General features: G+C 41.2%; 2 protein-coding genes across 7 annotated transcripts; both read left to right on the top strand.

Annotated features, from left to right (window-relative positions):
* Positions 1-10,397: 10,397 nt before the first annotated feature.
* On the top strand, positions 10,398-36,821 carry LOC138620670 (kinesin-1 heavy chain-like). Its single transcript, XM_069698106.1, has 27 exons — positions 10,398-10,523; positions 15,481-15,568; positions 15,655-15,728; positions 15,839-15,943; positions 16,028-16,076; positions 16,178-16,233; positions 16,680-16,767; positions 18,667-18,791; positions 19,353-19,457; positions 19,725-19,727; positions 20,432-20,577; positions 21,597-21,745; positions 23,164-23,354; positions 26,237-26,305; positions 26,595-26,801; positions 26,892-27,035; positions 28,879-29,067; positions 29,287-29,404; positions 31,196-31,251; positions 31,340-31,449; positions 31,533-31,634; positions 31,738-31,798; positions 33,269-33,340; positions 33,901-34,005; positions 34,141-34,354; positions 35,520-35,626; positions 35,790-36,821. Exons 1-26 carry the CDS (start codon positions 10,398-10,400, stop codon positions 35,606-35,608), a joined length of 2,841 nt encoding a protein of 946 aa, XP_069554207.1. The 3' UTR covers positions 35,609-35,626; positions 35,790-36,821.
* Positions 36,822-44,207: 7,386 nt separating this feature from the next.
* arhgap12b (Rho GTPase activating protein 12b) lies at positions 44,208-104,959 on the top strand. Of its 6 annotated transcripts, none has more exons than XM_069698083.1 (18): positions 44,208-44,972; positions 90,629-90,901; positions 91,927-92,067; positions 92,192-92,272; positions 92,801-92,923; positions 95,424-95,498; positions 95,953-96,014; positions 96,366-96,447; positions 96,743-96,865; positions 98,008-98,112; positions 98,238-98,336; positions 98,590-98,692; positions 98,809-98,928; positions 99,046-99,144; positions 100,873-100,950; positions 101,122-101,256; positions 101,438-101,543; positions 103,306-104,959. In XM_069698083.1, exons 1-18 carry the CDS (start codon positions 44,295-44,297, stop codon positions 103,478-103,480), a joined length of 2,658 nt encoding a protein of 885 aa, XP_069554184.1. In that variant the 5' UTR covers positions 44,208-44,294; the 3' UTR covers positions 103,481-104,959. The 6 variants fall into 6 exon arrangements, with proteins under 6 accessions (XP_069554184.1, XP_069554185.1, XP_069554188.1 ...); XM_069698089.1 differs by lacking the exon at positions 44,208-44,972 and adding an exon at positions 86,241-86,441; XM_069698084.1 differs by lacking the exon at positions 95,424-95,498.
* Positions 104,960-115,925: the final 10,966 nt, after the last annotated feature.

Here is a 115,925-nt window from a genome sequence, read left to right as displayed (position 1 = left end):
GTAAGGACCTGTTGGTTGCCAGGGGGCACCTAAAACACTCATATGGGTTGTTTAAGGAGTGAATGGAAATTTACCTGTTGTGTTGTTTTGGTATGAGGACGTGTTGACAGATCACTTTCCCATGAATGAGTACCGTGATTCTTTCCAGGAAATAGTGTTACTTTGTGACTTTATTTGGAAGTTTTAGCTAAATAGAAAAACAGCCATGACACCTTGTGCACCAGTGCTGCCACAAGGAGTTATCTTGAAAATTCAACACACGACTATCTGAGCTGCAGAAATCCATTCACCTCCAAAGATACTGGTACAAACATGCAGGAAACCACACTTTACATAGGACATGCATTTTTATATGTTATCTGCTCCCTCTCTCCAAATTCAAAATCTCTTTTCAGACCATGAAACTTGGACTGCACAGGTTTTGGTGTGTGTGTGTGTGTGTGTGTGTGTGTGTGTGTGTGTGTGTGTGTGTGTGTGTGTGTGTGTGTGTGTGTGTGTGTGTGTGTGTGTGTGTGTGTGTGTGTGTGTGTGTGTGTGTGTGTGTGTGTGTGTGTGTGTGTGTGAGAGAGGATCCACACAAACAATAGACCCAGTGTGTTTAAATCAGCCTTGATCTCATGTTGTGATTAAATCAGCTATATTTAGTGTCCCAGCAGTGAGAATATGCACAAGAACCCGCTGTGACTCATATTGTTGGCTTAATAGACCTTCTTGAATTCTTTCAAGTGTTTGAAATTTGGATCTGCTCTCAGCTTGTGTAGCTATGAAGGTTTATCCATGTCCACACTTAACTTTCCTCTTCCATGCAGGTGATGTGAAACTTTTCCCCTTTGTCAGATAAGGGACATCCTGAGCCAGCTGCCTGTGCTCTGTGACAAATGTATCATCAGCATCTCCCTCAAATTAAGAACACCACAAACCCCAGAAGGCTTTTCGTTTCAACCTGTGCTGATGTTTGACAAAGTATGGAATCAGAAAAGAAACGTAACGACTCTTACCTTTCCTGTGAAGTCATATTATAATGCTGATGTTGATGCAGGGACAGTATTCTCACGACCCTTCACTGCTCATTAGTTAAGCATCTCCACCAGCTAGGCGTAGATCTAGTCATCTCTGTGTGCTTCTGAAGCACTGAATATTTAATGAGAGGAATTTTAATGAGCCGATGCAGTACAGTATGAGGACCTCATGCATTTTAGAAATATCTCTACACTGATTTTTCTTTTATATGCAGTTATTTTTAGTTTCCATGGTGATGAAAAACTTTTTACACGTCAGAACCGATGTTCATTCATCAAACTGTTCTCAATGGACTCATTGGTCTGGATTTCTGTTGCAAAGAACACTCTTGTTGTTGTTTAGCTTGCTGCTTACGGCCTGATAAGGATGATTCAACTCTGTGCTGCAGAAAGAGACACTGCAGAAAAATATACACAAGAGGTGCTCCAGTTCCAACTTTGCACTTTGATTGCCCTGTTTGCCGACAGTCTACGACTATGAATTGCTTGTCTTCGCTTCGCCCAGCATTCACAAACGGTTCAGGAAAGGCTCACCGAGGGGGGTGGGAGGGGTGGAGGAGGTGGGACGGAGTAGAAATTGTTCATTTTGGAGACGAACAACCTCAAAGAGGTGCTTCTTCTGCCCTCAGAGACCGTTCCTTAGCAACCAGAAGCCACGTTGCCAAAACTAGATCTTGTCTTGGATTTTTTTTTTCCTTCTTTTCTGTCCCTCCCTTTGATTTCCACTCACTCCTCACTCACTCCTCTCTATGTCTTGTCCCCCTCTTTTCTCTGACTGACTGGTCAAAGGATGAACTCTCAATAGGGGTTTTATTGCAATCAGTGTTGAGAAAGGTAAGGCTCTTGATTTGCTTTTCATTGATGTGTCCTTCCACATTTTTCACTCGAGCTCAGTTTGTCCTTTTTACGATTCTCTCTATCGTGAGTCAAGTTGAAGCCTAGCTCACTGGTGCTTCTGCAGAACTTCCCCTCAAATGATTTCCTCCTCTTCTCCTGTCTTCACATGCTTTAGCAGTAACCAAGACAACCCCGTTTTAATAAAAACTAATAAGAAAAACATACAGGTTGTGAATTCCTTCCCTCTGCTGGTTTATGAATGCTGACTCTTGCTGTGTCTTGCTTGCTTATCCTCCACTTGTTCAAAGAAAACAAATATCCATGTTGATGCTGTATTATGACTATATCCAATATTTATTGTCATGTATGTATATTGTGGATGCATGGACCTCTGTATATACTGTAATTTGACCTCTGAAATGCATATTTATGGGTCTTACTCTAGAGAATGTACTTTCTGTAGGAATAATTTATATTTTCTATCTGCTAAGGATGATATGCCATTTTTAGGAGGTCAGTCGGTGTCATGGAAATAAAAGGCCCTCTGAGTTCTCACGTGCTGTAAAGTGTGATGGTGCACTTCTATTAAATCACTCCCCCTCCCCCTGTTTATTTTTTTCTGATTGACTGTGTGACTCCTGTGACCAGTGTTTTACTGTCTCATCTCCCTGCACCAGTGCTTGCCATCGATTGAATGTGTGCGGATAAGGGTGTGTGTGTGTGTGAGAGAGCGCGAGAGAGAGAATGGTCAAAGTTTGATTTAGTTTGTGTGTTTGAAACATGGTTTATGGCTTCAGCACTTGTCTAATGCTGCAGTTTCTATGGAATAAAAAATATGTACATCCACAATGTCTCTGATTTTCCTTTTTACAAATATATTTAATATGTTACCGTGAAGGGTTACAGAATGTAGCAGATCAAGTGTTGTTGTGCTGGAGTAAAATATTTTAAAACCATGTGCTGACCTTTGCTTGCTGCTGCAGTTGACTCCTGCACTTCATAGTTTTCCTCAGAAGAAACAGAAAGTATTTTTGACCCTCCCATTTATGAATATTAACATTTTTCCATATTGGATATCTGATAACATGTTTCCTGTGAATTAAAAAAAAAAAAAATGAAATAGCTAGTAGCTGTGTTATTGGCAGGAACATCCTCTCAAGAAGCGGCTACATGTGGCAGAGTATTAAGTCAAGTCAATTAAGTCAATTGAAATGTAGCCACAAGTTGCAATGATCGGGGTCTGCATTATCTCATGTTAAAAGTCTTTTTTTTTTTTTTTAAATGTATTAATGGGATTTGGGGGGATAAAGTTTGTGGTAGTTCAGACAGAAATCCAAGAAATGTGTAAATATTAAATACAATTTGACTAATTTACTAATTTATTAATGGTAAAAAAAAAAAACTAAAACAAAGTTTAGTGTTTAAAGTAAAATTAACATAAAGTTGATTTTAAAAAGTATTTTCACAGTCAAGTACCTAAAAACAGTTTCTTTAATTGTAAGGATGAACTTAAGAAAGTACCACTTAATATTCCGCATGTTTGTTTAAAGTGGGACAGACTGTGACTGGTTGTTATTTATTTTTTATTTGTTTTCCTGTTTGTATCAGAGAGCTAATGAGCTAACTGCTAACACTTACATGCTGTCTCTGAAAGCTGTAAAAAAATAAATAAAAGATAGAACACCTTTTATTTGTATTATTGAATTTTTTTCATTTGTATTGTTTTTTATGGTTTTTGGTTTGGTATCAGTGTGTGTGCACTTTTAATTTTTTGTTTGATTTTAAAGTCACACCTCTTAGCTTGAGGGTGATTTGAACCCCTGACCCCATGGTCATTGCTGCGCTGAAGCACTGTTTATAATCCGCTGGACTGGTAGAAATAGTCCGTTTGTTTTCTGCTGGTAAGGTGAATCACACCTAAGTGGAGGTGCAGCTTCCCAGAGACGTGGTCACCAGGCAGCTTAGCACAACAGGTAAAGATGCTACTTTGTCAAGATTTAGGATTAGTGGTTCAAATTCCACCTTGTCCGGATGATGGTGAGTAATCTTTTGAGCAAACATTTTGGGAAATAGAAAATATTGTACATACAGTACACATAACAGGAAGATATTAAATATCACTGCAGACTCACTGTTTGACCAAACTGAGCCCCTTTGAAAACTTGTGATATCTTGTATCCAAAGAATGTTTGTGTCAATTTTGGTAGCATTTGAATGCATATTTGTGGAATTATAGGTTGCAGTGAGCCAAAGTTTTGTCACAATGCAGAGGATGTTCTGAAAACAATTCAACCCCTATGGGCTCTATAGCCCAAAGGGATGATTTATTATGATGGTTTGAAATGAGAAATTAGAATTAATTTATTTTAATTATTATTATTATCATCATCATTTAAAACAGTTATGAAATTATCATCTTGAAACGACACACTCCGGTGTGGTAGGTGGCAGTATGCACCTGTTCAAGTTGGAGAAGAAAAAGAAAAAGAAAAAGAAGCAGAAGGAGAAGAAGAAGAAAACGCAGGCCTCAGTCTGGGCTGGCCAGGTTGAATTGTGGTAAGAAGTTTGATATTTAATGTTTTAAGAGTGTGTTGTTTTAATAGAATTTGATGCAGGTGCTCTATTTTATACATTTTGGTATGGTCTGGACATTTCAGTGTGGACACAACATTTTAAGAGACGTTTTGCCTGTTTGCGGGGAAATGTGTTGGTGTAACAGGTAGCTTTAGAGAATTGTTGTTGCTTTTTACTTTTATTGTGCTTTTAAATTATCCTTATGAAAATAGTTGTTTTTTCCCTTTTTTTTGGAAATGTTTGGTCAATTGCTAATGTGGTAATTGTGGTCTGTGTTTTACAGTGATTTTTGGAATTTGTAACTGTTTCTTGCTGGTTTTTTGGGCCTGCTAGCATTTGTTTGGTTTAATTAGTCTGCCTGGCCTTGCATGGCCTTTGGACAAAATGGGGAGCGTTTCCTGTGAGGAAGGACTACCTTATTTTGTTTATTGTTTTGTTTGCTCTGTCGTTTTGTTTCAGTCACTTCCTCCTTGTGAGGACAACACCGAAATGTGGCCCAAGTGTTGTGGTACTGGAGTAATATTTTTTGAAAGCATGTGCTGACCTCTGCTGGCAGTTGACTCCTGCACTTTATATTTTTGCTCAGAGGAAACAGAAAGTCTTTTTGACCCTCCCATTTATGAATATTAAAATTTGTACATATTGGATATCTGATAACATGTTTCCTGTGAATTTAATAAAAAGCTGAAATAGCTAGCCACTGTGTTATTGGCAGGAATATCCTCAAGAAGCAACTCCATGTGGCAGAGTATTATGTCTATGATCAATTGAAATGTAGCCACAAGCTACAATGATCGGGGTCTGCATTACCTCATGTTAAGTCTTTTTTTTTTTTTTTTTTTTTTAATGTATTAATGGGATTTGGGGATAACGTTTGTGGTAGTTCAGTCAGAAATCCAAGAAATTTGTAAATATTAAATACAATTTGAATACTTTACAACTATAAATGGTAAAAAAAAAAAAATGGAGTCTTTTTAAAAGTCAAATTACCATAAAGCTGATTTTAAAAAGCATTTTCACAGTCAAGTACCTAAAACCAGTTTCTTTAATTGTAAGAAAGAACTTAACAAAGTACCACTTAATATTCTGCATGTTTGTTTAAAGTGGGACATCCATCCCTGATAATTTTCAGCTGAATGTGAGCGGGATTAGTGGTTCAAATTCCACCTCGTCCGGATGATGGTGAGTAATCTTTTGAGCAAACATTTTGGGAAATAGAAAATGTTGTACATACCGTACAAATAACAGGAAGATATTGACAAATGTGGCCCTTAACACAAGGACCAAGTATAAAGTAAGGCTGTGACAGAGAAGTTAAATATAACAATATTTATTACATCTGGCCAGCCCAGACTGAGGCCTGCATTTTCTCTGGCCTGCTACAGGGCATAACTAACATGAACCCGCTCTTTGAGCTTCCTTTGCTAACTCTTCTCCCAATCACTGAGCAGAAACAGGATACCACCAGGTTTCACTAGTTTCACTTCAATGCATGTCCTTTTAAAGAAGAATAACCCACCTGAATGCAGAAACAAAAATGTAGAAAACTTTAGCTTGAGTACAGATCGACCAGAGGATTTGATCTGGATCGCTTGCCTTCAAGGGGTATTAGTTTCCTGACAATATAGGACCCTTTTCCTCCCAAAGGGGATAATCATACACTGCGTTCAAATGGAACTCGTGACCTTGTGGTTATGACATGGGAAGTTGTGTGCACTGTATGCTTGGCGTTCAAGTGGTTATGTTTTTAAAGTACTGTTGCTAGGCAACATCAATGTGGATGCTGTTTAGAAGCCACACAGGCTAACAATTTTGCAAGCTAACAGGGGAGTAACATAATTTTTTTTTTTTTTTTTTTTTTAATTTTTTTTAATTTGATTGTACTCTATTAATCCCTGAGGGGAAATTCTTTCACTACAGCAGCATCCCGAGGGGAAGCTGCTGCAGCAGGCTGCCACGACCGCGGCGCCAACTAACCTGAAGTGCATGTTTTTTGGGTGTTGGGAGGAAGCCAGAGAACCCGGAGAGAACCCACGCAGGCACAGGGAGAACATGCAAACTCCGCACAGAAAGGCCCGGACCGGATTCGAACCCCGAACCTTTTTGCTCAGAGGCGACAATGCTAACCACTGCACCACCGTGCCGCCTGCAGGAATGCAGGAAATATAAAGGCCCAGAGGGAAAAGATGAGGACCGTGGGAAGAGCAGAACGTTTTTTGAGCTCCGACATCTTGAATACCACCAGAGGGAGGCGTTCATATGGACACGGAACGGTAAATATGACCCCATTTGAACGCAGCAATATACTCTGCTAATACCCAGACTGCTACTGAAGGTCTGTGACAGAGTGATAAATCCCACGGCACTGTACTCCAAGTGTCAAGACACCGTAATAACATCAAATGTAAGCACACCAACAAACAGGTCGGGTCTCACCACAGTTAGGATTAGTGGTTATTAATTGCCCACAGTGGGTCAGGATAGTGAGTCTGGTGATTACCGAGTTGACCTATTACATGTCACAGTTTTTGTCTGTCTTCTTCACCTCCATTTGGTTTTGTCAGTCACTGTCATTCCCTCCATCCACCAGAGGGCCTCAGTCTGCCTTTCTCTCAAAGTGTAGTACTCCATTCTGCCACACACACCTCACCTGCTCTGTTCCCTGATCAGCCCCACCTTTTTCCACTTGCCAATCACTAGTGATGGTGAGATGAAGCATCATTGGTTCCAGAAAGGGTTCATTACTCGAAGCTTCATGTGCACACGAAACCACCTACTGGCCAAGTGTATAATGACAGGCAGCTGGATCTGAACCACATGTGATGCATTGAATGTTTGTGTCTGTTATGGCTGTTGGGAATGACTATGAATTACAAAAATGTATGACCAAATAATTTCTGTACATAAATTATCACATATGTGCATAATAAAATATTTTTTGAATGTATTCTGTGTGTGTAAATTTTCCCAAAATGGTCGTATCATATGATATGGCAGGTTGTGTAATCATGTTTTTCTGTCACTTTAGGAAAATGTCATGGGCTTAAGCAGGCAGAGGACAGTGGAAGTGCTTGTGTAACTAGGAAGAGGGGACTGAATATGCTTGTGTAACTTGGACAATGATGTACAGGACAGGGGACATTTTATTCATTTTTATTCAGAAATAACAGTTTCTCAACAGTTTTTGGTTTTGTGGATGTCCACATGTCCGAAGTAAGGCTAACAGCAGCCACCTTTTCCACTTTAGCCTTCTCCTTCTCCTTAGCTGACTCATACTTGGCCTCCACCATGGCCTTCAGAGCCTCAAGGAAAACATATATAGTGCTGAACTGTGAGACACAATAAAGTACTCATTTGTTTCATGCATGCACCCATACATACCTGCCCTGTAGGGAGGACATAATTAGGATCCAGTTTGGACACAAATGCCCTGAATCCAACATCATCCACAATACTGAAGGGCTGTGTGTCCTTCACTATCATGGAGACGAGGGCTTCATCCAGCTCTGGTTTTCTGGTGGCTGGTTAAAAGAGAATAAACACAGAGTCTGTTACCTGTCTTTATTTACACAATAAACAAAAGTGAACAGGGAAAACTTGTGATGGTGCATTTGTAATATTGTGTAATATTACTGTGTGAAGCTCTAGTTTCCTCCTTATTGTCATGCAAGGCACGGTAACGCCTCAGCATGGATGAGGTGTTGTTATTGTACCCCAACTCCTTGGAGCACAATAAACACCTCACCTTTGAATCAAATAAGAAACTGTGAAAAATACAGTTCTTGATAAGCAAACCTAATGTGTCTGAAATAGAGTTAGATTTAGCTTACCTTATTAGGAGTTATTAAATCAAAGTGTTCCCACAGGGGAAATCCTCCTCTTACTAGCTGGCTCCATCTTATCACCTCCTTCTCTCCTCACTCTCTCTAACTTCTCCAAACTATCTCTCTCTCTCTAAACTCTCCAAACTATATAAACGCTATCCAAACTATCTCTCTCTCTCTCTCTCTCTCTCCTAAATCTCCAAACTATCTCTCTCTCTCTCTCTCTCTCTCTAAACTCTCCAAACTATCTCTCTCTCTCTAACTTCTCCAAACTATCTCTCTCTCTCTAACTTCTCCAAACTCTCCAAACTCTCAACTGACCTCAACTCTCCACCAACAACCCACATTTTGAATGGAGCCTGAGAGGTTTATATTGCCGTCAAACCTCCCGGCAACACCTGAACCACTTCCCGAAGCAGTCACGTGGTACAGCCGGCAGCGAGGCTTCGGACGTCATCATTTTTGGCTCCTCCCCTAAATGAAGCAAGCCTCGACACACGCTTCGAGGAAACGCCCCCTCCGTTACTCCACACACGCTTCGAAGCGTAACATCACTAGTTAACAGCTCCTAACATCACTAGTTAACACCTCCTAACATCACTACCAATCACCCAAGCCAATACATAATATTCCCCGCCAACCACTGCTTCTCCCAAGCAGATTATAGTTGGATTATAGTCAACACCAAAGTAATTTATGTGTTCAATTTGTACTTGCCCTTGTTTCCTATTGTGTCAGATTTTGCATTTCCTTCATGTCTTTACCTTTTGCCCGGCCTTTGTATTTTGTTTTAGATCATCATAAGTCAGGTTCTTTTGTTACCTATATCCTTGTGTCTCTGGTGCATTTGCTGCCTTATCCCCAGGAACTTTAACACTAAAGAGATTCACAAACATTGTGCCACTGTGTATTCAATTCAATTCAATTTGATCTATACAGTGCATCCGGAAAGAATTCACAGCGCTTCACTTTTTCCATATTTTGTTGTTACAGCCTTATTCCAAAATGGATTAAATACTTTTTTTTTTCCTCCAAATTCTATACACAATACCCCATAATGATAAGGTGAAAAAAGTTTTTTTGAAATTTTTGAAAATAATAAAAAACAAAAAAATTACATGTACATAAGTATTCACAGCCTTTGCCATGACACTAAAAATGTAGCTCGGGTGCATCCTGTTTCCACTGATCATCCTTGAGATATTTCTACAACTTGATTGTAGTCCACCTGTGGTAAATTCAGTTGATTTTTTTGGAAAGGCTGTCTATACCTAGACAGGTATAGACAGCCTTTCTAAAGCATATAGACCTGTCTGTAAGGTCCCACAGTTGACAGTGCATGTCAGAGCACATATCAGAGTGTTGATAATGTGGGGCTATTTTTCTGAAAGTTGAAAAGGAAGTGAACCTTTTAACAGGATAATTATACTAAGAATAGCAAATCCACCAAAAAATTGCATAAAAAGAATAAATGGAAGGTTATGGGGGGTGCCTGACAAAGGCCAGATTTGACTTTAATTTAAATCTGGAGTTGACCTTGACCTTCCTGGACATGATGTCCCAAAAAGAGATTTGCCTCCGGTGATCAATAGTTTATCACATCCTGAACTGCCATGTGACTGTTCTGTTCATATGACATGTGTTCTGACCATCCTTTAGTTCTGCCCTGCATAAAGCAGGATTTCCATTAATTCTGTCCATGAAGTGAACGCCCTGCAACTTTCTTCAGCTTTCTTCTCACAGATTCATCTTTTCTTTATTTTTTTTTACTTAAATATGAGTGAAAGTTTTTACTAACAGCCTGCATGGCTTTTGGTGAAATGAAGGGAATCTTTTTGAAACAATCCAAATCAATATTGATATGTTTTGTATTGCCTTTCATTACTTGATTTTGAAGACAAAAAAAAACAAAACAAAAAAAACCTCACTTGAACGGTAACTGCCAGATTTTGGGGCACTAACATTAAGATTTCGGTAGAAGTTTTTCGCCAGGATTTCTCCAGCACAGCCTTCCAGTCAGCTGAACACAGCAGCTGTGTACCAGTTCTGTTAGGGGCGCGGCCTCCTCTGCGGCTCCCTGCTGCTGTAGTTTGTGAGGCTGTGACGGGAGGACGGAGCACTCCATCCATCCACAGCGTCGGAGATGGCGGACCCGGCGGAGACCACTATCAAGGTGGTGTGCCGTTTCAGGCCGCTGAACAGCTCGGAGGTGGCCCGTGGAGACAAGTACATCCCGAAGTTTAAGGGGGAGGACTGTGTGCAGATTGCGGTGAGTTTGAGGCACATTGCAGGGATTAGAGGATAAAGGGAATTTAGCGCCCAACTGTCATCCAGTGAAAGTCTGTATAAAATAGTATAAAATTATCAGGAAATGCATCATTACCCTTGGCTTAATTAAGGCGGTTTGATGTTGTTTTCAGTTCTGGTTTCAAAATATTCCATTTGGAGTAAAAAAAAAATGCCCAACACACGCCTGGAGGAACATTAGAGCACAAAAAAAAATGCATATTCTTGACATTTAAATGTGACTCAATACATTTTCTGAACTAACAGCGATCACTTTGTTGCTAATGAGTGAAATTGAGTGTGTAAAAGTCATGTGTTCATGTATGTAAAGCTTTACAAGGGGTGGTAGAGTCGTGCGCAATGAAGTGTTTTGCGCCTTTAGGCACGGACATCTGCTGGAATTTGGCAACAGTGTGGGCCCATTTACACTGTCAGATCTGCCAACTTAGTGCTAAACTTAACATGCTAAGTTTTTGCATTACGTTAGATATTGCTATTGTGGTAACATGCTGAAGCTGATGGGATTTTGGTCCTGTACGTCAGTGGACCCAAAATCTATTTAGGCTCAATAGCTTGACAATTATTTTATTATCAAATGTAGTCATCTACTGTCAGTGTATTCAGCAATTAAATGTCAAATGTTATTGTTGGGGTTATTATTGGGTGGAGTTAAAAGGCTCTTATATTCTGATATTTAATTGTAAGGTTTTTAGGGCCTTCCACCTGCCTGGGCCCTTTCTACATTAAAACAGTTTGCATTTGATGGAGAAAGTACAATATCATATTTAGTAGTATAATTTGTATTATAATAGTCACCTATTATTATTATTATTATTATTATTATTATTATTATCCATCAGAGTCTCATCGTTTAGTGGGAATATTCAATTCAATTCAATTCAATTTTATTTATATAGTGCCAAATCACAACACAGGTTATTTCATGGCACTTAACACATTTAAAGTCCTCACAGCAGAACTTTACAATAGGACAACATAGAGATACAAAACATGAACTGGTGGTGCGGCTGACAAACACAGAGCAGAGACATGTAGCTTCATGGCCGGGACATTTTCAAAAGAAACAACAGAAACTACGTGAGCGAGGGAACTGAATGGAGAGGCAACAGGCAATAAGAAAAAACTATGGGAGAGAAAAAGCATGAAGTTACAGAGATGTGATGATGAGATATGAGTTATAGAGAGCTAAAGATTGAGAAATAAGCTCAGTGTATAACAAGGTCCCCCAACAGCCTTAGCATAACTAAGGGATGGTTCAGTTTCACCTGAGCCAGCACTATAATAAAGGAAAGTTTTGAGTTTTGCGTATCAAATCAAATTTCCCAAATACCACTTACAACTGTAGATATCTAAAAAAAAAAAAAAATCATAAAAAAATAATTCACTGATTTAAATCATGCTATAGCCTCAGAAAGGCTAAATACCAACAACATAAGATTCTTTCAAAATCAAAGACTACATTTATTAATCACATGGACAGACAATAGTTGGTTCATTTGGACACCTGTTAATGTTTTGTCAAAACCCAGATAGCACCCCTTTTTTGGTGAGTCTCATTAATCGAACCTATTACTGAACCTATTGTAATTTATTATAGATGTCCAATTTTAATTTCATTAAAATGTAGATGAGACAAAACTCAACATACCAGGTGTTCTGACTTTGGAGAGGTCTGTGTGTGCACCTCTGCCAACTAACGGCTCTAAACTGTCGTTTGTGCTTGGTGCGATATTTATGCGCAAATACTGGTGCTGAAATGTGGTAAAACCTGAATGTTCAGATTTTGTTTTATACCCCCCCCCCAAAAAAAAAAAAAAATCCAGTTTGACAAAGGCTGACTATTTTTTTGATAAAGGAAGTGCTTTTTTGGCTTCCTCTTACTTGATGTGATTTCCCTTTGGACAGCGAGAGCATCTATTGTGCGTAGAATTTTGTGAGAAAAAATTAATTTCATCAATTTTGGAAAAAGGCACATAACAAAATGTGGAAAAAGTGAAGCACTTTGAATACTTTTCGGATGCACCGTTTCGCGCCAAATCACAACAGAGGTTATTTCATGGCACTACACATTTAAAGTTCTTACAGCCGAACTTTACAATATTATACAGAGAAACCCAACAATTCAACAATTCCCACATAAGCTAGGAGGGAAGAACTCCTGTTTAAGGGAGAAAAACCTCCAACAGAGAGGGGGAAGGACTCCCTCTTAACAGGAAAAAACCTCCGACAGAACCAGGCTCAGAGGTGGGCGGCCGGCCATCTGCCTCGACTGGTTGGGGTGATGGGAGAGCAGAGAGAGAAAAGGACAGCATAGAGATACAAGACATGAACTTATAGGAATAGAGTGACAAACATTGATACCACAATTCACCTGCATCCAAACTGTCACCAAAGCTTTTCCAGCAACTTATACTGAACTCCACAAGCTCTTTTCTGTTTGTTCTGCAAACACGGAGACAGGCAACTTCTCAAGAAACCAAGTAAGTTTCTCTCATTAAAACTTTATTCAGCTTTAAACTCTAGATCAGACTACTTTTTCTCTTCAACATACAACTATTTGCCTTTTCAATAAATAGCAGAATATTAGAAACCTCATAATTAGGCTGAATTACCATTTTGTTTGATTACAACATTACAATGATTTGACAGGTTTCATTTTTTTTTTATATGTTTTGCTTTACATTACTGTTGCTGTAATGTGTTTACTGTGAATTGAAAACATACATAAAGTGAAACAGACTTTTTGTATATCTGTGATTGTGTAACACTGGCACGATTCCAGTGATAGATTAAAGATAGATAAGGATCCAGGCTTATGAAAAGTTGCTTCACAGTGCTCTTTAAAATCAGATGTGATATTAAACTGTATAGATAAGTGTGAAGGTGACAGAACTCCTGTCTTATTGTGTGTATCCAAAGTTAGGATGAGACTGTGTTTTAAACTATTGTGTGTACATTTGTGTCTTCAAGCTACTTTGACAAGAGTAGTCCACACAGTCCAGCTGGAAGAACAGAAGACTTGAGAAAAGCCCTCCTGGACTCCCAAAACCAAAAGAAGTATCTGGCCTCATAACTTGATGCCCTGAAGAAGCAGTTGGTGAGCAAGGAGCTCAACTGAGAACAGGAGAGCAGAAAACTAGTGAACACTGCAGACAGCAAAAGCCAATTGTCAGAAACTGTGAACAAAAGCTAAACTGGGCAAATAAAACAAATTAGATGACAAAGAAATAAACAAGCTACATTGGACAATCTCTGTACCTTCAACAGACAGAAACTAAAAAGGTCAAAACTCTGATGACTGGATTGCTGCAATCTGGAAAGAGGAGAACAACAGAATCACAAAGATCTGGGAGAAGAAGACTGAAGACGTCAAAGCGGCCTCTAACAGGGCTGTCCTGTTGTTCGAGTGAGAGAACAAGTGGTTTATCAGACAGGAGGTGGTACCGAGTTTCTAACTGTCAGAGGAGTGTGAAAAGAAGGTAAGCCTTGTCACCCCGGAAATGATTTCATCACCGAAATAACGTGCTAAAGCAGAAGTCATGGAGAGCTTGGCCAATTTGAAAAGAAAGGGCCATTATCCATAGTGAGGAGGAGGTGAAAAGAAACCTCACTGCTCTGGAAGATCAGTTGTGGCTAAAGCTGGCAGAAAAGGAGAAGAGCCAAAGATTCAAACAGCAGAGCGAAGGGGGGGCATCGAACAGTCAGCAAAGTGGAATAAAGTGTGAACCTCCAGAGATAGCACAAAGGCGAGTTTCAGTACATCGCCGCTTGGGATATTAACTTGTTGGATTATCAGCTTGTTTTGTGTCACATGTAGTCCTTAATAGACTAATCCCTTTGGTCTCTCTTTCCAGATTTGTCACACAAATCTGATCAGGAGAGTAAAAAGAAGGCAAAGAAGGAGGAAGGATGATCAGCACTGAATCTTCTCTTACATTTTCTGTTTTCCTGAATGTAAAGATATAATTAAAAAACAGCTGTTAATACTCCTTGTACCATGAGGTAAATATGTGAACCCTTCACATATTTACCCACTTGAAGTTTCTGTAAACTGAAAATGACTCTTTATTTTATCTGAACTTTTTCTGCAGATAAGACTGAAGAAATGTCCTGCAGTGGTTCAAGTTTAGACCTTTGAGTTGGTAAACTTTTAAAGGAGACACTATTTGTGTATTTGACTTATATTTTATTCAAGATAGTACGTTTCATTCAATTTTTAACTTGTATTAAATGATAAATAAAACCAACTGAAATCTGCCAGGGAGGACAAACTAAGTCTGATTAGTATTCACGTATTAAACATAAACTTTCATTTGTTTTAATAACTGATTGGTTCTCGCTGACTCAGACACAGTTTTGTTTTTCCCTTTGATTTAATTCATAGTTTTTATTGGTCTGATGACCCCTCAGGGCTCCATATGCAGTTGGCCACATAATCAACATATTTTGATTATATTGTCTAAACCTGAAATGGTTGTCTGCTGGTGTCTTTATGTATAATATTTACATATTTGTCATACATTTTGACTAACTAAATTAGCCTGATTTCAGTCTGGATTGTTTTTTGTTCTTCAAACCTGGCTTAAAACGTTTCTGTGTTTAAGCCCAAACCACAGGCTTATTCAAAGTTGGATCATACAAATACAAACAACTTCATAAAGAATTTTTTTTTCATAAAAAATGGATCTGAATCTATTTGTGTGTTAAGTGTCATTAAGTACCATTAATTTCTTTTTCGAGTGTATTTAGCTGCAATTTTTGAAGGTTTGATGGCCCAGCCAAAGAAAAACTTGCCTAGTTGACTCTCGAACATACAGTGGAGTTATGTGGCATTAGGTGGGCCTATTAGTGTGAAGCAAAATGGAACTTTTTGAGGGCATCAACTGTTGTTGCTCATCGCTGCTGCCTCTTCTTCATAGGGAAAGCCATACTACTTTGACCGCGTGTTCCAGTCCAACACAACTCAGGTGCAATTCTACAATGCTGTGGCTCAGAAGATTGTCAAAGGTAAGCGGTTCAATAGAGTACAGATCTAGTCTCAATGGCTGACACACGAAAAGCCTGAAAATATTTTATTGTCTTGATATGTGCAGATGTTTTGGACGGGTACAATGGGACAATATTTGCTTATGGACAGACATCCTCTGGCAAAACGCACACAATGGAGGTAATATAAAGATTCAGCTTTCGCTTTTTTCACTGGAACAAAATGCTAAAAATAGTGACTGGAAAGCCTGGCATTCTGCACTTTCTTACTTTTTCATCATTCGCCTTAAGGGGAACCTTCATGATCCAGAAATGATGGGAATCATTCCGAGAATTGTCCAAGACATCTTCAACTACATTTATTCCATGGATGAGAACCTTGAGTTTCACATCAAAGTATGTTATCAAATTGGCCTCATAATCTGGTGCTTTTAAATGTTACAAATTTGGTCAAGTCTCATGGTAAGCTTTGCTTTGCAGGTCTCCTACTTTGAAATCTATTTGGACAAAATTAAGGACTTGTTGGATGGTATGTATTGCTGTTCTTCGAGTTATTATTATCATTCAGGCACTGATGCAGCAAGGCCCCAGTAATTCAGGCATGATCTTAACTTTTATTTTCTTCCACAGTATCGAAGACCAACCTTTCTGTACATGAGAACAAGAACAGGGTGCCCTATGTCAAGGTGAGACGAGTGGGGATTTAATATTCCCAATGGTTGTTTTACAGGTGTAACTGTTTCTGATCAACCCCAAGTTCCAGTCAGTCACAAGTTTGTCTTTGTAATGCATTAGTTATGAATGACATATAGGATTATGTGCAAACAATGGCGTAACTATATTAATTTACTAACAGGATTACATATAGAACCCAGTCTAACACAGGATTTACCATATACAGGGTTTCAAGTTTTACCTTAGATTTAGGTTTTCTGTAATTAGGTGAAGAAATCACTCAATACAAAGAATATGAATTAATAAGATGACTCTCTCTTCACAAATCTGCCTTTGAAACTTTTACCCTGGTACAGTAAGCCACCATCTCCTCTGCTAAGAACTGCCTCTCTGTAAAGCCGTCCTGCTGAGGGGCTGTTGAACACAACATTTCCTTGTGATGTGCATGCGTCCCCAGGGGTGTACCGAGCGTTTTGTGTGCAGTCCTGACGAGGTCATGGACGCCATAGACGAAGGCAAAAACAACAGACACGTGGCTGTCACAAGTGAGTTCATACACTGAGCGTCTTTAGTGCTGCTGCCTCTCATGGGTTCAACCTCACAGAGTCTCCTGACTGCCGCCACATTGGCCAACTGTCTGCTAAACACTTTAAAATGATAAGAATAACTTCATTTATAGCACCTTTAAAACGCAAAGTAACAAAGTGTCTTACAATAAAACAGATTATAAAAGTAAATAAGATGCAGAACTCAAGACAAAAACAAGAAATGATTTAAAGGATTACAACAAATACCATCAGCTAAGAAAAAGCCATAAGATAAAAGTGAGTCTTAAAAAGAGATTTAAAGGAAGATACTGAGTTTCCCTCCTGAGATCTCCTGGCCGGGAGTTCCTCAATTGAGGTGCCGGGTACATTTTTAATGACAAGTTTGGATTTTGTAACTATTTGCAGGACCCTACTGGAGGATCTCAGTTAGTGATCAGGCTCACAGGAAGTTAGCGGATCACAGATACAGGCAGGAGATAGACCATTCAAGGCTTTAAGAATAAGTAGTGAAATTAGTTCTAAGAGAGATCACCAGTGAAGTTCAGAAAAGATGTGTGTAATGTGGTTAAAAGCCTGGCAGCAGCGTTAAGAGGAAACCCATAATCAAACAAAAAATTTAACTGAAGTGAAGATGAAGGGGTCCTCAAGTATTTCAAATCATGAACACTTGACTTAAATTGTAGCTAAATTGGCGGACTTGTGATATTTAGTTCAGAATTATGCATCTAATATCTCCTGAGATTAAACGGTTGTCATTATTTAGTGCATTAGTCAAGTTGTTGGTGATGTAAAAGAGCACCAGATAGTGGTTTTCGGTTATAGTTTCATCAAAGCAACAACAGCTTGGGGTTCTTTTGGCAATATCATATGATACGAGATGACAGAATTTTCATTTTTGAGTCAGTAATTCCTTATAAACCTGAATCAAACAGGACTTTCCCAAAGCTTCTCTGTAATTATTTTTATGTCCAAATTGGTCACGTCAGTATGTTTTTGTGTGTTCATATAAGTAAATGCTCCATGAAGACTCGAGACAACGTTAGCATCTGTATAGTCCAAATCCTGATTGTTGTCTTTTTTCAACTGGATATGGATGGATGATAAGGGAGTAGCAGGAAATCAGTCAGTGAAAACTCAGATAGATCCTCTTTAATCAGCTATAATCAAACAGTTGATATTAACAATTGATGACTATGTGACTGTGTGTTTGTGAAAGATGTCACTGGTAGTGACCAACCCACAGAGAATTATCACATGACTCTGCAAACCCCTTCAGCTTTACCTGGTGATTTAATGCCTTTTAGGCCAAAATAAGTTACATGAATCAGTTGAATACAAGCACATCTCCAAATGAATTCTTCTTCTGCAACGGCTGAGTGGCAGAAAAGCTGTTATTGCAGGTTTAAATCAGTCATTAACGCCACACTTAATGTTCTTCCATTATGCTGCAAAAAGATCTAATGAAGTGATTTTTGTATGTATGTGTCTTCAAACATGTTAAACAACATGCCGGTGTATAAAGAATATTTCAGTAGTCAGTTGTACTTTATTCTAGTGCAGTGACCTGTTGTTTTGTTTTCTATTTTAAAATACAGACCCGTATTTCTAAAAGCTTCTTAATAAGCGTTGATTTAAAATGTTAAATTATGAAAATGTTTGTAAAGCACAGGCAAATCTTTTCATATGTTGTAAGAAAATTGTGTTTTTTGGACTGGATGATACACAGAAATGATTGGATGGAGAAACTGGCAGTGTAAAAAAAACTATTGTGAAACCAGTTACAGCTATTGAAAGTCATTAAAATGTAACTGTTAGTGTTTTAAACCAGTTATTTGTATGTTTTGTGTAACATTTTCCTGTTTTTTGTTTGGTCGTGTGTGCTCATGTGCATCGCAGACATGAACGAGCACAGCTCCAGGAGTCACAGCATCTTCCTCATCAACATCAAGCAGGAAAACACTCAGACTGAACAGAAACTTACTGGCAAGCTGTACCTCGTCGATTTGGCTGGGAGTGAAAAAGTATGGACTCCCTCTCACTCCTTCTCCACCTCTCGCTGTCATACTCACATGATATCTGTAGTTTCTGCATTTCTTCCCGGTTTCACAAACACTTTACTTCTAAAGGTTAAATCTGACCCATTAATGCAGTTCAAAACTTATTTCTGAGAAGATTGTTTTGTTAGAAGAGAGAAAACAAGGCCTGATTTAAGAATTGACTTCTTAGTTACAGCCAGCCCTTTTACTCTGATCCCCCTTTCCCTCAGTGGCACAGTGTGTCTCTTTATGTTGACTGGATTAACATAATGAAAGTTTAATGGCACACTCCTCCTGCTGCTGCTACTTCATTTCAGCAGGGGACACTACAATAAACGTCCATCAGTATACTGTAAACTATTAACAAGCTCCAGCAAAGCCATTAACATCTTTGTGTGACTGATTCATCCTTTACGCATCCCCATCATTTTACTTATAATGAACGGTGTCTTTTTTTGATGAGTCATGACCAGGTTGGGACCAGTTTAATTTTATTTGAGTTGAGTTAAGTCCAAATCATAACAGTGTTTGTTTTGTGACTCAAAGGTGGGTAAAACTGGAGCAGAGGGCACAGTGCTGGATGAAGCCAAGATGATCAACAAGTCCTTGTCTTCACTGGGAAACGTCATCTCAGCCCTGGCAGAGGGTTCGGTGAGACAGTTGTCAACACTCCTTGATAAAAATATAAAAAAAAGGGGGGTGGGTTGCTCAAATTATAGTACGGCTGCCCCCAGTCAGGAGGCAGTTTAATATGGAAAATGTGTTCCAAAGTTTATAACAGCTTTTCTACAAAGGAAAACGTGAAATCCTTAATAAATCTGTGATTATTTTAATGCTGTGCCAGACAGCATCAGTCATTTCAGCAAATGCCTGGAGGTCAGATGACGTAGCTACAGAGCAACAGTTTGTCATAGGAAGAAGGTTGGGGTGGATGGATGGGTCGATGAGACATTTGACTTTAAAACTTGTCTCCATTTTTCAGTCAATAGCCAACCTTTATTTGAGCCATGACTGTTCTATAACCTTAATTGTTTATTATTGACCACAGCAACAATACAATACAAGTTCCTCTAACCTTATAGAGTACATGTTTTAACCCAAACCGTGATCTGCCCCTAAACCTAACCAAATCCTTACCATAATATTGTCACATCACAAAACGGTTAGTAATTTTTCACCAGTGATTTTTAACAGTTTATCTGAGGCATATCAGATAAAAACTAACAACACAAGGCATAAGTTACAATACAAGGTCTTTGACAAGCACCAGATCATTCGTGACTACATGACTGATTTCTCTTTAAAAACATTCAGTTTGAGTTTAAAATTACCTCAGCCATAAAGTGCTGTGATTCCCCCAAATGGAGAGAGATGGGCGTCCAAATGAGAATTTACTGAAGCAGATGCACCTGGAGTCAGTGAGTCAGAAACACTAAAGGGAACCAGCAGCTCAATGAGCCCACAAGAGCCGGTTTATTTACACATCGATAGCGTTTTAATTGCTCAGTTACGTAGGAAATCAGAAGCTTGATTGTTGTAGATCCTGCTCATGATCTGTGAAAGTATCAGTGGGTGCATAAAGATACAAAGTTACCTGTAATTTCTGGTCTTGTTTCCTCTGTCAGAGCTACGTTCCATACAGAGACAGTAAGATGACCAGAATCCTGCAGGACTCCCTGGGAGGAAACTGTCGGACAACCATGGTCATCTGCTGCTCACCTTCCGCTTTCAACGATGCAGAGACCAGGACGACATTGCTGTTTGGACAGAGGTACACACACAATTGAAACCTTGTGATCACCGCCGTGGTCACCCCCGGGATCACCCCCGGGATCACCTGTCTCCAAAACACTACATTTGTACAGAGTATGACTAAACCGTTTTCCCAATTACCATTTGGTGACAAATGTAATCACTGCTTGTCTGATGTTTGGAGGCCACATTTTCATATTTTTTGGTGAAGAAAGAGATAAATTTATCAACCGCAGCAGAGTTACATGGAGGCAGTTGGGGCAGGTGGTGGGCATGCAAAGTGCTGGACTTTGACACCTGGGATTCACATGCAGACTCTCATCATTTAGGTTCAGGCAACAAAAGACCTACGGACTGGAGATTAAGTGATTAAGCAACGTTAAAAACACATGTAAGCTACTTAACATATGTTTTGCAAGTTAGATATATTACAGTTTGAAAGAATCTTACGTTACTTGAGAAATCCACATCGCTGTCTTAATGAATCAAATCCTGGTCTCCAGCTTCAAGGTTAAATCTATCCAGCCACCCTAGACCTATTTGCCTAGTTGGACTTTATCTCTTGATAATTTGTCACATGACCTTCTTCTTTGACCGTGGTCATACATTCGTGTACTTAAGTGAGGCAAAATATGACACTGACACAGTATCCTCTAGTGGACTGGCAGGTGTATAACACAATTTGGCTTAATGCCAGGCTGGGACACAGTGTCAACAGAGTGTAATATCAAGGAAATACAAAAATGCAAAAAAGTTAAATTAGAACATACAACACAATAAAAGATATATATATTAAAAAAAAGATCTATAAAAGATGTTACTGACATAGTATGGACCGTGAATAAATAAATAAAAATCCAGAAAGATAAATAAGATACATATGATTACTACGATAGGAAGCAAAACAAAAATTTTGCTACACAAAATAGGCCCACCCCATAAATAAAATAGCAAATTAGTGACCCAAACTGTATAAGTGCGGCCTGTCAGTTAAATCTGCAGTGAAGCAGCTGCTGTTGATATTGTCTCTCTCACCAGAGCAAAGACCATAAAGAACACAGTGTGTCTCAATGTGGAGCTGACCGCAGAGCAGTGGAAGAGCAAATGGGAGAAGGAGAAGGAGAAAAACACCAAGCTGAAAACCACCGCCACCTGGCTGGAGAACGAGCTCAACCGCTGGAGGAACGGTGAGGAGCATGGGCTCCAGTCCAATGGCTCCTGTTTTTATAGGCTACATATGCAGGATTATGAGACTTGTGGGGGGTCATTAAAATAGAGGCAAATGAGGTAGGAGTCACCATATGCCTGGGAACATGTGAAAAAAAAAAGAAATAGATATGAGAACATTGGTTTATTTTGGTTTAATGTCATAAAAAAAACTTTCAGCCAAAACATTCAGTCATGCGCCAAAGAATCCTTATCTTTGTTTGTTAGCGATGAGTCAAACATGGGCCCCATTTTGGACTTCAAAAACACATGCCTGAAGAAAGACTCCTTTGTTTAGATATCAGCAATGCCATGAAAATTATTACTGTAGTTCCTTTAAAAAAATTATGCATGATCATGCCTGTTTCACTAATACTAGATATAACAGTTTATGATTTTCATCAACGTATTTATCTTACACTATTGATGCCTTAAAGAAAGGAGTGGATGCAAAGTCTAGAGTCTTCATTGCTTTTGGTTATACCACATTTTCACTGAGGCAGCATCTGGAGAGGGAGGGAACAGATCGAACAACTCTACTTAGGCCCTGTTCAGACCTGATAACAGCAGGCATTCTGGGTGATCCGATCAAAGTGAAAGGTCAAAGTAAAGGGATGAATACACTGAAGACGCATTGATTGATACGCAGTGATATCTGATCAGCTCAGACCACATTCGGAGGTGGTCTGGGACGCATACGGCTGAATTCCTGCAGCAGTGTGAATGCATCCTGGTCGACATTGAAGGACCCCTTACTCAACTGATGTTCTCTGAAATTCAACAGCAAAAATACCTTGTGTGATTCTGCAGAGCACAGCTGAATTGTGGCTATGTTATATTTCTCACACACATCAGACCCACAGTATGGAAGAGCCCCCACACCCATACACTGTTCATTTATCCACTGGAGTGCAGACCCGTCATTCTTACACTGCTGTAAAAGTTATATAATCTGAGCCTGAACGGATGTGATCAGGTCGTGCCCAACGATTTAAGTTGTGAATTACACACTCTAGTGTTCAGACATTTACAAATGTGAAATATGTCATAATTAATAAGGACGTATTAAAATGAGGCTTCAGTGATCAAAGATGCCTCATTGTGTTAAAAGCCTGTTGCTTTGACTCTTCTCTCCTCCTGTTTACGTATGATTTTATTTACTGGTATTTTTACATGATGTTCATGTTCATTTGCAGCAGTGAAGTAAGATCCGAACACAAGTGGTCACCCAAGACTCATGTTGAAACACATAATAATGGCAGGTGTGAAGAAATGTACGTATAGCTGTCCACTTGTGATCGGATCACCCAGAACCCATGTTGATTCCAGGTCTGAACGGACTTTGAGAATGATGACTGGAACCGATCATCTCATATTATCTTTCTGCTGCTCACTGCAGGAGAGAATGTGCCAGCAGAGGAGCAGTTTGACAAAGAAAAGGCCAAAGCAGAGGTCCAGGCTCTGGACACTGCGCTCAACAATGACAAGACAGCAACCACGCCTGCCCCCAGCACCCTGCCTGGAGTCAAACTCACAGATGCAGAGACAGAGGCAGCAATGGCTAAGCTCTACAAAGAGATGGATGACAAGGTAATGGAACAACACATGTTTGATGTTCCCTTTACTGAAGGGGTCACTCTTCTTACAGCTGCTAGGAAAGTACAGTCTGTGTACACCAAGCATGTTTGTAGCAGTGTGTTGACACACTTGAGTGTTCATGCCTATAGTGTTGTATGACAGGCCCGCTCAGAACAATGTCACTGATCTCAGGTGGTGGCAATTCATCAATGAATATATTAATGAGTACATCTATGAATCCTGAATTTAATTATCATAAAGTAACATCATTATCATGTAAATATAACAGCACAAAAAAAATTCATCATTGATAATTATATTCTATATTGTATTTGTAATAATGAGTTAGTATGTTATACATGACAGCATTTTATCCTCTGTTAATGTTGTTACAGTGATACTGAAACAGTGGCCTATGGACAAAATCTGCAATAACAATAGTTGAACTTTTTTCTTATAATAATTTGCATAGTTTTTGACATACATTGTTATATCATGTTATACATGACAGCATTTTATCCTCTGTTAATGTTGTTAAAGTGATACTGAAACAGTGGCCACATTGTAATTTCCTGACTTGTTTAAACCCCAATTAATCTATTATAACTTATGATATACAATAATTGGTGTTATAAACACAAATACTTTGAGTAGTAGTTTAGCAGACCTAGTGTTTTGATGAAATCTTTGTCAAAAGCAACACTAACAACAGTATTTTCATTCCACCATAAATGGACTAAGTCGCTCTATATTGATTGTGGAAAACCCATCAAGTAAAATTCTTAGTGCTTCTTACCATATGTTATACTTAAAAGAAATAAAATATCCACTAAGTAAAATACTCTTTGAGAAAAAGGAAACATTGACAACATGCTGGTCTGCATCTCCACCACACATTAATTTTTGCCAGACCAAAAGTGGCCCACAACTGAACCTCGTTGCTGCCCCTGTGCTGTATGTTAGATAATAGTGCATCTAGATAAAAATGTATTGCAGGAGAATTTGTTCTGATCAGGATAATATACGTATTATTGAGTTATTAATATTATTAATACAATTAACTTCACATCACTTTAGACAAGATATGCTAATATTGTGTAAATGTATGAAAATACAAAAGAAATGTTACTTGATTTTGAATTCTATATACTTAGTTTTCTAATATTAGTTGTACAATTTTGCCGCAGACAAGGAGTTCTCAGCAGTGTGACTGTAGTCTGTAATCTGGGGACCTTAGCCTCCACTTAATAACATTCAGAAACACTGAGTTGAGTTCTCTCAGACATGAACCATTTTGAAACAACTTGTTTTTCCCCCCAAGCCTTAAAATAACAAAATATGTTATGAAAATGTGCATGAGAAGGAGGGAAAGGTGCATCTGTCCACTGACAGACAACACATTATATATCTGATGTGATCTTAAGTGGACATACAAACTGTGGTCAATAAAAGACAAACAACAACATGCAAATTATTTTATCTAAAAAATGACAAACAATTGTAATTCTATCACAGCAACGACTGTTAAGATAAATACAATGGTATTAAATCTGGTGACAGATGGATATGGATTTGTTTAAGACACAAAGCAGAAAGACTTGGACTGGACTTGGAACTTGTCGGTTTTGACTTACTGAAATTCTAGACTGTGGTGAAACATCATTTACACAACACAACTACAATCTTTGGTAATGATCCAACAATAAGAAAAATAAAATAAAATCCTCAGTTAGGCAACCTGCTTGTTTCCATGGTTACTGATATGTAATTGTGCACACAGAAATGTTAAACTTTTCATTCAATTCTGCTGCACATAAAGCTTTACACTGCAGCTGTTTTAGTGAAACAACAGGTTCCTGCTGTCTATTTGTCTGAGCATGATTACACTCAATCCTTTCACCAAGAATCCAAGCAAGACCATGCAAAATGTCCCATTCCAAAGCCAGGTCATCTCATATTTATGTCTAATGTATTAATACTGAAAATTAGCTATGACTACTTAGATAATATAGATGATATAATTATGTACAAATGTAATGCTATCTGTAATAATGACAGTTTTGTGTTGCTACTTTTTGGTGGCATAACCCAGTATTTTTTGGGAGCATGTGTACTTTACTTAAGATTTTATATTTCTGTCGACTTTCACTTTTACTCCACTACATTATCTAAATAAAATATATACTTTTACTCCACTACATTTCCCATAGGCATTTTCGTTATTTTGTTACTACAAATAAAAATCTGTAGTATTTGACAATGGTTCAATTTGATGGATGATACAGACAAGCAGGTCTGGAGAATCAGAAGCCCAAGCTTGAAATCCACATCATTGGTAAATCACCCTAAGTGCAAACAAGTGCTTTCAAAGCCCTGCTTTTGTTTCTGTTTGCTGATGCTAGTAAATCGCAACAAAATCCTGATAACTGAATGATATTAATGCTAAATTTTCTCTTGCCACAGTTCAACAGGTGTTAGTGTTGTATTGATAAAATAATCTACTCAAAATTCTGAACTCTTGTTTTTTCAAAAACAACATTTACTTTTACTTTCCAAAAAGTTATTTTGATACTTAAGTATAGTAAATATCAGCTACTTTAAGACTTTTACTGAAGTAATTTTCTAATCTGTGATTTTAACTGTTATCAATCTTATTTGCTGGTAAGGTATCTGTAGTTTTACTCAAGTGTGGCTTTCAGGTACTTTATACACCACTAACATTACTGAACTCTCACATAATGTGACACTTCCATAGAATTGTCTTTCTATGTGTAGTGTTTCTTTTGCCCAGCAGATGGCGAAATTGGCTGCTGCTCACAAATTGATGAAGTGATGTATTTTAATTCTCTTTTCCTGTTTTTGTCCTTTTTCCTCCAATCATTGCCTTCTTCCAGGACGACGAGATCAACCAGCAGTCTCAGTTTGTAGAAACACTGAAGCAGCAGATGTTGGACCAGGAGGAGGTGATACTACACCCTCTCTCCTCCCTTCTCTCCCACTGTGCATCAAGCCCCCCAGAAGCTCCTGTTAGCACAAACCCAGTCTAACAGCTGATAGCAGACCATTAGTAGCCCTGCAGGAGAAGTCAGACTGCCACTCACCCTTAGCAAGCGCAGGAACCTTACTAGGTTACTGTTTTTGTTTTATTCGCTGTAAAGAAATGTACTTTGTGGTTCCTGTTATATGTTCCTTTTCACCACCATCCAAACTTGACCACCTTAGGCTGAGCATCACTTTCTTATCCTCTCCCAGCTGTTAGCTTTCTCTCGCCGTGACCACCACACCCTGCAGACCGAACTGAACCGACTGCTGTCGGAGAATGAAGCCTCCAAGGAGGAGGTGAAGGAGGTGCTGCAGGCCCTGGAGGAGCTGGCTGTCAACTACGACCAGAAGAGTCAGGAAGTCGAGGACAAATCACAGGAGTTTGAGGCTCTCAGTGAGGAGCTGAACCAGAAATCAGTAAGCAGGTTGAAGCTCCATGTGTTTTGAATCTGTTGGAAGTGATGATACTGATTTCAATTTGTTGTGTGTGTTGACAATGTCCTCTAGAACTCCTTGGCCTCCATTGACTCTGAGCTGCAGAAACTGAAGGAGATGACCAACCACCAGAAGAAGAGGGTCACTGAGATGATGTCGTCATTACTCAAAGACCTGGCTGAGATAGGCATCGCCATGGGAAGCAATGACACTAAGGTTACTGGTTTGGGCTCTGACATCGTGGTTTAAAATTCTGAAATATGATAGACACAAAGAAAGTTGATATTTTGGCCTGTTGAAACAAAAAGTGACAGTACCTACTTGTTCACCACAGTAGCTCAAACATCTGCTGCCTTCCGTACACAAATCCTTCCAGTTTATTGTATTTGCATTGTGCTCTTCTGGTCTGCCTTTTTGTCTACTCGTGCAACCCATCCAACTTTACCTCCTATCCAAGCAGATGGATGGATATGCTTGAGGATGCAACAAACAAGTATTTAATCCTTCAGTTAATTTGGAACATTCATTCAGTTTGATTTGATGATTATATTTAGACTTTATTAATCCCACAGTGGGGAAATTTGGTCGTCACAGCAGCATAGAAAGACAAAAAAGATGCACACAATAACAAATACGTATACATAAATAAGATAGATAAAACATAATTATTTTAGAAAAAAAAATATGAGCAATGAATAAATACACACTATATACACAAATAAAATAAAATAAATGAATACAGCTTGGGTATCTTGATGAATGGAAAAGTGTCAGGTGGTATGAAATGAAATGAACAGTGCAATGTTATTTTATGGTGGTGTGAAGAAAGGGCAAAATATATGGAGAAAAACGCTCCTTTGCAACCACAGTGTCTTCTTCAGATTTCTTTTCTCGTCCGACCAACAGTTCAAAAACTATCAATTTATTGCTAAAGCCACAAAAAAAAGCACAGAATTTACAATTCAGAAGCAGGAACCAGCTGAAGTGAAATTGTCAAAATGGAGTTACTTAGTTGTTTGACCAAGAGTCTAAAACCCTAAAGCTATTCAATTTTATACAGACAAATTTGAGAAGCCTGAACCAAAAAATGTTCAGCATATTTTCTTGATAAATAATAAGTATTTATCAAATAAGTAAATTGGTGTTTATTTTGATCAGTTAACCACTCGATTGCCTTGTGTTTTTTAGAGAGATATTGTATAACCATACAAGTGGGAAGAATGAGTGTCTCCTTTTTTCTGATGGTAACCCCATCTGCTGCAAATGATATCCGTTTATTGTTGCACAGTTTATTTGCAGCTGTAGGGTTTTCAAGAGAGTTTCAAACATGCCCGGACTATTTTAAGAAGTGATAGTTCAAGCATCTCTTGTAAAAGCACACAGTACTGCTATTTTGTAAATGGCTTTTGCCTTACAGTACTGAAGTTAAGAGTGGGAATTTAACCCTAATCACAGCTGCACTCCACCCATTGTCTCTTGCATTTATTAATGCTACAATTAATGCATGCATTTCCCAGATATCACATGTCAGTAGAATTAGATGGTTAATCAACCAGCCCATTAACAGAAAATGTATTAACAACAGAGCTAAACTCAAAACCTTTGCTTGTTGCAACAATGTGTTAAACAATCTCTCAGTAGTTCACTAAGGCTCACTAATTTCCTAAAACAGCAGGTCACTGTAGTTTTTAGGGGAGGAAATGCATTGTTGTTTTGGTTAGGGACTATTTTTAGTGGTGGAATAATACTCATTTGCTACTCTAGGGAGTATTTCAGGCAGCAGGACGATTTTTGGGGTGTTTAGTTCTTGGTGATAAATAAACTTGTCACCTCAGGGCAAAGAGGACTTTGCATACACTCAGTACTTCTCAGACTACTTTAGTCTTTGTATTTTTTTGGTCTTTTTTTTTTACTACAGAATGTCATCAGACTTGTTCATTAATTATTGGTAGAGACACATAAAACAAATGGAACAATATAAACCGTTATTTATGGCAATGAATGATTTAAAAAAAAAAAAAATCTGGGGTCCAACTAGTATTTGTTTGTGACCCCTCAGCAGCAAGAGAGCAGTGGTCTAATTGATGAAGAGTTTACTGCGGCCCGTCTTTACATCAGTAAGATGAAGTCCGAGGTGAAGACCATGGTGAAGCGCAACAAACAGCTGGAGAGCACCAGGGCTGACAGCACCCAGAAGCTGGACGAGACTGAGAGGGGGCTGACTGCCTGCCAGCTCCGCATCTCCCAGGTAACTGCTGCTCAACAACAGCTGTCATCACAGAGGCTATCGCCATAGTGACAAACACGGCCGTTAAAATGTCAGATCATGTGGTCCTAAATCAAACAATGGCTTAACAAGTTGATGTGTTTCTACAGGCCTAACGTTGTTCATTCTGCATGTAAAAGAAGCCGTCACGGAGTTTGTGTGGGTAATTTTGTTCTCTTTCATTGGCCTCTTGTTGTCCAGTATGAAGCTAAAATCAAGTCCCTGACAGACTGCCTCCAGAACACAGAGCAGAAAAAAAGACTGCTGGAGGAAAATGTGGACTTTCTCAATGAGGAAATTGTCAGGATCAAAGCCCAAGGTGAGCACGAATCTCTCTACCGCTGTTAAACAAAGGCCTGAGGTGAGTTAGGACCAAATTGCTTTTTTATATATATATATATATATATATATATATATATATATTTTTTTTTTTTTTTTTTTTTTTGATAAAGACATTTTCTCCATGATATTAGTTTAAGTGTTAATACACAAGGCACACACAGCTGATAAAGTTCTGTGTAGCACTGCATCCTCGCTCAGATACAACTAAGTTAATGTTGTTTTCTATACCAAGAAAAAAAAACCTTGAGGTGATAGTGACAGCTCATTAAAATCTAGATGTATCTAAGAATCATTTGGTACAGTTTTATTTATCGAACAATCAATTGCAATATTTCATTGGTTATTTATTTATTTCACAAAACAGGCTGTTGTGTGTCTGTCTTTAAGGTGCATTGATATCAATTACCCTCTCTTCTGATTGTCTGACTCTTCTCTGAGTGACGCATGCCCAGGCCAACCACAGGTTTTATTCTGTTTTATAGCATAATAGCATCGATGGAATTACTGCTTAATTTTTTCATTGACCTATAAAATTGGACAATGGGCCATGCTGGGGGCAGAAATATGACACAAGTGTGCATTTGTGACATCACTAATTTACAGAAGTTCAAACGGCTTAGTTGCTGAATATGAGCTGTGTACATTTCTCTGTGGACTGAATCTTTTGACATTTTCTCAGTATTTATATAGCAGATCTGCTTTACAATAATACAATTTAAAAAGATGGAAATCTGGATTTGGGACCTCTAAATTCCACTTATAATATCTGATAATCAATATTCCAACTACATCTTCCAAATTTTAAACATAAATTGTACATAAAAGTGTATGTAGCTTCAGGCTTTAAAAAGTGAGGCTGATGTTGAAGTGCCTTAATATGTAATACCACTAGAAGCCGCCCAGGGGTGTCTCCAAAAAGCATCTGCTTCCATACACTCCCATTCAACTTCACTCATAAAATACAAAGTTGGTAAATTTTTTGCACAAGTCATTATGGTGTCATTCGCTAAAGTCAAACCTTCTGATTAGTGTTCTGTCGGTCCATCTGAAAATAATCCCTTTCATTAATTAGATATTAGGCCTGAAAAGCAGTATGCTTGGGGGTGAGTCTGTTTGACAGGTGTTTGAGGCGTAGTGTCATTGGATCCCAATCAGAGACCGATTCACCCCCAGCTTGTCCAAATATGTCACTTCTGGCTCCAGAATAAAAAGATGGTAATGGCTGAAATCCAAACTTCACAAACCAATGACTGACATCACAGTTGATTGACACTTGATTTAAAAAAAAAAAAAAAAAAATTTGATTAATACTACTGTCATATTTGTGAATAGATTCTGTACATTGTTTTAGACTGGAGTATCTACACGTTTTTGTATCTTTTGCTGAATTTAACCATTTTAAACTAATATCTGCTTAAATCTTAATTGCAGTAAATATTTGCAAATTTAAATTTTCCACTTCTAGATGTATTACAGTTTACTTATTGGCTAAATAAATACAAATAAAAATCTGCATTAGACTTCTGAATAATATGTAAAAAAAAAAAATGTATTGGCTCTTAGATATGGCTCTTCTTAATAAAACAAAATGTATAAAAACAATTCTTAAATGGAGTTCTTTTACCATTTGATAGAAGCTCAAATAGGAAAAAAAAATTCTGATAATATAATCTTGGTTTTTGTTGTTTGGACAATAGGGAGCTTAACAAATAAATCTTGTTTTTTACTGGGTTGACCTATTAACAGGATTTACTTTGTCTCATTCCAGAAAAAGTTAATACCACGGAGAAGGACACAGAGATCCAGTCTGCCAATGAAGTCAAGGTACTGTACCACTAGGCTGATCCTCACAAGGTGTGATTTTAGGTGCCCATTTAAATCGTTGACTGTTTGTGTCCTTGCATGTCTTTAGGAAGCTGTGGAGAAGCAGATCCAGTCTCACAGAGAGGTACATCAAAAGCAGATCAGCAGCCTGAGAGATGAGCTGGACAACAAGGAGAAGCTCATCACGGAGCTGCAAGAGTAAGACACCACATCACCAAATGCTTCTCTCTTTAAACGACACTCACGGTCCTGTACTGACTCTGTCGCTGACATCTGTGCAGTCTGAACCAGAAGATTGTCCTGGAGCAGGAGACGCTGAGAGTGGACCACGAGAAGCTCAAGACTATTGACCAGGAGAAGAGCTGGCAGCTGCAAGATCTCACGTAATGTCTTGCTATTAGTCATCGAGAAAATGTTTATTTTGTTGTGTCGTAACTGTTTTTTAGTCACATATGCTCTCAATAAAACTCCTTTCTTGTACTGCAGGGTGATGCAGGACAGACGAGAGCAGGCCAGACAGGACCTGAAGGGACTGGAGGAGACGGTGGTCAGTTATTATCATTAGTAGTGTCTGTTTTTAGTTAAAGGGTGGGTTCAGAAAAAAAAAAAAAACTCGACCTTTCATCTGGTTATCTAGTAGTGGTATCAAGCTGTGGAGAGCATTTTCTCCAGGCTTTGAGAGGTTTCTGCCTTCATTTTTAAATGGAGTTTTATTTCAGTGTAAATTTTTTTTGTCACAAAGTTTTATTTAAAAAATTCAACTGAACTAATCTTGGTTTCTAAGCATCACTGAAAACAGTGGTTTTCCTTGGTACAAAAAATAGTAGATTGTTCAGAGTAACTACAAGAATGGGAATGAATGGAGATGCTGTGGTTGAATTCAGTCAGTCTACCACATTGGTCGAGACTAAAATATCAAAAATTTTGGATGAATAGCCAGAATATTTTGTAGAGACATTCATGGCTTTCAGTGGATGGAAACTACTGACTTTGGTGATTCCCAGACTTTTCATGCAAATCCACCATGTGGTTGTCCCACACAGGTTGAATCAAGATCATTTAGCTTTTCATCCAATCAGATTTTTAAATGTGTTATTTTATGACCTGTAATCAACACTCAATGCCATTTTCATCAGCCTCAGTTGTACTTAATGATCAATGCTATTTGGCAAACATTAGCATCTTAACTCATTTAAATAAGATGAAGAGCAGGATGAATATTATACCTGCTGAACATTAGCATGTTAGCGTTGTGTGTGAGTCAGATCATCACCGACGGCTGTCTGCTGTTGCTCTGATAAGATCATTAAAACAAGATTCTACTTTCATACTTTCCTGTTCACATATTGTAAGCTCATGAATCTAAAAAAAAAATACCAATTAATCTGGACAACAACAAAAAGAAACAAAATGTCTGTTCCACTTTAATTGTATGAGAATAGATTAAGTGCATATGATGTAGGTCAAGTTCCTCATTTAAATTAACTGGAGACATGGCATGCCATGTAAAGGTATGTTTTTATTTTGTTATGGCATTATGTGTATTTATGATGGTTTTATATTGAGGCCCTTAAGACAAAAGAATGTTGTCTTTTGTCTTGCAAAATGAGCTCATCGAGTCAAGTTCCAAACACCATTTGTTTTATTGGCAGTAAAATGAACTCAACTCCAGAAAGTTTCACTTTGAAGTAGGAGGTTGTCTAATTGTGATCCCATCACAGGTTACCACCTGATGTATTTTGATCCCTTTTTCTTAAGTTTTTTACAAGATGATGAGCACCAAGGGACAAAACATGATGAGATTCTTGATAAAATGTTGGGATGAGCTTTAAGCGCCACAGATTAAATTATTTTCCCTACTTCTGTATCAAGGAATCAAATTTGAATAACCCAAAATCACAAACTTGCCAATAACAACTCATGACGGCCTCTGTCCTTCGACCCTTGTTTGGAGGTGGAGGAAAACCTTTCTGTAACCTTTAATGTTCACACCCTTGGTTTTCTTCCCTTCTTTTAGGCGCGGGAGCTGCAGACACTTCACAACCTGAGGAGGCTCTTTGTCAAGGACTTAGCCACAAGGGTCAAAAAGGTAGAAAGTCCTCACAGTTTCTCTGTGAAGCACTTTATCCGCCTGTTCTCTGAATGATGCCATGGTGCATTATCACTGTGATCATCATCGTGTGATCTTGTTCTGTTTGTGCTTCAGTCTCCTGTCTGGAGTGACATCACATGAGCTCGTTCCCCCGATCACAGCATTTACCTGGAATGAGACAAACAGCTCTGTATTTTTTTAATGCAACGGCTGCACTCCATTTAATTTGCACCATGATGAAATCTTAATGAATCCAGGGAACACAACAGAAAGTGTGTGCAAAAAGTAGGCCATCTGATTCTTCAAAGGTAGCAGCTGTAAATTAGGGACCCGGGCCCTCAGCATGGCGCTCATCTCTCGCATTCAGGCTAGGGTTCAATGAGCATAAGCTCAGAAAATATGTTGTCGTGTCCTCCAAAATCATCACCTCATCTAGCCACAAATGGGATGCTTTGGGCTGAAAACCTTTGGTAACAAGAGTTCTTTTTAGACACCGAGTTGGAAAAAAGGACACAGATATAAGTGTAAAAATAAAGCTCTTTGCTATGCTTGGACAGAATGCTCAGATGGACTCAGATGATACAGCGGGCAGTGCGGCCCAGAAACAAAAGATCTGCCTCCTGGAGAAGAACCTTGAGCAGCTATCCCAAGTTCACAAACAGGTAAAAATATGTGCAAACACACAAATAGCACAGTGCTTCCTCTCTAAGCTAATCATAGCAGTGACTTGAACTGGTGGTGGCATGAAGGCTGAAGGCCTTCTCACACTCTGTCTTATCTGTTTTCCGTTCCCCTAGCTGCTACGGGACAATGCAGACCTTCGCTGTGAGATTCCTAAAATGGAGAAGCGGCTGCGAGCCACTGCAGAGCGGATCAAAGCCCTGGAGACCGCCCTGAAGGAGGCCAAAGAGAACGCAGCCTGTGAACGGAAGCGCTACCAACAGGAGGTGGAGCGCATTAAGGACACCCCCAAGCCCAAAAATATGGGCAGGAGGCCCTCAGCAGTGATTGGTAGGTGGAAACATGCATACTGTCTATGGAACTATATCTTGCACCTGACTCAACACCTCCGTGGCAATATATAAGTTGATATTTTTGAGAAAAAAAGTAGGCTAAAGTCTTTGAGTACTTTGAGCCTAAAGACATCAAATCTTAAATAAAAGGAGTCATTGGACACATTCATTTGCTTTCTTGCCTGTTGTTAGATGAGAAAATGGATAGCTGTGCTTTGAATATGTAGCTGGAGTAAGGAGGCAATTTGTTTAAATACTGGAGGAAGGGGAAACAGCCAGCTCTGTCAATAAAACACCAAAGAAACACCTCCAAAGCTGACTAATTCATGTGTTCTGTGCCCCCACATGCCACAAGGCAAACAACAGCTGGGTGCAATGACTTCCCTACAGGAACAGAAAAATAAATGTTATACATCAAGACATATATCAGGCACAAAACTCTCACTAAAAACTACAAATTGTCATTTTTTAATTTTTTTATTTAGTGTACATATTAAACAAAGGACATAAAGTTTATCATGTAAATTTGTAAATTTTGGAGGCCGGAGATGTACAGCATTTTTTTTTTAACTGAGGACAGAATCAGCTGCAGGTAGCTTCGGCTAGAACCACCAATGTTGAAATTTGCTCACAAATTGTAAGGTTGTTGGTTGAATGTCTGGATCCTCTTTGGGCAAGACACTTAACCCCAAGTTGGTCCCCATGGCACCTGGCATGGTAGCTTTGATGCCATCTATGTGTGTGTGTGTGTGTGTGTGTGTGTGTGTGTGTGTGTGTGTGTGTGTGTGTGTGTGTGTGTGTGTGTGTGTGTGTGTGTGTGTGTGTGTGTGTGTGTGTGTGTGTGTGTGTGTGTGTGTGTGTGTGTGTGTGTGTGAATGGGAGATTGCTAACGTAAAGGGGCGCCATTATATAAGTGCAAACTATTTATGATTTAACCAGGCTAATCGTTTTGTCCTGTTTCCAGTCTTTATGCTAAGCTAGGCTAACTGTAACGTGGCACTCATGCCACAGTCATCACATGGATCTGCGAGTAGTATCAATCTTTTTATCTAACTCTATGAAAGAAAGCAAATACGTGTTTTTCCATAATTGTCATATACAACCAAGCAGTGGTGTGCTACTCTCCGCTCTGTAAGTGACACATTTTGCCTCTCCAACCTCAGCAAAGCCCATTCGACCAGGCCAGCTGCCAGGAGCTCCCATCATCCCCGGCGTCATTAGGTCCAACCTCATCCAAATCAACCAGCATTAAGGGAGGAGGCAATAACAGGCAAGAGAACAATGCATCACCTTGCATTACAGATCCTGTTTTATTATTGCTCAAGAAGCTTACACGAGTACTCAGTTCTGATTGGCCAAACTTTTTTTTTTTTTCTCTAGCCAGGAAGACAACCTGTAAATGGATTTTCTTGTTCTTCTGTTTTCACCTACAGCTGCTGAGGATGCTGATGAAGCCAAAGCCCCAGACCAACATGCTCAACTTTCACATGGAATCCTCACACCAACTGTACATACTGTATGTACAGCCTAAACTGTGCAGCAACTATTTTAAGCTTAAAGACTTTTAAGTTCCTCAGGCAATCAAAACTTGTAATACTGCCCTGCAAAAATCTGCATATAATTTGATGAGTTTTCGTTTTACATGCACAACTGTCCGCAACTTACCAAGATATTATCCTACACTGTGCCAACATGGCTGTCTGTATTAGTCTGCATGAACTTCTGAACACATGAAAACTGAAAACAAGGTTTAACAGTGGCCTTGTTTCTCTGATCTCTGTTTTCAGTGTTTCTCAGAGGATTTATTTGTGAACCTACTGATAATTCACAGTATGAGTCACAGATATTAAGATTTTTGATCCAACAGCTACAAATAACACACTTAAATCATCGAACCAAGCAATCCTGTAAAAGAAAATGTACGGTCACTGTTTTACTGTCTTACATGGAGGTTGCACAGTTGCATTGCAGCACCAGGACAGAACTACTGTATCCATACTGTATGAAAATATCCAGCATCACAGTACAGAGATCTCTTAGTGACACTCCTCTGCCTATGCATCATAGTTATTACGTGAAGACAATCATAAAGATCTGTCAGTGGTGTATTTACTTGCATCTTGGTGGTTCGAAATGATGGTGCGTTTTCTCTTTAGGCCAGTAAGAGCTTAGGGAGACAAAACAGCTGTGGACAACTTTTACTTTCCGTTTGTGCATGCTCTGCCTCATTTTTGTCTGACTAACTTTCTTTCTGTGGGTGCAAATATTTTAAAAAGCCACTAACTCTTCAGCTTACCTCCGACTATTTCAAGTGGGAACAGCCACTCTAATCTTTCAGGGCAAGGAAGGCAGGTGATTTTATCCCTTAAGCTAAAGGCCCTTGTAATGTTTTGGTGAAATGAACTTGCTGCTACAATACCGCAGTCAGCTTTCGCTAAAGGTTTTTGTATACTTGGTTCCAAATTGTTATTCTAGACATAATAAATTGAAACTTAAAAGCATATTTTGGTGATTTTTTTCTCTCTCCCTACGATGCATAGAATAGCATAGAATCAGACTTTGTTTTTCAACAAAAAAACCACATCAGCGCAAAATTATGAGTCTAACATAATGTACAAACACACATGTTGAGCACTATTTTTTTTTATTCAAATAGTGGAAATGGGTAAAAGAGAAGATGTAAGGCCTTGAAATCATATCCCATCACATGCACGAGTAAATAATGAGCAGTTTTTAATGCGGATAATTTTCATGTCCCAATTCCTGCACTTTTTAGCCCTTAAATTTCACAAAACAATCCTCACTGAAAACATGGAGTGCTCACAACTATCACTTCTCTCTTTACACCAAAAAGCAGTGCTTTTACACAGTGCTGTGCTCTTTATGTAGACGTTCTAATACATTATTCTAAAATAATGTAAACTTATATGTGATTGCCTGAGGCTGATTTCTGTGCTCCTACAGTCTGTGTGAGTGTTCTCCATTGAAGACTTCCTGTGTTCCTGGATAATCTGAGCACTAAATCATTCATGAACCTTCTTGGATGGTGAAACTCCCTGCTGTAACTGCCAGATAGAGCAGCTGAGGTGAGGGATACCATCTTTACGTGTTTATCCCAATATATTAGAGAATGGAAATGGAAATCCTGGCAGTTGTCATACAATGATCATTCTCAGAGACTCATTGACATTTGAATTATTCCAGATTTAACAAGGGTCCAAGGAACTACGTCGAAAAACCCCTGGGTGTCTGCGAACCTGAGGTTTGGAGGCACCGGTCAGTAGGGTGCTGAACCGGGAAGGAGCAGGTCGGCCGCTGGGCTCTAAAAGCCATCTATCAGCGCTGACAGGCGGGTGGGGTGGGAGTGACAGACCAGCTTCTGCTGGGTTAAAGACGACAACTGCATCAAGCTGAAAGAAAACTCACCATCTACAACCGGAATTAGATCATTTGTGCTTCAAAATAAAACCCTACAAAATGTTTAAATACAGAAAGCCCTACAGATTTGTTTTCATTCCATTGAACCCTTTATTAGATTTCATATGGAGACAATAAAGTGCAAATTGTGTTTTTTAATCATTTTATTACTGCACTATATGACAACTGACAAAACACATGTCCTCTGATGAACACTGCCGTATAGTTTTGACAGTAATTTCGTGTCAAAGTTGGCTTCTCAATTTTATGCTTATAGATTAACATTATTGATAAATTGTACTGTAAGACAGTGAATGATGTAGGACTGATTCTTGCCAAAAAATCCAGTCCTTTAAACAGCACAACACAAGAAAATATGCTAGAGGGTTTTAGCATAGACATCATGGTTGCACAACTGAACATTTGAGCGATATTATGGCATAAAAATATAAACCCAGTCGTTAAAAAATTTAACTTTTTAAAAATTTGAATACATTTGTGATTTACTGTCTAAAACGTTGTTACAATGGCAAACACAACGTTCCCTGAAAATTTGAGTGAAAGTCCTGCTAACGAAGAAATAAAAAAAAGGAGTAGCTTTTATTTACGTGTTTCTCAACTTTGCTTCAAAGTCCACCAGAACATGAACACTTCAGGGAGGTTACAGGCTTTACGGTGAAAGCTGTAACCGGATGTGACCTATGTTGCCACATGGAGCTTGACAGGCTGAGAGAGGCGGGGGATTGCGAACAGACCGACTGAGTGGAGATCTGCTGTACACTCAGTCGGAGCAGCCGATACTGAAATAGGTGGTACAAGTTCCTCCTGAGTATCTCCGCGGTCGAGACAGGGCACAGAGAGAGAGAGACCACTGGAGCTTGCTTTTTTTTTTTTTTTTTTTTTTTTTTAATTTTTTTTTAAGGTAAGTTTCATATTTGTGTGTTGCTTCGGTCAGCGAAAGGCTATTGGCTTCTGTCGGAGTTACTTTGTTGCTATGCACGCTGTTGCAGAAGCGGAGGGTTTTGCAGCCAAATGAACCTGCAGTGTTTTTTGTCCACACACGGAGCCTCTGGAAATGGTCACAAAAAAGATCCTAGCGGGAAAATAACCCACACGCTAACATTCATGTTTAGGTGTTAGATATTGTGCCGGGGGGGGGTAATTAAACATCCCACCTGATAGCATCGGTTTGTGATGCATGCACCTCCGGATTTGTGGAGCTTGAATTTCCTCGCGGTGTGTTTGGCTATTTGTCCCGGCTCAGGAGGGCGGGGGGGGGGGGGCTTTCTCCGGCAGGCACGTCCCTGCCCTCGCTCCTGGGAATCCTTCGTGATGCCGAGTCGGAGCCCTTTGTTATGAATGCACATGGATTAAACTCTTTTGTGTTTTATTCCTGCAGTCCGTGTGGGGCTTGAACGGACCCTGCCCCCCGCACGCCACCTATGCCCCCCACCCTCCCTTTGCCACCGCCACCCGCCCCAGGCATGCTCTGACCGCTCAGCTCCCACGATTTACAAGGCTGCCTGCTCGTTTTTTCTTAGGGGTTTAACAGTGGTGGAGAAAAACGGTACAGTCATTTCAATGCAGTGCTTATCCACATATGCAGCAAATAACCCGCATCGAGGGGTTGAAATGCAGCTCAGTAGCACATGTTGGAGTGGATGCTGTTCAGCCACATCTGTTTTGAATGAAGCACAGGGACAAAGGCAGTTGGAGTCTCCGGCTGTTTTGCTGCTACAGTGGCTGGTCTGCAGATGTATGCAGAAAAAAGCTCAGGTCGTGATCTCCATGTTGATGCGCAGTTTGATACCCTGCCATCTACACCCCACATTCACTAGCGCTACATTATAGTGCTTTGCCATAATGCACTTACGCAAGTGGATTATTTTGACTTAATGACACTGATGTCTACTTGTTCACGGTATACATACGGCAGTGCAGATCAATGTAGGGGTCAGACACTTCTTTTGTTTACCAGAAGTCAAGATCATTCCCACGTGTCATCAGATTGTTGATGCTCATTGAGGATTTCTATAGAATTACATATTTGCCTCAGATGAACTACAAACCTCTAGACCCACTTTTGGAGAGACATCAAGTCTTTGGTTATGAAGGTCCGACAAACCGTCAGTAGTTGCACAACCACCATTAAAATCTCTACAAAGTAACAAGTTGGCTGGCACGCTCCCCTGAGACTTGACCGTTCTCTGACACGTGGTGACGGGGATTCATTTCCAACAAAATGTACTCTCCTTGGTCCTCTGCCGGCACTCTGAGACATCGCCGCAGTCCAAAAAAGACACCGCGCGAACTGTAAGTTTTGGCTGTATTGTGTCTGACAAGTCAGTTTTAATTCAGGGTTAACAGTAGTGACTCGTCTTTGTGGAGTTGTGGGCCCCTGCCAGTGTGAGTGATGTCATGCTTGATCTTCAGCCAGTTTCCGTCTTGATTTTTTTTAAAGTTTCTCAGGGTTCAATAGGCCTTCATGAGTCCACATTAGATCATTTAATGTCACATTCTTGCTTTTTGTGGCTTGCCAGTTCAGTAATCACCTGTTTGACTGTCTGGGAAAAGGGTTTGGTTATACTGGTGCATATTTGGGAGCTTTAATTTTTTGGATAATTGTCTCCAAGTGTCTCAAGATAGAGTTATCTTTGACAAACTACCAGCATGACATTCTCACACTCCAGCCCCATCGTGTCACATATTATTTCCTTGATCAGAGAACGTGGTACACCACAAACACAATCTGTGTTTCCTTCATTGCAGCATTGATAGTGCCATTATCATGTGCGTGACTGGAAGCTCTCACAGATTCTCTGGCACCTCTGCTGATGGTGTGAACTGTAGATTGTGTCTGTGGTGGGGTGTTAGAGGTGCGGTTACATGAGGATCTGCACCCAGCACTCATTTATACACGCACACACACACAATTTAAAACAGACAGTAGCTGTCATTCATAAAGGCTCGGACATGTGTGTGTTGACATCATGTGCTGGGACTGGGCTGCTGTTAGACCAGGGGTGGGCAAACCTTTTGGCTCAGGGGCCACATTGACTTTTAAAATTTGACAGACGGGCCGGGCCAGCACCAGATGCATACATATCAAACATAAATATAAAAAAGGCATTACAGTGTTAATACGTACATTCACTTTTAGTGGGAACAGTGTTGTTGATCACCTTCTTTGCCAGAGCATCGAAGTCTGGTGTTAGTTTTGTTGTGTTCTCAGAACAGATCTGAGGTGTTCATCATTCAACTGGGATCTGTGAGGTGCTTTGTTGGTGTCCATCACACTAAAAGTCTGTTCACACACGTACGTAGAGACAAACAACACCAGCATCTTCTGGGACATCTTCTGGATGTTTGGACATTTGGCTGCTTTAATGAAGCAGAAAACTCATCCAGTTTAAGAGAGTTGAACTTCTCCTTTAAGACGGTGTCACATTGGAGATCAATCAGTTCACACTGCAGCTCCTGTGGCGCCGTTTCAGGGTCTCGTGTGAAGGGACATGAGACCAGCTAGAGGGACAGGACACCAGCTGAAGGGACACGACACCAGCTGAAGGGACAGGACACCAGCTGAAGGGACAGGACACCAGCTGAAGTGACTTGTCACCAGCTGAAGTGACTTGTCAAAAAATCAGAGAACCAATGGCAGAATTCTCCGTGCAGGTTGTCCAGTGATTTCCTGTATGTCTTCATGTCGAGGACGTCTTTCAGCGTAGCCAGCGTGGGGAAATGAGCAAATGACTTGGTTGACATTTGCTTTGAGAATAAAGCTAGCTTGGTTTTGAAGGCTCTGACGTTTGAGTACATTTCATGCACAAACTGGTCTTTCCCTTGTAGCTTCACGTTCAGCTCATTCATGTGTGTCAGTATGTCCACAGCAAAAGATAAATCACAAAGACAATCTGTGTCACTCAGCTCAGGAAAATCGTCAGCTTTCTCAAGTAGCTCCAAAAATGAGATAATCTCCTGTTTGAGCTCCAACACTCGTTGACATACTTTCCCCAAACTTAACCAGCGGACGTTGGAGTGGTGAAGCAAGTCCTGGTGATCAGAGTCATTTTCTTCAAGAAACTTAATAAACTGACGATGGTGAAGTCCCCTCGCTCCAATAAAGTTCACCACTTTTACAACTGGCTTCACTACGTGGTCGAGCTGCAGGACGGATTTACACAGTGTAAGAAAATGTCCTCCTGCTCAGGGTTGTCCTCTTTCACCCTCTCCTGGATTCTTTTGAGCAACCCGACGTTTTTTCCAGTCAGATTTGTCGATCCGTCTGTGGTAACGTTGGTGAGCGTACTCCGAGGTAGCTGGAGCCTCTCGATGACCCCCGACACGCCGTCATACAAGTCCTCTCCCCGCGTTTTTCCCTTTAGGGATTCCACGGCCAAAAACTCCTGTTATCTCAAAATTGTCATTAATCCCTCTGATAAAAATTAAAAGCTGAGCGGTGTCCTTTATGTCATTACTTTCGTCCAGTGCCAAGAAATATCATGTAAATGACTCCGCTTTTTTGTTTAGCTTGCTAGCCAAGTCTTCGTCAATCATCTCAACACGGCGAGTCACTGTCCTGCATGATGAGCTCATGTTTTCTAATTTGTTCTTCTCTCAGGACACCAGATACCTGCTGTCTCTACCATGCACTCTTTGAGAAACTCCCCTTCGGAGAAAGGCTTGCTGGTCTTTGCTAATTTGAATGCCAGCAAACATCTTGTCTTCATGCTTGATTCTTGGATGGCAGTTTGTCAGATAAAGGTGTTTTGCTGCAAACGATCTGCCGACCTCCGAGCAGTCGCCGTCCGTTCCTGCATTGACTGGTTGTTGGCGCAATTAGCATGCTTGGTGGAAAAGTGATGGCTGATGTTGTATTCCTTTAAAACCGTAACGGTTTCTTGGTAAATAAGACACACAGCCTTCGACCGGACTTCATTGAAAAAGTATTTAGTCGTCCATTCCTTATTATACACTCGGGACTCGCTGTCGACTTTTCTTTTCTTTGGCCCGTTCATTGTTGCAGATGGGTTCAGAGCAGCAGCAGAGTAACAACAGAGATCAGCCCGGCCTCCGCAAAATCAAGTCAATGTATCACTGCGCCTAGTGCGCCACCTGGTGGACCGCCAGGTATTACAGGACAAGGTCAAATGAATGCAGTCATAATTATGATATGATTTGATTTGGGCAATTCTGTACCAATCTTCGGCGGGCCGGATTAAAAAGACCAACGGGCCGGATGTGGCCCGCGGATGTGGCCGTAGTTTGCCCACCCCTGTGTTAGACACACACACACTGAAAGCTCTGGTATGATGTAACACCATATTTGTGTGTGTGCTTCAAAGTGTTGAAACAGATCAAACAGAAACTATTTAAGCTCATTATGAACATCTCTCATGGGCTCCCATTCTGGCCCAGACGGCTCTCACCACTGTAAATCTATTTGGGGTGCATAGCTGTCAGTCCGAGTTGCAGAGTGTGTATACATATTCCTTTACATAAGGATGGGCCCTGTAGATTCAGCCGCATGTTCTCACGCCTCACTAAAAGCACCTGCTTTTACCGCCTGCACTTCCAAGATGTCAGTCCACGGCGGATGCTATTTCAGGGAGGAAGAAGGAGAATTTGATATGAGGGGGAGCTGCGGCTGGCCGGCCCCGGTATTTATTTAGGTTAACTGACGAAGGGATATTCTCTGACGGACAGATCAATGACAGGCCTCATCCCTAAACAAACCCTGCAGGAATGGTGAAGGCCCAGCTGTCTTCTGACTCTCACACTGATGGTGTGTGACATCGCAAGAAGATCACCTCAAGCTTTTAAAAGGTTTCTGACTGTGTCTTGTAGCTCCATTAATGAGTAATGTTGCCAAACTGCAGGGCAGGACTCGAATAAAACGACACGTCCTTCCTTTATTTTTGGATGCAGCCTCTGAGGGAACGTAGGCTCCAGGCAGTCATTGTAGTCACCGGACCGCATGCAGGATCAATGTGTGGGGTCATTTTGTCATCACTTTAAGTTCCGCAGAGGGGGATCGGGTTACCTGGCTGGATATCCGTAGCAGTCATATCGGTTACCAGAGAAATCAGTGTTGGCTGTCTGTTGTGGTTTTTGAGGATCAGAAGGAGGAGTTGCCCTGCAGTGTTATTTATTTGACTCACCAATACAGTACGTCTGTCTGGCAGCAGTAGATCATGTCATAATGTGAGTGTATTACAGCAGTAGACCTTTGTGGTTGTGGTGATAAGGTGAGTAATAAGGTGGGGTGTGACGGGCTGGGAGGTTCCTAACATGGAGGAGAGTGTTTATGTGGTTTGGTGGCCGCCTGCTCATCTGCCAAAGCTTGCTAAAGGTTTTGTACCTGTTACAAATGCAGCTTGTGATATTTATCTGAAACAAAACTTCCTCCTCTCTGTCTTATCTCCTGCAGCCCAGCAGTTCTTCCAGTCGACATGAAGATCCCGTCAGGCCTGGGTCACTGAGCAGCTGAGGTCAGAGTTCAAGCGCTTGTTCCGGCAGTCATGGCTGACAGAGAGGGGCCGCCCATCACTCCGGGCCAGGTCTACATTGAGGTGGAGTACGACTATGAGTACAAGGCCAAAGACAAGATGGTGTCTATCCACCAGGGAGAGTGCTACATGCTAGTGAAGAAGACCAATGAGGACTGGTGGCAAGTGAGGAAGGAGGAGGGCACAAAGGCCTTTTACGTGCCAGCTCAGTACGTCAGGGAGGTGCGCCGGGCGCTCATGCCCCCCCAGAAACCCACCTTGAGGGCCAAGCCCACTGTTTTAGATATCTGCCGGGCATCCAATGAGAACCTAAACAGGCCTCAGCCGGAAATGTCCAGCTTTGGGCGCCCGTCACCTTCCTCCACCCCGTCACCATCCTCTGACCGTGTCACACCACCCGTTCTGCCCAAGGATGCTAACCAGAACGTGGGGAGTCCCCATCACTGCAAGTTGGTGGCCGAATTGGTACTTCTTCACAACAACAACAACCATCACCACGCTAACAATTCCACATTGCCACGGACACGGGCTGATTCGCCTCCTCTCAAAGTGGGGAACCACCACAATAACAGTCCAGATGGTGACAAGAACTTGCCTCAAAGTGAGCTGCCAGGAGAGGGACTGAACAAGCTCCGCAATGACTCGGAGTCTGGGGACGAGCTGAGCAGCAGCTCAACAGAACACATGCAGGTAAATTACTGCCTTATTTACATATGATGTCCTCCCAGGATGTGCTTTGTTTGATGCATTTATGAGTTTTGACTTTGTGCATTCTTTTGTAGTTTAAAGGGATAATCCACGTAAAAATCAGTCACAGTACTAAATGTCCGGAGTCACCACTCGGTCCAAATCCTCAGTTCATCGAGTCCACAAGGGGCTTCAAGCTGACTTTCTGCAGCTTCCAGAGAGTTCGCCAGACTTTGCCTGGCTTTTCTGATTTAGTTACTCACAATTAGTTGAAATACGGATATAATGTAGTTTTTCCAATTGTCAACTAAAAATGTCGCAGACTTGACATGATGTCGACGTAAGTATGACTGAAGTCCGCAAGTCCATTGTGTAGACATTTGGCAGCATCCAAACACCTGCAGTTCTATCTCTGCTGTCATACAAACAGAAATGACAGATTTTTGGTACCACTGGTTTTTTTGGCCTTCTTTCTTCCATTCTCTGTGGTTTATTTCTCACCCTCATTTTTTCTCTGAGCCAGCTGACTATGCAACAATCACATTTTGCAATTTTGTGTGTTCAGAGATTGCAGGTTCTTCACTCCTTGTCTCTTGCATGGCTACATAAGTTAATCAGCTGCTGCACCACTCTGCCCTCAAACGATTGTTGTGCATCATTTGCCAAACCTGATGAAAGTATCAACAGTTGTACATGCTTCTTAAAACATTCTGCTGTTGCCCTTGAAGCATAATATTTCTGGCTGTACAGATGGGCATTTCTTTTTTGGGAAGGGAGGCAGCTGTTGCAGTTGGGTCATTAAAGACTAAATGGTCTGTTCACAGCTTCCATGTTAAATGGAGGGTTCTGTAATTGCGAGTCTTCAGGTACATTGAATCAGAGGGAAATACCGAACAAACTGCTAGGTTGTGTTGGTTTGTCGTTCTGCTGTCTCTTTTGCTAGGTTGTGTTGGTTTGTCGTTCTGCTGTCTCTTTTGCTTTTTACATTTTGTGATGTTGTTGTAGGTGTGTGTAAGTAAGGTTACATCCAAAGTTAAGGCTTTGAGACAGATTATCTCTGCAAGGGGTTTGGTATCTGCAGTGACTGAGACTTCCTCATGCCCCCCAAAGAAAACATAAAATTAATTTCCTCCATCCCCCCAGTCTTTCCTGTCCCCAGACAGATAATTTAGGCCTCCTCCCACCTCCATGATATCTGTCTCATCCCTCTGAGCCAGGAGAATAGCTGGAAGGCTGCAGGAACTGGGGCTTATCCTTGCTGGTCTGCAGCTGAGGTAGATCAAAGTAGAAAAGGAGGAGATTTTAAGACAGTGGGAGTCTGCGTTCAGGAGCCATTTTTGGGGCGGCTGTATCTAGGCAGGGTCAGCTTGTTTGAAGGCTCCAAGTGCTGCTTGTGTTCTTTGTTCCACAGGCTGCAGCAGCCTCCTCCACCATGGAGTGAACAAAGAGAGACTGGCTTGAATAGAAAGTAGGTCAAATCTGGGGACCACTGTGTGAGCTAGAGCATGTGGTAGTTTGAATGCCATGTGTGATGCTCCATATGAAGGAAAGACAAGTGAGAATGGCAGCACAGTAACACAGCTTACAACTTTAGAGCCTCAAATGCAGGATTGCTAAATGGTTTGTGGGTCAGACATACCTCAAAAGCCTCTTTCAAGGAGAGAAAAGGGTTGTTCTTTGTGTTGCTGCCTACCTTCACCCAACTTTTAGAATTAATTTCATGCTTGTCAAATCACACGGGCCAAAATAAACACACATTTCACTCTCAGCCATTTACATTTGCATGGGCAGCTCTTTGGAGTGTTTTTTTGTCAAGCTACAGTAAAGCCGGCGGGGCTGATAAGAAACAGACAGCAGACAGGATTCAGCCTGAACTCCCTGTCAAGCTCAGCAGCTGTCTGTGCTCCAGGGGCAGGTGGAACCTACTCCCTCTCTCTTTGTGTCTTTGTGATGGTGTGTTAGTTTGGCCTGTTTGGCCTGTTGCCAGGCAAGTGAATGACCCTGCAGAAAACCCAATTCTTTCAACTCCCCTACTTCCACTGCTTCCTGTCATTGCTTGGGTGCAGGCAAAGAGGCCCAAAGAAAGAGTCAGTTTTGTGACAATACAGTATTCTGATAATTGGTTTTAGAGAGTTATTAGTGGGGATGGACACCAGATTCTTGAGAATGATGCAGATTTGAGAGTTTAAGAAAATTAGAATTACTTATTGTCAGGTATTTGTTCTATTTGGTTTACTAAATATTTTATTTTGTAGGCATGACCAAGTGGGATATTCTATGAATGAACAACAAGACACCACTATGAGCAAAAATAATTTTAAGCAGCTTACTTTAGTCGTGACAACATAATGGGATAACATAATGGCAAGCAAGTTTTGCAAAGATTGCCTTGTCTCAAAATGAACTAACTATCCCACGTAAGAGAAATAGAGAGATCTGTTACTTGACATATGTCCTGTCCCTGACCCTCATTCCTCCTCACCATTCTAGTACTTTCATTTGTAACTGCTGCGAGGGATGCACCTGTCCAGTGTTTTCTCCCCCATTTATAGGCATGCATCCATATCAGTACTAGTGTTGGTATTAGTAGTAAAATGTCTCTGATATAAAGTGCCCAACAGCTCTTTGTGGCATCATTACAAGAGAAATGCCAACGGTATTTTAAGTAGAGCTTGACCAGTACTGGATCTTTTTGGCCTATACTAATGTGTGGTTGTTAAAAAATTCCCATATTGATGGATCAGCTGATATTCATTTTTTTGCAAAGATCCCTCAAATGTGGTGATCAAGAACTTTTGACAAAGATATGTAATGGAGGCAAGATATTTTACAGTTTATTGTCTACACTTATATCAGTGCAGTGAACCCATAAACTTGACGAGAATTTAATAATTTTATATAATTATTTTAGAAAAACCCACACAAATAGAACAATTTCTTAATAACCACTAGTATCTACTCCGTCAGAAAATATCAGCCGACATATAGGTCAATACTGATACAGTATCTCTGTCATAGGCCAATATAACCAAGATGGCAGCATGTCAGTCCATGTCAGTGCTCAGTGTTGTCTGTTTTTACTAATAAGTCTTTTTATTTTTAACTTTTCAAAGTATACACATAGTGCCTTTGCAAACTTTATTTCTTGGGGACTGTGGGGTCATCTGTTTCCTGGACCATCTAATCGGGATACACTGCTCCAATCCTCGGAAAATCTCTCTTTACCGGTCTCAAGGGCTGCACCGTCACCTGCCTGGCATCTCCACCTGGCCACGCCACCGCATCTCCTCCTCACCCCCCCCCACCCCGCTCCAACTCCTCTGCCTGCGGCTTGCTGCGGGTGAGCGTGCACACACACACACACACACATACACTTTCTCTCTCTGGACAGAGACAATGGCGTTTCTCATGGCCCTACTTTGTGTGTTGTTTGTGTGGGACTTGGGAGCAAGCGAATCGTACCGGGGTGAGTACATCTAACAATGCGTATTGACTGTCGGACATTGCTGATGGAGGCACTTGCTTCATGGCTGCAGTACAATCCGTGCAAACCCTGAAGCAGTCGGCACAGGACATAAACTTTTCAAGGAGTATGCTCAGAGACGCACCCCGCCTCCAAAGCCTTCTGGCTTTAAATAACTACTTTGCGTGCTGTGAGAGGACTAGTTTGGACTTCAGATATGAAATGTCAAAGGAACTGCCATGTAATGTTTCTAAACAGAGATGGTTGATTGTTTTATTATTGCTTATATCTGATAATGTGCAGCATAACCCTGGCCCTGAGCTGCAGTGTATTCAGACGCCAGCTGATTTTATATCTTTGCCTGGTCTACATATTATTCATTTTAATGTGCGAAGCTTGTTACCGAAAATGGATATGATTAGAATATGGGTCAAATCAATAGATGCCGACATCATTGTCATATCTGAAAGGTGGCGGAGTTGCCTGTTATGTGAAATCAAAATTTCTTGTCAAGGTGGTTCTGTCTGAATCGATTTGCAAGCAATTGGAATTTCTGGCAGTGGATGTTGAAATTTCTAAGAGCCTTTGTATGACCGTTGTTGGGTGTTATAGGCCTCCATCTGCTTCAAATGAGGCATTACAGTCACTGATACACCTTTTATCCAGACTAAATTAAGGTGAAATTGTTTTAGCTGGAGATCTTAACTGGGACTGGCTTAAGCCCGTGTCTAATGATTTTAAATCTTTTTGTGATTCTTTTAATTTTATCCCATTTTTTGTGCAGGAAGTTTATCAAGCCCTAAAAAGCTTAGATCATAGGAAACCTTCAGGGCCTGACTGTATAGACCCTTATTTTTATTTTTTTTTAAATTGGTTGCTGATTTTGTTGCAGAGCCTCTTGTATATCTTTTTTAATCTGACAATGAAAAATAAGGAAATACCAAGGAAATGGAAATTTGCCTTTGTTCTCCCATTGTTTAAAGGTGGTGACCCAGCTATTTTTTAATTTGTCTGTACTTGACACCCCTGGTCTAAAGCATTTGACACAGTTGACCATGATGTTTTAAGGCTCCTCAACTCAGGGCTCTCGGGGCAAGCGGTCACTTGGTTCACGAGCTATCTTGAAAATAAGTCTCAGATTATTGTTATTATTATTATTATTTGGCCCAGATTATTTATATATTTATATAAACAGATTATTTATATAAACAGTCAATAAAAGTGGACCTGCACCCTCATCATGGAATATGTTGCAGAATGATTTAAAACTCAAAGAGCTGATACCACTTACTGCTTTTAAATCTAAAATGAAAGAAATAGAGGCAGGTTCCCAAAAATGTCAATGTTTTTAAATTAACCAGGTTATGTAACTGACTCTTAACTTTTAGTTTCTTTTAACTTGTCTCATTCCGTATTCTTCTGCCTGTAACTGTGTTTCTTATGTTTCTGCCTGTCTTGGCCAGGTCTCCCTTGAAAAGAGATTTTTAATTTCATTGGGACTCTCCTGGTTAAATAAAGTTTAAAAAAAAAAAAAAAATCAGCCAATAAAATCGTCTGGCAGATATAACGGTATATAGGCTCTAATTTTTAGATAAGCAACAAAAGTAAAGTAAAGGACTGCAAGCATTGCTTTGTTTAACTGTCAAGAGGACAATAAAAAAAACAACAACCAAGTTAACAAACAATTTGAAATCTGAAAAAATCTTATCCCTGCAACATCAACTCAGGAGTAAACTGTGCTGTGACTGAATAAGCAGAAACGCTGAATTTTATAACAGTAGTTCTCCCTTAAGGAGGAGTTTTTCCCTCCTAGCTTATGTAGGAATTGTTGAATTGTTGGGTTTCTCTGTATAATATTGTAAAGTTCTGCTGTAAGGACTTTAAATGTGTTAAGTGCCATGAAATAACCTATGTTGTGATTTGGCGCTATATAAATACAATTTAATTGAATTGATAAAGAAACTCAATTTAAAGCAGATCTGTCAGAAATTTTATTAACTTAATAAAGGTGCTCCCAGTACTGAGCCATTGGATTGTATTGCTGCATCTATAACTGCTGCGCAATGCTAACACTGCTGGCTGAACCATGGTAGTGGAGAGACGGGGCCTTGGTACTAGTAGCTTCCTCTTCTACTATCCAGTGTGATAGTGTGAGATTTAAATCCAAACAACAGAAGCATTCTGAGGATTGCATTACTAAACTATAATTAGGACACACTTTATTTCTGCCCTGGAATGTGAGGTAGAACCTGGGACTTATCATGCTGACTACTATTGACTGTGATGGGATTAGACTATGAGTAATAATTATTATACTTTTATCATAGTTGTAGTTAATGAAAATGCATCTGAAGTAATGTGAAAAAATATTATAGATAAGAAAACATGAGAACTAACTAAAATGAATGAAATAAAGGAGCTGCATCATGTTGCTCTAGTTTCCTTCTGTCCATAACCAGCAGTTCAGTTTTCCCTCCACAAACACACTTCCCCCTCTCCTGTACACACTCACTCAGAAGGAGTCACTGGATGAATGGATGGGTAGCACGATAGATGGATCTGTCTGAAGGATTTGTCACTGACATGGATCCCTCGAAGTGCCAGCTGGCCACCTCTAATTGATTTGATTTGATGTCCTGGTGGCGATTAACGCCTCCGTGTCTCTCCATGCTTTCCTTGTATAATTTGCTTATCTCTGAGGCCCTGGCAGACGCTGACGCTGACGCTGTGCTCTCCCCACCTCCTCGGCACTATGACGGGTTGCTTGGGTTGGTGATCTCACAGCCCCATCCTTCTGAGCCCTGTTTAGTTACAAAGTCCTCCCTCCTCCTTCTAAAAGAACAGCTCCTATGCTCTTAAGGGATTGGCAAAATAAACCTCTTTTCCTCACTTCCTAGCAACCTGGCAACAGGATAAAGTGTTTATTTTTTCTTAAAGAATGTGGCAAACCATATGATTTAAAGCCTGTTTTTCACATAAACATCTTGGCTTTCTCTGCAGCTATTCTGTTTTTAAGACACAGCTGTTGTGCTTATTTAGAATTTTAGAGAAAAACATGACCACACAGTCTCTATCATCGCAAAGAAAGTTATTTTTCTTTGGTACCAGATTGTTGTTTTCTTCCTCAAGAGATGTGTCACCAGAGGGGAAGATGTGGTGGCTATGGAAGTGTTTGTGTCTGTGGCTTTGCGCTGTGGAGCCAGCAGGCTGCCCTGCGCTCATTCATCGTCTGATTAGAAAGACCTCGAGAGGGCCGAAACACCACAGCCTTCAAATCATTTCACACAATCACACCCAAACAAGGTATCTGCCACTGTACCCTCCCTTTTCTTTCACAACACCAGCACATTTGTCTGTTAAGTAACTCCTGGTAGTCTGTGCCCTCCATGTCAGTAATGAAACCACTAATTCTCTGAGATTACAAGCTGGATCAGTCACTCCCCTAAAATAAGCCGTCTTCAAGTATCACGTCTTATTTCAGGGAAATCTCCTGGAAGTCCAGCTCTAAGGATGCCTGTTGCCACATTGACATAACTGGCTTGCAAATGCATCCAGACAAATTCTCAAAGGGTTTAAAAACAAAAGGAAACAGCTGAGTTAAGGCCAGAGGCTGTCTGCCCTCAGCCTGCTGTGTGGTCTTGGTGCTTGCTGGCAGTGCCTGAAGCAGGAGGAGGAGGAGAAGAGAGGTAGCAAGGGAGGGGATGTAGTGAGACACAGACAAAAGTGCAAGGGCCCTGAGCCTTGGCAGAGCCACTGAAAGCCCCTGTGGGATGACCGAGACCCGGGGACAGGAGGCCAGACAGATCTTTTTTCATGTTTGGGTGAATCTGAAGATGAGTTGTAGCCTGTGAGCCGTGAACCTCTGAATGGATGCCACGGTGAGATGAACAACTCGAAAGAGCAACATTACAAGGTCACCATTAAAGATGGAGGAGAGCATTAAAAGTGGATGTGGTGAATGTGTGAGCATGAGATGCAGATGGATTGCTCATTGTCCGCTGTTGTTTCTCCCCCCTCTGAATGAAACGCAGAGGGGGTTTTCTCCTATGTTTGCTGACTTGTGCAACAGAGCAAAGGCTGAGACTGTGTATCAGGGGCTCTGCAGTGTAATGAAATCTACCGCTAAGCTAAGTGGGGTCGGCTGGGACTCCTGAGTGCAGTTCAGTTTCAGAAAGGTTAGATGAATTTCCTTCTGCTATTTTGGTGCGGTGAATTGAATCATTATTGTGACATGAAGTTTCTCTCACGTGAAGCAGAATGCAGGTATTTTTCATACAAAGGACAGTGTGGTGGCTGGTGAGAAAGCCTTTCTGTCTCACTTAAGGGTCCTCCGAAGCTCTTTAGTTTACTGTACATAAAATCCTGTTCCTTAACATGCAGCGCCACAATAACCTGCTAATTACATGCTCTTCTAAAGGAGCTCTGCCTGTGGAGTCTCAAATCTTCTGCAGAAACTCTTTACAGCTAATTTCCAAACAACCTAAAATCTTTTGAAGTGTGTAAGAGTTGCTCTTATTATATAAAGACCTTGTAAATGCCGCTACATACCAGAGCAAGCAGTGCTGTAAGCATCTCTGTCTGTTGTGCCCTGTAATCTGGAGCTGTGCTGAGTCTTACTCCCGTACCTGCTGAAAAGGAGGCCCGGCTTGTTTTCCAGTGCATACTTGACATTCCTGCTTCAGTGCCTACACACACACACACACACACACACACACACACACACACACACACACACACACACACACACACCACACCACACCACAACACACACACACACACACACACACACACACACACAGACAGTGAGGCAGCAGGCAAGCAAAGCCACTGAAGGTCTGCTTTCCCCTAAAAGTAAAGCATTGGACCTTTGGATAATCTAATAAAAAAAATAATTAAAATTAAAAAAAAAAACTTGCCCAAATAGTGCATCGGCTGTGTTCATGTGAGAGTCTGCCTCTCTGCTTATCTGCCTGCCTGCATTCTTTTTACTTTTCTTCTTTTTCCTCTGTCTGGGCTCTTTAGTTGCGCTTCTACTTTTCTTGCTTGCTCTGTCTCAGTTGCTTCCTCTTGTATCTTCAGACTTGCACTCCTCTCTGCACACCTGTCTCTGCAGTTCAGATGTGGCTTCAGTGAAGGGTTCCTGGTCAACACTTCAACCACTGTTTTTATTTTTTTCTCCCACACATCCATCCTGAGCCGTGCCTCTGTGATACAACCAGAGGATTAAACCCACATGCCCCAAGGGGTGGGACGTCAGGACGACCAAAGGAGCTGATGTTGACATCAAGCTTTGGGATGAGGAGAATCGTGTCCGCTGTGTTAGGTGCTGCGTTTCACCTTTAAAATTTTTGTCATCAGGTGTAGATTTTTAACAAGAGCAGTGTTGGATTGAAGCAGCCAGTGATGCCTCTGAATTTCAATGGAATATTCAGTCTTTACCTCGGTATTTTATTTTTAGCACACAGTGGAAAACCCTTTTGAAACAGATTATCGTGTGATACTCCCACACCACTGAAACTGTTGAAGCTTGGAAAGCAGCTACGTAATGCTGCATTAGGCAGGTGGCATTGAACATTGCTGATTCAATTTCCTCCCAACTCCTACGTCAAACTGCAGTGATTTCACTGGCCTTCTCTGGACGACTAAAATTGTGAGACGAATTGGTGTTGCTCCAAACAGCACTCACTGTGATGAGTGTATCAGCTCATGGAGATTAAGTAAATTCACACGAATGAAGAGAACCAGAGAGGCCAGGCTAATGTAGACAGTGTCACACCAGTTTTTCTACCTCCTGCAGTTATATAAAACTGGTACTTTAGAGAAACTGCACCCCTACTCCTTTCTTTATTCTATTTATGTTGCCATAACCAATTCCAGCTTATTGACCTTTTGGCTTTCAGTAACAAGGAAGTGCTCTGGGGGGGATTCATCTAAAACACAGTCACAGTGGAGACTCATTTGGTTTTAGTTTCACAATTACACACAGTCCCGTTTTCCATGACTGGGGCTTGTTTTGTTTTCACAATCCAAATTCTATTATCAGTAAGATATATATTTCCTAAATCTTGAAGTTGTATTTGACTTCATATTTATAAGTCAGCTGCCACAACAAAGCATCAGCAGGTTTATTGAAATTTCTTTACGACTGCATATAATGCATCATTGTACAGAGAAGTTCACAGTTTTTCACCATATAAACATTGAGATAATGCACTGCTGCAACACACTGTAAGCTAGTCACTACCATGGCAAATTTAAATCAAAGATCAGCTTTTGTAATCTGATGTTTTCTTTATTTTAAATGAACCTTTATTTTACCAGTGGAACCTCATTAAAATCTTTCTTGCAAGCGTGACCAAGACGGGCAGCAACGTCTTACATAAAGTTTCAGACAAACAACATAATTACAAGTAACACCGAGATCTATTACAAACTCACAGAAGTCAATATAAAATAATACAATTATGAGTCTCTGATGCCTGCAGTTATGTTATGGTTACATAAATGATTGTAAAATGGGGGCATGTGTTCCCAGCTGTGAGAAATTTGTAGTTGACTGAGTGAACCAATCAGGCAAGAGGGATCGAAGCACCAAACTAGATTTTTAATTTTTTAATTTTTATGGCCCTGACTGAATTGCTTCAGCACACTCAACAACTGAAAAATGTCTTTTGATACTTAGGCTGTATCCACACTTTACACATTTCTTTTAAAAACACCTAACTTTTGCTACGTGCATGCAAGAGTAAATCTTCAGCGTCAGTGAGCTACAGCAGCAACTAAACTTAGCCTTTACTTGGGCGACCCACCCATGTTGATAAAATCCCTGTTTCATTTTAGGTTAATAAATCTAACATTGTAACTCCCTATTAATGTTTTCTGACCAAGTTTTAGTCACACACCTGTCTGAGTTGCGTGCACTACAGTATTTGGAAGCTTCTCTCTGCGCAGGTGGCTAACTAGCATCTACTGATAGCATGTGAGGCATTTAGGGAAATTGTAGCTACAAAAAATAAACTGAGGTAAATTGTCCCCCTCTAAACACATTAAAACGCAAGATTTGTACAGTTATGCCTTATATAATATACATTTTTCCAAAAATGTATTTTGTAATACTGGTGCAGAATAAAGTGAACCGGTATTGTAGTTAAAGTACTGGTATCAAATTTGTTTGGAACAATACCCAGGTGCAAACCTCATTTATGGTTTCCCACATTTGGCTTTTCAAGACTGAATGAGAGCATCAGTCATCCTGTGCAAGAACCCAAAAAATAGTCCCATCAATGAAAAAAAAACCAAAATTGTGTTGAGCCTGGAAGTGATGGGTGCAGCTGCACAGGTTGTTGTTAGTTATACTGTTTTAATTATTGAGAAAAACGTGAATTTCTTCGAACAACAAAAACTGTACTTCTCTTTCAAATGAAAATGACTTTGCACTAAACAAAGTGGTTTGTACCTCCCTCATAAACAGGTTCACATGAAAATGACATCAGGATGAATGACAAAAGGTAAATTGCAGCAAATGACTCAGGTTGGTTGTCAGACTCTGTTTTCTTACATTGTGAAACTTTATTATGAATTTTGCTCTTTCACCTCCTGACATGTCTGAACACAAACTATGTTACACTCACATATCTGCCCTTAATAGACCGATGTAAATAACCCAAAAACTGTCACATGACTCCGCCTCTACCAAGGTGAGCTGAAACATCTAAACTGAGAATATAATTGCTCATAAACTGCAGGAGCTGTCATGTAACTGAAGAACACAGTTGGCAGAGGAGAGACTTTGTGCTTCATGGCCTTCTCTCTCTCTCTCTCTCGACCCTGTTGGTTGCAGCTCTGTGCGCTCTAGCGTCCGTGAAGCTGCTCTGCCTGTCAGTCTGCGATGCGGCGTGGCGTATATTCACATGGCGTATGACGGGGGTACATCACCTATTTAATGTGCTCACTCCCATTCTCTCCCTCTTCTTCTCCTCACTCCACTGCTCACTGTGGTTTGCTCAGTCCCTCGCCTGTCGCTCACTGCCCCTCTCTCTGGGCCTGGCTCAGTACTGTAACTCGGTGGACTGGGACAGCATGTACCCAGAGAAGGTAAGAACGCCTTGCTGGCCTGCTTTTGATAAAACCCGGGACTTTTTTTTACTTGAGCTTCCTCCCGCTGCCTCGCTCCTCGTCTCTGGATCTTTCCCTGTCCCAGGTGTTTACACATTAGTGCATCTAGTGTGATATCTCTCAAAACCACTGCAGCCCCTTCTGCCTGTGGCGTTTCACCTTGAAACACTCAGACTGACAGCAACAACTGCTGTGTGTACTTTTATGTGTTTGATTATGGTGTTGGGCACGTGTTGGTGTTGTGTGAGATTTAATTAGCAAGTAACCTGATCCCCCCACTGTGTTATCCTCAGAGGTCTGTGTTTGCATACAAGTGATGATGCTCAGGCCGCAGGATTCTCAGTGCACAGTTACATAACTGATGCTGGCTGTGTCCACAGCCTTTTAAACAGCTGCTAGTCATTTTCCCCACAGCGGCCTCCTGCTTTGGATGAGTGGACAGGTCAAGCTATGCTTACAGTCAACTGTCTGAGGACAGTGTTCACAGTCTGGGGAATTATTTCCCTTTATGTCTCTCTCAGCTGAGTGTGTTAGATGTATGTGGCTATTAGCAGGTTACTGGTGAAGTCATTTAGGTATCACTTTATGGGTATAAAAGCGTTTTTGGCCTCAGCTGCATTAAGCAGTGCTGTCTGCGTGGTTTTGCCCTGTTTCTCATGTCAGAAGTGGAGTGCTTGGTTATGAGCCTGTTTACCGCTACTTCCTTTTGCCCACACCAGTGTTTCGTCTACATGAAGACTCACTGAAATTTGAAAGTTGCTTCAACTCCTGTCAAAATGCTTCTCATGTCTTCAAAGAACTGTTGTCTTTTATTTCACATCTCTTCTATCCAAAATCCAGAAGTCAACAAGTAATGTGATTAAGGAGGCTGCATGTGAAGGCAGAGGGGATCTTGCACAGCTTGTACTCTATGAAATTAGTCTTCTTTTAGTAGAAATCAAACATGGAACCGAGTTCACTACGGGGGCAAAATACTTCTCACCTTTGTGTTTTGTCTGCTGTAAAACAGCTTATTTTACTCAGTAATTTAGTGTAACACTACAACACATTATGGCTCAAAGACACTGTTTGTGAGCAATCCACTGTTTCTCTGCTCTCATTGCTTTCCTCAGGAGAGGTACAGCTGGGCTCTGGTGGCCAGTATGTGGGAGGACTGGTGGAAGCATCGGAGCGTGGGAGTCTTGAGGCATTAAGGGGCACGTATTGTCTCTGTCATATGCCTCTGCTATCATTAATTACTTGTCGTGGCAAGAGACAAAGGATGAGCTTCGTTGATCAGCACCGAAACAGTTTTGCTAGCGGAGGTCATTTACTGTTAAGGAGAGGTTGGAATTGGTCTGTCACCATCACCTAGCAGCTTGGTGTTGTACAGGCTTGTGGAAAGCTGTGAAGGAGTTACTGAGGCATGGTGCCATGTGATTAACCTCACCCATCACGTTGTGTTGCTCAGTTTGACAGTGGGGTGATGGGCATTTGTTGTACCAGTGAGTGTGTGTTTTATTGTTACTTCTGGTCTTGTAGGTCGTTTGTACACAAGTAGCTGAGGATGTGCTGCTCCTACAGTCGTTTACGGCTGACTGGACTTTCCAGAAACTCTGTGTTTTTGTCCTCAGAACTTTCCACCAGCAGCTGTCGCTGAACAGAGATGCTACAGAGGAAAACAAAGGGTATACAGAGAGAGTGCACACTATACCACTGTGGATCAGTCTGGATCCTTCTGCCAGCTTTACAGCTCTGTACCCAAACAGTCATTTCAAACAGCAAATCCAATTTTACCACAGCATCAACACATGTCCTATAGCCACACTGAGGTGGGCTTTCAGCTCAGCGGGGAGTCCTTCAACTAAACTGCCGTTTGGGAATACAGTATATGTCTCTGTACATTTCCTCAAAGTTGGCCAGAAATAGCTCACCAATAAAACGGAGACACTGGGATGATGATCAGCGTTTGCTCTATTCTATGGAAAAAAAACTTGCAAGGCCAGCAGCCTTTCAGTGCCCTTGTGTTTGATTGGCAGAAAGACACTCCCACTGTCCATTAATGAAATGGATATGCCAATGGCAACGGATGTCTCAGTGTTCCCTCCATGCTCTGGTGGCTTTGCAGCACCATTGGCTGGTTTGATCACCTCTTTGTATAGTTGATTGACAGCTTGTTGATTATTCTGTCGGGGAGGATTACAGAGTTTCAGTCATAAACATAAAAGACCAGCTTGTGTTTAAAGCAGAGGAGCAAGGAGCGAGCTGCATCCTGTGAATTCATGTCTAAAGTTTAGTCTGGTTAACCTTACAGACCGTTTTAAAAAATGCTGTGAAGCTGTAATGAGGGAACCAGTCACTTATTTTTCTCTCCCCACTATGGCCTTCTAAAGCATGACCTCTTTTTTCTCAGTTGTGATGGACCTTGGACGGGTCGGCATTATCTAGACTGAAAAGAACCCAAACAAACACGTGTATATTGGAGTGAGTGCCAATGCCATTTTCCAGCCTTGTGTGCCTCTTTATGTTGATATAACACAGAGTTTTAAAAGAAGAGTTCAATGGAACTACTATGACACCAGCTCTCCAAAATCATGAAATCAGAAATCAGGAGTTTCAGGGGTGACTCTCACATTAAATAGTCTCATGACAACCTGTATTTATGAAAGTGTATTGCAGTGACATGTTAGCATGTGACTGGTCTCTACTAGTCTTGGATGTGCCTAGTTCAGGGATGTCCAACCTGCTTTGTGTCCAAGAGTTACTCATGTTTAGTAATATTTATTAACATAGCTGAGCTCCACTCAAACAAGCTGAATAAGCTTCTTTTATGTGAACAATAATAAATTGATAATTAACACACATTTTGTATCACAACAGCTTAAATTAAACAGTATATGCATGCTTATTTTCTGTATCTACAATTACACTGATGGTCCCTAAATACCTACTGTGGTGCATGCAACCTTGTATGGCCATTAAGTTATTAAGCAATAGCTTCTGAATTAATGAAATTAATGAAATTTGTTTGCTGTTTGTTGATATGCGATACAAACCAATAGCTGCATGTAACGAGCTTAATTAGCTCATCATGTAGCTATCTGCCAAACTAAAGCAACTTAGTGTAGCAAATAAATCAGGCATACGACCTTGTTTCGACAATTCAGACTACATTTTTAGTGTAGTTAATAACAACAGGAACTTGATCAGAAAACATTCTAAATTTAGCCGTTTTCATGGTTCTACGGTCCTGCTAAAAAAAAAAAAAGAAATGATCAAGCCATAATCGTTACTGGTTCCAAATAAGCTAACTTTACCATAGTCATTTATTATGGGGAAAAAAACCTCAATGACTAACTAATGGCAGAGTCAAAACACACATAAAATTCAAGTGATCTGTGGAAACACTGAAAGCTGGACAGAGGGCAGACTGGACGTTACAGTGACTCACTATCGCCTCTTAACGTATAAAGTGGTATTACAAAACGGGTTTTAAATTTGACATATTGCACCTTTAAATTTTGAAATGATAAACATAACTGATAACCCAGCAGTTTAAAGATTTTACTCTTAATTTCCAATCTTTTTATGACAAAGATCAGTTGTCTGAGTCCAGTGGATTTACTTCCTTCTGGTGTACTTTCTGTATGACAGTCTGCTGTTTGGGTGCATCAGGGAATAAGCTTGTGCATAATACAGTATGTGTGATACACTAAAGTGTTTGCATCTGGGTTTGTTCCCCTCAAAGGACTGCAGCTAGAACATTGTTTTGTATGGATTAAGCTACTGAGACAGACCAGCCCAGAGTGCCATAATCATCTGAGCAGTGTTATAGGCTTCATTGGGTAAGCTTCATGCACCAGCAACTGTGGGACAGAGGGGCTTACAGGTCAGCCCAAGCCAGGACAGACTGCCCCCCACCTCTATACACATACTAGAATGCAATCGTCTTACATATCTGGATTAAGGGGTTGTGTACAGTACATTCCTGGGTTAAACCACCCTACCTCCCCTACCACACCCGCCCCCCAAACTCCTGTTCATCCCACACCAACATGTCCCAACATTTCTCATTTTGTTGCACAATGGGCTTATCTGCTTGCTGCTATTGGTCTCAGTCCTCATTTTGGTGTAGCAAATGACAAAACCCGCCCTGTCCAGCACCAAGTGTGCCATACTCATGGTTCCCTACTGCTGTTGGAGAGGTGGTTGGAGAGGCTGTGTCTCTTGCTCAGAACCCTTGGTGGTAATTGAAAGGCGAGTAATCCGTCTTTCTTAAGAGTTGGGGGTTATGTGGCTGCTCTGTGGCCTGGGCCAGGACCCCCTCCGGGTGGCCAGTGGAGTGGTTTGTTGTTGATCTGCCAGCCAATCTCAGGGTTCTAAAGCCTCTATTGATCTTAAATGAGTGGGTGTTTACATGGTGACATATTAAAATCAGACAGCAGCCACTCCAGTGCTTATTGGTTTGCAGTGCTTTGGATATGTTAAGCATGCTCTGTTTAAGATGATGTTGAGGATGGTGTCAGCAAGAGGAAAGCCACGTTACATGAAAATTCATTCATTAGGGAATGATTAAATTAAAGGAATCAATAATACTAAGACCTCTATTAGAATACGTGAATTCGTGCTGTTCAATAGGGACTCTGCTCTTCTGTATTTTCTCAACTGTAGTATTTTTTTTCCCAATTTTAATTTTGATTCAAAGTCATCTCCAAACACAAAAACATCAGAGTCTGCCTGATAATCCAAAGACACTATAGGTTTATGGTATGAGCATCAGTTTGATATATATATTTTTTTCCAGTTTTGCATGTGGGGTGCTTCAAATTACAACAATACCCATATGAGCCACTTTGTTGCCCCTTAGATAATGCCAGTTGGAGAATATAAGCTAATCATGGCAACAGCAAATAAAACATGTTTGGTTGATGCAGTGTTGTTGCCAAATTCAGAATCTTAATGGGAGTTGACTGTCACTTCAGATTGTCTTATCAGTTTTCTTTTTTTTCCCATCCCTATCCAAGTTTTGTCTTTGTCTAGACACAAATTAACTCCTACCCCTTCACACGTCTGCTACTCAACATATTCACTCCTGCACTTCCTGATTCCTGTCCTGAACAGGCAATAAGAACAGGCCTCATCTCATTGGTTTATCAGGAACCATTTCCCATGTCCCTTTTTTAGTCTGAAGCAAACCCATTGACCCTGTTCGCTACCCTCATCCAACCCGGCAGCAGCCCTACTCCAGATCACTGTCAGCACCACTCAGCTGGAGAGGACCACCTCACGGCTCAAGGTTACGATTGCCCCAGTTCTTGCCCGGCCCAGTGCAGATTCTGTCAATGGTCCGCAGAGGATTTGGCAGACAGAGTTGCCTTTACATCCAATTGCTAGCTTGACAAAACAACAGCACCATTCTCATTAATGTGGTGAAACATGCCCAGTTGAAATTGAATTGCTTTCTACAGAAGCAGCTCTGTGACGATCAATTACCCAACCAAGACCCATTTCTGGGTCACCCAGAGGACGAAAAAGACAAGGTCCGTCTGCTTGGAGACATTAGAACCTGGGAAAAGATGACTTGAATTTTGTTTTATGTTCTTATTTTAAAACCTAAATATTGGCAGTTGGATTCTGTCAAGTCTGAGATCAATAAGTGGGTCTAAAAGCAGGAAGTACATGGCAGCGCATAGGTGTCAGATCGCCAAGAATATGTTGTTGTGTAAGTCAGGAGGTGTGTAAGTCAGGAGGTGGCAAGCAGTCCAGAGTTCAGTATGTGGTCATGTTTTCAGTGTGACATGCAGACCAGTGGCCAGCTGATGATGCAAGTCATTTTTCTAAAGACCTTAAGCATGTGACTGGGCAGTATAGATGACAAGGCAGCCCTCTCTCTGGCAGGGACTGTACACAACAATGGCTTTTATAGTGGCTGCTCCCCTACTGGAAATTTTCTCTGGATGGATATACAGAGGGATGGGGGCACAAGGAGGAGAGGGCCGGCTAGCTCGGCAGTCTCTGGGTCGTGGGCTGACTGACCCATGACCCGTATGAACGGGACACAATGCATCTTTTTGTCGCTGCATCTCCACCCAACACACACAGACAGCCGGGCACCCTGAGTCATGGTAAGTGGGCCAATGGGTTGAGGGGCCAGAGATTTAAATGTGCCCTTTTAATTGTATGTAGCCTCGTAGCCCACTTTCCTTGGCTCTTTCACTTCAGGCTGTTGTAATCATTACTAACTAATCTACAATGACAGGTGCCAATCACTAGTTTCCAGAGCCTAAAGCAATATCCACTAATGCCATCTGACTGTTAGCTGAAGAACAGGTTATGTTGATGAAAGAGCAAATCTTCACTTTTGAGAAACAGTGACCAACACGTGTTTTGTATTCTTGCTTGATATGTCATCAATTCATTTTCTGCAAAGTTACTACCAATCAATACATCGACCAACTCATGAGTGGTGAGATCACAGACTGTAACTAATGACCTATTAGAATGTGCAAGGACACAGCCTTGAGTGTTTGATAGGAAAAATGTCCCTCTGAAAAAAAATGCTGAGGGCTGCAGTCTCTTTACACTATCAGTTCATACTGTATGTCCATTACTTTTGGAGATGAAAATGTTAGTTGACATTCTCTGCATCTGTATCTGTCCAAAAAGCACCAGGCACTGGGGCGATTGAAAATTTTTCAGATATTTAAAGTGTTTCTGTACGGGTTTAGAATATTATTTAAAAAAAAAAAAAAAATTATGCAAAATTTGACATGGTTCACTAGCAGTCTTCTTTCTCCCTTGCCATTGCTGAACTGTCCATTATTGGAGTAGCAAAAAAAAAACTTTGGCAGAAATGTGTTTCGTGCACGAACGCCATCGTCCACATGCACAAAGCAACCAAACCTATTCGACAGGCTATATTTATACCAAACAAACAATGTAAACCCTTTGGATTATCTGATTAAATGTAGTGTCACAATCCTGGAAAACCAGTCGGATTTTAGCAGCTCATGACAGTTGACATCGTTGGCACTTCATTTTCATATGACAGCTAAGCCTCTCAAAATTTTTACATAATCGCCTGGTCGCAATTATTTCAGCTGACCTGAATCATTTTGCCTACTCATAAGAATAATGTTCACTCGTGTGTGTAAAAACTGGTAGATATAATGAACTTAAATGTCTGATTGAATGTCAGTCTTTTATTTTTACAACAAGCTTTGACTGGTGTTCTTTTAAAGATATCATCTTCTGCTATGGTTTAACGGCACATCAATAGAAAAATCAGTGCCACCAACTGTTTATCTCAAGATGCTTAACTTGTAATATTCAATGACACCATTTCAATAACCATCTGTTGACATTAACATCATGGATCAGCCAATAAATGGCTCTTTGTTTGATGTACAGTATGTGGTTTTATCAAACACTGATTTGGCTTGTATTATAATAGTGGCATAAAATAGGCAAGTGAATTGTTAATCACAATTATTTGTATGACAATTCATTGTTTACTAAAATGACAAATGACAACTTTGATTTGCTTTCCTTGTCTTTTATTAGAGTTACTAAAAATCTTCAGCTTGATGAAGTTACTTTGAGCTTACATGATTTTCTGACACTTTGCTTTATAAATACAGTTTATTATTATTTATTTGATTAAATTATCAGGCTGAGAAGATGTCTTCAGATTACTTGTTTAATCCAACTAGTATAATAATAATAATAATAATAATAATTTCTCAATTGATAAAATATATCAAAAGAACTGACCTGTTTTGCTGTATCTCTCTAATATTGATCATATTTCCAGGCATTTGTATGTTTTGATGTTTTTGTCACTGTGATTCAGTGAATTTGCTAATTGCCGTTTTGTCTTTCATAAAAGATGAAACTACTCTGAGTACCACAGATTTTCCCACGTTGTAATTTTTTTCATTTGATTGCACACACTTTACCAAAACTAACTTCATCCCATCCACATAATTTGTTCTGCAGAACATTAAATCAGCAATCATTTAGAAACACTACATATACTTGATTGTTAGATAATCTTTTATGAGGACTACCAGACTAGAAATCAGTGATAGAAATGTGCAGTTTTGTTGTTATTTTCCTCAAAAGCTCCTGTGCTATGCTGGAGGCAGAGAAACAGAATGAGCTGTCCAAACCTCCTGCTGTGCTCTGTGTTTTTTTTCTCGCTCTGCTGAGGTAATTCCATTTCCTCATTGTAGACGAACTGTGAGTGCAGTGGCCCTCTCTGTGGGGGTCCATGCTGTCACTCTCTCTTAGCCCAGATGTGCTATTATTGTCTGCTGTCCCCCAGAAAACAACCCACTCCCTCCAGCCACTGTGTTCTTCACCCTTCTTCCTCCCTTCATCTGTCCTCTTTTTGCACTGATGTCACATGTATTGCTTCTGCTCTCCGAGTATGAATTAAACCTGCAGATCTTGTGTTGTCTTGTAATGATTTGACGTTTTACTTAGCAACTACAAAAACCACATAGCAACAAGGCAGTTTCAGTCTGTTGATATTTGCCTAAATATATTTGAGCCTATGTGGAGTAGCTTGTTCAAATTGTCATTAAAAATTCAACAGCTTCCAACCCCTGTTCTGAGAAACCTGTCTTTCGCCTGCAGCTGAAAAACAACACACTCCTCCTGTTTGTCTGTCTGTGTTTGTAGTTTAGGTGTGTGTGTGTGTGTGTGTGTGTGTGTGTGTGTGTGTGTGTGTGTGTGTGTGTGTGTGTGTGTGTGTGTGTGTGTGTGTGTGTGTGTGTGTGTGTGTGTGTGTGTGTGTGTGTGTGTGTGTGTGTGTGTGTGTGTGTGTGTGGTTTACCACAGACTGCTGGTTTGTGGGTTAATTTGGGAGGAAGTTTCCATTTCCTTTGCGGGTGGCTGTTGCCTATTGAAGTGGCACACACCACCACTTGGCGTTGAACTTCACCTTAGATTCAGTCGGCATTCTGGAGAGTGTGATTGTGACTAGTGGCCTTAATAATTCTGCCTGTGGTCACATGGTAACGTGCATGCCTGCACACTCTCACCTCTTGTAGAGGTACCCTATAACACTCCACAGAGGGTTCAAGGGTGATGTTGGAGTGTGGCAGCAGAGGGGGAGAGATGTGTGGAATTATGCCACTTGAACCTCCAGGGCGGCCGGGTGGCGCTTATCTGGGTCACATTCTGAAGAGGAAGATCATTAAATTTGGAGCATTTGAAATCAGCTGCATGAGTGTGAACAGACTAATGCATATGCATGATGCAAAAACAATCACACGGCAACACAGTGTCAGCTACACACTGACTCACACCACGGCTTGACGCTGCACCTAAAGCTGAAATGGTATTGTGAGATAAAAGCACTCCTCGCTGCCTGTTTGATTTTCAATTAACCTGATTCACTGGGGTTAATACCCTGATTCGTCGCAACCTGCGTGCTCGGCGGCTCCAAGGCACTCTCACTCTGTTCTTACCACTAATGAGTCATCGTGTGTTTGAGCACAGACAGGCACACTCATCTTTGTCTCTGCCTTGAGCCTTCTCTGAAGAATTAAAGCACAAACATGAAGATAGAATTCAACTCAAAGTAGACTTATTCAGCTTTGCTTCCTGGTTTAAAGTCCTGGAACTAAATGAAAAGCAAACGGTCTCGGTCCAAACAAGATGATGTGCAGTATCTCACTCATGCATGTGGGCAGTATGCCTGGGGACCTGTGGATATGTCAGGTTTTGTCGGGATTTTAATTCGCCGTGCTACACTGAGATTAAACGTTTTTTCCTAATACCAAATATTTTCTTGAATAATCGATTTGGTCATAAAATGCTGGAGAATATAAAAAAAATGCCCATATCTGTTTCCCAGAGACCAGAGTGATATATTCTGTTGTTTTACTTTATCTTACCAAAACAATATTGAAATTATAAATATTGATGTATAAGGTAAATAAAGGTTTACCTTTATGAAGGTAGAACCAGAGAGTAGTTGGAATTAATTGACTAATTGAATAATTGACAGTCTCCGCACTAATCTTGCATATCTTTTGCTTTCAGTTCCTTTTCTTTCCACCCATATTAAAACTAACATACTGAGCATTTTTAACTTTACAGAACTGAGTTAACTTGCATTAATAGTGCACTTCATTCATGGACAGGAATGTCTTTTCTTCTGGCATTACATTTAACGTTGACTAAAGAAAGTCAGTGCCGCTGTCATTGTTGAACAACATCTTATTCAGTTTTTCAAAAGGCAATTAAAAGTGGATCTAAAGTGAACTCTTTACATATAAAACGGCAAGATGGCACCATTGTGGTCTGATTACGCTGCCAGAGGTTGGTGTTAGATTGGAGGATCCGGAGGGAGGCACACGCTAAACTCTTTAAAGCTGTGATTGGTTGTTTTACTGTCAGTTCAGTCCCAAACCTAAACGATGCCACAATGTGACAACCAATCACAGGCAGTGTGTTCCTCCCGCTTATCCAGTCTGGCACTGGCCATTCACAAATAAGCCCTGTAATGATGACACCTACAGAACTTTAATCAACATCAAGTTAGATGATCGATTCATCAGTTAAATCATTCATTAAGCAAAGATGCTAAAGATTTTCTGGTTTCATCTCTTCAATAATGTATCAGTAAAAACGGAATACTTCTGGGTTTTCTATTATTTAATGAAAAAAACAAAACATTTGTGGACATTATGCTCTCATTACCCTTCGTTTGTTGTAGGTGATTCTGCTACAAAAACAACAATCTTACTAATGCAACAATGTCAATATTTGGAGAGCTTGTACTATCTGTAGAATAAAGAACCAAAATGAACATGCTTTTCTATATGCTATATGCAGTGCTTAATGTCATCTTCACCTAAGCAAGTTTCTGAAACTAGACCATACCATTTGTGCCACACAATTAAGATGAAGGGCATTTATTTTCAGTATACAGCCCCAGTCTATACACATCTTATCCTGCACAGTATTTGCGTGTGTGCGTTTGTTATTGCAGCAGTGCTTCTGTGTCACTTTCACACGTTTCCACTTGTGGATTTCTACCTACACGAAACATCCCAGCACAAACACTTTCACTGAGTATCTCCGTCACCCGGCTCATCCCACCAAAATCATGACGTTCACCTGTCAGAAAGCTCCTCCCACCAATCCGCCAGCCAACTAACGAGGTAGATAATGGCTCTAATCTGTCATCAACCTCATCTATTTTGGCTGACCTTTCCATTGACCGACTGGGAGCAAACATCGAAATGGGGTGTAGAGATCATCTGTGATCTCTTTGTTTTTGCACACAGCTGGTGGCCGGCTCACCACAACTCTAAAATCTAATCTCCATAATCTTCTTCCAAAATCCCACAAAGAAGAAACAAACAGTGGATTTTGGCAATTTGATGATTGCAGCTTGTTCGATGTTATTTGCGATGTAAAATGGGTTTGAGATGGCTTTTGTTGGTTTGTTTTTGTATTGCTCAAAGATGGCTGACATTAGACTCTCAAAGATTCATTTGGCTTTTTTTCTCAGTTACGTCGGAGGAGTTTTTTTAGTGCAGATTTCACTGCAGCGTCTGTCGCTGTAAGTGGAGCGTGTGAACCACAGACTTTATGACCCCGGGATTGTGAACTCTGACCTTTGAGCATGGCCACCCGTCAAGTAATCCACTCTGTCTTTTTCTGTCTTCCTTGTTCTTCATCAGCTCTGCATTTTCTGTCACTCATCCTCCCGCCATCTCTTTTTCTCTTTCCCTCCCTGCGTCTTCAAGAGGCTCAGGTCATTCAGCTAATGAGTGCTATTTAAGGCGAGCACCAGGGCCCTAAATAGATCTCTTAAGAACCTTTAATCGGCCGCTGAGGCCTTTTCTGTGTGACTGCAGTATGGATGCAGTGAGGCTGTTACAGTAGCTACCACCTGCCACATCCACATACCTGCTCGGGACCCCCGTCACACCCGACCATACTCATTTCTTTTCTTATTTTGGACCATGTTTTCATATCTGAGGACCACCAACTATTCTGTGAGTAGCTGTTGTTATGTACTGCCCAAAAGCAGGCTTAGTGACTGTGACTGGATCTGTTAAGGCTTAGGCTACTTGGCTGAGGGAAAAGTAGAGCAGTTGTTAGTGGGTCTTGGTTCTTGTCATGGTCTATGATAATGACTGCAGAGTGACACTGACAGACTGTGTTTGTAATATAACCATGTATATGTCATCTTATTGGTAATTTATTGTCAGTTTTGTACATTATTTAAGGGCATTTATTCCTCTGTCCGTATAGTTATAGGATTCTTTTGCAAATTTGTATACTTGTTTCACCTCATTATAATAATATTAAGAGCTAGTTTTACTGTTTACTGTCCAAGGCTGATACTAATATTAGGAGTAAAGAAAATATACAATATCTAAATATCAGCCAAAATGTGACAAGGAAATGTAAAGATGCCAGGATATTGTTGAGTTTATTGTCTAAAATGATATCACTGCATTAAAATGGTGAATTTCACAGAGCATATAATAAATATAAACAGATATAAATTTAAAAAACACCGGACAATATATAAACTGATACATTCAATAAAATTTTATTTATAAAGTCCCAAATTGCAACGCAAGTTATTTCAAGGAACTTTACATCATTAAATCCTGAAAACAGAATGTTACAATATTATAAAAAGGGACCCGACATTCAAACAATTCCAACATGAGTCACAGTCGAGAGGAAAAGAACAGGAAAAAAAAAACTTCCAACAGAACCAGGCTCAGAGGTGGGTGGCCATCTGCCACGACTGGTGGGGTTGAGGGGAGAGGAAGAGAGAAAAGAACAGCATAGAGATACACAACAATAAACTGTTGGTGCAGTCAGTAATCGCAGAGGAGAAACATGCAGCCCCAGGGATACCTGCAAAATACAAGCACAAAACTTTGCGAGGGAGGAGAACAGTATGTATCTGTATATATATTTGTGATAAAACTGTATCAACCAATAGAAGAGTAAGAGAGAAGAGTTGATGGTTGTTTTCAGGATCCTCTTGCAGCATCAAAAGGAGTCCATGACTGATTCAGAGCGAGTATAAAGAGGATCTGACCTTCACTTAACTGCAGGGCCAAATGCAGTTCAACTTGAATGGCCTGCTGACGAGGATGGGCTCTGTCAGTGAACAGAGTTGATATTGTGAGATGTGACAGTGCCTTTAGGTTGCATGCATGCCCTCCCGTCTGTGCACAGAGGTGATTGTACACCCCCCCCCCTTCCCCAGCCCTGTCACTGACACACCTGCCCTCCACTGAGACAGGAAAGACTGAGATACAACAATGTACAGACACATCCCTAATTCTCTAATAATAGCAGCAGCGTTGTCTTTACCCCCACCCCCTCTCCACGGTAACCACAGTTATCAAACCTACCTTGCTGTGGCTTCATTATTCTCTGTTGTCCTCGTCCTTTCAGTCTGTCTTTCTGTGTCACACTGTCTCTGGCCGCTCCCGCCCTTATGACACTTCACACCTCTCTTTAACCCCCTCCTTTATGTCCCTCCTTTCTCCTCCACCTCTCCTCTCCTCCTGTCATTGTCAGCTGCTCAGCTGTAGCGACTGAGGGCTGACTGGCCATTGTTTTCCTCTGTACCAAGAGCCCTTGTGTCCCGCACTGTCTCTGCACTTCATGTGGCACAGCATCAATAGACCTCAGACCTACTGCCACCAGGCCCCCCTTGGCCCGGCCCATCATCCCATCAACTCCCACCTCCCACACCCCCTCCCCACCCAAACACAATCTACGAGTCACTTCTCTCAAACTGCTATTTTAAAACAGCCTTGTTATTATCACACCTGCTAACTGTTATCTATGGAATACGTCAGCCAATTGACGAGAAGCATGTTGATGTAAACACACTGCTGCTTTGTGAGCATTGTCACATCCTGTCCCATCATTTAATATGGCCATATTACATTGTACTATCATTATTCAAGTTATATTAGTACTATAGCACCTATGTCAGAGTATGTTTTCATGTTATATCAGTGCTTACAACTTTTCTTGTTGTTCTCCAACATCTTTAATCTGCAACTGTGTTTTACTTGTTTCTGGATGTTCAGCCTCGTGTCAGGGTCCATGAAAAATATTATGCAGCTCTTCATATCTATTACCTAGTCATTTATTCAAAGGTCACAGACTGTTTCCATTACAGTCACAGTGTGACTGTAATTATCTTCTCTTACACTTTTTTCCATTACACATTTTGACTTGTTGAGTAGGTAAAGCCCTGATGTGAGCAGTATCGGTTCTGTGTTCAGTGCTGTGCTCCATTTAGCTGTTTCATAAACAGTATTGTTTTCTAAATTCATTCCTTCATACGCCTGTCTACTGCCCCATGTAGATACTTAATAAATCACCCTTTATCAGTTTTGGTTATTTATGAATCACTGACAGTAGTGAAACTAGCACGATGCATCTGTGAAATATGACAGCTTGCACTGTGGGATTGTCAGACAAAAGTAGGGTACAAGATTTGGTCTGTACCCAAAATCACTCCCATATTCAATCATTCTCTCACCATCAACTGTAGAGTCACTTGATGGCGGTTTTCACATCTTTAAAATGTGGAGCGTTGCATTGTGGGATTATTAACAAAAATGAGGTTTTCATTCCATTGCGAATTTTTTTTAGTGCAATATATATATATATATATATTGTAGTGGATATATTAAAACACAGGTTATATGTTGTGCACTGATTTTGCATAGCCTTTGACTTTTTTTTGTTCACTAAAACAAAACGGTGAGGGGTAAACATATCATATTATATCGTAAACAGGGAGTCATTTTTCATGTCACAGCTGGAAAAGCACATCTGCAGATGATAAACTTAATGATGTCTGCATTCCATTTAGCTTCTGCAGTTTTTAGGGTCCTGGTAGAGTCCTTCTTCAGAGCAAACACTTTGACTCGTCATTAGGGACGAGCGATATATATATATATCAATATTCTATCGTCTCATGATATAAAACAAGATGTTGTCTTCGATTTTTAAATCGATTTATGGACTCAGCAGATGATTTATTTTTTGTCCTTAAACAATATTATTGTTGCGCTATCAATATGGAGGTATTTGGTCAAAAATATTGTGATATTTGATTTTTTTTCCCATATCCCCTACTTATCATAGCAGGGAAAGCACAGCTGGAATTAATAACATTAACAGTGGCTAAGTCCCATTAAGTATCCCAGTAAGATATATCAGTGAGCCTATTACTCCTCTAAGTGGAATGCAGCCATCACTAATTTGATTTTAGTGGTATTAAACACCTCTGCTATGACAAGTGAAGATGTCTGTTGTGCCTGCTGGCTCACTATCACACTATTGTGAGTTACTTGGACACGTAAATGGAACAGTGCTGTCATTAATGTTATTAGTAAGACCTGTGCTTTTCCTGTTGTAAACGCTCCAAATGTCTGCTGTGAAAAAGGATTATAGCAGCACACATAAATGTAATGCAGCCTTTATACATGTGATTAGTGTAGTGTAGTGTGTATTGTGACAGCACTGGAGTGTGAGGTACCGTGTGATTCCAGGCGCTACAGCAAACCATGGCTACGTTTTACCGCTCTGTACAGTATTTTATTTTATGTTGATTACACACAAATTCAAACCAGCTATCTGCTTGGAAAGCCAGCAGCCACTGTTTTAATTTGTGTCTTATGCCTTTGAATATCAGCCTACGCAGACTATATATAGTTACCTGAATTAGGGTGACTTAATTTGACGTGTGTTGCTGATTAGTCCTGGTAATACAGCTGGTTTTTCACAGAACTCTTAGGTAATTAGTCTTTAAAAAAGTTATTATTATAACACCCCTCCCTGTGTCTGCCTGATGTCAATGAACACGTTCAGACGCAGGTCGATGTATTTTAACAGATCTGTTTGAATGCTTTGATAATGACACAGACATATGTTTTTCTTTCCCTCGTGAAAATTGAGGAGGTAACCACTAACATACAGCAAAACTGCAGAGTGAAATAATGAGAAGTGGGAAATTAAAAGCATAAAATAATTTACTTTTTTATGCTTTTCATCTTAATGTCTCTGACCAAGCAGGATTATTAGCAATGTGTCAACATGAATCACTGATCACAACAGGTGTGTTACACTGTCTGCTATCTGACAGCTAAGATTAAAGCTATCTGGTTTTATCCTTGCTATAAATGTGTTTTAGTATACACAGAGTATGAACCGGGGCCGTACCAAAGAGATTGCATATGGAAATAAACCAGGCTACTGTAGGCTTTCTGTATTGGAGGATTACCTTCATGATAATACAAATAAAAGGGGCAGCTTGAACTGATACTTCAAAATCTAGTTTGCAATTTTTCCATCCTGTTAACATGAGGTAGATGTTCGATCTCTCTCTCTCTTTACTGTCACGCAGCAGTATGATTGAGCAGTGTTAGAGGTCACACATCATAGCATATCAAAGGCTGAAACTGAAGCCATAATGTCAACATTACACCCTGGGAACAAGTCCTTGAGCCAAACACCGAGTCTGTGAACGTGTTGTAGCGTTGTGTGGTCGTCCCTGACCTCTGAACTCCTTGCAGAGGGAGAGACATTTGTCCAGCCTGGATTTTTCAGAGAATCTAAATTCTTTGCTGTTTCACTATGTTTGTATTATTCTGTGGTTAAAAGCTAACTAGTGCGCACATGCAGGCTTTTGTAATCTGTAAAATAGTCATCAGCTGAAAAGAAATGTTAGCGGGGCGTTCCTGTTATCTAATATGTTGATAGCAGCTCTGACTGCAGCTGACTCTTGATATATTTGGCATTTGTACTGTGAAGACAGTAACTCGATCTGTATTTGTCACAGTCCCAGCTTGATGTGCTCATGCATCTGCAGTGGGAAAGGTTTTGGATCCTGACATGAGGATGGAAGAAGGCAGTGTACATGCATCATTTGACTTCATTCAGTCATTTATTTGTCTTTTTATTGGTTTATGTGTTGGAGCTTCTCAGCTTTGTGACACTATTTGTGTTAGTTCAGCTTCAGAAACTGTCTCGTCGTCCTGTTTGCAGTGAACTGCATGACACATCCTGTTATGTTCTTCACATCAGCTCAGGACTACAGGAACTTCACTAATTTGATCCTAAATGGTCTCAGATGAGACACACACAGACACACAAACACACACAGTAACAGTACTACTAGAGATGTTATTATAACGACATGTTTTTAGCAGTCATTAATTCACGAGGCAAACACAGAAATGCCACTGCTCCTGCAACCTAATCCACCAAAAACAGGAAGTTCTGACCGACTGTTCCCTGGGAGTGATATTTTTCCTTTACATGTTAATGCTTTTGTGCGTAATGTTTTTTTTTTTAATAAACACAGGAACAGTGTGTGTTTGTGAATTCGTCACACGTGTGTAAAAAGTGGATATGTGGACGTACGTGCATTCTCCTCGTCTCCCACAACCTCAAAGGCTCATAGAAAGTTTTACTGATGTGCGGAGAGAACAGAGACTTGGCAAAGCAGACAGCTTGAGGTGAAAATGTACACAAAGTGCAGCAGTGTGAATGTTCCTGCTTTGTTGTGCTGCAGAGTGGAAGTGACCTGTGGTTCAGGCTCCGGTCAGGTTCATCAAAGACTACAGACCAGCTACTGACACACATCACGATGTGCACAGTTTCATATTAGCATTATTAAATTCAATACTGTTAAAGTGGCATATGTTGATGCATCGATTTGTGTCACCACTCTCAGTGTAATTGTGCTGTTGTTTTTTATGGTTTGGACTGAGGCATTAATGCTAATTAAACACCTTGATACTGCAGCATACAGGGAGGTTTTAGAGGAAAGCGTGCTTCCAGCTGTTTCAGACAGGACGTATACATCCACGTTCCTCCTTCCACAAACCCAGGTCCATAAGGAAATTGTTTTTTTGCAGTGTGGTTTGGAAGAACAGACCTGAGCAGACCCCAGACACTCGCCTCATCCAACACTTTGCAGGGAGTCAGATAAGTGATGTCACCCGAGTTACAATGAGTTTGGACTGAAGACGTTTCAAAATGAAAGTCTGGATTTAAAAGGAAAAGAGCTTACCTGTAGCCTGCTCCTCATCTCTGCAAGTTGCATTGCGGGCAATGCTGGCATTTGGTTTTGACACAAAAGATTAATTATTTTAAACTTTGCATTGGGATTTTGACAGTATTGAAGGATTGTATTGCTAAACCAGGAACCTGGAAGCCTGGCCCTGTCACCCAGCATTAATGGTCAACCTCACTAATGTTTTTTTTTAGCTGTATGGGAGCAAATCCCTGCAGCCAGGTTCCAACCAAAGGAGTGAAGGCTGTTGTGGCAGCAGATCAGTGCTCTATGGTTCTTAATTGAGATGTTAAACATCCATATATGGGTATTTATGTTTGGTTGCCCATTTACCTTTGGCCTCACAATGTATCCAGGATTCTTGCTTAATTGTTCTATGAAAATTTCTTTCGATAATGGACTGATGCAAGCAGCAGCGCTTGAAGGTTTGTAAAACTTGTAGAATGTCCTTTGTTTCTGTGTAAATGACCTAAAACATTATCAGAAGTCCTAAAATTAAATAAATAGAAACCAATTAAACAAAAGAGACTCAAATATTTTACTAGAGTCTCTCTATCTGTTTCCACATAAACAGAGCAGATTAGCAGGAAGATTTGAGGGAATATTAATAACCTACTATAAACCACAGCCAGCTGCCTCTCTGACCAGAGCTGAAAACAGAGACAGACAAAGAGGCGCTGGAGTACTTTTAAATTTTTTTTTATGTGAACCGGTTCCAGAGTACAATAAGCTGTGACAAAGTGATTTCGTGCTTTTATGATGCAGTTCTGGCTATATATTCAATAAGGAACAATAAGATGCATTGTATAATTTCTGTTGACCCATCGGGCTTCTACTAAAGATCCTCTAGCGCATATCAGACTACATGACATGTCTGTTTTGGGATGCTTTTTTAAGCTAGCTTTGGTGTAGCACCGACCCTGAACTGCTCCCTCCTGCATAGCAGTATAGAGTCCAGGTCTTCATGAATCCAATCTGAAGCAAACAAAGTGTAAGGGAGTCCCTGGGGGTTAGGAGTTAGGATGCCAATCATAAACCGCTCGGCACCATGTCTTGCTCGGTCACCTCCTCTTTAAGTGACAAGCTAACATCAGATTTGTAATGATGGTAGGTTGTAAAAAAATAAAGAAAACAACCTCATGTAATCAGGATGTCTTTTCTATTGTGCCAAATCCAAAAGGTCTTCACCCCTGACTTTTTAGTGTCGTGATTATCTGTTCATTGCAGCTTGCAGGTTTAATCCATGTTTCGTTAACAACGATAGCCTCTTTCTGACAAGGCAGGATTTGTTGTGCTCACACACTGTGCATCTTTAATTTATTCAGATGGTTATCGATGAAATACAAACTTTTTTCACATGCTCAAAGTTTTTGTGATGCATCTTGTGAATGAAACAAATAAGGAGTCCTACAGTAATACCAAAGACAAGCAGAATGGTCCATTTGTTGAGTCAGGATCAGCAGATATTTGCCATATCTGCATGAAAAATGATGTAAAACAATCGACTGATCATTAAAATTCTTGCAGATTATGTAATTTAATCAAATAATCTAACGACTCTACTATCAAGACCTGCACTGTTCAGGTCCTCACAGCTTTTAGCTTCAACCCCGCCCAGCCCGGCCAGCCACTCAGCACCCATGGAAGGGAGCTTGCGTAATTAGCTCGAACCAATCACGCTGAAGGCATTAGGACAGGATTAGTCATTAACTGGGGGCTTAGCTGTCAGCTGTCAGCCGCAGGAATGCTGCTAAGCCTCTGCTTCAGCCCCTTGCTCCCTGCCACCAGAAAATAGAGTAAAAATAAAAATTCTGGAAGCAAAATTCTTAAAATACAGTGGCACTGTCTGCAGCTCTGTTCTGTTAATAGCCAGAGCCATGGGTGGACGGATCAGACAGCAGCTGTAAATGTCTCTTTTCATACGTGGCCTTGGTGCTGCTCTTTTCCTGTCTTAGCGATGTTGCCGCGGTAGTGCAGTGTGAGCCTGCTTAAAGGATGCTGAAAACACTGTTTGCGTTGACATTAATTAACCAGGTTTTCATAAGTGTCAGAACATTTTTTTTAGTGGTGTTAGCACAGAACAGACCCTCTGTTTGTTTTGGCTCTCCAGTGGGAGAAAACCCACCGGCAGCCAGTTTGAACGTTGTGCTGCGAAGACTACTCCACATGAGTAATAAAGGCGAGATTTGGCAATGCCACTTCCATTAAAGAAATAGAATTTTCCTCCGGCGCGTCATCGATATTTTTTCCCCAAAAAACCTCTCCACAACTAAACAGAAGAAATTGGTGATGTCGGGGCGCTGGCAAGTCTTTTAACTTCTGCAGCCAGAATTAATTTATCAGACCCCCTTCCGTTCTGTCTCCCCTCTCAAGAGTGTATGCAGAATCCATCACATCCTGTTCTTCCTTTTTATTAGACGCTTGTGTCGGGAACAGATTGCAGCGCGGCTCTGTCATCCCGTCCCACGAAGTCTGGCTGTGCGACTCACACTTTGATCGGAGAGCACAGACCCTGGCTTGCAGCTTTCTAGTGAAAGCAGCGTGCCTGATTCCAAGTTTGGCATGAAATGAAAAGAAATAGGTGGTAAAGGGAAGGAGGAGGGGTGGGAGAGGAGCTCCTAGACTGGACAGACCACTGGGGGTCTGGGAGTCACTGCAGTGCAGCTCTGTGGCCTTTGACACCCCCCTCCCCCTCCAGAAGGGAACAGAAAAGTAGGAGTTTCTGCAGAGCATGCACATGTGCGTACATGTCCAAGGAATACATTCTCTTTGTCGCAGCCTGTTGCCCACACAGTCCTTTTCGCTCAGTAGTGAAGGCCGAGTCACACCAGCATTTAAACACTAGCTTTTTGTGATTTCAATTATTCTGATGGGAGTGCAACAATTGGTGGATTTGCTCACTAATGCAGAGTCAATCCACATGAGTTTTTAGCTTAAAGTGCAACTGGAGAACTTTGACCTGCAGATTTGCACTGTTGACCAACAGCAAGTCGTCTTGGTGGTGCTGACCTTTAAATGGGTACGGAGCCACAGTCCAAAATGGTGAAAGTTATTGTACCTTATTGGCTTTGCTCCATTATTCACTTTGTTTAGGCTCTTCTGGCAGATAAGTGGTCTGCAGACAGTTCTGAAACGTCACTGAGGGATTCAAATTCTGTATTTTGAATAAGTGTGTGTGAATTTGTTGTCTAGGGTGATAATTATTTTTGAATTATTAATTAATCTGTTGATTATTTTCTCAATGAATCATTTGGCTGTTGGTCCTTCAAACACAGACATGGTGTAAAATGCTGATTGGTGTCTCCCTAAATTGAAGGCGCTGCCTAAAATTTGACCAATACTGATTTTTGGGGCAGATAGCGACTTTAGGGCGTAAAACAATTCAAATATTGATATATTGGCCAATATTCTTTAAATATATACTTTATTTATAAACAGCCATTTTTTGCAGTGATCCCTGAAATGTGATTATCAAACACTTTTGACACATATGTAATGGAGGCAGGATGTTAAACAGTTTGTTTTCCACACTAACATCAGTGCACTGACACAGTCAATTTTACTGTGAATTCAATGGACAATTTTTGAAATTAGCCCAAGTATCTTTTTCTTGTGTTCTATAAAAAGAAAAAGGTTTTCATATTGATGCTTATTGGCCAACATATTCGCAAATCCAGAGAAGTGGGTGATAGGCCAGTATCAGTTAAAGAAGTAATCGGGCTCGACTTGAAACGTATTGTTTTTTCCCGACCGACAGTCCACAACCAAAAATGATTCAGTTTACTATCGTAAGGGAACCAGGGAATCATTTTGGCTTTTTTTTTTTCTTCCATTAATTAATGAATTATGACAATTAATTGATTATTAAACTTGTTGGCAATACATTTTCTATTGATTAACTAATTAATTAATTGACTAATCATTGCAGCTTTATTGGTGGCCCCTCAGCAACTGAGCTTAAGCTACCAAGTTTGTGTCCAGACTGTGAGAGCCCTTGTTTTTTCTTCCTTCAATCACTTTTCAATTAAACAAACGGTGTGAGTCGGAGACCAAAATGCCAGGAGGCAGTAAACCGAAGGGGGTCGAGAGAAAACAGAAGTTGTCCCAGTCGGCTAACAAGCTAATGGTTAGCATATCAGCAGTTCACCACATAACCCTGAGCAGCCTGTCACTGCATCAATCCTCCACAACCAGATATTTTGTAAAGGGATACAGATTAATGTGTGGCATCACCAGGTTATAAAACACTGTATGTGCCCAGGCTGAACAGATCTGATGAGTGAGTGCACTGAGCAAAAGCAAAGAAACACACACACCAGGAGATTCTGAGAAAAAGCACGGGCAGGTGCTGCAGGGACACAGGTGGCGGCAACCTGAAGCAGCTTGTTACACAAATCACATCATACAGTCTGACAGTAAACAGCATATGCAAAAACATGGTTTCCCGTTCTGTCTCTTGCAAGTGTGCATCCTCTTACACACACACACACACACACACACACACACACACACACACACACACACACACACACACACACACACACACACACACACACACACACACACACACACACACACACACACACACACACACACTGCAGCAGCTGTATGCACTGACCTGGTGACATTTGAGATACGCAGCCAGACATTCTTAAAGAGTTCAGGGAATGTGTTCATATGCTTTAAAGAAATAATCTGGACTAAAAAGGAGATGTCTGGCTCATACAGACTTGACGGTGTTTGACTCGCATTTATCCCCAAATAGAAGCCAAACCCAGTGAAATATTGGGAGCCTATGAAAGAACCATGCTGTCCCAGATATGAATTGTTTGATTCCCTCGCTCTAGTTAAGCTCACTTGCAGGCACACTCGTACTGTAGTGCGGCGCAGTGCAGCAGACTGGTGCTTGGCCAACGACAGTGTCTCCCCATATGCACATGAGGCGGAACATGGCTGCAGGCTTCCCCTGTCCTCAAAATCCGCCCTCTCCCTGTCGCTCATTAACATTTCAAGAGGAAAATATGATTGGAGAGGCAAAGCGTGGCACAGTAAGCCCTTCAGGTGCTCACACAGAAGGCATGGAAATTGCAGAGTCGTTGCTTGAACAATTCACTGAGTTTGTAAAACCATAAAAACTGATGTCAAACACACGACTTTGGCAAAAGAAATTTAAATCATTTGTCGATTGCAGCTGTTTTTTTTACACAATTAAACCATTTTGTGCACCAGTCTGGTGAAGTGTCCTTTATTCTGCAGCCTTGAAGCCTCTTTGTCTGCAGTACGCAGGCAGCAGCAGCAGCAGCAGTGTCTATTGGACCAGTTATTCTCCAACAAGCTTCCAATCTTTATCAGAACCGGGATGTCTCTCCACAGACACAAACTGACATTTTAGCTTAGCAATATCAGCTCAAAACCAAAAGGTTAATTGCTCATGCCTCTGTCAGGTTGTGAGCCTCACTGCATCCTCTGATCCGTGTAATGAAAGTAGCTGTCATCATCGCGACGACTGCAAAGATGCTGACTCACTTTCATCTCGGTTTCTCAGATTTCTTTTGTTTTTCGCTTTCACTCACAAACCTGGGCTGTGTTTTGCTGACGTGTGTGTGTGTGTGTGTGTGTGTGTGTGTGTGTGTGTGTGTGTGTGTGTGTGTGTGTGTGTATGAGAAGTCGATATTGGAATTCAATTAACATTTTCTTCTTCCTGCACTCAGTATTCCAGCTTTTCTCCAAAGATGAATATCGGGTCTTTTCTAACACAATGCCACTCTGAACTGCAGTGCAAGGCTGGAACTGGTTGCTAAGGGGAGATTTGGAGCAGTGTGTGTGCACGTGTATATCTTTTTCTGCATTCATGTGTATGTATATGTCCATGTGTACATGTCTACGGCATGTCAGTCTCCGCCTGTGAAGAAAGACGGGGGGTTTCGTCTTGTGAAATGCCACAAATGTGATGATGGGGGGAGTGGGCGAATGAGATCTGACTGATGCCCGGCAATGCAGAAATGTAGGTTAATCTGGTCATATGGACGCAAACATCATCAGGAGCATCATACCTCCTGGAGCAGAGTGAGAGGAGGTGATTGCAGGTGGGGGGAGGGAGGGGGATGTTGACTGAGCCTGGGAGGTGACAGAGAAAAAAAGAAAAGCAAGAATGGTTATAGAGGTTTGGTGCATGATTATCAGAAGATGCAGCAGAGGAAAAGGGCAGGGAGTGTTTGGTGTGTGTGTGTGTGTGTGTGTGTGTGTGTGTGTGTGTGTGTGTGTGTGTGTGTGTATATATATATGTGTGTGTGTGTGTGTATATGTGTGTGTATGTGTGTATATGTGTGCGCATGTGTGTGTAGAAAAAAATTGGACCAGAGAGGGAAAACAGAAGCGAGAGATGAAGGCAGTGAGGGGGAGAGGTCAGAGGAGAAAGATGAGAGAGCTTGGGACAAAAGAACAGAAGGAGTGGATTGATGCATTGGCTCTGAGGTGGTGTGCTTCTATTGCCCCTCCCCCCCATCTCGCACCACCCCCCCACACACACATCCCCCCTCTTCCTCCTGTGTGTGTGTGTGTGTGTGTGTGTGTGTGTGTGTGTGTGTGTGTGTGTGTGTGTGTGTGTGTGTGTGTGTGTGTGTGTGTGTGTGTGTGTGTGTGTGTGTGTGTGTGTGTGTGTGTGTGTGTGTGTGTGTGTGTGTGTGTGTGTGTGTGTGTGTGTGTGTGTGTGTGTGTGTGTGTGTGTGTGTGTGTGTGTGTGTGTGTGTGTGTGTGTGTGTGTGTGTGTGTGTGTGTGTGTGTGTGTGTGTGTGTGTGTGTGTGTGTGTGTGTGTGTGTGTGTGTGGGGGGGGGGGGGGGGGGGGAACCCTCGCGGCTCAGCTTCAAATGCTCCTCTGCGTGACCTCCTGATTGGCTGCACGTCGCTATGGCCACGGATGCTGCTCCCGCCATCACCATGCCACCTCTTTCCCGCCGCCCCACCACACTTCTTTTAACCCGTTTTCATCTAATTCAATTACACAATCACAGTATGTAACTCAGTTATGGGGGAAATGCACACACGCTCTGAGGTGTGATACTCGACATCTGTGAGAGAAGACGGAGACCTTTTAAACTGAATGCAGCATCATTATTTCAGCATTACTGCTGTGACCAGGGAGTCGTACATTGTAGCTTGTGCTTTATTATTGTTTGTGTCTGCAGCCTTTCATTTGAAAGGTCACCACCTTTAGATTAGATCTGTCTGAGAGTCTGACTGATGCCAACACATGTATGACGCTGTTTAATACATTCATACATACACTAAGGAAGTTTCAGAGTGCTGTATCAACTGAATTTCATAGTATGACAAGTTATTATAATTAATATATACAGTGGTGTGAAAAAGTGTTTGCCCCACTTCCTGATTTTTTTTTTTTTTTTTTTTGCATGTTTGTCACACTTAAATGTTTCAGATCATCAAACAAATTTAAATATTAGTCAAAGATAACACAATAAACACAAAATACAATTTTTAAATGAAGGTTTTTATTATTAAGGGAGAAAAAAAATCCAAACCCACATGGCCCTGTGTGAAAAAGTGTTTGCCCCCTAAACCTAATAACTGGTTGGACCACTCTTAGCAGCAACAACTGCAATCAAGCGTTTGCGATAACTTGCAATGAGTCTTTTCCAGCTGTGGAGGAATGTTGGCCGACTCATCTTTACAGAGTTGTTGTAATTCAGCCACATTGGAGGGTTTTCCAGCACCAACCGCCTTTTTAAGGTCATGCCACAGCATCTCAATAGGATTCAGGTCAGGACTTTGACGAGGCCACTCCAAAGTCTTCATTTTGTTTTTCTTCATCCATTCAGAGGTGGACTTGCTGGTGTGTTTTGGATCATTGTCCTGCTTATGTTATCTTTGACTAATATTTAAATTTGTTTGATGATCTGAAACATTTCAGTGTGACAGACATGCAAAAAAATTGGAAATCAGGAAGGAGGCAAACACTTTTTCACACCACTGTATTACATTATCAATGTATTGTATCTGTGGTGGACAGAATATCAGAAACACCTCTCAGTACAATACATTTCAGGTCAGCAAGAACATAACAGCAGCCTGCATACAGTTGAATCAACACCTAATTTATCTACAAGTAAAGTAACCAGCTGAGGAATATCGAGGCCTATTGTGTTCATAATCTTTTGGCAAATCTTAAAAGGGTTCCTTAATTATTTTTGTTGCAGTTTATTTAAGATCTGTCTTTGCCATGACTCCTTATCTGCAGTAAACTAACATGGGCTGATATACAGGCCTGCCTGGTCAAGCTCTTCTAAATGAAGCTTCACCAGTCTTTGTTTCTAAAGATCCAAAAGCTTAAAAATGGAGTGCTGTCAATGTTGTCTGTGCTGCGCCAGTGAAAAAAGAAAATCTCACAATCAGGCCAACTTGGTAAATCTCTGGCCGACCCAGTACAGGTATATCAGTTGAGAAGAATCGAGTTTGAACTTTTCGTCAAACTGTCTTCTTTCATCGTCACACAGCTGCTACTGTTTCTTTTCATTTGCACAACAGCAAAACCTTGAATGTCTTTTAAGGGGGGACTGTTCAACAGTGGGCAATGTTATTGTCTGTGCAGTTCAACTGTTTGTACAGTTCATCACATACAGACTTTAATAAAGATGTTCCAAAGTCAGAGCTCTTTGGAGAGAGAAGTGGGAGACTACAGGATGCAGCCAGGAGGATGCTGTGACAGCAGGCTTTTCACCTTCAGTCATGCCTATTTAAAACTGTGCATGCATACTGTCCCCTTCAGAGGTTTGGCAGTCTCATATTATACAAGCAATATATCTTTGGGCTAAGAAGTTTAATAATTGATACACAGTACAGGTACCCAGGTTTGCCATTCTTTGACACAGTTAAAGCAAATGTAAGTAATCTAATGTGCTCTACCCTCTTTGTTTAATGTCAGCCGCAGACTCTGAATCAGCTGCAGATTCTGAATCAATTGGGGCCCAGTGACGGAGCTCTGACCAAGATTTACAACATAAAAAAGGAGTGTGTGAGCAGCTCCTATGTAAAGTCTGGAGTATGGCAACTCACTGCTGAACAGATTCCAATGATTGAAATGCTGCAGTGGGTTGCCATCAGCGCGCTGATAGAAGCCCCTCCCCCTCACGCTACTCTCCTCATGGCCAGATACATTTGATGGAGACTCCCACCCACTCTCCAGGCGCCCCTGCTCCCTACCCTCCCTCTTTAACCCGAGAGAGACACCTTGTGGAGTCAGTATGCAACTGCAGCCCTGCATCCATGCTGCCCTCACCCTGACCTGCACTTTTTTTGCACACAGAATTATTTATGGTTTAATTTGCAGTGCACCGCTAGGCACATTTTCTAGCAATTGTACAAGCACAGTGGGACAGAAGGCTGCAACTGAGGGGAGGAAGAGGAGAGGGGAAACATGGAGTAGTATTCCCAACACGGTGATAAATTCAGGGGCTGCAGTGAGCTGCAACAAAACCAATTCTCATCAGTTCTTTTGTTTTGTCTGTGTGCGTCTGTTCCCCGCCCTTCACATCCTCCATTAGACCTCTTGAGTTGAATTAATGCCACATTTCCATGCTGGGTGTGCCTACACACTAGCCAGCCCGCATAATGCATCCTAATGCACTTTGTGGGGATCTTACAGTACACTGTACTGGCCTGTAGTCTGAGACTCATTTATCACAGCGGTGCAGACAGACTGCTGCTGCTGTGAAGAAGACCACTCTGTATTCAACAGCTCATCTCTCCCTCGCTCCTCATTCCCGCCCTCTATCTCTCCCTCCTTCCATCCATCCCTCATTCACACTGCTCGCCCCCAGAGCTGTACTAGCGATCCACTCCTGCCCCCCTCAGGTCCTCTCTATTTTTAATTACCTGTCAGAGACCCCAGGTCTTGATCCCCTGTCTCCCGGCTCTCTGCCACATCTCATTCATTTCATCTGGGAATCTGCCTATGAGAATACAGTATGAACAGTGAACAGAGATTTACAGTCAGGCGGCCAAGGAGACTACTTGCTGTGAATTGTGGGAGGAAGTCATGTTCATGGACCACAGCTGTGAATGACGAATAACTGAATGACGTTCTTTATGGTTGCGGCCTGCTAATATTATACAGTAAATTATTACTGGCAAATTTTTTCTAATCAGATATAAATGCATCCGCGGGTATTGATAATGAACAAGAAGTTACACTGCAGAATTATAGAACACCAGATATACAACACTGAAATAATATTACGCTATAAAGTCAGTAAATACTTTATAATATTACTAAAAACAGAGACATGGAACAACATTCTAGTTGGTTTGAAGTCATGTGTCAGGCTCTCTCTTATCAATCAACTCTTCTGTTAATGTGGGCGGTAAAACAAAAACAATGCGCTGAAAAACGCTAAAACTCTCCAGAGCCGAGGAATCTGGTGATAATTCTCTGAAGGTTCATCACTAGTGACGCCTCATACTTTACATGTATTCATTTCATCCATTATTGATATGAAAATATTGATCACTGCTATCTTTGTTTTCTGTCTCACTTAAAATTTAACAGTGCATTTCCTGTTGTAGTGTTATGTTTATAGAACACAGTATATTTTTCAACGGTCCAATTTTTTGTTCACCATTTTTGATATTTACATTTAAAGGATTCCTATTTAAAATGTTGATAATGTCTGTATGTTAATGATGTTCTGAAAAAATAAAGGCACAAAAGTCATCATCAGATTTTTGTATTCTTAAATTTGTTATCAATATCAGTAAACCACTCCACTGACATTTATTTGTTTGAGCATTGATATGGCTTCATGATTACATAATATATATTACTCATGAACTCTTACTATTGTTGAAAATATAATCCTTAATGATAACGGATAGAAACAATAGAGGCCAAAATTCAAAGACAAGAATCCAAAGTGCTGTCATGTTGAAAGATCTTCAGTACATGTTGCAAAAGATTTAGGGAAATGTTGAAGTTGGTGATTGTATTTAGATAACTGACACTGGTATCCTCCTTTTTAGAGCACGGTTCTGCAGATGAATGATGTTAAACTGAGTAGTTTTTTTTACTTCGATATCCCTTTCCGTCTTTCTCACTTTAGTTTTTTCTTCCTTCCTATTCTTAATACTAATCTCTTTTATTGACCTTCAAACTGGGCCACTTTTTTTGAATACATTGTTGGCAAATCGGTCAAATAGCACTCGTTTGTTGAGGTGAAAGATGAGCTCAGTACAAAGTTGCACAGTAGTAGTGATCAGTGGTGTTCTCTTTCCTCGACACGCTGAGTCCGTCTGCTCTGGTCGGGTTAAATATAGAACCTGGCCTCCGGTGAAACAGTCCGAATTGCCGGTCTTGTCTGTCGACATGTCTGTCAGCGCCCACTTTGACTCAAACACAGACACACTCTGATAGGGGAAGCTCTGACTTTTTCAGTACCGTTTCCTGTTGTGTCAGATGTGTTTGTGTACTGTGTGTGTGTGTGTGTGTGTGTGTGTGTGTGTGTGTGTGTGTGTGTGTGTGTGTGTGTGTGTGTGTGTATGAATGAGTGAGAGAGAGAGAGAGAGAGAGCTGGAAAGATTCTGTTCCCCTTTTTGCGTCTGTCATGGTCAGGTCTCAAATTTCCTCCTACCTTCAACTGGAGCGTTACCGAGTCAGTGGAACAGAGAGAAAGAAGGAGTTTGTGCGTTGAGGGGGAGGTGAAACCGCCCTGCATCGCCATGCGTCGTGCATTCAGTGTGTTCAGAGGTTACAGGAGAGCCGGGGAGGATGACAACGAGGTGTTTGAGTGCACCCCCAGAAACAAGGTGACAGAAATTAGCCACGATGGACGTGAAAAATATGTGCACTCTTGCTAGCCTTTAAAAGATGATATTCTCAACGCGTTTGACTTCTTTGCATAGTAGATTGATATAGAACAGGGGCTCTGCTGCCAGCACAGATGGATTTCATGTCCCATAACAATTGATTGTCCTTTTCCCCTCAAACTGCCCATTTATAGTTAGAGAACTGGCAGCCACCGCCTGCTTTGTTATCCTTAAACTGTTAAATTGGATTCCAGGTAGCATTAATGACATCCTAACAAAAGTTTGCCCAGTTTACTTTAAAATGAGCAGATAACCATGTGACTGCAGCCTGCGAGTGGAACTCTTTATGTTGAGTTCAATTAAACATTGAGGAAAGTGCCTCCTGTGTGTCCTGCTGCTCCAGGCTGTGTTAGCTTCTGTCTCAGCAGATGGTGCACGTTGCATGAGGCTCTTCATTCGGATTCCAAACAGTCCGTCTTTGTACAAGAGGGCGAACCAAACACTGTCTTCTGACATCACTTCTAGTCAGAGTTTTTGCTGAGTTTCAAGGTAGCTGGTTGTGATTTTTCATTTTTTATTTGTATAGAAATGCTGCAGCTCAGCTGATAGATTGACCAGATCATTGCTTTTGGTTGGTTTCAGTTCAGTCAATATTGTTTGAGGTGACATAGTTTGTCCACCAGAGAGCACAGATAGATTTGAACAGATCTGTGACCAAATTGAAAGGATTCTTAAAAAAGAAAAAAAAAGTGATTATTTATTTGCTTACATTAGAGAAGATCTTGTTTCTGCATTCTGTTTCTTTTATCTTCCTTAGAATTAAATATAAATGTTGTCACGCAGGTGCATGTCATGCTACAATGTTAGCTTGCTAACATGATGGTCCAAAAACGAGATGTTTCACAGGTATCATGTTCTTCATCTTATTGCATGTTAGCAATTGTTAGGATGCTGCTGTACAAAACTAAGCATCGCTGTGGTTGATGGCAATGTCTGTGGTTTTGCAGATATTTTTATTTAATTAGTCAACTTTAACGCAGGCGAAATCTGTTGAGGTCTGTAACCCTGCGGGGTGATTTTTATCTATTTAGAAATTATACATTAATTCACCAAAAGCTCAGATGTCCCAGTTTTTTTTCCTGCACTTAAACGCAGCATGTATTGGCAGTTCTGTGCGTGGTGTGACATGATCTGTCCGTATGAGGCGATCTGTGCACACGCATTCAACAAAATACCAAAGAAACTTCTAGACATTCGTTCACCCAGGAAACTGCTTAAAAGCCAAAATGATCAGCCCTGTGAAGTTCAATTTAAAAATCTGTATCTAAAATATTCATATTTATTCAGTTTGTGATGTAGGCATTTGTAAATGTGTTCAAAATGTTTGTTTTTTGTTTGTGCATTGGAAGTCTCATTTGTGAAAACCCCAAATTATTGTTAAATTGATTGTTCTATGCTTGTTTTCAGATATCTCGTGCAGATTATGTAATACACATTTGTGACCATTTTGAGTCTCAATTTCTCTCCATAATTTTGTGGGTTCATCTGTACAGAATCAACATATATAAATGTACATTATATTCAATTTTTTTAAATTGAATGTTGGTGCAACACAAAATAGCTAAAGTCCCTCTTGAAGCACAGTTGAAGTGTGCAGTGAAAGCAGCATGAATAATATGAGATTGAATGATTGTGACATGCGTGGTGTGAATGTCAACACTGGAACTGTGTTCCTTTCCACTGTAATAAGCCGTGTTCACACTCTGCTCTGTCCAAAATGATTGTTACATTCCTTTCTGAAGTGTTTTTGGTTCAAGCATGTTAATTACTTCTCCACAAGATGCAGTCGGGTTTGTCCGACCCGAGTGGAATCTAAATGAATTTGACCCCGGCCTCGCTCTCGAGCCACACTCAATCATCTGCATTTCGACTACATCATTACTGCATTATTCCCGAAAAACCCAATTAAAACTGCAGCACACTGGCTCCGTTCTGGTTGTGACAGATGAGTCTGAACCCGAGTTCAGCCAAACCATCATCTCTCTGCGGTTTACCTCGTTGCTTGAGTCACTTGCTGTGCGCTGTGGCTAACTGAAACCAGCAGGGCACCGCTAAAGGCTTTGCTCTGCTTCAGTATGTGTGCAGGATATTAAATAATAATTTACATGAAAAATATTCCTGTTATTCCAAGACCAGCAGGAAGTCCCATCTGTGTCCTGAAAACGATTCAAATCCTCCTAACTGAAGCGTGTTACCCCCCCCCCCCCATATTCTTCACTGTAACAAACAGAGGGGAGAGGTGCAGTGCTGGCGGCCTCCCATATCTCATTGTCTCTGTGTGCTTCTGGATCTTCTCTAGAGGCTGGCAATCGGTCTCACAAACTCAGCTTCGCTCCAAAAACCCCAAAATATTTTTCAGAGATTGCAGAACGTTAAATGCTCTGAGCTGTAGCCATGGAAACGTAGATTTCTGCTTATTGTGGAGTGACCTTCGGATGCTGCCAAGTTTTAAAAGACTACCTTAAAAACTGTCTTTGTTGTGTGTCACCGCAGGGCCGTGGAGTTTTTTTTCTGAGTCTGCTTGTTGTTACTGAGAAAAGAAAATTGAACTGAACCACTCTCATATTTTCACAAGTTGCTCCCATGAAGCTACAATATGTAGTGGCGGTCTCAGTGCAAAGCATGCTGTATGATAATTAGTAACCTTCTTTTTTAGTGGTTAAATTCATGTTTCTTTTCCTCAAGCATCTTGTCAACACTTCACACCAGCTGTTTGTGCCAATGCCAGGCTGTATCTCAACTCTTCTTCCGCTTGCTTTCACTGTGCAACATGCATATTTTCACCAGTTTCCCTATTTTTTAAAATATTTTTTCATTTGAACCACCTTTTGTACAACAAAAGGTGCAATCTTAAGCAATATTTATGGTGGCATGATTACTAAGAAGATGCTTATTCTGTCACAGAAAAGAGATGGACTTTAGAAGTTTATTCGTGATCAACAAGGCGTTCTATATTTAAAGGACTTGCGGGGACCTCTGGAAATTGCCTCAGATCTGCTTTTGCTGTTACTGTGAACAAACTCCTGCAGAATCTCAGCAGTCAAGTCATGAAAACACACCATTCGATTTATTAGATCTTTAATGTTGTATTTTTCATCCTATATATAATTCATTAGAATATCAGCATCACTTCATCTTCATAGGATTGTGTCTCTGTTCTCTGACCTGACAGATAAATGATTCCATAACGTTGAGGACCCAGTTAAAATCGGACCGATATGGTCTGCGAGCCACATGCGGCGCCTGATGTGCTCAGCAGCTGCATCCTGCCATGCAGACCGTCAAAGGCACTCGCTGCCTTCCTCTGCCCTCTCCATGCCTCACTTTCATTCTTCATGATCAAGCAGCTGGGTCACTGTGCAGCAGTTTTTTCTGTCTGTGCAGCTAAATACAGTTTTCACGCTTGTAATATCGCCTCGGCTGCAACAAACAGCTCAGCTGATCACATTCCACAGTTCAGTCCAAGATGTGACGGCTGCTGGTTTTAATGTTGGACTGAACATTCCAACATGCTTAGATCTCAGCAGACACTGCAGTGGGTTTTTTTGTAATGGCTCCTTCCGGTTATTATGGAATTCCAGGAATATCAAAGAATTTTCAGAAGAAAGTCAGGACACTAATCATGTCTCCGGAGATGTCAAGGCAAGTCAGAAAAACAGGGAAAAAAGGCGATAGTTCAGTAGATTAGTGTTTTTGTTGACCAACATGCATGAGATGAAAACTTTTTCTACAGAATAATAATGCAGAAAAGTATGCTTGGGGTAAATTAGAAATTGTTCTATTTGTGTTTTACTTTTAAAATATATATATATATTATAATGAATACATTTTCAGTTAAGTTGATGTTTCACTGCATTGACATCAGTATTGACAATATCCTGCCTTCGTTACATATCTTCATAGTATCCAAAGCATTTGATAATCACATTTTAGGGATAATTGAAAAAACATGAAAAGAATATCGGTCGATGTATTAATCATGCCATTTTTTTTTACTCCATGACATCGGCATCAGCCCCAAAAATCGAGCATCGGTCGGGCTCTGATGTACAAATCTTACATAAGATCATGAATGAATACACCAGAGTTCCTTCTCTGACCTCCCTTTTCCTCTCTTCCTCCTCCAGACGACGTCACCTACAGGTCAGGGCCGGTCCGACTCACCGGTCTACACCAACCTCCAAGAGCTGAAGATCTCTCAGTCCAGCCTGCCACCCGTCCCTTCAGGCTCCCCGCTCCACGTCCTGGGTGACTGGGAGACCCACAAAGACCTGAGCGGCAGGCATTTCTACTACAACCGTGCCACCGGAGAGCGGACCTGGAAGCCACCGCGCACCAGGGACACCAGCAGCAGCACCAGCAGCCTCCGAGGAGACAGCCAGGGCACAGCAGAGAGTGAGGTACGGGAGGCTGGGAGTGTCCACACTAAGGCTCCACCACAGGGGGAAGAGATGCTAAAATTCATCCATTTCTCTATGGAGATTTGTATGTCATGAACAGAACTTATATAAGCACCATGTTGGCTTCTAAACATGAACAAAGTATAAACAAAACAACAACGACACCAGTATGCGTGATCACACAGTCGTGGAGGACATAAACAGTCTGTAAATGGACTCTGTGGCAGTCTTTGATTAATAGGCATGTTTTGGTGAAGGTGTGGTGAAGGTTGTGTTGTGGTTACTGAAGGGAGGGCAACAAGTGCCTCTGATATGGGGAAGTCACGGTTTTCTGTCAGGTTGTCAATTCCTGTCTAACTATCCAACACTGCCCCCACGTGGTTCTTTGATTTACTGCAGTATCAATTTAGAAAGCAAGTATTGCTGATATGAAATATTATTGGATTATGATCAGAGCAAATTAGTCAAGTCACAGAAGATTAATCAACATACATTTTTACATTTAAATCCTTGTTCAAGCTAATATTGATGCAAATGTAAAACATTGACTGGTTCCAGCTTCTCAGATGTTAGAATGCTGTTTTTCTTTCTTTGTGTATTTTTGAAAACTGAATATTTTTGTAATTTTGTTGTTATTGAATTTGCTGGTTGGGCAAAAATGGCTTAGGGAAATTATCAGAGGCATTTCTACAACATTTTTTTTTTTTTTTACATTTTAAAGACCAAATTTATAAAAACAAATGCACAGCATTTCTGTATGAAATCTATTACGCTATTTCCAACTATTCATCCAATAATTTGTGAATTGTATTTTGCTAACCATAACATGGATGTCCTCAAGTAAACTATAAGTAGGTTATATTGCTATCCTGACTGCTAACACAAACTTTTATGTTTTTGTTGTTGGGGGTGGGGGGTTGTATCAGGGTTGTAGGGTGTCCCCATATATTTTTTGTTGTGTATATTCTGCTGATGTTTCACTTAAAGCTTGTGTAACTGAGCCTCCTGTCCTCCTCTGCCTTTAGCCGCTGTCCTCGGAGGAAAACTGCCACAGCACCCACTCCAGTCAGTCGGACAGCCAGTACGGATCGTCCCCTAGAGGCTGGTCGGAGGAGCTGGATGAACATGGACACACCCTCTACGTGTCTGAGCACACACAGGAGAAGGTGATATTGGATTTAAATTGTACTAGTTTAGATTTAACTCTGTCCTAATGTTACCCCGAATGACACTCCTTTGTTTTATTTTTTTAAATTCTTCTTTGATGCTTACCAGTGTTTGTGTTTGCAGTGGATAAAGCATGTAGATGAACAAGGCCGACCCTACTACTACAGCGCTGATGGATCCAGGTCAGAGTGGGAACTACCCAAGGTAAGATTACCTCTATGAACATTATCTGTCCGTGTGCTTTTGTCTTCTGTCACGCCCCATTTAAAGTTGCCTTTGTCTGGAGAAAATGGAAAATCTTCTCTCATTACGTAACCCAACACCACTGCACTGTAACACACTTTAATTTGTCGCCTCCTCCTCCCACTTGCGTGTGGTCTTAGGACTGTTCCTGTAATTGTAAGTAGGTGAGGAGCTCACAGAGGAGCCAGGTTTCTGTTGAACTCTGGGTGATGGACTATTAGTGGCTGTTTACGCCTTAATCTGGAGGCTTTGTAGCAGATCAGAATAGACCTCATCCATTGTCAGAGTGAATGTGGTGCAGACACGGATACCTTCTGTGGACTTCAGCTGAGACTGTAGAAAACGATGTGTGGTGTGTAACGGAAGCCCCATTCTGTCCAATGGTGCTGTGGACAGCAAAAGGAGAGGTAGGGGGAGAGGGTGGATGATGAATGTCTGTTCAAATAACTTCTATAATGTAAACTCGAGCTCTCTTCTCGGTCTGTGCAGTACAACATCTCTCCTCAGTCCGGTGAGGTTCCGAAGAGTCGCAGTCTGGAGAGGAAGCAGCAGGATCCCATCGTTCTCACCAAGTGGAGGCACAGCACCTACGTCCTCGACCTCAACGACAAGGTAGGATGGAGTCCACCACAGACGTCTTCTCAAAGAGTTCTAATCTGAGAATGAATGTGAGATTACATTTTGATAGGGTATTGGAAGCAGTCTCTGCTGTTGTTGCTGTTTTTTTCATGTCGTGGCTTATCAGCATTTAAAAGTGACTTTAATCCTCTAGTACGAATGACGCTTTCAACCTGAGAGAAGAAGGCGACCAGTGGCTTCATCTGTTTCTTTTATTTGGGAATCTTGACGAAGGGTAGTGGATTTTTAAACTAAAAAGAAGCCTTATCACGTGTTATTAAAGAGCAGATTGTTGTGAATGTTGTTATCACGCAGTAAAACAACACTTTAACGGAGCACCGGGGTGGCCGTAGTAAAAAAATTATAAATATAAAGCAACAGTAAGCATTCAAGATACTTTTGTGTGCTCACAAAAGACAATTTATTTTTGATTTGTTATTTTCCACATTTGGATTTATTTGTTCCCATGTGTTAATTTATTTGTGTTCCAAGATAAATATATACACAAGAGCCAAAGTACTGACCCAAAGATGAAGCTACATTATTACATCTCAATTTCACCTAAATGAAAAATAACATGTGGATTGTTAATTCATTGTGCAAATATTATAGTTTAATCAATGAGGTTTTGTACAGTAACACACATCTTATCTGTCAAAATAAATGTTCCTGTTTCGAAGGAAGACCCAAACACTTTGTATTTCAGAATTTGATACCTTAAAATCATGATCACTGTGATCATTTTAATACATCGCTCGCCTCAGTTACTACTTGACTAAAACTGTACATTAAACTGAAGACAGACTTGTAAACTATATTTTGTTCCTATAATCCACTTTTTTTTGCAAATGTTTACCTACCATTGGATAATATTGTGAAGGATTTCCTCTCCTTAAAGGGATAATAATAATAATAATAATAATAATAATAATGGTCATAATAATCGCGCTTTTTATGACACAAAGGCATTAAGGTACTTCTACTACCAGGCTGAACATGACATCTACCAAAATATGACCCCTCGTGAAGCACAGATGATGCCCTAACAACATGTATTTGATTTAGTGTATTCAGATCATTCCTATTAAACTTGATGCATATTGGGGGGTTTCATTATTTCCAAATACACCACAAATTAAGAATCTGTAAATACAGCAATTTTTACAAATAAAAATGTAATTTGTTTCCCCCTATAGCTTCTGCTAGGAAAGAGTAAAAGAGAAACTTCTTCACATTCACCAACGTTATTTCTGCTTTAAGAAGCCGACAGTTTCATGTATGATGCATGTTATCTGATTGGGTTCCTGTTTATCGTGTAAATGTAATCTTTTGTGGTGGGAAAGGTGGGCAACACCAGATACTCGTCACACCTCAATACCTTTACAGCTCCAGCACTACTTTGAACTATAATACCTCTGTTAATGTTTTGTGCCATCATCAGCTGCTTCTACTTTCTTTGCACATTCAATTTGTCGGTTTGTAGGGTGACTGAGATTTTTTGCCTCCAGTTTGGGCCAAGCCCAGAAACTCCGGTTCCTCCACCTTCCATAATGCAACAAACCCTCCCCACCACGCAGATCCCACCAGGTGTCACGAAAGAAAATCTTCTAATTTCAGCTTTCAAATCTCAAATTATTTGTATAAATAATTATACATTTACACACTTCATCATGCTCTGTAGTCAGTCAATCAAAAACATGTCACCTCAAAAACCTCACTGTTTTATTTGATCCAGGGTGTTTGTAGATAAGGTAGCTTGTTACTGCCTTTGTTTTACCCTGTTAAAGTGGTAGATGCAGTTTATTTAATAAAGAAAGTAAATGTCATTAAGCTCTGCAAAATACATTATGGAAGGATTGGGAAATCCAAAACCGACATCACTTGGTAAATGGTTGATAACTTACAGAACAATACTCGGATGTTCTGCTTTATAAGATGGAGAACGGTGCTGTACACGAGAGGCTAACTGTGTGGCGGTTTTGTTGCAGTTCTCCTTCAAACTCTGGCAAACCGCCTCTGAGCCGCGCAAGAAGAAATTCCGTCTCTCTCAATATCATGATAAAGTTGGTACCGCTCTTAGCCTCTCCTCTAATCAGCAGCTGTTCCGTTGTGATTCACTGTCAGCGTTGTCCTATAAACATCTGCACAGGATTCAGTCCAGCCCAGTGTTCTCCCAATCGCACAAGTCTGATTTGTTTCTCTTGTGGCTCGTAGTTACAGTTGGATGTTCACAGGAGAGAAGCAGCATCTTGGACTAAATCTCTTTGAATTAACACAATTTTCTCAGAAGCCCAAAAGCATGTTGTTTGTATCTTAAATTCTAACTCGCCTCTTCCTTAATCTTGATCTTTTGATGACCTGAATTAACAACAACACAATACTGTGATTCCCCACCAGGTTCCTCATCCATTTTCTTCTCCTCACTAACCTCTGACTGTCTTCATGTAGTTAGCCGGTAGTTATTAGCGACTCATGTTGTGCCTCTTGTTGGTAGGAGTGTGCTCCGGCGCCCAAGCAGAGCTCTCCAGACTCTGACTCCTGCCCCTCATCTCCTAAGCACCCCTTGACCGTTAGTATCCCAGCTTGCACTGCACACTAGCATCGCACTCATCACCCTCCTGCTTTCACTGCATCCAAATACAACACTTGGCATTTCTCATCTTCTAAACACTCCATTTGGTTTCTCTCATCAATTGCATGCCACATCGTACATCTAACTGCATCGAACCTAACACCACACAGGAGCTTTCTATCTGCTAGCAGAAACACAGCAGTGTTACAGTGCCATCTGCTGGTGATAATTGGACAGAACATCAAGCAACACGGCAGCTTTTAGCCTCCAACACTGTCCCATTTGCTTCAGTGTGTGTATATGTGTGACTGGGATCTGTGTGTGTGTGTATATATGTGTGTGTGTGTGTGTGTGTGTGTGTGTGTGTGTGTGTGTGTGTGTGTGTGTGTGTGTGTATTATTATGCGCATGTTCTAGCAGGTTTTTATCTTCCTGTGTCTCTCTGTCCTCAGCCTTCAGAGAAATGTGGAGTTCTCAATGTCACCAAAATCACAGAGAATGGAAAGAAAGTCAGGTGGGAATTTATTTACTTTTTTTAAAAACCCGATGAACCTTGTAGAACAGTGGTTTTTAAATGGTCTCCCATCAGGACGCTCATTTTTACTTGGTCATTAAGTCATTTGAAATTTTTGAGTCTCTCAAATTGATTTCCCGAAATAGTGCAACAAAACACAAGTTCTGTTAAAAACAGGAAATAAACACACAAAAAAGTGGAACTCGTGTTAAAAAAATCTTATGAAAAAAGGCAGACTTATGAAATAAGCTAACTACATTTTTTTTTTTTTTACTCATGTGAATACAAAACCATTATTATGGAGTGTTCTGTGAATTCACTGTCGTTCTTCTGTTTTTTCCTGACTTACAGGAAGAACTGGACCTCCTCGTGGACTGTGCTGCAGGGTTCCTCCCTGCTCTTTGCGAAGGGTCAGGGGGGCAGCACCACCTGGGTACGTATCCCATCAGCCCCAAGAGGCTCCTGCCTTTGCATAGTTTATTTAGCCTTCCATTCATCTCTGATATTTCCCTCTTCTTTATTTCTGCATAGTCACCTGTCTCCATGCCACCTGTGCTGTGAAGTTTGTCATCCTGTTTATTGCTTTTTCCTCTCCTCTCCTCTCCTCTCCTCTCCTCTCCTCTCCTCTCCTCTCCTCTCCTCTCCTCTCCTCTCCTCTCCTCTCCTCTCCTCTCCTCTCCTCTCCTCTCCTCTCCTCTCCTCTCCTCTCCCCCTCCCCCTCCCTGAAGTCCTACTACCGCAGTGGCTCTATCCCAGAACTGCTCCTCACTCTTCTTAGCAGCTGGAAGCGCTCAGTCAAGCCCCGTCCTGCTGTCTCCTATGTGAACTGTCGGCCTGTGCAGGCTGCTGCTGTATGTCCCCTCTCTCTGCATGTGTTGTTACTCCTGCCTGTCCTCCGTTCTTTCATTTACCCTGCTCTGACTGTGTTTCAGAAGCTTGATTCACTCAACTCTTGTTTATTCTGAAAAGCCAGATAAACAAAGCCTTCAAAGCTTTTTAAACTTTGGCAAATACAATATTTTACTTGAATTTTCAGGAAAGCATGAAACATAACAAGTAAATGCTTTCTTCAAACCAGTGTCTTATTTTTAAGACTGGCAGTTTTCATCCCTATGATGTGCATTATTGTTGAACTTCTTGACATTAAACCTGAACATCCTAACTGGTGCAAACAACACTGGACCTCATGTAAGAAACACTGTGTGATTTAAGAGAGCTTTTTTTTTTCTCAGTTTCTCATTTTTAGAAGTATCTCTTAGGTACAAATAAAATTAATAAGTGTACACAGTCCTCCTGTTTCCACAGATGTAATACATTTGTTTGACCTCAGACTTGAAATGTTAAATATGTTACAGGAGTCACCTAAAACGAAGAGAAAAAAAAATATTGCACGAGGCCCACAGTGTTTTCTCAGTGTTACCAAGTTACATGATACAATATGGTTCAACTACAACACTGACAAAATTTATATAAAAGAACCCTAGAATATTTTTTTATTCCTCAAAAAATCTAAGCCAAAAGGTTGTGTTTATTTATATGCACATACTACTACTACTACTAATAATAATAATAATAACTAATTATGTTTTTGCCTTTCTTATAACACAATACTAAAAACGTTTTTTACTTCACATGATGCGTTCCTAAATGATTTCACAGTGTTTAAGAATGTGGCACCTGCTCCAACAGTCATTCCTGAGAGAAGGATGCAAATGTTATTAATATAACTGAGGTTTAAATGATGTTACTTTATTTATTATTGTAGGGGATGCGGTGTCTGTGCTTTTACACTCTGTGAAACATGGTGCAAATTTTTTTACCCCAAAAACAGCATCTTGGAATGAAAGTCTGTCTGATTTCTGTTTTTTGCCTCGACTACATCCATTCAATTCACTCACACATTATTGTCCTAAAATGTCGTAGCACATCCCTGTTTATATTCTGTTTGTGTCAGACATCAACTCTCACACTGCATCTCGACTGTTGATTCCAGAAGTTTGGCGGCAATCAGTCAAAGCCGGAGTTCACTGTTGATCTACGCGGGGGGGCAGTGGAGTGGGCCTCCAAGGACAAGTCAAGCAAGAAGCACGTCATCGAGGTATCGCTCACAGTCGACCGACCCGCTGTCAACTTCCAGCTTCTGCTCCTGAAGACCTTTGGTCACTTTGGTCCAAACGTCTCTGAGCAGCTTGTTTTTCAACTTTGGATGGTTTCTCTCCTCAGCTGAAGACCCGTCAGGGCACTGAGCTGCTCATCCAGTCGGAGATCGACAGCGTCATCAACGACTGGTACCGGGCCCTCATGGAGACCATCAACACACATGTGAGTGGGAATATTCACATTCGTACTCCTTTCATGTTTTTTTCCTTTTGATTTAGCTGCTTCTCATATCTGCAGCTTTTTCTTGACTTGGTGTCTCCAGAGCTGAAATCACAGTTAACACCTGTTTACACCAACTACAGTGAAAGAGGGAACACTCCTGAGTTTAAATTGACTGCTGCTGCAAACTTGGAATGGGATCTAAGAGCCAATTCCTTTCAGCTAACAGTTCATGAATGCCTCTCCTTCTGTCCAGGCATGGGAGTCCGATGAGGCAATCGAGGACGATATGCCTGAATCTCCAGGAGCTGAGAAACAGGATAAGGAGAAGGACCACCGGGACTCCAAGAAGAACAGAGGTGAGATTGGACGAGGCTGCTACCGTCCCTGCGTTGCCGTTTAAATGGGACATAAATCTGTTTGTATCAGTGTCTTAAAGAAAAGCGCTCAGCTCATCATGCCTGTCTCCCATCAGTGATGAAGACCTCTGTGAGCATGGACTCATCAGACCAGAAGAAAACCAGGTTGAAGCTCAAGAAGTTCCTGACACGTCGACCCACATATCAAGCTGTCCGTGACAAAGGATACATTAAAGGTAATCAGCCAGAACCCGGCTCAGTAGCTCAGGACCCGACATGAATACAGCGTGTCCTCATGACCTCCCACCGGACAGCTGAAAGTTAGACATGAACCTGTGTTTATCTCTTCACAGATCAGGTGTTCGGCTGTAGTCTGACCAGCCTGTGTCAGCGGGAGAACACATCAGTGCCCAACTTTGTCAAAATGTGTATCGAGCATGTGGAGAACACCGGTATGAGCAAGCACGCACCTGATTCTCAGTCCCTCTCAGATATGTTCCCCTTTCATTAGTCTGTGCAATGGGTCTGAATAAGCACCCTGCTCATTCACATAAAAGTGTTTTGCTGGTAATATTTCTGAATGAATGCAGTCACACTGACAGACGGGCTGGTTTTAACATATAGTGTGCCTACAAACCGCAACAGCCAAGGAAAAAAAAATCCTGCTATATAATTCCCGACATTTAGAAGTGCAAGGTCTGACTGAAAAGAGAAGCTGATGCTTCAATGCAGTGAAAAAACAAATACTAAAAGCCTAAAAATTAATCAAAATAATTAAGAAAAACATACCACAAACATTGATCCCTTCAAAAGAAATGGAGTTGAGAGATCCAATTATAATGGAGATATAATTGCACGAGTAGGCAATTGTATCACTATTTATAAGGCTGACATTGTGATGCTTCTGTATTCTGACAGCAGAAATAGAGCAGGTCATTGTCTTTCTGTGAATGATCTCAACTAGGAAGTGAAACATTCCCAAATGGGAATTTTACTACCTGAATGCATTAGTAGTTCACCACCACCACAAACCACATTCTCCAAAAGACAAACAGTTCAATGAACACCTTTTTAAAACAACAGGTGGAGCTGCTGAGTGTATTTCACTGAGGTCAGCACCAGTTGGTCAGTGATGGAAGGTTGAATCCACTGACTTCAGATTCAATGGTTTATTTTGAGCTTGATTGACATCAGTTCACATTAAATGTACAAAAACACTTGACATGTTAAACCCACAAAACACTTCCCTGGTGAGGTTCGGCTGTAGACTTCACGAGACTACAAATGAAAGCCAATGCAGAATTGCCTTAAAGGCTGGTTCCAAAAAACCTCTGGCTCCAATAGACTCTCATTCAGAAAGCATGAATTTCTCTAATAAAAATGCAGTTGTTATAAATCAATAAATGCTTTTCACAAGTAATTATGACGTGATAAATCCTCTCCTTGTAATCAGTGTTTTAGTCATCCTTCTGAAAGTTATTTAATAATGAATTCAATATTAGACCTCAAAGAGAGGTATGTTTAGTCTGGTTTGATTGACATGCCTGACTTGCAGTCCGGTTGCCGGTATCAGAGGGCGGACATAGTGTCCTCGGGTTCCCAGTCACATTGAGTCAGATCCACTTCTCGCTCCTCCCCACCTCGTCCAAATATGGTCACTTCAAATCAGCAAGTTGCAGCTTGGGTTGGACCTAAAATTCTCAGCTCCTGGTCCTCACCAGCTCTTCATCTGTTAGATAGGTCACTGATGTCAGCAGCAGTTCCCGACACACAAAGCTGGCAGTTTGCTATTAGAAACTGTTCAGTGTCTATGGTGCTCCTCTGCATACTGTTTCCCTGGACAGACTTTATGGAAGGCAGGTCAGCCAGTTCAGCTTATCGAACTGCAGTGGAGCCCGTTAGCTGTTATCAGGAATCCACCACACGCTTTGGATGCGGCAACTTTTTCTATCAGACATTATTACAATCCCTCTTTGAAACATCATCAACACTGGTTGTATCCAGACTACTGTTTATGTTGAAGATGTGGGGGTGATGCAAGGTTGAAGAATTTTGATCAGGCCTTTGAAGATTCCATCTTTTTGAGATCAACTTAGTGTGTCAAGAAGCACAAACCCGGTCTCGTCATTTAGCCTCACTGCTTTTGTCTCTCCACCCTTCTTCTCATGTTTCCCCTGCAGGTCTCAGTATTGACGGTTTATACAGAGTGAGCGGGAACCTGGCAGTGATCCAGAAGCTGCGCTTTGCTGTGAATCACGGTACGGCTCCAAAGCCCCCTGAGCTGCACTTTTGTCTGACCACCAGTAACTCTCTCAGCCTCTATATGTGGTTTGATGTGTCAGCTGTCTGGAAGTAGTTTTGTTTTATGAACACTTTGTTGTCTCTTTCTCCGTTACCCTGCGGTTGTTTGGTTTCCGTCCCTCTGTCAGACGAGACGGTGGATCTGAACGACAGTAAGTGGGAGGACATCCATGTCACCACGGGAGCTCTCAAGATGTTCTTCAGGGAGCTCCCCGAGCCTCTCTTCACATACGGATCCTTCAACGACTTTGTGAACGCCATCAGTGAGTAACTCATCCACTATGCCAAGCACCACTATTCACAAACACTATGACAAACTATGACACAACTAAAAACTCCACTGTCCGTTGAGGTAAAAATTATTTCTCCATTTTTGTCCCTGATGTGGCCACAAGATGGCGCACTGCACTTGTGTATTTACTGACTCTTGTTTCTCTGCTTCAGAGTGTTCTGACTACAAGCAGAGAGTGAATTCAATTAAAGACTTGATCAAGAAGTTGCCAAAACCCAACCACGACACAATGCAAGTCCTCTTCAAGCACCTGCGCAGGTGAGAACAGTGCAGTCTTCCTCTTTATGGACCGAATGAGGTTTTCAGACATTTTATATTCACGAACCTTTAAGGGAGAAAAACCTCTGACAGAGGGAAGGAAAATCTTCCTATTAACAGGGAGCAACCTCCGACAGAAACAGCCTCAGAGGTGGCGCTGCCATTCTCAGGTTGTTTTTTTCCAGATATTTAATAAATTAAATATTAAAACAGGAACTTTTTTTTTCTCTTTGACTGACTATATTTTGTGGCATATTTTGTCAAAAGAAAAAAAAAAAACATTTCTCAAACTAACATAGACAAACAATATATTGTTTTAATAGTAGAGCTGCTCTTTGCACAAATATTTAAAATATTCATTAGAACAGACACAAAATTAGCATACACCTGTAACATGAACCAACATATTTATCTGTATCTATTTTTATTTATAATATTTTTATATATATATATACACACACACATATACTGATCATATGTAACATTAAAACCACTGATAGGTGAAACATTGGGAATATTACAGCAGCCCAACCATAAATCCTCCCTTCATGAGGATTAATATGTTCAGTTGTTGTTCAGTCTGATTGAGAGAGGTGTTTATCATTCATTTCCTAACCTTCCTAATATTCTGTCCAACCTATTTCTTCATGACTTGGGTTGACAAAATATTGTAATAATAATATGATAATAAGATAATAAATCAACTCCTATCTTAATGAGACTGAACAACAACTGAACACTATAATGCTCATGAAGGGAGCATTTATTGCCAGGTTGCTGTATTAAACTTTATGCTTCAACCCGTCAGTGGTTTTGATGTTACGGCTGCTGACTGTATACTGTACATGTAAGTCATATCTATATATAGACAGATGGAGATGTAGAGATAGATATATGGTATAATTAAAATCTTTTTGTTGCTGCTCAGCTCACTCTGCAGCAGTCCGTCTGAAAGTTATTGAGGCCTTGATAATTGTGTAGCCTGCTGCTGGTATGAAAGTGGTCATCACTCAGAGAGAATATGTGACAACAATAAAATCTAAATGAATATAGGATGCCTCCTAGTTTAAACTCTGCTTTAACTCCGTGTCCACTCGTGGATTTTCTGGTTTCCTAATGCTCACATTTTAATTTATTGTTGCTATGCCACCTCAACAACATGTTCACATTTAACCATACAGACACTTAAAGGAGTTTCATGCATGCGGATCAAACTGAGGTTGGACCTGTTTGACTGCCGCTGTTTACTTTTCCTCAGAGTGATCAGCCTTTGGCAAACACAAACTACAGCCAACGTGTATTCTTAGCCTGCAGGAGCCACTGGCAATATCATATGTTCACAATGACATTTGCCTAGGTTTCCAATTTGCATTTATATGGCGCTGTGTTTGCTGTAATTCAGTACCTATGAAGTGGTGTTTCTTGAGGAAATTTATAGCGTGACATTCAGTGTATGGAGGTCTACGTATATCAGCAGGCGGATTTAATCTTCCTTTTTTTTCACCGCTCCATGAATATGTTATTGTTTTGTGCATCTGCATGCAAGGATGTAGATTCTATTTAAAAGGCTATTATGCTCTTGCCTGGAGTGTTCTGTGGTGTTACAGAGTGTGTGTGTTGTGAGCGCTCCATCTCGAGCCCTGAAGATGTGTGTGTGAAGACTATAATGTTTTTTCTAGCTAGAAACCTTGAAGCTGCGATGAAACCAAACAACTGTCAGAAAATAACACAACCCCCCCCACCCCCCTTTACCCACCTACAGGGTGATAGACCACGGGGAGGCCAACCGCATGACCACCCAAAGCGTGGCCATTGTGTTCGGACCCACGCTGCTCCGGCCCGAGACAGAGACGGGCAACATCGCGGTCCACATGGTCTACCAGAACCAGATAGTGGAGCTCATACTGCTCGAGTATGAAAATATTTTTGGTAGGTAGAGGTGCCCGCTTAGAAGAGGATGCCAGGCTTTTCAGACATGAAAATTTTCCCCCCTTTTCTTTGACTGATCTGAACATTGCTGTGGACCAAGCAGTTGGGAGAACAAATCAAAGTTGCATTCATTAACAGGACCGTGTGTGAGAGTGTTGCACTTGCACAAGTTTTGGAGATGAATTGAAGAAAAAAAATGAAAAAAACAAGGTGTATAGATATCACCTGCTTTTTCAGTTGCCATTCCTGCTGCGAATAGCGGGCCGGACGGGTTTTTTCAGAGTGGTGCCGTGGTGCTGTGTGGACGTCCGTGTGATTTGGTGGATTTGTGTATTCAGGTGTTTTCACATACACTGGATCCCTGTGGCCAGTAGTTCAAACGTCGAAGCGGAGCCGGTCGCACCTTTCGCCTCCTGCTGGAATCAGAGCGGACTTGCGGATGGCGACACGCATCGCTGCTGCTTCTGTGGCATTAAAAGGCCGAAACCGGCAGCCTCCTCACCTCACTGGAGGAGGAACGAGCTGAATCCAAAATGGATAATGTTTTCTGTGTTGTGGAGCTTTTGTCTGTGATGTGTGAGCCCTTTGTGCTTTTGGATCAGGTGGGAAAAAATAATCAGCGTTAACAGCGTCTTTTTGGCACTTGGATGAAGTCAAGTTACAAATTGTGTCCTCAACTTCCCATAATCCCACTTACCTTAGTGACACCATCACCCCCTCTCCTTACCCGCACTTGTCCTTTCCAACCAGTGTTAGCCATTAACCCTGTGACACAAGCGTCCCGTGACCCTGAACGATGGAGGACAAACCCCCCCCCCCCCACCCCCGTGTGTGTGTGTGTGCGCGCGCGAGTGATTTAATGGAATAAAAACTGAGCAGAAGCATCCTCGTCTTGCCACTTTGTAGAAACTGTGCGTCGTGTTGTCTAATGTGCTTTGGTAACGTTTCTGTTAAGCTGCTGGGGCTCTTCGTCTGTGCTCCTTCATGAACTTCATTGTTGGTTTCTTCGGTGGCGGGAAACGTCACTGAGGTCCTGTTGTAACTGGAAAACAAAGTGGATTTCTGGAAACTGCAATATTACCATTTCACATGAACTGTTGGTCCTTCTCCTCACTAAAACTAATATTAAAGAGTATTGAGAGAAGGGAGTTGGTACAGAGAGTATTTCAGCGGTTGTTGTATGGGGGTGTATGTGTTCAAATGCAAAGAGCCTTTAAAAACAGAGCATATGTACAGTGACAGCAACTAGTTGTTAAGATGTGTTATAGTGACTGAGGTATGTATGCTTTGATGGTGAACCAGTGGAAGATTTTGATTTTGTAAATTTGAATTAAAACATGAGAATACACAGATTGTGGAAGAAAAAAAAACCCCACTTGATTGACTGTTACTTTTGTTTGCAGGTGTATCTGGAATGTTTGCGCATGGTCAGCTGCACATTTTGAATGTAATTTTCAGGCTAACTGCTGTTTGTGAAATTGCTATGTCTAATAAAAAAGACAAACTAAACGTTGGTGCGTGTTCGCTGGCTGAATGTAATGTAAGTTTAGTGTTCGATGGAGACGATAAAGAAAGAAAAGGTGAGTTTGCTGTTTAACCTTCAATCAACTCTAAAGCTTCCCCTTTCCCTCAGCTTTAATTACATAATTGAATTAATCTACTCAACACTGATATCCTGCTTATTGAATTGAGTGATTAAGCTTTCACGTCTCAATCAATTATATTCCTACCTGTTAATTATGAAATGAACTGTGGTGTATTTCTGGAGATTTCTCGAATGCAGTGCAACCTCTGCTGCTCAACTTCCATTAATCTGATTTCTGCGTTCTTCGAAGGCCGTTTTGTCATTACTCCTCGGGTCAAACGTGGCTGCAGACCTGAAGGCTGTGGATTAATTGATGTCTAATTAGGTAATTGCCACAGTGCCAGTTTTGATTAAGAAGCACGAGGCGGAGTGAGTGCTGAGCAAAGCTGCTTGCTGGGAGCCACACTGAGGCTCCATTTAGTTTTCCTCTATATTTTCCTGCAGGTGTGTGTGTGTGTGTGTGTGTGTGTGTGTGTGTGTGTGTGTGTGTGTGTGTGTGTGTGTGTGTGTGTGTGTGTGTGTGTGTGTGTTTGCTGATAGCCTGCTTCTACGGGAGCCAATCTCAGCCGTAAAAAAAGAAGAAAATGCATGAAATATGAGGAATAATAAGAATATTAGTACTAAGTCAAAATGCTGCAATGAAGTTAAAAAAAAAATTTTGTTTTCAAGTGAAAAGATTTGACATAATTGGTGAAATTGATAAGACCATAAGTCATAATCATGACAGTAATTCAAAATATTTTTCAAATTATTACGGTTTTCTTCTGAAAAGATAATAAGTCATAGGTTTTAAGAAATTATGACACTGTAAATCAAACTTTTGAAATAATGAACTTTGATTTTGTAGTTGTTTTACTTTACATTACAAGGCAACAAGAGTAATTTTTTATTCCACAGACATCTTTTAAAATTCACAAATTTGACCTCTGCATTCAACCAATCTATGAGACATAATTCATTAAAATGCTGTACTCTCTTTAAATTGATCATCATTTAATAATCTCAAGATTATTTTGGTGTCTAAAGAGTTTGAAGTATGTCCTAAATTTGGCTGTAAATGTTACATCATCTCAAACTGTATTACTAGATTAAATGTTACAGAGAGCATCATTCTCTGGTTACTGGTTAGTCACCAGCTCTTGATTCTGTACTCCTTCCACTAAAACTTTTTGGTTTTATTAATTCATTAAACTTTTTACTTTCTCATTTATTTACATGCCAATCTTGACCAGGTTTCAATCTCAGTGTCTGTAATGTGATGGTTGTGACGGGATTTTTTTTTTTAAGTGGTGCTTAAAGGTCCCACAATGTCAATTTGTCCTTCTAGAAACAAGATCCCTGTCAGATAATTCACAAAACATGTTGTCAGTAGTTTCCAGTGGAACTGCTTTTGACTGAAGACTTACTTTCATAACTGTAGCCATGTGAAATTTAAAACAGTGAACTGAGCTTGTTATGTAATGGCCTACACCAACTTTCACCGCCCCTGTGCAAAAAGGCATCACTTTAACAGCCAGCAATCTTGCCTATGTCTAAAAATGGCTTAATTCAGGAAAGTAACCTTTAAACTTCAAAGATGTCATCAAAGCTTTATTAATATAGTGTACTGTATGCCAAATCTGATACAGTAATTAAAGCCAAAAACTGGTCTGATGAAGATCTGAAAACTGAAACATCATTATTAATACTATAGGTGATCAATGATGAGCTCCAACACACCTGCCAATGAGCATTCCTTGTATGTTTTCGATGTAATATTACAATTCCAATAAAAAGTTCAGATTTGTACTCAGTAACTCATAATGTTGATCTAGTACCTCATAATTTCAGTCACTGTGACTATTTTACCATTTTGCTGTTACCAAACTCTTCAACTTTTTCACCCCTTTTCTTGGCAGTAATTGTCTTCCAAAGCTTTGGTCAGGAACCAAAATGGAACTCGGGACCAATCCTCAGGCCTGTTTTATGTGTATTTACCACCACATGTACCCTCCTCCCTAGTCTGATCACAACCTCTCTTCTTTGAACTCCAGTTTAACCCCCCCCACACACACACACACACACACACACACACACACACACACACACACACACACACACACACACACACACACACACACACTCTCTCTCTCTCTCTCTCTGTGCCTACGTGTTAATTTACTGCAACAGGTTTAACGTCTACCTCAGCTCTGGCTCTGTTTTGACGGGACGGGACCACCTTGGATTCTACAAACGTGTCGTAGGTAGGCAGCACTGAATCTGGAAACCGCAGGCCGTTAAAACTGAGACGCAGAGAGGAGGGCCCCCAGTATTTCCAAATGAGAAAACAATTAGATCATTTCTATAATTCATGGGTGCGACCACAGCTCAGGCCGGGGGAGGCTTTGAGTGTTTGAAGTGCTCCATATGCTCGCTGTGGTTTTCAGGCCTGATCTGTTTGGTGCTGGCCCGACCTGCTCCATGGAGGCTGAGGTGCGGGCAGGTAATGTGAACAAGCCATTATGGAACATGAAAGATTTATGAATCTTCACTGCTTCTCATTGCTTCATTTGCAGGTGGGCTGTCAGCAAAGTGGCTGGATGAGGAACAAAATGGTCGGGAGTTTTTTGCCACTGTGGTGAAGGACTCTGTACTCTACCCAACTGCTTTTTACCAGAGGAACAGTGAGAGCATTCTTGATAGGCCAAGATGCTGTTAGGTCATGATTATAACAGAGATATAATGCAGAAACAACATGAGACCATCATACATACCATAATTTAACCATCAAATCCCATGTTGTTGAATATGTCGGCAAACAATAGTTAATTTACTCATCCAGCATTAACAAATCAGCTTTGGAATCCGGTTCAAGTTATTTTTCTGGCCACCTGATGAATGTAAGTTGCTGTCTTTTCAGCACTCTGTTGGTCTCCACCACATGTAGCTCTTTAGCTGCTAAATGCTCCAAAGCTCACCACATAACTTTTGACTATCTGCGGGTTTTGTGAGATTTTTCACTGGAAAAACACATTTCTGCTGCTGGAAATGAAGCTGATGAGACTGAACCAAAAACAATAAAGTCGTCGGCTGTTAACTAAAACTCTAAAACTTTTGCATCATGAACTACAACTTCAACATGTCACAGTCATTTGAGCTATTTTTAATTTAAGAATATGCAAGAGAGCAGCTTTCAACAGAATCAGAGTCACTGTTATATTAATGTAATCTGAACACTACAAACTTTATATTTCTTCACTCCCAAATGTTTGTCTCAGGTGCTAATGGATTATTTGCATATGGGAGCAGCTGGATGTGACATTTCATTTGGCACTTTAACTCCAGTCCAGACAGGACTGATGCTCTACTGCATCCATCTCACCAACTCTCTGCTCCACCTCAGGTAGAGTGATGCTGTGACAATAGCACAGCGCTGACCTTCTGTTGTTGGTCTCCAGTGGCAGCTGCTGGCCCTCCCATCGACTTTTAGCAGGGCTGATGTGCTATCAGACTTATAGGCAGGAGCTGTATTTACAGAGGGCCTGCATGGATCGTTTGAAGAAATACTGTTTTGGGGATTATCCAGATTGATGTGGACACGTTAATTGTGTCTTTATGGCACTTGAGGTGAATTGTGAATTTCTTGAGGTCTCAGGCCAAATCTGACATAATCCTGTTGACATCATGGCATTAAAAAGCTTGAGGTTGAGCAATGCCTCATGTGACAAGTAAACTACTCTTCATGTAAAAAAGTTGGAGGGTCCTTTCAATGTTTCAAAGCTGTGAGCATAGATTGAATTCCATTTTTGCCTATTTTATTGGGCGGTGGAGGGGAGAGTAGGAATCTCAGAGACATCTCAAAACTTCAAAACAGTCATTTGTCTGAGCTGCCCCTTTAAAACTGGTTGTATCACATTAATGTGATGGTAAAATCCAGGGGAATGTAGCTTTTTCAGCCAACGCATGGAAGCGTGCACACCTCCTACACTCCTCTGTCTGCATGATCAAAGATCGTGTGAACATTTACAAGCATAACATCATGTGTAAGAAGAGGAACCACTTCCTGCCGCAGAAATAACTAATTTTCTGGCGCGCTTTAATTCAAAGCCATCCTTTTTCCAAATGTGCTGTCATAGCTGCTGCGCGAGGCAGACCGAGCTGTGTTCTTGCATGCATGGCAATGCTAAGTAAGCGTGTAAGTATTCCAAATGTCAGGCCGGCTCGTCGTTGTTATTAATGAGCTTCAGGCGGCAGGAGTGGATCATTTTCCATGGAAATTCAATGCATTTTAAATAGCAGTGGATCAACATTCCAGGCCAGGATTTACATAAGGTAATTGCAGGATGCTGAAAGCACCTTCGAGCTGGCAATGGATTTTTTTTTTCTCCTCCTTACCTTCAGTAATACAATCAAGTCCATTAAGTAGGCAATAAATACAAGGCAAGACTGTATCAGCGCTCCATGACAGATAATGGCCCCTCTCCAGAATATCTATTTATTTATCCCGGGACAGTTACAGCTGCTGCTGTAGCAGACACACACCTCTATAATCTGAAGCAGCTTCCTTTCCCTCCTCACCTGCCGGAGGAGATTTGACAGCCTCTCCTGCTGTAGCATTTCCTCGTGCTGTCGGTGAAAGGAGTTGGCTGTCAGAAAAGGAGGGTGAGTCGGAAGAATGGAGACGAGGCCCTGTGTTACACCTCTCTGAGGTCTACCTGCAGCAGCTGCTATGAGGGTCTGGGGAAATTAACTGTAGATAGAGAGTGAGAACACAAAGACAATAGTGGCTTGCTGTGTGTGTGCGTGCAGAGGTGGACTTCAATCAACTCAACACTGAGGCAAAGCAACACATTTTCTTCTTTTGGCTTTGTCAACTAGTGATTAACGCATCTTCCTCCAGGCTCGAATGTTAATATCAAATATACTGTCTGCCTTCTCTATGAAGTGGAAGGACACGGGCCTGAGGTAGTTGTTAGCCTCCGGAGGTCTGTGACACGGCCTGTTCAGCAGCTCATTAGAGAAATGGGTTGAGCTGGCCGGCCGCCCCTCCTTCCCCTGCGCCAACACACTCTTCCCCCGGAGACCCTGCGATTATGTGTTAGTGGCGTGTCAGGGATTGTGGGGCCGTTAAGTGATGATTACACTCAGAAAATGTTGAGTGTATTTCTTTTAAATGATGGAGAAACGAGGTGCAGCCTGCAGGGAAGGGAGAGGCTTCGTGTTTTGAAACGAGGGCAGCAGGGAGGTGACGGTCCAACCTGGATGGAGATGTAAGGTGGAGGCTGGCTGTGATAAGTACTGACAGTGAGACAAAGGAAGAACTAGGTGCTCTGATTAATGTGAAATGGGTGGATATGGAGGTGGTGGTGGGGGCAGGGGGCTTTCAGTTTTTCCTCTCTGTCTCATTAACATGGTTGGCTCTGGAATCTGTTAGCTAACAGCGCATGTATTCCCCTGGTGGAGCCGTTCTCCACTGAGGCTGTAATTAGGACATTTCATCCTCAGCCTTTTCAACACAGCTGTCTGATTGGCGGAAAGGGCCTGCGTAATTACAGAGGCCCTGGGCCCCCGACGCTGCCGGGGGGGGGGGCTAAACAAATCACAAACAAGAATTTAATTAAAGGATCAACAGCCTCACACTTGGACGCCTTCATTTGATCGGGCAGGTCTCGATCGTGATCATCTCTGCTTCAGATTTGAAATCCTCCAGAAGTTTTCATCCTCAGGTGGACCTTTCGGGGGGGGGGGGGGAGTGTGCCAGCTCTCTCATAAGCTCATTGGATTTGCTGCTGTGCCAACGTCTTACTTAATTAGCCTGCACATTTTTACGGGCATAAATCGCTTTTACATCACTGCCAGCGGAGCGCACCGCAAAGTGGGTCGATCATATATTATGTTGATCCTCCTTTGGCGCAGTTAAAGCCATACATTACATTTGAATTTGTCGAAGAGCTGAGGGCCCCCTGGCATAAGTCTTCTTTGTTGTGCTGTCAGCGCTAATCTCTCCCCAGGGCCCTCAGCATCAGCTCGCTCTTTTCTTTCTCGTTGCTGCCCCCAGATCGGATGAGTAAAGGGACGCTAGGATTGAGCCGAGCCAGGAGGGCACCCACACATCTCTCCATCACCCCACCGCCCCTCCCGATGCGTAAACCTGCCTCCCACCTTCCCCTCACTCCTTCATCAGGCCTCCACTCAGAGCGTTTGTGATGGAGATGACACATTGAAAAAAATTTGCCAGCATCGTCAGAAACTGATCTCGCTCTTGTTGCTTTCATAACCTTTCAGCTCGCAACACTCACTATCCTCCTCTTCACAAGTGTGTGTCCAAGTTCACAACTTATTGAGATTAATCAGTAAGTGTTATATCAGCACTGGGTCACTCGTGTAATGCGAAAGGTGTCGCTCATAATGAGAGAGATTTATCGGCGGATTCTGCAGTTCTCCCTCACCTTAATATTGCAGTGCCGTTCAGCTCATTGTTTTAGTTTTACCTCCCACAACTTCATGTTTTTTTTGTTGAGTCTCTCAGAGTGGTTTGTTTGAGCATTTTCAGAAACAGTTATGTACCTGGTCCAGCACCAACATGCTGCTGAACATAGAGGCACATTTGATAACATATCTGACCTGTTAGCTTCAAATGAAGGCTAAGATTGATCTGGTTGGACGCCTCTTCTGTTTGCTAACATGCTCAACATGTGTTCTGCTGTCCTCCATTGGGAACAACTATTAAAAGGCTATAAGATGCTTGAGTGAGGTGGACATACTCTGAAGGTGTCCGCGAGGTCCTTCCTTGTGAAGATTTCGTGTCCTACACTTTGGTTTGTGCTTTAAAGTAATGTAGTGACGGTGAAAAGTAACTTTCGAGGCCAAGCGCTGGTGTGAAATTAAGTTGGACAGCTGACGAACAGAAAGCGAGACCTAATGCCGAACCTAATACTGCATTTTTATTTTCGGAGAAAATAAACGCTTCGCTTAGTTTCCTTCCAGCCCTGACTACTTCAGTTCGCTTCTTAAATTGCAAAGAGGTTTGCCTGAGCATTGATTAAATTCTACATCTGCCGATGCTTTGAACTCTTAGGACACACCTTTTTTCACCCAATGTGTAAAAGTCCTTGCAGTCCACAGCATACTGTGTCAGTGGAGGCGTAAAAAACCTTGTGGTTAGTGTTTCTTTAAAGAAATCCACGCCTCAAACCCTGGTCTCCTGGGGATGAAGTCCTGGGGTTTATCCCCCCGACCACCCCCAACCATACCTTCAAGTCTTTACCTCTCTTGGATTTCGTCCCATGACCTCTGTCACATGACCTCATTCTTTTACTCTGCTCTCACAAGCGTTTTCACACACAAAGCGTGACACTGACACGGTGTCCTCTAGTGGACTGGCGGCTGCATTACATTGCTTTGGAGTGATACTGAGCAGCCTTTTAAAAAAAAAAAAAATGTTTTATTGTACCTGCTAATTATTTTATATTACTATTTTAATTTAAATGAATGATTTATGGTAAACAATATATTTTTTAATGTACATTTTGTTGTGTTGCATTTTATGCTTTAATTGTAAAATAGAAGGATTGGATTATTATTTATTAGTACAAAACTCAAGGTCCAATTGCCAGATTTTTGTGGGCGTTCGACAGCATTTCTTGGTCTCAGCTGTAAGTGGTGGGTGGAGAACGAAGGATGCTTTTTGACTTTTAACTGTTTGTATTTGTATAACTCTCTGACACTTTTCTCAGATCACAACTCTTTTACCTCCAATCAAACACCAGTAAAACTCACAACGAGGAACCTTCATCATGCAGTGAGGCTCGTCTGCCTCGTCCTTCTGACTGTCCGTCTGTCTCCCCGCAATGTCTCTGCTCTCCCACTAGGGTGTAGTGAAGAACATGCATTCACCCTCCACTCAGCGACCCAGATGCATACCTGCTTCGGGCTGCGGCTGTTTTTTCTCCTTGGATTAACTTCCCCCAAACGTCCACCCTCCCTCCCCTCCTCCTCCTCCTCCTCCTTCTCCTCATCTTCCTCCTCCTCTCTCCCACCTCCACACAAGGAAGGAAAAACAACTAGAGACACTTGGCTCCTCAGCACATGGCAAATCTGCTCTGACTGAGCTTGTAAACACACACACACACACACACACACACACACACACACACACACACACACACACACACACACACACACACACACACTGACAAAATCAAGCTTTTGCCACTCTTCCTCTGCGGTCCCCTCTGCATTAGCATGGAAGTCATCCATATTGATGCTAGGTGATTCATGTGCTGCCAGCCTCTTTGTTTTATCTTTTTTTTTTTTTTTTCTTGCCTCCTCGCCCCCTTTACCCAGGCAAAGCTTTCTGGGGATCAGCAGGGTGATTAAGGCAAGGAAAGATGGAGGAGTGGTCGACCGAGAACCCCAGGGTGGTGGGGGCGAGCAGGTTTGTAGCCCCCCCGGTCCCCCTGGTGATGAGGTGGAGCCTAATTGATTTGTCAATGTGGAGCCATCTGGCACAGAAAGATGGGCCTCCAACCTGTTCTCCATCCTGCGGTGGGAGGGGTGGGGGAGGGGGGTGCGGGGAGGCGTGTTGGACTACTCGCACATGACACGTGCACTCCTTGGAGCTTCATGATATCTCTTTGTTTTATTTTGTCAGTCATACACTCACCTTTGAGGACATAGTGCTTCTTATTCTGAATCAATGACACCCATCCAACAATGATACTGTCCCTCTTGTGTCTCATCCCCACACACTTCCAGTGACTGATGACAGAGACAGAAGGCAGGACAGAGGGCCGGAGGGCCAAAAAGGAAACATAAACATGTCTTCGTCATCGCACGGGGTAGGGGTGGGGGGGTGGGGGGGAATTAAAGGGTCAGAGGTGCTGTTGGATGCTGGCACAGAAACGAGGCCTCCGGTGTCTTAATGAAAAGAGCTTGAGGAAATGGGGACAGACAGAGACAGAAGGAGGGAATAGATGCTGCCTGCACTGATTAGCCTCCCCTCCTCATCATCTCACCCCCCCCCCCTCCCCCTTCTTCCCTTCATTTCCCTCTGTCACCCCTTCTTTTAGACTGGGAGCCTCATTTCTATTGTTGTGGTTTTTTTTAAGCGTTATGATAAGAAGAGCAAATTAAAGTGTGTCCATATGATTGATAGTTTGAGTAATGACAGGAATTAGCCTCAGTCATTTTAATGGATTTGAAACACAGAAGTAACTCTCAGAATCTCTCAACACTGACAGAATACTGACATGTGGAAACCTCATCTTTCAAATTCTGGCACTTTTCACTTGAGTTTAAAGAACAGAGGTGTGATGAGCCACTCTGGCATCCCCAGGGCGAGGAAATCTGCATTTGGAATTTCTAAAATAGCCCAAGATGAGGGGGAAGTGTAGCCGATGCAGAAATGACTTTGAAAACCTCAGACTGACATACAACTACGCAACAGGCAGTGAAATGTAAAGAGACACCACAGCTTGATGTCACTTGCTGCCTAACACACCACTTGCTAAATTAGTTTGTAGTTGTTGTTGTTGTTGTTTTTTTTTTTTTTTTTAATAAAAGCGGTTGTTCTTTAAAGATGCAGTAGGCAGTTTTCAAAAAGGTAAACAAAAAAGTCAAATAAAAAAACATACAGCCCTTCCTCCTCCCCTCTGTCTAAGCCCCTCCCACCAGACAAGCAAGGACATGTGGACGCTTTAATCACAAAATTCTCTCCATTTCTGAAACGCTTCACCAATATTTATACGTTTTATTTATTGTCAGACTCTCTTTTACTCACTCTTTCTGAGAAGTCCATCTTCCTTTTTTTTTTTTAAACTGCTTTGGCAGTTGTTGCCAATGCTGGAACTGGAACTTTCTCTCCTGGATTTTCCACAACTGAATCAAGCTTGATATCTGAAGGAACGTGTATGGGCATCTGCACATGTGAACAGCCAATAGGAATGCCTTCTCTCTGAAATAATGACTTGTGATTGGCTGATTGTCTCCGTCCCTGATTTTCTTCAACCTGAATACAGAGCCAACCAAAGGTGCAGATGTCTGGTGTTCTCTCAAACCACTTCAATTATGCTATAAGATTATTATGGAAATTTTGGCCAGTGATGCAAAAAAAAAAAAAAAAAAAAAAAATATGTGTTGGGTTACCCCAACTTTAAAGCTGTACAAATAATGTATTCATTTTTTTACCAATTGGTGAAATGCCTGAAATATGTGGGTCAGTAATAAAGCCACAGTGAATTATCATATGACTACTTTATCTTGAGCACTGAACTTGAACTACTGGAGCATTTTAGCAACTTTCAGCTCAATGTTTTGGTTCTTAAGGCCCACAACTCCCCAAAATATCTGGTAAACATTCTGTACACTTCCTGCACTAAAAAGTTTGACAAAGTTAGCAGCTGGCAGGTGAATGTGACGGAGGGTTTAGCAGCTAAAGATATTTTACTCAGTATAAGGTGACCAAAACTAAAAGGAGAGTAAATATTGGACTTTAATTCATTATGTAATTACAAACATGAATTCAGATGTGTACAGGCAGTGCAGTTTGCTAACACGTAATGTCTTATTGTGTCATGCGACACCAAAGTCATTTCTGTATGTTTTCAGTTTTCACCCTTTACAACTCAACCAACAGTCATGATTACTATGAACAAAATTCATAAAATAGTAATCATCATCATCATCATAAGAGTGATTAGCTTCAGGAGTTATGCCTTTCTAAATATATCTTCTCGTGCAAAATTCATTTCAACAACTAACCTGAGGCTGCGCTCTGTTCGGCTCACAATCATAACTATCATAATTAACAGAGAACATTGTGCTCATACGCCGCACCCTGCTGCATCACTGTCATGTATGAATAGTGGACGACACTTAACTAATGAAGT

The sequence above is a fragment of the Brachyistius frenatus genome, unplaced genomic scaffold, assembly GCF_029030835.1.
Source record: "Brachyistius frenatus isolate BFR_SWC_R1_liver_20210118 unplaced genomic scaffold, ASM2903083v1 Contig_25, whole genome shotgun sequence".
NCBI lineage: Eukaryota > Metazoa > Chordata > Actinopteri > Embiotocidae > Brachyistius > Brachyistius frenatus.
This window is presented reverse-complemented; position numbering and strand designations above follow the sequence as displayed.

Coding starts and splice junctions, on each gene's coding strand:
- arhgap12b (XM_069698083.1), top strand. CDS start 44,295: ATGGCTGACAGAGAGGGGCCGCCCATCACTCCGGGCCAGGTCTACATT. Junction 92,273..92,800: donor CAGAGTGGGAACTACCCAAG/GTAAGATTACCT, acceptor CGGTCTGTGCAG/TACAACATCTCTCCTCAGTC. Junction 98,337..98,589: donor TGGAGACCATCAACACACAT/GTGAGTGGGAAT, acceptor CCTTCTGTCCAG/GCATGGGAGTCCGATGAGGC.
- LOC138620670 (XM_069698106.1), top strand. CDS start 10,398: ATGGCGGACCCGGCGGAGACCACTATCAAGGTGGTGTGCCGTTTCAGG. Junction 26,306..26,594: donor AGATGTTGGACCAGGAGGAG/GTGATACTACAC, acceptor ATCCTCTCCCAG/CTGTTAGCTTTCTCTCGCCG. Junction 26,802..26,891: donor AGGAGCTGAACCAGAAATCA/GTAAGCAGGTTG, acceptor AATGTCCTCTAG/AACTCCTTGGCCTCCATTGA.